The 144179-nt window shown below is 43.8% G+C and overlaps 1 protein-coding gene and 1 long non-coding RNA gene across 3 annotated transcripts; both read right to left on the bottom strand.

Annotated features, from left to right (window-relative positions):
- Positions 1-17743: 17743 nt before the first annotated feature.
- On the bottom strand, positions 17744-32041 carry LOC149859916 (uncharacterized). The gene is made up of 3 exons (XR_016443511.1): positions 31928-32041; positions 20694-20769; positions 17744-17904 (listed from the first exon to the last, which is right to left on the bottom strand). It is a non-coding gene; the product is annotated as an uncharacterized LOC149859916 (long non-coding RNA).
- Positions 32042-58592: 26551 nt separating this feature from the next.
- HECTD2 (HECT domain E3 ubiquitin protein ligase 2) lies at positions 58593-131144 on the bottom strand. 2 transcript variants are annotated; one of them, XM_090057252.1, is made up of 21 exons: positions 130641-131143; positions 125730-125859; positions 109578-109716; positions 106826-106928; positions 104236-104325; positions 103398-103462; positions 100292-100337; positions 98818-98927; positions 97344-97492; positions 94984-95107; positions 93234-93330; positions 91932-92039; positions 87077-87209; positions 83842-83930; positions 82713-82871; positions 79948-80022; positions 77021-77108; positions 76797-76903; positions 68683-68798; positions 67116-67259; positions 58593-61352 (listed from the first exon to the last, which is right to left on the bottom strand). In XM_090057252.1, the coding sequence occupies exons 1-21, from the start codon at positions 130851-130853 to the stop codon at positions 61232-61234; spliced, it is 2406 nt and encodes an 801-aa protein (XP_089913378.1). In that variant the 5' UTR covers positions 130854-131143; the 3' UTR covers positions 58593-61231. The 2 variants fall into 2 exon arrangements, with proteins under 2 accessions (XP_089913378.1, XP_089913379.1); XM_090057253.1 differs by lacking the exon at positions 79948-80022 and having other exon boundaries at positions 130641-131144.
- Positions 131145-144179: the final 13035 nt, after the last annotated feature.

Below are 144179 nucleotides of genomic sequence, written 5' to 3'. Positions count from 1 at the left end.
GAACTTGCTCATGGAGGACTGGCTCAAAATAGTACTCAATTTTCCCCATGTGCTTTTAAAATATTCCAGGAAGTTTGAACCAGTCTTAAGTGCAGTACATGTCTAGACTATAAGCATGCCTATAAACCGTGCTCTGAAACATTGGGATTAGAACGTGTCAGAGCCTGCTGGAGCATTCCAACTGCAATGTGCCAGTGTGCTGCGGCGTCTGGTGTATTCAGTGTTCTGAGTTTTAAAATGGTGGCAGGGGTGCTTTAATTGAAGCTCATCAAATGAACTTTAGTTAAAGTGCCCCCATGGCCATTCCAAAACATGGGACACTAAATACACCAGACGCTAGAGCATTTTAGAACGGCTGCTGAGAGCTGCTGTAATTAAAATGCCCTCCACTGCGGAGCATGTGTATAGGCACCCATACGGTTTAAAGTTTATTTAGACTGCTCAGAGTGTTAGTGTCTGTCCAGACCCTTAGAACTGGAGAAAATGGCTTTGATTAGAAAAGGGCAGTCACAAGCAGGGATCTGGTTTTTCCATTTTTCCATGGAAAAATGAAGTAAACTGTGGATTTTACCTTTTACTGGAGACAAATGCGGATTTCTCATTTTACTGGAGAAACCCATGGATTTTGCAGTTTTGTGAGGAGCCTTCTGAAGGCTGGCAGAGTTCTAGCCTGCAAGGGCTGGGAAGGAGTGGGAGGAGGGCCATCAGGCAGGGGCGCCATGTGCATGTATATCAGAGGTGGGCAAAATGTGGCCCGGGGGCTGGATGCAGCCCACCAGGCCATTCTATCTGGCCTGTGGGGCCCCTAAAAAATTAAGAAAATTAATATCTATCTGCCCTGGGCTGTCCATCATGCGGCCCTCGATGGCTTGCCAAAACTAAGTAAGTGATCCTCTATCCAGTATAATTGCCCGCCCCTAATGTATATGCACATGGCCACCAGGCAGCCTGGAGAGCAGCTCCCATAGGTGTGTGGTGGGGGACAGGAACTGAGGCCCCCATAGGAAGGGAGGAAGGGAGTTGATCAGGGCTGGGGCTGCTGTCCAGTTAGGCAGTGCTTGGGTCTTGTGGCTGCAAAGCACAGCTGCAAGGCCCTGGCAGGGAGTGGGAGGGGGGCCATGGGTGGCACATCTGTGGGGGCAGGGCCAGTTTCCCACTGCTGCACGCACTACTAGAAGGGCAGGGGGGGGGATCCACACCCCCACATCTGTGCGTGGGGAGGGTTGCCTGCTGCAAGCTAAGGTGGGAGGGGCTCCTCCCTGCCACTGTGTGAACTCCTGGTGAGGGAGGGAGGGCCCGTGCCCCCCAGATCTGTGTGTAGGATGGGGACTGTGGGATGCCCACTTCAGGCTTGTGCTCCCTGCCCTGCTGCCCTCCCCTGGGGCCTCTATAGTCCCTGTGTGTACGACCCCCAGCACTGCAGAGAACAGTGGAGCCATGCAGGAAGCTGCCTGCCGCTGTGAGCTCTGTGTTGCCTGCAGCCCCTGCACGCAACCCTGTGCTGTGGCTCCCGCTGCGGCCGTGCAGGCAGGGGATGCTTCGCCAGGGCAGCAGAGAGCTTCCAGTGGCAGGCAGCTTTCTGCATGGCTCCACTGTTCCCTGCAGTGCTGGGTTGCACATACAGGGCTGCAGAGGTGCTGAGGGAGGGCAGCAGCCCACAGCAGGCAGTGTACAGCCCTTGCCTCACACACAGATGTGGTGGGCACAGGTCCTCCTGGCCCCCGGGGAGTGTGCGCCATGGTGGGGAGCAGCCCCCGCACCTGAGTCTTCAGTGAGCAAGCAGCAGGCAGCAGGGGGGAGCCAGACTCTGTTTCATTGCTGCAGCCGCCACCTCCTGCCAGGGGCAGGGAGCTGTAGACCAGGGTCCTTGGCCCTGTAGGCCTGGCAGCTGGGAGCCCCCTCAAGCAGGGCTGGGGGAGCAGGAGCTGTGGGTGGGGAGGGTGAGGGGTACCAGCAGGGCCAGCAGCACTAGCAGGGCTAGGGGGACTCTGGTGGGGAGTGAGTGGCACCACCAGGGTTGTGGGGCTGGGGCTTTAGGGGGAGGGGGGAGTGAGGGGCACCAGCAGATCCAGGGGGGCTTTCATTGTAATTACAGATTTTGTGATTTTTTTTATCAGATAATTTGCAGTTTTTTTACCAGGGTCCCTGGTCATAAGATATGGATCATCAAAAGCAATTCAAAATACCTGAACACTGCTTGTATTCCACCCCACTGCAAACTGCAAATGATATATAGACACATTTTCTACTGCCGGATTTTCTTGTACATGCAGACAGCAAATAGAGCTAACATTTAATTATACTTTTCTAAAGTAAAAACAACTGTCTAAACTGTAATTAGGATCCATATATAGCAGAGATATTTCCAGAAATAATCAGCTGGTATGGGCAGAAAGTGGGGCAGGAGCCAGTGTCTAAAAGTAAATTTGTTTTAAACAAAATTTGAAAAAAATCTATTTTGCTATATGCAAGTTGCCTATATCTAAGTTAATATTTACATTTCAGTAACACTGAAATGTAAATATTACTAATATGGACTAGGTACCCAAAGTGCTAGGCACAATGACAGTGTGTGGTCCTTGTTCCAAGATGCTGACAACATAAGGTTTATGTTGGGCCCTTAACATAATGCTGGGCAGAATCACACAGGGCCAACAGGTATGCTTGCATGGCTCCAACTACAGGATTGGGCCCTTAGATATCTTTTCATAGTTACAGCCCATTACCAGTGTGCATTTTTAAAAGAATTTTGTGGGCAACCACTTCACTTTTACTTTTTTAACTATAACTGTGGAACTGCTTTAATTAAAACCAGAAACAAAACGCTGTTATAATGGGAAAAGTTTTGGTCAGTAGAAATTGTATAGTGTTTTTTCCCCGCATACCTAAACTCACTACATAGTGCCTTCTCAAACTTTTGGGTCAATGTTCCCTAGATGATGAAGGATGCATACAAACAGAGCACAGCCTCAGAAGTGTCATTTATGATCTCTGACAGATAAATATTTACTGTCATTCCAAAATTAGTTATTTTTCTAAAATGTGCATTCACTGAAGACAGCTCTTGACAGCTCAATTTAATATGCAGCTTGGTACTTTCATTTTTTCTTAAAAATGAATAAAAGGCAACATAGAAAATCTAGTGGTAAGCAATACTAAAGTGGTGACCAATCAACAGAAACCAGGATGTTCTAATTTAATTGCTTCCTTAATGCAGCCCATCATAACTACAGCCATAATTGAGAGGGGGTTATTTTGGATACTGTAAGTGCACCAACATTTTGGAAGAAATGGCACAGCACCATGCAAAATGTTGCACTGGCTGCTCTGCAATAATGTTAGATATGTACTAACAGAATATAGGCAAAGCAAACTAGATGTAAATTACCTACTGAGGATAATCAGTGTCCAGTTTAATCCACAGGAATTATGTCCCTGAATTTAAATGATCTGACCTATAATTGTTTATTTCTATTTTATCCTAAACTTCAATGGTTTGTAACACAATGGATAAACCAAAGTTGCTAAAAAATGGTTCAAAACACCTCACAAGGTAAATACAAAGAAAATGAGTGCTTGCTGGCTTGCTGCTGCTTCAACTGTAGTCAGCAGAACCCATGGGCATGGATTTTGTTGGGAGAAGAATAAATTCTTAGGAAACAGAAGCTGAGAAGGTGAAGAATGCCTTCAATTCTGGAAGTCACTGGATTCTTAAACTAGCCTTTGCAGGATTAAACAAATCAGAGCCAGCATGCCTGTGACACAGAAAACATGATCAGGTGTAGCTGCTTCCCCACTTGCCATGAAACAGATTCCCAGCCTACAAGCTATCCTTTCTGAGTATTTACCAATCTCTGCTTTTAAAAAGTCTCTCTTTCATCCATGGTTTTAATGAAACAGGACCTCTCAGAGGTACTATTTATCCTCTAACCTTTATTGCATTTTTTTCTATTGGCCAGCTTCCCTTTTTAGGCATTTTAGGACATTCATTTATAATTTAGTGTTTAATCCCACTGTACGGTATTAAGTGACTCACCCAAGCCAGGACTTCCGTGACAGAGCATGGATCTGAACCCACCTCTGCTGCCTAAACCACAGTTCCTCAATATGAAACTCCCTCTGCTATTGTCGGTGCTAGCCTTGCTTTTAGCTTCTGAGCCTTCATCCTTCTGTGTTATGGCAAATTCCAGCCAATTCCTTTGTGTGGGTATAAGTCATAACAGTTACACAGAAGACTAAAACTTCCTTGCTGATAAGATGGGCTCCCAAATCAACCTGCATTACAGCTGACAGAACAGACTTCTTCAAGAGCTAGCTGTTTATTAGGGGTGTGTGAAGCAGCCCCTATTCAATTTGTATTCAGCCCGAATCAGGGATGGTGAGTCGATTAGTTGATTTGAATCACTGTCCCTGATTCAATTCAGCCGAATCCGAATCTGAAGAGTCAATGCTGATTTGGAGAATCAGCGATTCGAATACAGACACAGCTTTAAATGTTTTTTCTACATACCTCGAGGTACCAGTGCAGCTTGTGATCACTGTAATGCTGAGGCAGATGGAGCATCCCGCAGGAGTGCCAGGGGGGCCCTCCACTTGCTCAGTGGTGAAACCAGAAGTATAGCAGAAGTGCTTCTGGTCCACTTCCAGGTCCACGGGGAAGTGCACAGGACACCCCCCCACCCAGTGATCAGCCACAGGGGGACCCCAGGTGCCCCCTCAGACCCGGGAGGCACCAGTTGCTGAGCTGGGGGGGAGGGCATGGGGGAGCCCCCCAGCGCACTCCCCGGCAGACCTGGAAGTGGACCAGAAGTGCTTCTGGTCCACTTCTGGGTCTGCTGCTGAGCGTGCTGGGGAGCCCCTGAACTTCTGTGGGACACTTCATCCACCCCAGCATCGCAGCATTCACGAGCCACCTGCTACCTAGAGGTATGTAGAAAAAACATTTAAAACTGTGTCTGTGTCTGAATCGCTGAATCTCTCCTAATCGATTCATAGTTTCATAGTTCCATAGTTGCTAGGGTCGGAAGGGACCTGAGCAGATCATCTAGTCTGACCCCCTGCCATGGCAGGAAAGAATACCGGGGTCAAATGATCCCAGCAAGATGTTCATCTAACCTCCACTTAAACACCCCCAGGGTAGGAGCCTGCACCACTTCTCTTGGAAGCTGGTTCCAGACCCTAACCACTAAGTAGCACCTCCTGATATCTAACCTAAACCTACCCTCTGCCAGCTTGTGACCGTTATTCCTGGTCACTCCTGGCAGTGCTCGGGGAAACTCCCAATGCCTGCTGATCCCCCCTGACCAGTTTATAACAGGCCACAAGATCCCCCCTCAGCCTTCTCTTTTGGAGGCTGGACAGGTTCAGGTCCTGTAGCCTCTCCTCATAGGGCCTGCCCTGCTGTCCCCTGATCATACGAGTGGCCCTCCTCTGGACCCTCTCCATGCTGTCAACATCCCTCTTGAAGTGTGGCGCCCAGAACTGGACACAATACTCCAGCTGCGGCCTGACCAGTGCCGCATAGAGGGGGAGGATCACCTCTTTGGACCTGCTCGAGATGCATCTGTGGATGCATGCCAAGGTGCGGTTGGCCTTCCTTACTGCCTCTCCACACTGCCGGCCCATGTTCATCTTGGAGTCAATGATGACCCCCAGATCCCTTTCCGCCTCCGTGCTGACAAGAGGGGAGTCCCCCAACCTGTAGGTATGGTGCCGGTTGTTCCTCCCGAGGTGCATCACCTTGCACTTGTCTGTGTTGAAACCCATCCTATTCTCGTCCGCCCACCCTTGTAACCTGTCTAGGTCTGATTATAGCCTGTTGCATCCTTCCAGTGTGCCCACGTCCCCCCACATCATAGTGTTATCAGCAAATTTGAACATGGTGCTTTTTACCCCCTCGTCCAAATCACTGATGAGGATGTTGAACAGTGCAGGCCCGAGGACCGAGCCCTGCGGAACCCCACTGCCCACGTCCTTCCAGGTTGAGAAGGACCCAGCCACTACCACCCTCTGGGTGTGGCCCACCAGCCAGTTGGCTGTGTGGGTGTCTACACCACAGCCCCCCAGTTTCTTAATGAGAACAGGGTGAGAGACAGTGTCAAAAGCCTTCCAGAAGTCCAGGAAGATTATATCCACTGCTACCCCTGCATCTAATGATTTGGTGATCTGATCGTAAAAGGCCACCAGGTTGGTCTGACAGGACCTGCCACTGATGAACCCATGTTGGTTGCCCCTAAGCATGTAGTCCCCTGCTGTCCCCTCCTGGATGTGTGCCAGCATAATTTTCTCAAACAGCTTGCCTAGGATCGAGGTGAGACTGACTGGCCTATAGTTTCCCGGGTCCTCCTTCCTGCCTTTTTTGAAGATGGGGACCATGTTGACCCTCTTCCAGTCCTCCGGTACCTCACCAGAGCACCACGAGGGCTCATAAAGTTGTGCCAGGGGACTTGCAATGACCTCGACCAGTTCCTTTAGAACTCTAGGGTGGAAATCATCCGGGCTGGCTGACTTGAATACGTCCAACCCCTCCAGAAGCTCCCTAACTCAATCCTCGCTAACCCGTGGCCCAGGTGTGCCTCCCCTGGGGCCCGAGGGGGGCCCAGCAGGGAGGTGGCTGTTTTGGTCCCTACTTAGGAAGACAGAGGCAAAGACATCGTTAAACATGTTAGCTTTGCCGTCTGGTGTGACAACCAAGTTTCCCATGGCGCCCTGCAAGGGCCCCACATTACCCGGGACCTTCTTTTTACCCCCTACGTATTTAAAAAAGGACTTCTTATTGTCCTTAATCTGGGAAGCTAGCCCCAGTTCCATCTCTGCCTTGGCCTTCCTAACTACCCCCCTACATCCCTGAGCAACTACAGAATAGTCCTCCCTGGTGATGACCCCTTCTTTCCATTGGGTGTAAGCCTCCTTTTTAGCAAGGAGACATTCCCGGATGCTTTTGTGAGCCACGGAGGCTTGTGTGCTCTCCTGCTCTCTTTGATCCTGGTTGGGATTACCTTCCTTTGGGCTTGGAGGATTGTCTCCTTAAGGAGTAACCACGCTCCTTGGACACCTGGCTCCCCTCCCCTCCGGGACCTCAGCGCTTCTCCAACTATCCTTCTTAGCTCGTTGAAGTTTGCCCTCCTAAAATCTAGGGCCGCTGCCTTACTGCATGCCTTTGCCACCTTGTGCTGGATGGTGAATTCCAGCAGGACTCAGAGGGTTCTGATTCAATTTGAAGAGATTAAAGGGTCCTCTGATTCCATTCGGATTCAGAAATTCAGCTACCAAATTGGGCTGAATCTCTGCTGAATCAAATCAGGGATCGAAGCTTCGCGCAGCCCTACTGTTTATGCATTGAAGGGCATTTGTAGCCCTGTCATTAACACTGACTATCATAATGTTTCAGTCACCTACTTTAGCCTGCAGTAGAGGAGAAAGAACTCTTTTTCCTCTCTTCAGTATCTGTTAATGAACCAAAAAAAGGAAAAATAAGGGAGAAAAATAGCTACTGAACTCCACCAGCAAAAAATTAGCAGGACTGCAAACTAGCAAAAATCATTTTCCCCTTCAAAGAAAGCCACAAGCTCCTTAAGTTGCAGAGGCTGGGGTTATAACAGGCATAACAGGCAGTTCTTGCAACCTTGGCAGTAGCAGTGGTCAGGCCAGTGGCAGGAGTAGCCACCAATCTTAGGCTCCCTTTAAGATGGCACCTGGATTAGTGCCCCCTTCCTCGCCACAAGACACTACTGATAATTACACTTGTGTCTCAGCATATCCAGTCCTCAATAGACCTCATACTTCAGGGTTTTTTGTTTCATCCATCCAGTGTTCAACAGATATGAGAGAGACTTTCCTGCCTGTGGAAATGACCTTTTTTTTACATCAAACATTTGGACTAAGCTCTGGAACCAATACAGTTTTTGTTGTAATTATACGTGTCTTCAAATATCTTGTGAAACCTTCACTATTTTTAAGATGACATTTTGCTAAACCGGAACTCTTCTACACTTTCTCCTCTACAACTCTGTGGAGGAGTTTTGCTGTACAGTTTCTCCATCACTATGTAAGGCCATGCTCACTAAGTAGGGCTACGCTCACAAACACGTTCGGATGCCATGAAATCCTTACTGCTTTGTTTCTCACTTCGGGAATGGCAGCTCCTATGAGCTGCTACAAGATATTCTAGGATATAGGAACATGTAAAACAAGGACAAGAAGCACCAGAACCTACTGGTGCCTCCTGCAAGAGAGAATGTGATCACATGGGAAGAATTCACTTAATCATATCTTGTTTTGGAAATAAAAGTCATAGCTTCTCTTTAACAAGTAAAAATAGACAAGGTTCAGTCAAAGTTCAGCAATCTTAAATTGTAGACTAGGCAGCAGACTGTCTGGGTCATAGATTTCTCACAATGAAGGACAAAATACCTAAAATGAAACTCTGATTGGAACATGTCTTGCTGCCTTCAAATAAACCATTAATGTTAACCCCTGTAAATGTTACCTATTGTCAGGCTAGGTTTTCCTTTGTACTGACATTATTTTCACTGAGTCCATTATGAGTTCTACATATAGCTAGAAGTAGGGTTTCAATTTCTATAGCAGTGTCTCTTTGGAGTTGGAAGGTGAGAGGCATAGAAATCCTATCTATAATGTATCTTTGTATCTTTTTCCTGTGCATGGGATCAGAATGTATAAATTGGTCATCCTCAAGTTGTAGATGTAAAAGTTGTAGATGTAAAATATTCTTGCACCAGCATGAGGAAGAGGTAATTACCAAGGACAGCACACAAGTAATTTTGAGTCTCTAACGAGTACAAATTCTGAGCCAGCTCTTGCCCATCCAAATAATTAAACAAGCAGGCCAGATAATATAGTGAGCAAACAAGATTTAGCATATTCAGCTTCCCCTCCATAGTTTTATTCTCTCCAACTTAAAATGTAGTTTTCTGTTTCCACTATTATAGAATTAGAAGACCCAGAATAAAAGTGCATTTCTCACTAAAGCCCTGTTTCTGAGGGTCGCTGGAAGGTGTTGTAAGTCTTCAGCCTCCTCTTGCTGGGCGCCTTGCCCCCAGGCGATGTCAGGGTGAGGTTTGAGCTCAGATGCCACCTGGGTGGTATAGGGGCTGCCTTTACTTGCCTGCCATGACTTTGATGTTTTTGTTGGCGAGGCAGTTCCCTTTAGGTGGCCCCCCAAGGATGAAGACACCTCAAACCCTGTTCTTGCTTCGTGAGGCTCCAAAACCTCCCCGTTATCCCACCCTTACCACATTCATGGCCCGGATGAATACTACACTCTGCAGACACCCCCTTGGACAATTTTTCCTCTTTGCTCGGTTCACCTGCCTCAGAGTAGGTTGGGCCTTCCTGGTCAGTTCACCCTTCACTGTAGCCAGTTCCTTGACTTCAGGCCAGTTAGGGCATATAAGCTGGCCCTGTCTTGGGCTAGCCAGAGCTTCTGGTGAACTCAACAGAAGTCAATATCTGGATCTCTACTGGAGGTCCCCCTGGGATTTGAGCTCCCAGTGCCCTTTTTATACTCCAAAGAAACTTGAAGGAATGGATGAGGGACCCACTTGTCCTTGCCCCCCAGGTGACTATGGAGGCAGGCCGCTGTCCCATGCTCCCATGCTCCACCCTGGTCCAGCTCCTCAGTTTGGCCAGTGTGGGCCCCCAGCTGACCTGGAGTCACTCCCAGTCTTCTCTGGCTTGGAAGGGTGCGTAGTTCCCATGTTGGGTTGCTTGTGCCTCCCTGCCATGCCCCCCATATGGGGTAACTGCTCCCTGCTGGTGCCTCCTGCCACTGTACCTTGGTTCCCTGAAGAGGCTGTGGTGTCATCCCTGGGAGATGCCCGTCACTCCTGGTTAGGGTGTCCTGCCTGCTGTGTCAGGGCCCTTGGTTCCCCCTCTCTTGCCTTCAGCTGGGCAATATTCCTTCTCGCCACCAGTGTCTCTGGGTCGGCGTCCTCTTCTTTCCCTGCTGGTGTCCTCTCCTCCCACCGTTTGCCACTGGCCAGCTGTTTTCCCAGCTGCTATTTGAGCAAGCCCGCAGTTTCTGGAGGCTCTGCCCACACCCCTCACCCATCTGCAGCTGTAGGCAGCTCCAGAATTGCGAGGCCAACATCCATGATTCCTCCTGGCTGCCGCTCTTCAGGATCCCTGTGGTGAGTACCGGGGTGCATGGGGTGGGGGTTTGGGACCCTTTAGAGGGGCTTTCACTGCCCCTCTCACGCTGAGATATGTAGTAATATTTTAAGGGTAGAAACAGACATCGTCTTCTGTCTCCTTTGTGCTGCCAAAAAAAGGGTGGAAATGATGTTGCCTTTGTGTCAGCTTTTGTCCCCTTTTATGCTACCATGACTTTCACTGCTTACCAAGGCGCAGTACCTCCCAGAGATCCATCCCCCCAGAGATGCATCTTGGTAAGTAGGGAAAGCTGGGTAGGTGCTCCCAGGATTTGAGTGGCTCAGTCCTCCATGGGAATTCCCAGGCTGTGCAGCACCAGGACCCTCAAGCCCCAGGGGATTACGTTGCATGTATGAGTGGGACAACAGGCAATGCATGTTTGGCCCAATGAAGCAGAACAACGGTGCTGGGACAATACAGCACAGCTGTTCTGCTTAATTTAGTGTCATCTATTTCTATCCTAAGTACAGGCAGAAGAAGGGTGGAGATGCACCTTACAGACCAGTGTTGTCCAAATGGCAGCCCATGGGCAGCTTGTGACCACTGTTGCCCCTATTGCTCCAGCTGTAGGAGCAGCTGGGTTCTCTCCCCCCATTCCCCACTGCATGCCTCCATCCCAGGTGATGGGACAGTGAGGTGCAGTGTGGCACAACCAACAGAGCTGGGGGAATGATGGCCTGCAGTGCAGTGCCACAGGGGTGCCTGCAGGGAGCAGAAGATAAGGCGGGGTGGGGGGACAAGACACCACATGGAGGAGAGCTCCCCTGCACATAGTGAAGCACAGGGGAGTGCCCACCCACACAGATGCATGGGGAGTGCAGCCTGGGGGAAGTAGGCATGGCTCTGCTCATGCTGGCCCTGCGCTCTGCAGTCCACTATGCTGTAGCATGTGGGATATGTGGCCCCTGGCCACTTTGAAGTTGGACAGCCCTGCTACAGACTAACAGAATTGAAGATGCAAAAAAGCTTTTGTGAGCAAGGGCTCACTTCATCACATGCTGTGAAAGGACATAAGTGAGTAGTCCCCTTAACTTTCATGGGACTTATATAGATGGTACAGCTTTACAAAGATCATGAGATGGTAAATAATGAAGAGGATGGGCCACTATTACAGGAACAATGTAGATCACTTGGTGAGCAGAGTGCAAGCAAAAAAAATTAATCTTATAAATATCATGTCATACAACTAGACAAAACCATACAACTAGGCAAAAAGACTCTGGAAAGGAGTTGTGGTCATGGTAAATAATTAATTGAACTTGAGCTCCCAGTGCAACACAGCAGCCAAAATGGCAAAAGTTATTCTTGGATGTACAAGCAAGAAAATATTATTGAGCAGTGTAGAAGTTGGTACTGGTATAGACATTTCTACAATTTCATGACCAGTTCTAGGCTAGGGACAGACATTACACATAAACTGGTTTAAGTGATCAGAAACTGGTTTAAATCTGTAACAGAACAGATGTTCAATGCACATAAAACAGCTTGAAAATGGCTAAAACCAATTTGAGATAAACCTGGTTCAATGTAGTATTAGACTTAACTGATTTGGGTCAAACCAGTTTAGGCAATGTCTGTCCCAGATCCTTTCCTGGTTTAAGTTAAACCAGACTCCCCCAGCATCCTGGCATGCTCTCTGGATTCTTTGCTCCACAGCAGGGCTGTCCCTGTCCCTCTGCTGTCTGGCTGGAGCTCTGGCAGAGACTGCAGGCATCTGTTTGACTCCCCCTGCTCCCCACCTCCCTTCATCACTCATGCTAAGCTAGGATTCCTCCCCCTACCTCTGCCTTACACAGACACCTTTTAGCATTATCTAGCATACCATATGCTGGCTATGGTTTGTGCTGTGGCAGATGGGACAAAGGCAGACAGGACTGTGCTGGCCTAGGGTTTTTTGGAGCTAATCATCAGGTAGTTGGTAATGTCCCTCCATTCCTTCCCTGGAAAAAGTTGTTTAAGAAGATCTTGAACTAATGAGACAAGGTTCTTTGGGTAATTTTGATATATTTTATTAGACCAACTTAAATAGTTTGAAAAATTCTTAGCAAGCTTTTGCATTTAAATACCCTTTGTCAGGCTGAGGTTGGTGTGCAGTTGGTGTGTGCTCTTCTTGGATGGAATGAATAGTAGAGGCCAGAGGCTGGTATCCATGCAAGAAAGGCAGTGAGTGAAAATGTAAATTGAGGAGTCAGTGGGTGAGAGACAGGCTGGGAGGAGGGCAGGGGGCCCCTGGGGAGTCAGATGTTAGGTAGGTTATAAAGCATCATAAATCCAATGTGTATATTTAGTCCATGATTTTTGTATCCAGGAGGATGATGAAGTGAAATTCATAGGCTTGCCTGTAAAAAGTGTTTTGTAAATTCCCTTTGAGGATTAAAACTGAGAGATGAGAGACAGAGAGAGTTTTCTTGTGAGGAATGTGCCCCCACAAGTAATTGGGTATTCTTGTCTTCAATAGATTTCTGGTGTACTTTCATTCTGGTGCATAGTTGTTGTTTGGTCTCTCCTACATATTTTCCATCAGGGCATTTGGTGCACTGGATGAGATGTATTACATTTCTGGAGGTGCAGCTGTTAGACCAACATGGCTACAACCTACACTCCTTGAACTAATGAGGGGCTTTTGTTTTCTGATGAGGTATAATGCTGATAACAGAGCTGATAAGTGCTCTGTTATCAACAAGGATGGGGGAACCCCTCCCTAATCCTGCCAGGGCCTAGCCATACCCCCCTTCAGCTCAGCACTGTGACAGGAAGGAAGGGCTGCCTCTAGCCTGAGCCACTGCAGGCATGTGCCTGCATTTCTTCAGTCCAGAGTGGATGTCTGTATGGTTACAACCAGGTTAGACTAACCTGCAAAGATTGAATCAATTCAGGCTCAAGCTTTTTGAGTGTCTTTCTCTAGTCCTAGTGTCCACAGTTCAAAAAGGATGTTAAGAAAGTGGTGAGGATTCAGAGTTGATCCATGAGAATGATTAAAAGGTATTGGAAAACATGACTTATAATGAAAGATTCAAGGAATTTAGACAACTTAGTTTAGCAGAGTTGGTTGAAGGACTGATTAGATTAGTGCAGATACCTATACCCAGAGCAGAAATTTGATCCTAGAGAGCTCTTAAGTCAGACAGACAAAGGTATAACAAGATCTTAAGACTAGAAAATGAAGCTAGATATATTTGGACTCAAGATAAGGCACAGATTTTTAATACTGAGGGTAAATAATAATTGGAAAAAAAACTTACCAAGGGGTCAGGTAGATTCTTCATCATTGGAAACTTTTAAACAAAGATTAGATGTTTATCAGAAAGATATGCTTCAGATCAAACAAGATATAATTCAGGGAGGCCCTGTAGCCTGTGCTATACTAATGTCAGACTACTTCTTCCCAATAGTCCCTTTTGGCCTTTTAACCCATGAAAGCTTATTGCTGAATAGGTGCTTGTTCCAATGAACCTATGTTTTTGCTCACATTTTTCATTATACTTTTTGCCCTCAGAGAGCTGAAACAATATGAAATCTAGTTTTCCTCCCAGTATTTCCACCATCTGGGAATGGTCACCCAGTGATGAGACCAGTTTACCAATTATATTAAATCCACAAAGGGGTCCTTGACAAAATAAAGAGACCTATCAATAACAAAGTATAACAAAGAACAAGAGAGCCCTACACCAACCAAATTTCCCCTTTGCATGACCTTGAGTAAGTCGGGATGGTTCTTGGCAGGGAATGAAGATCATATTTCTTTTAGCCTAGAGCTTTAGAAAGTTTCAGGATGGAAGGAAATATTTTATCTCTTAAAGCATATTTTTGGCTGAGATGCTGACTCCCAGAAATATTTGTGAGTCTGAGAAACTTGCATCTCAAATTCTGGGCCTGGTGGATGACCAGGCAGCATCTGAGGTCTCACAAGAAGTCATAATGATGGTCTGAACTTCAAAGTGGTAGATCTAAATTACATATTTTTTGGTTCACTGTTCCACTGGGACAACAGCCAACATATATGAGATGCTCCATGTAAGCACTGTCTTTAAAGGGGCCCATTTAAGGATAAACGTTTATTTTACTGGTTGTAAATCATTAAATGATTTTGAGGGTTGTTCAGTTCTGCCTCTCTTTCTAGTTCTACAGAAGAATATTACTGCCATAGCTAGGAGTAAATATTATACTGCTTGTTACATCTCCTTAATTATCAGAAAAGCAGAGTGTCTTTCCCCATTTGTCCCCAACTCTGGCAGTTTTCTGTACAGTGCAACAATGGTGAGAACTTGGGAGTGGAAACCAAACTTATCAGACTGTGCTGTATGGCAGAACAGGAGAAGCCATTATAGTAGAGCGGAAACACATTTGGACTAAGAAGCCATGCAGGTTAGGATGGCTACTGTATGCATTTATACAGCTTAAGTTACAAGTTCAGTGAAGAATTTAAATGTTAATTAAAAGTATCCAGTATTCTACCCAGTACAGATACTGCAGACAGGAGGTGTCAGTTTCTTGCTGGTGTGACACTTCCGCAGTGATACTTTGGCCCAAGCAAGCTCAGACTCCCATCCAGGTGGCACATGATTGGCACTTGTTGCAGCCTCCAGCCAGAGCCGCACCAAATCCCTTTTGTAAAACAGCATGTTACAGTAAACAACTGCTTGATAGGAAAGAGAGAAGTCAGTAAATGAGGATTCCTAGCTCATCAGGGATATGTTAAATACACAGTAAATTATTTGAAGAAAAAAGTTGGTAACATTTTAGGACCTAGGTGAATTTGGAAACTTTTTTTTTAAGTTATAGTGCTCTCCCATGTGAAATGACACAAATCAGGGCTGTCCAGCTCATAGCCTGCAGGCCACATCCAACCCCTAAGAGGTTAATTTGCAGTCCTAGGTCTCTCACCCTGTTGTTTCTTCCCCATTACTCTAGCTGAGCTCTGGGCTCACCCTCCCTCCTTTGGCTTTTGCTTCTTATCTCCACCTTAGGGGCAAGGCACTGCAGCCTGCAGGACCAGAGATGCTCACACAGCATAATATGGTGCAGTTCAACAGTGATGGGGGAAGGGGACTGTCTGTGCAGTGAGTGGCCCAGGGGGCCCACAGTCCGTGCTGGCGTAGTATGCAACCCCTGGCTTCTTAAGTTGTGTGTAGATGAAATGGGGGCCCTAAACTGAAGTGGTGGGTTTTAAAAATACCGCTTCAATTTAGGGCTGATTAAACCCCCATATAGTGCACACACCCCAGTGACTTACCTGCCTCTCTGGTGGAGAGGGGAGGGCAAGCTGCCAGTGGACGGAGCGGTCCCTGGGTTGGGGGGTGCTTCCCTCCGTGGTGGTGGCACCCCCCCCCCCGGTGGCACTCACTTGCAGGCACCTGGCTCAGGTGGTCTTGGGGGGGCACCACTGGGCCCCCATGCAGCTCAGGCAGGCCCGGCAGGGGTGGGCAGGGGGGGGGGGAGATCAGGCTTGTCACTTTTCTTGGGCGGAGCCTGCTTTCCTAGGTTGCTGCCAAGCTGCATGCAGGGCTTCTTGCAGAGCTGTGGAGCTACATGGAGCCCAGTGCTTCACTCCGCAGCTGTAGGGGCAGCAAACTAAAACTCCTCAAAAGACTTTTAGTTTGCTGCGCCCCAAGTCATTTAAGACTCATTATGCCACTGAATTTCCTACAGGGGCTGGAATTAATGTGCAATATGCAGCCGAGGTGTGCAAACACGAACACCATTAAAGCGGTGTAAAAGCATTTATCCGGCTTTAAAGTGTTGTGCACACACGCCTCTCGCTTTGTCTACACACAGCCTAGAAGTTGGACAACTCTGAGAAATATAAAAGTAGCCTACCCCTTCAGTTATGTATTATTTCTTTCCAGGCCAATGGAACAATTGAAAGTTCTGAACAGATTTACCTTAGTTTTCCAATTGTGTTCACACAGACAGAGCTTTGTGTCCATACAGAGTCCCCTTGATTTAACAGGATGCTAGGCATACAAGTTGGTTTATGTGGATCAAACCTGCAGAGGGCCTTGGTCTGCAATTCTTTGGGCCATTTGGAGGCTGGCCTTTAAATCTTGGTGTGTTAGGTCTAGGAAACAGCCAGGTTGTCCCAGGAACATCTCTTTGGGGTTATCATCTTGTTCTCTAGAGTCTCAGTTTTCATTAAAAAATAGTCAGTCTTTATAAAGCACAATGATTCTGAGCCAGGGTGATGTGGCCTCCGGGGGGAGGATGGAGGGGCAGAAGAGGAGCGTGAGATCTTTTTAAAGGTTCCACAGGGTGCTGTTCAATATTAGCTCTATTAAGTAGGTAAACACCTACACATGATTCACAAAGTAAACCCAAATATTTCAAATAGGAATCAAGTGTTAAAAAATACTCTGACCTGTTTCAGTCTCTCAGTTCTCTGCAAGAGAAGAATTGCTCTATTATTTTTCTATAGTCAAAAAATGAGTAAAAAAATAAGAGCTGGCATTTTTGAGGGATGCCTGGAATATAAAGAGGGATGCCTAAAGTCTAAAAAGGATGAGAACCACTGCTTTAGCTACTCTAGATACCTTGCAGAGAAGTCTCACTGATGTGAAAAATTTGTAACCAATGCAGCGATGCATCTGAAGAGACCCTGGAACAACAGCATTGAGAAGTATGAACTGATCCATTCATCTCAGTGAGGGACACACTCAGATAATCAGGGATGAAATTAAATATTGGTGCTATTTTCTCTGCTACATTAAAAGAAAAAAAAAATGGGTGGGGGTAGGGAGCAGGATGGGTCACAGCTCCACAACTGACTGCAAGTAAATTGCATTTTGGTATTAAAAAATGCATTTCGGGGATGCCCACATTTTCGATTCCCTCTCCCCTCTCAATCAGCCATGGAGGAGCTGAGTCTAAGAAACCCAGTAGAGCCTTTAGGCATTAAACCCTCAAATGCAGGGAGCTGTGCCTGAGTAGTTGTTAGAGGCATGTGGTCATATTCTGAATATCTGCATAATCTACCCTGAGCAAGGTTTTGTTTGGGTGCCTCAGAGGCTAAACTTACTTTATGTGTGGAGCTAGTGGGTAGACTAGTTTATCCGACTTCTGGAAAAGGTTTGTAAAGGAGAAACGTGGGGTTGATGGGCATCATCCAGAATTAGACCAGCACCTCACAGCAAATAAAACTTAGTGGAAAGAAAGCTTTACTTCTCAGCACAAGTGTATTTAAGCAGATTCAAGGAAAAATTCTACATAACTTCTTAATCAACTTATTTCATTATAGGGAACTACCGTACTTTCAGCTGGCAATGAAGAAAACACTTCATACAATGTGAATCAAAAGTGATCAGTTCTACTTTTCAGTATGAATATGTATATATTTAAAAGGACTAGGAAAATAAAACTGAAAATCTGAAGAATGGACATTTTCAGTTCATTTTCAATTGTTTGCTAACATTCAGTGAGCTAAAAATATATTTACTATGCATAGTTATTAGTTAACTCAAGTTTCTATATCAGAAAGAAAACTAAGAGACTATTAAAGGTCAGTTAAAATTTAACATACTGCATTTTATTACATGATTACAATCTCTGAAGCAATGTTCAGAATAAAGGAGGAGTTATCAGTGGAACTAACCTGATTTGAGGATGGTTAGTGGGTAACCTTCGAAAAATTGCCAATATAAATGGTCTTCTCTGATAAAAAGTCTGCTTTGACTATGATGAAATGATGAAATGTATTCCTTGGATTGGATTCACAAAACATTTCTGTCCTTTGACTACCTTTTGAGTTAAAAATAAAAAAACCAAACAATGTTAGCTAGTTCTACCCACACAATAATCAGAGACTTTGAGCCAGTTTAAATATTTCACCACTTTTCTACATTTTGCTAAATAAAGATATTTACTCAGAAATTAAGTTAATTACTAACTGTTCATGTGAAATGCACATGGCAGAACTCAGGGTGGGCCTAAATAACTGGGCGCACAATCTTTTTTCAATTCATCTGTATTTGCTGCTGAAATCATTATTTAGGATCATTACTTTAGTCATATTACAAGGAGGGCATTTTGTATTGTAGATATAAGAATTGCTTGGAAAAATGTCCTGCTGTGTTTATTATTAATGAACAATGATGTGGTCTCATGTAATGAATAATAAGTAAAAGCAGATATGGTTGAACGTATTTGTAAAGTTCCTTTAAAAAGGAGGCCTCTATTGGAACCAAAACTAACCATTTCTGAATCACTACTATATTTTCTTTAAATAAAATGACCACATTATGTGATTCTCACTGCAATACCATTTTGCCTTCTAAAAGAAAATAAAACTGTACAGCAGTACCTTATACATTACAGTTTATCTCAAGTACAATAAATCTCAGTAAAGCAAGTCATACCTACTAAGCCAAACACAGAGGGCCAGATCCTAGTTCTGTTGAGCTTGTATGTGCATTAGGGTGCCTATAATCAATTGTATTGTATTGTATTGTATTGTATTCATGCATCTACTTTTGAGATATGCTGTCATCTTGCCTTTAGGATAGATTCACAAAAAAGCAGTGAGGAGGAGGATCCATACACTTTTCCTATTAAACAGTTTTTCAGGGACTTGAATAGGGTGGAATAGGATTACACTAATAAAAGTAGTTACCTAAAATGACCTATGGCCCCAAAACATGGACTAAAATATGGTCCATAAGTTAGCATTTTATTTGAAATGTATACTTCAGGGCTTTGCTGATTATGCTTACATCTAGGAAGTGGGTACCTTTTTTTAGGAGTGAGGGAGAAGATAAGACACTAGACTGGCAACTATTCCCTGTCCAGTTAGTGAAAATTTACACAGCTTGTGTGTGACTGTGTGGATTTGTGGAGCATATCTCTTTCTTCCCACCCTTAATCTATATATGCAGAGCTGAATAAGCATATTTCTTTATCTAGGGCAGTGTTTAACAAACTTTGAAAAGTACGCCCTTGTCGATCAGGGAAATGGAAAACAAGTGTTTGTACCTTACAACCCTGCCTGCTTGTCCACCACCTCTTCCCCACACTGAGGAATGCTTCTTGACTCCCTTTCCCCCGCACTTTAAGAAGTGCTGCTGTACATCTTTTTCACGGGGCACCTTTTCTTTCTTCAGTGCTTTGATGAGCAGTAAGTTAACCTCTGAAGTATCATTATTGACTTTGGAATCACTGATGTATATAGAGCATTTCTCACCTTGGAGCTCCTGTTTCAGGCTCCGTGGAATGAAGACAAACTTCCCATCTGTTGCATTTACTTCACATTTGGAAGGTTTTATTAGAAATCATACTTGATTTTTCTACCTTTTTGTAGGAATGCTGAGACTAGAAAACAATTTAAAGGACTCCGGTTGCTGTTGGCTAGTCTTTTTTTGTCCCACTTGAAAATCAGTCAAGTATCTACTCAAATTTGCAAGCATCTATTATGGTTTCTGTTCACTGTCAATGTTAGGAGAATAATTGTAGCCACTGTTAATACTGATATTCTCTTCGTCTATATACTTTACATATGGACAGTGTTTCTTCTGTGGTCCTATAGTCATGTGTGACTATCACTATCGGAGCTCTTCCAGGAGTGGCTCCGCCCTCCTGTAATGGGCCAACCACCTGCTTACTCGCCTGCTACGCCTTGATCTTATTTGATTAATAGATTGTTGTAATCAGCGGGAGGCTGCCCATTTTCCGTGCCCCGGTGACAAGGGGCACTACCTGCGGCTCCTTTTCCTCCCCTACACCGCAGCCCAAGTCTCGCAGATGGTGCTGATATGGTTTGACCTGGGCCCTGTTGTGTCTTGGCCCTCCTCTTTACTCCTGGAGGGGCTCCTCGCTGCCCCCTCTCTCTCGGGGCTCCTTGCTGCCCCCCTATCGCTCTGGGGGCTCCTCGCTGCCCCCCTCTCGCTCTGGAGCTGAGACCAATGCACCCCGCAAATGCTGCGCCCTCTCCAGTGCCAGGAACCCTGACACTACTGGGGAGTCCCTATGAGGCCTGCTCCAACCCCTAATAGCTTCACCCGGTCCTCCAGTCAAAACAGTGAACATAAGAAACCAAAGCCTCTGGGCTACAACATAAAAACTAGACCGTCCGGTCAAACTAGATTCACTCCCTACTAGAGAGTGAAAGAGAGAGGGAGGGAGAGCTCCCCAACCCCAGCAGCAACCGGGGGATGTTCACACCGCCAGAGTTCTCCCCTCCATCTGTCCTAGCCGAGTTCCTACTCCCACGGCCGCCAGAGAGGAACTGCCCTTCTGGCCTCCTGCCTGGGCTTAAGAAGGGCTAAGCCCTGTCCCTTCCTGTCAGCTGGTTTTACTGGTTGCCCTGGCAACCAGCACCTGCACAGCCCTGGTGACTGGCAGCTGAGCCTTCCCCTTCCCACCACTAGGGGTCTCTCCCGAGCCGTCTCTGCTTTCAGGCGCAGGGCACCTGAGTGCACTGCGACATCATGTATTATCACTTCCAATCTTCCTGAGGAACTGACAAACTACAGTGTTGCCTGCAACACCTCAGGCTTCTCTGAAGCGATTAGTTTCAAGGTCCCACCCTGTCCTACCTTCTTCCACTCTTTGGCATCCGAGTGATTATCCCAAATCTCCAAAAACTTGTTGTGGAAAGCTTCTCATTAGAGGCTGGAAAGTAAAGATATGGACACACGATCAAATTGCAGTGAGTTAACAGACCATTAGACTTACTACAGAGGATCTGTTGCGTGGTGACTGTCCGTTTGCTGCTCTTATATCGCACCAAGTGGCAGCTAAACCTGGCTAACTTACTTGCATTTCATTAAAAGGTAGGCAGTCCCTATTCAGCTTTCACTTATGAGTTAAGGACAGGCAGACATGATTATAGCAAATCAGCTGATCTGTAGTAAGTGTCTGCCCCTGCTAACATGCTGTCTCTTGACTCTGCCCCCCAAAGGGGAGGCGTCACATTTAAGCACGCATCTTTACTTTTTATAAGGTGACAACAAAATTATAGGAGTTTGGGGCCTAGAATGCCATGCAAAGGCCACCAAATGTTCCTTTCAGGGAAAATTCAACCTCCCTGAATAAAGTTATTGTGCTCATGTGAAACACTCCAGTGAAGAAGGTCTGTGCAAGCCTATGCACGTTTAAATGCCACATGGGTCTCTGAAGTGAATTTCAGCTATAGCTATTTGTTTGCAGTACACACTCAGGCACACATTGCCAACACTGAGAAGGCTGAAGAACCCTTACCTAAAATAAATAGTCTCTATCACAAATATGGCAGCAACTAAGTAACTTTTCAAACATACTTGCTGCAATGTGTTAAAAATTCAATTTTAAGAAAGTGATATCTGATGAGTGGCAAACCTTTGCTGTAGCCTTTGCAATATCTAACCTATTTTAGCAAGAAAGTAGAGATCACTCCTGTGAGTTCAAGCACATTTCCAGTTTTATTTCATAGACATTAGGGCTGGAAGGGACCTTGGAAAATCATGGAGTCCAGCCCCCTGCCCCAGGGGCAGGAAGTCACCTAGGATCAAAAAATTCCAGCAAGATAGGTGTCCAGTTGTTTCTTAAAAGAGTCCAGGGTAGGGTGCTTGTACCACCTCTGGAGGGAGTCTATTCCAGGCCTTGTGAGCTCAGACAGTAATGACAAGTTTCCTATGTCTAGCCTAAAACGGTCTTGGAAGAGTTTGTGATCATTTGACTTTGTCATCTCTTGGGGTGCTCTGGTGAACAGGCGTTCCCCCAGATCCTGATATATACCCCTTATATCAGAAGTGGGCAAAATATGGCCCGTGGACCGGATGCAGCCTGCTAGGCCATTCTATCCATTCTGTGGGGCCCCAAAAAATTTAGAAAATTAATATTTATCTGCCCCTAGCTGCCTGTCATGTGGCCCTCGATGGCTTGCCAAAACTCAGTAAGTGGCCCTCCACCCAAAATAACTGCCTGCCCCTGCCTTATAGGCAGCCACCAGGTCACCCCGAGCCTGCTCTTTTCTAGGCTGAAGAGTCCCATGGCTCTCAGCCTGCCATCGTAACACCTGTTGTCTTGCCCTCTGATCATGTTCGTGGCTCTCCTCTGGACTCTCTCAAGCTTTTCCACATTCCGTGGAGCCCAGAATTGGATGCAGTACTCCAGCTGCGGCCTCACCAAGGCCAAGTGGATGGCCGCCTTCCAGCCCACACCAGCCTGGTTCTGGCTGCACTGGCCCCAGCCCTGGCTGCCTCCTGGCCGCACCAGTGCTGGCTGTGCCAGCCTCAGCTGCCTCCTGGCCCCAGCACCTGCCCTGGCTGCACTGACCCCAGCTGCCTCCCTAGCCCCACCCTCACCCTGGCCATGCACCAGCCAGCAGGGCAGCCTCAGCTGCATTGCTGGCCTGGAGGGGATGGAGCCCCCAGGACCTCCATGCCTGCCCTGCCCTGCCCCACCCCACGTCGTCCCCAGGAAGAATCCAGCAGCTCCTCCAGAGGCATGGTGGCAGGCAGCCAAATGGGGGGGAGGGCATGTGGCCCCTCAATCTTTGCACGGGCATGGGTGGGCCATAGCTGCAAGCTGGGCTCAGTCTCTGCTCCATGTCTCCATGCTTCACTGAAAGCGGCAGGCACTGCCATGAGCGTCCTGCCACTGGGTAAGCCAGGCAGCAAGGTACATGGCAGCACCCGCTGCTTTCAAAGCTGCAGCAGCAAGGCACACAGACACAGAGAAGAGGCTGAGCCCAGCTTGCAACTGTGGCCTTCCCTCACCCATGCAAAGATCAGGGGGCCATGTCCCTCCCCCCTATCCCCCCTAGGCTGCCTGGCGCCTTGCCTCTGGAGGAGCCGCTGTACTCCAATTGTCTCACGACCCAGCCGGGCTGGGGCCCCAGTCATAGTGAACGGGGATTGGGCCAAATCATGGGACAATCCCCACAGTGCAGGAGGGAGCGGGCCAGGGGCAGGGGTGAATGATTCACCCTTCCACTACCCCACTTTCTCCTGCATTGTGGGGTCTTGATTTGATTTGATTTGCCCTCCCCACAAAGTGTATGGAAAAAACCAAAACAGATTAAAAGAAACTTACCTGCCTGCGGCTGGGCCAGCTGCAATCCTGGCTGCAAGTGCACAGGAAAGCTCAGCATGCCTATCCCTCCCCCCCGCTGTAGGACCCTGCAGCCAGGCTGCCCTTAAGCAATATCTGCTGCAGCTCTCTATTTGGGGGGGCTGAGCCCTGTTAGCTCCCCACTTCTGCTGCCTATGCACAGGGGGCCCCTTAGCTGCGGGGCCCCCTGCAGCCACAGGTTTCACAGTATAGGATGGGTTGGCAAGACCTGCCTAGGCAAGTCTTTTGGAGTGTTAGGAGCAAGGAAATAGCATTAGCTTATTGTTTTTGAATGACTGAGGGTTGTCATTTCATCTAGCTGCAAATAAATTTGTATAGCATACATAGCTCAGAATAGAAACAGAATATCTAGATACCCAAAGGGCAAAAACATCATCATTCTGCAGACACAAAACATCAATATCAGTGGGAAATGGTCATGGATCCATGGCTTTGTTAAAATTTATATCCTTCCTTGACTTGTATTCACAGAAAATGCAAGTTGTCTCTGTGCAGAGGGCCAGCACAAAACTGATAAACCACTTAAAGTTTTACTTAAGCCATTTTTAGGGTCTATTTGTAGGCCATAAGACAGGACAAGAGCAATAGGAGTTAAAAATCTGCAAATCTAAAGTTATGAGGAAAGCACCAGAGTGCAAAGAATATATTGATCTAGACAAAGTCACGAACATGTACAAGCTCCCTATCAGAACATTTGGAATCTGAACAAGAACATTCTGGGATGGACAGAATTAGTACCACCTCCCATAGCAGATAAGAAAAGCATGCAAGGACATTAAAACCAATATCTGGTACATCCAGGGAAAGATATATAGGAATATTGTACTTAAATAAGATCATAATCATCAAATTGTAAGGTGTGTGGCACCAGATGTGATCGATCATGTGTAGGCAATGATGATATAGGCTTGTTGCAAGCCCTTCATGTATCAAAAGAATAGAACAGAAGCATTTTTAGATTTGCGTTTAACGTTTAACTCTGTACCATCCCTGTGACTGGCCAGTCTGATCACCTGGCTGACAGTATTAATAAAAGCTACACTAAGTTTATATTCATGGAATAGTTGCTGCATACTTATTCAACCACTGCTGCATGTTGCAGCAGAACCTAATAGGCCCTTGGAGGCAACAACTTTCTGGTGCAGTGACTTGAATAAGCAGACTCAGATAAGTAGTGAGTTGAAGGTAAAGCCACTCAGCTAGACAGTGATTTGGATCGCCAGGGTCAGATGCAGACATTACATTTTTACTGGTAAAAGTGATAGGAAACTAGTTTATACCTAAAAAAAAAAGTTTGGCGCACAGACTTGCAATTTGTCTTAGTTTCCTTAATAATCTTAAAGGCAGTAGCAGAAGTTCAAGCTGACTGGACCTCTGCAGTATTACTATTTGGACTGTCTAGCCCCAGAAAATCCTCTACCCAACTTTTCTCATCAGGAAACGCAGAGGGGTTCTCCAGGGAAACCCTGGCAGAACGTAGAACAGCATTTCTCCGTTAAGTATGGAGAGACAGGCAGAATACATCAAAATACTCTGTCACCAAATGGACCCAGTATTTGCTGTGTTGTTCTGTAAACCCATACAATATGAGGTAATGGATGACCAGCTTAGTATTTCCACAATGCAAGAATGTCTTAATTCTTAAGAATTTAAATGATTTCCATTTGTTTCAAATACTTTACTGATCCATCATTATATTCTTGCTTCCTGAAAAATCTCTTTTGAATTTTAAAGAGCTTTAGGAATGCCCCTAGTAACATATTTTGGATGGACTTCAGATTATGCTGATATTACACAAGAGGAAATATGAGAAAAGGAAAACATGTTTCAATATTAACTACAAAATCCTTTCAGAACCAAAATTGTACCAGTGGATTTCAGTACCAACGCTGTGCAAAAGAAAACCATTTGTTTTCTGTCTTAGAAGGACGCCATCATCTTCCAAAAATCTGATTAAAAAATACACAAACTAGGCATACAAGAGCACAGCTAACAGACAACGGTCTTAGTACCTTTACATTGGCATGATTCGATTCAAAGCAAACTGAATCAAGAGAGTCTTTTCCACTGCCTGGATCAGCCCCATGATGATATTATGGAAATGAAAAAACTAAAGTGGAATATATCATGGTGAACATTAACATTTCTTGCATTGTTCCACTATATCTCCCATGCCCTGATCTCTCCACAGTCTGCTCCCTCTTCCACCTGGATGTGTGCTACATTGCCGAAAACAGAACCACTATCAATATTTTAGCAGTTACAATCTTGAAGTTTAGCAGTGTAGCATAATGTTTAAAGTTACAATCAAGTGGCACACATCATCATCAGGAATTCCACACGGTTAAATAGCTGTGCATCCCTTTGCAAACTGATTAACTTCTGTTTGAAGAGAAGCCAGCAATATAAGTGTATGTCGAACAGGTTGCCCTGGGAAGAACTTCCCCTAGTGGGGGAACTGTAGGTCTTTTCTACATAAACATGCAGAAGGCAGGGCAGGGTGGCACCTTAGGGCACCTATACACATGCAGCAAGGCTGCTGTCATGTGCTGTAATTACAGTGTGTGGGAGCAGTCTTGATTAATCCAGTCTGCTGGAGCATGGTAGTTACCATGCTCCGGCGGACTCCAGCACATGTATAAATGCCCTTAGAGCCTAACTCAGGCAGAAAGGCCTATGTCTTCATAGGCAATGACCTACTTCTTCCAGTCCTATGAATGGATTTGCAGAGAGCAGGGGCACTAAATGGAAAGGAATAAAGTAATTCACATAAACATGGTGAACTTCTGGGCAAAGATTTATTATTCCAGTGTAAGCACTGTCTACTGGTTATCCAAGAACAAATTCTTACAAGCAAAATATGAACAAAATCCTAAGGAAGAACAAATAACCAAAGTATATTTTATCCTCGAAAAGGTGAAAAAAAGTTTTTCCATGTATTTTACTAGTTTAATATCAAGCTTTGTTGCTGATATCAAGTTTCAACACAGTATACTAAAAGAATCCTTTTAATATAAACAGTAAATCTCTGTGCTATTTTAATAAACCAAGAAAGATGGCCAGAAACCCAAGGCTTGTAATTTCCTAAACTATAAACATGTAATTGGGAGTTGGCTGAACCAGCTCCACTGGGATATGAAATAACCATATAAAGACAAAGAAAGCCTATTGTAATCAGTAATGTGGAGTTAGAGCTGACTTTGCAAAAACACTATTAACTGAGCCAGCAGAAGTTGGCAGCTACATATGTGCAATTTGCTTTGCAAAGGAGGGACCTAGGAAAAAATTGGAATCTGTTTATTTTGTCTTTAAGAATTTTTTGCTAGAGCTTAAGAAAGAGCTATTTCTGGTCATAACCAGACACCCAGAATCATCTTTATTCTTCAGCAGTACTTCAACACCCATTCCGGATATCTATATAAACTTTAAACTACTTATTTTACATAGAAGATTTTTTGGTTTTGGATTTTTTGTTTGTATTTTTTTAAAAGCAAGATTTACTTCCACTGTTCTCCAGTGCGCAGCAAGCAATAAGGCAAGTCTATCCTGGTTATGTGGCTCCCATCATCATACTATCCCATTGTTACCTGAATGTTTATAGCTTTATCCTTTAAGTAACCCTATATTATACCCATTTTACTGACAGGGTAACCGAGGCACCGAGTGATTTAACTGAACCCATACCTTGAATTTTGCCTTAATTACAAATGATCCTTCCTTCTCTCAACCCCTGAAATCCCTAGCTACCTCCACACACACACACACACACACACACACACACACACACACTTTGCAAAGATGACAAAGATCATAAGAAGTTAAAATTCCAAACATTTCTTTATATGAGTCTTATAGAATATAATAAAAAAGCCAGCACAAATAAGACAGAAGTTAGAAATCTGTAGCAGTTACTAAAATATCCTAGATAATGAAGATTATATCCATTCTTTTAATACAGAACCTCTCGGAGAACATAAGGTTCTGTAGCTTAGTTTTAAAGCTGAAATGTAATTAATTAGGACTTGTCCATAACTTGTCCCAGTGGAAGGGGGAGCCATTTCTGTCTCCATGTCAGAGTTTGATATTTGAATTAGAGAGTTAATATTTAACAAGCTTCCTATCCCCATGAACTGAATGGTGCCAGGAGGCACAGTATATACTTAAAATGTACTGCAAGATGGCACTAAAAAGGTCATCAGTTCAGAGTAGAAAAGCTTCAGAGAGCATCTGGGTTATCTGGTAAATACCTAAAGAGAAATGGACAGCATAATAGCTCAAAATTAAATTGAAGCTACAGTTGTAAGTTCTGCTGAACAGAAGGTCATCCTTATGCTCTTTGAAAAAAAGAAATATCTAACTATTAACTCCTCTTTTTTAACACTAATCAAATACATGAGAAGGGCAAATGTTATTAAAACCACTTGTCCAAGACCTTCCAGACAGATAATTTACTACCAACTCATTAATCTTTAGACTATGATAAAATCTCAGCATAGATTATGAGGAGGCCAAATATGAAAATACTGTTGTGAGTTTCTAGGACTAGCTATGCACTTTAACAAAGGCAAAGTTACGCTATGCATACATACCTTCAATGGGGAAATGCTGCTCCTCACATTTTGACATATAACAAAATTGTAAATACTAGCATTTACTGAACATAGTACTTTTCCTCCATAGGTCCTAATGCACCTTACAAATGGAGGTACATAATATTATTCTTTTTCTATCACTGGGAAAAGTAAGAAAACAAGACCTGAGGAGCTACCATTTTAAATGTACTTGCTAATCTTTTCACCTTGGTTCCTGGCCCTTGACCATATGTTTCCTTAGAATCAGGGTGTGCTGTCCTGCATGTCAAAAGATGATCCAGCTGGGTCTAGTGCTACTTCGGATCCAAGGAACGTGAAGGGAATTTGGCTGCTAGCTACTCAATCACCTCAAACTGCACATATGTTGCCTGAAACTGGAGCCAGGGAGTAGGGCGGATGCCCAGCCACAGCTAGTGTGGAAGAACAACCCAATTTTTGAAACCCTATCATGTGCAGTGCCACAGAGATGGTCTAGTAGGCTCCAGGGACCCAGAGTGGTCCGGCCTGCCCTCCCTTGACCTCTCAAATGCCTCCTTGCCTGCTACAGCTTTGATGGTAATGATAGTTTAGAAGTAGGCCTGACCTCAGTTCAGTCAAAAGGGACAAACTTCACTGCCTCTCGCTCTACATTCATATCACTAGGCCTGCTCTCACTCAGGACCATACAGAGTTTGAGAATTAGGGGACCTCACCCCATTCTCTCACCCACTCCTTAGACTTCTCAGCCCTAATCAGCCCGTCAAGCTCATCAGAGTCTAAACCAGGGGTGGGCAAAATGTGGCCCATGTGCCGGATGCAGCCCACCAGGCCATTCTATCTGGCCTGTGGGGCCCCTAAGAAATTTAGAAAATTAATATTTATCTGCCCCTGGCTGCCTGTCATGCAGCCCTCAATTGCTTGCCAAAACTCAGTAAGCGGCCCTCCACCTAAAATAATTGCCCACCCCTGGTCCAGACCAACATTTCCTGGAGCTCTCTGACCCACTCAACAGCTCTCCCAGGTGCCCAAGCCCCAAACAACCCCTAAACAGGCCACATGCTTCTCTCCAGAGTGCTTTCAGCTGCCTCAGGCCTGGGACTAGGATAGAAATTATACATAAACCAATTTAGTTGATCAGGAATCAATTTAAACCTGTAACAGAACAGAAGTTCAGTGTACATAAACCACTTTCAAAATGGCTGAAACCAGTTTAAGATAAACCTGTTGGATATAGTACCAGACTTACCTGATTTAGGTCAAACCGATTTATGGCACTTCTGACCCAGACCCCTTCCCAATTCAAGTTAACTTTTAATCCTCTAGCATCCCAGGATGCTGTGCAGTCCTGGGCTGTGCTGTAGTGGAGAAGGGCTGTCCCCACTCCCAGCTGTCAGCAGGGGCTTTTCCAACCCCTGCAGCTGGGAGCCAGGCTGATTCCCCCGCCCCTCCCCGACCTCGGCTGGGTGATTGCCCTGGCTCCTGGCTCAGGCAGGGGGAGTAAGTCCCCCACTGTAGGTTTTCCCCTCCCAGGCCCCCCACTGGGCACAGCCCAGCTGGGGGGCCAGAGCTGGGGTGAGTGTTTTTCCCTTCCATTCCCTCTTCAGCTGGCCAGCCAGCCAAGGATTGGCTAGGGCTGGGTGATCAGCCCAGTTCCCAGCTTGAGTATGTGGAGTAAAGCCCTCACTGTGGGCTTTCCTCCTGCCTCCACCAGGCACAGCCTGGCTGGGGCCCAGAGCGATGTGTGCGAGGGGGATTTTTCCCCCCATCATGCCCTCGTCTGGCCTGCTGGACATGCAGGACAGTATATCCTGATTCTAAGGAAAAATATGGTCAAGGGCCAGGAACCAAGGTGAAAAGATTAGCAAGTACATTTAAAATGGTAGCTGCTTAGGTGACTGGCCCAGCTTCTGGCTTCTTGCTCAGGTGAGGGGAGTAAAGCCCCCAAGGAGGGCTTTCCCCTTACTTGCGCTGAGCACAGCCTGGCTGGGGGTTCAGAGCCAGGTGGGGAGGGGGACATGCATTTTCCCTCCCACTCCTTTCTCAGCTGGTCTGGCAGCCAAGGAGGGGCATGGCCAGGTGATCGGCCTCGCTCCCAGCTTGGGTGGGAGTGGGGAGTAAAGCCTGCACCGTGGGCTTCATCCCCACCCACTGTCTCTATAGATATAAATAGCTGACTTAGCCCATAGCACTATGAATCACAATCTGTGGTGTTGACAATATATTTGACCTGAGCAAGCTTCCCAGCTAGATTCAATGTCAGCGTACGAAAGGCACTTGTTGGCTTAAATAAAGTTTTAATTCTTCAACAAGCCTAGAAGATAACTGGAGGGCACCCAGATGCCCCAAGGACAAAGCAGAGGGAGAAGACAGTGTTTTGTGAGCGACAGATTGCTACTTCAGAATAAAGTAAAAATAATTGAATTGGAGAAATTATATAAAAATATCTACAAAGATCCAAGAATTCAAATTAGGACAATGGTCGTTAGTTTTTAGTCCAGCAGAAGACATAAAGGGGTCTAATTTCTAGAAACTAAAGACCTCAGACATTCTGAAAATTGCATCCTTTATTGTTTCTCAAATTGGTCACCCAAAACTCAACAACCTTAAAATAACTCGTTGCTTTTGAAAGTTAGTGTATGTAAAAAGTAGGTGATTGAATTACTTTATTCTCATCTTGCCTTAATTCACAGTACCAGACATCTATAGAATAATTAGGCAGACTTCAATGAAGGAAACTTGGACTTAATTGGTCAAATTCACTTCAAGTATATTATTTAAAGAATAAATTTGGCTCAAATGGTTGCAAACTTACAATGTTAGCAGTTAGCTTAATTCATGGAATTTATAACTTTAAAAAAATCACAAAATAAGTACATATATATAGATTTTAATAGATACACATTTGTAAATAGTGCATAAAAATTGTCATGCTAAATCAGATATTGGATTAATCATGCTGTCATTTTTTTGTGGTTAGTATACTCAAGATCCCAGTGCTACTGAATTTCATTGTTCAGTTTCTGTTCTTTTTCAAATTGAACATTTGTATTGGCAGCACTGTTGACAGTTGCCAAATACAAGTGTGATCCAAAGCTCACAAAAGTCAGAGGGAATTTTATCACTGACCTTGTCCCAAAACTTTTATAAGATTTTCTAACAGTATGAGTGGCAGTGTTGTCACTGGCTTTGTTTCTGGAAAGCTGTTACAAGCTTTGCAAATCTAAAAGGTTCTAAATATTTATAGGTATGTTTTTCCAAAACAATTTTTTCAATATACAAAGTTCACATAAAAAGTAAATATTTCTGTGAGGAATATGGTTACTGTTGTTTTTTGGTTGGTTTAAAGAAAAACAAGAGCCTTATATTCCCTATGTTTGCTTAAGTAATTAATATTAAAAGAGGCAGAATTCTCTAACAATTAGGACAGAGGGACTTGAAAGTCATAAAATTTAGGTCCTCTTCTCAACCTTACCATTATTGACATAACATTACTCATTTCATGGGAATTCTCTGAATTTCTTACACATCTGTTTGGATTTTCCAAACCTTGTTCAAATATGATGACTTTCTCTTTGAGCACTTTAAATACAAAAACTCTTCTACCATCAAACCTGTTGCAAGTAAGTACCAAAATGAAGAATAAAACTTAACTAAATATAGCTGCAGTATTCAAAAGGGCTAAGCAGAAGGAATGACTGAGAGGAGAGATAAGTATGCCCTGGCTGATGTGCAAGAACTATGCCAAGCTGCCATTTAAAATGTTTTCTCTGTAAATTTTACAAATACTAGTTTTACATAAGGTTTATATTTCAGTTGCCTAAGTAGAATTATTATACAAGTTGTGGATTGCTGTCTGAAATATTGGAAAGTAACTGCCAGCAATTATTTAAGAAACTGCACATAGATATAAATTTCCTAACTTGGCTCCTGATTTAAGAAAAATATCTGTTATTTTCTAGGATTACAGAATCAAGCAGGAGATCAATGACATCTGATGAATTCATCATCATTCATTGCTTCTTTTTGTTTTTCAAAATATTCTTTGTATTTTTTTAAATGAATAAGGTCATTTTGGCTTGCTATCTTGTGCATTATTCAGCAACCTTTTTTTTTTTTAAAAAAAAAAGATGATTATTTTTAGTTACCATAGTCTGGTTATTCTCATGTGTCTCATGGAATATTTTCTCAGGTGCCGACTCTTTCCATCACCCTTATGGATTCTCTCTACACTGTGCCTGGGCAGGGTGACTGCTTCTAGGGTGATGTGAATGATTGATTTTTAAGTTCAGCCTGCAACATGATGCTGCAGCCAGTAAAGCGAGCAAAACGCTGGCTTGCATCCATAGATGCTTCTCAGGTAAATCCCAGGATGTCATTCTCCCCTTGTACGCGGCCTTGGTGAGGCCGCAGCTGGAGTACTGCGTCCGGTTTTGGGCTCCACAGTTCAAAAAGGATGTGGAGAAGCTAGAGAAGGTCCAGAGAAGAGTCACACGTATGATCAGAGGTCAGGAAAGCAGACCTTATGACGACAGGCTGAAAGCCATGGGACTCTTCAGCCTGAAAAAGCATAGGCTCAGGGGCGACCTGATGGCCACCTATAAGTTTATCAGGGGTGTTCACCAGGACCTGGGGGAATGTTTGTTCACCAGAGTGCCCCAAGGGATTATAAGGTAGACCAGTTATAAACTCCTGCAAGACCGTTTCAAGGCTGGACATAAGGAAGAACTTCTTTACTGTCCGAGCCCCCAAGGTCTGGAATAGCTTGCTGCCGGAGGTTGTTCAAGTACCTAGGTTGAATGCCTTCAAGAGAAACCTGATGTTTTTCTTGCTGGGATCCTATGACCCCAGCTGACTTCCTGCCCTGGGGGCTAGACTTGATGATCTTCTGAGGTTCCTTCCAGCCCTAATGTCTATGAAATCTATGAAGAGCTGCTGTTTTTATAAACTTGTCAAGAAAAATGAAGGACAAATTCTGCTCTTGACTAATCACATGGATGATCCACAACAAATTGCATGCTGTTTTGGTAAACTTTACCCAATTTTTTGTGTCTCAAGATGGGCCTGGCCTAAGAAGAATTGATGTAATACTGTCATGTGGGTGTTCACACATCCTTCATCCACAGAGTTAGGGTGGAATGACTGCAGATGAGCATTTGCACTGGGGGTCAGTGGATGAATTTCAGTAGTTGTGATCAGTTGATTCATGAATATGGAGATCCTCCCTGTGCAAGAGGAATGAAACTGATGCAAGTGCTGAGCCTATAGACATGCTGCAGGTTTTTCCTCCCAAGGTGGAGAACCTTGCATTTTTCGGTGTTAAACCCTATCAGGTTCTCATCTGCCCATTTACTGAGCCTGTCAAAGTCAGCCTGCATCGCCCTCCTGTCCTCAGGTGTGGATGCTTTAGCCCAGAGTTTGTTGTTGTCGGCAAATTTGGCCAGTCTACTTCTGACACCAATGTCCACATCATTAATGAAGATGTTGAACAAAATAGGTCCAAGGACAGAGCCTTGAGGGACCCCAAAGGTCACAGGGCACCATGATGATTGACTTCTGTCAATCACCACCCTCTGGGTCTGACCACGGAGCCAATCCCCAAAGATCATGGTGGACCCAAGGCTGCAGTTGGCCAAAAGGTGATCATGGGATACCAGATAGAAGGCTTTTTTAAAGTCGAGATATATGACATCAATCTTTTCCACCTTGCTCAGGTGACAGGTCACCTGGTCGTAAAAGGAAATGAGATTGGTCAAGTACGCCCTACCCAAAACAAACCCCTGCTGGCTGTGCCTCAGGGTGTTGCCATCAGCCAATCCGTTAAGAATGGCCTCCTTGATGATTTTTTCTATGTCCTTCCCCGGGATAGAGGTCAGGCTGATGGTCCTGTAGTTTCCTCCCTTTATTGAAGAAAGGCACCACATTGGCCTTCTTCCAATCATTGGGCACTTCACCACAGCACCAGGAGCTCTCGAAGATCTGTGCCAGGGGCTGAGCTATTGTGCTAGCCAGCTCCTTGAGTACTCAGGGCTGGCTGACTTGAAGGTGTCCAGCTTCTTAAGCTGTTCCTTCACAAGGTCGGCAATGATGGAGGGCAAGGAACCACTCTCACTTAGGCTTCCCTGTCCCATATGGGCAGGGGCGTCCCACGGGACTTGTGAAAGACTGACACAAAGTACCCATTTAGCAATTTGGCTTTTTCCTGGGCTTTGGTCATCAGTTCTCCCTTTTGGTTTAGCAGAGGTCCAATGTTGCCCTTACTTTTCCTCCAGCTCCCCACATATCTGAAAAAGGACTTTTCATTGTCTTTGATACTTGTAGCCAGTTGGAGTTCCATGGCAGCCTTGGCTTTCCTGCTTTGCTCCCTGCAGGTCTGGACCAGTGTAGAGTATTCCTCCTTGGAGGTGGATCCCCTCCTCCCTCCTCCCTCCTTTGTAGGTCTGTCTTTTTAGACGTAGGAGGACCGCTAGTTCCCTGGAGCGCCAAGAGAGTTGCTGTGCCCTCTTGCTGTCTTTTTTTCAAGATAGAATAGCCTTAGCTTGTGCATCTAGGATCGCTCCCTTGAGGAGCAACCACTCTTCCTGGACTTCCCTCCCTTTGGGGTCATGGTCCCTTAGGGCCTCACCAACAAGTCTCCTGAGCTTGTTGAAGTCAGCCCTCCTGAAGTTGAGGACCTCTGTACTTCTGACTGACTTGACAGCTTTTCGGCAGATGGTGAAGATGATCAGCTCATGGTTGCTGTCACTCAGCTTCCCTTCAATCATTAGGTCACTGATTAGGTTGGCCCTGGTTGCCAGTACCAGGTCAAGCAGCGCTTTGCTTCTTGTTGGCCCGTAGACTTCTTGAGTCAAATAGAGCTCATCGACGCACATGAGGAATCCTTGCGACCATTTGGATTTGGCCAAGCGCTCTTCCCATGAGATGTCTGGGTAGTTGAAGTCCCCTATGACAGCCACAGACTGGGAGCATACAGCCTCAGCCAATTTCCTGGCAAATTCCTGGTCAATCTCTTGATTCTGGGAGGGAGGTCTGTAGTAGACTCCCACCATTGTATCTCCTGTGCCATGTTCCCCATGGATTTTCACCCAGAGGGTCTCTAGTTGTCCACCCTGGGTGCCAATGTTGGCTTGTAGGGACATGTAGCTCTCCTTGACATAGAGAGCTACACCTCTGCCCCTTTTGTCCACTCGATCCCTCCTGTACAGGGTATAGCCATCTATACCCGTGGTCCAATCATGGGTGGAGTCCTACCAGGTCTTCGTTATCCCTATGACATTGTAATTATTTGTGTTGAGCAGAAGGACAAGTTCCTCCTGTTTGTTCCCCAAGCTCCTGGCATTGGTGTACAAGAATGCAAGTGTCCCCTTGGGGGCCCTTGCCTTGCCTGCAGCTTGCTTTTGGGCTGGGGCAGGGGTAGGCTCCCTTAAGTGCCGTGGCCTGCTGGCTTTGCAAGTGTTGCTAGGTTTGTTTGTTTTTTTAAGTATAAAATACAGGGTGCATATGGACATTTGAGGAGGTTAGATTGAGTTAAAAATGTCCACCTGATTTAAGATGAGCTGGGATGGGTGGACGGGTGCTAGCAGAGGGGACTTGAGGAGGATCACGGGGCAAGTGGCTCTGGGAGAGATGGGGGCAGGTGGAGTTCATGGGGACGATTTGTGGAGGGGCTGGGGGTCTAAATGGGGCCTATAGGGAGCAGGTGGCATCCATGGGAGGGTCAGAGGGGCAAACAGGTCCACAGGGAGGATTGACGGGGGCTTGCAGGGGGGACTTGGGGCTCTCCCCCACCCCATGGGAAAAAGGGATATTTGTAGTCCCCCAACCTTCCCCCCCCCGACAAACAATGTCCCTGGTGAACCAGTGTCACATTCTTCCTGCCTCTCCCTCCACCCCAACTTACTACCTTGGCTCCCAGCATCAGCAAATGCCAGTAAAACTGACACCAGGAGTGGCTCTCAGGATGGGGGAAGTTGTTGGGCTTGGGGGGAGGGGCTGTCCATTGGGGGTGGGGGCAAGGCCTGAGGGGGCTAAAAACAGCCCAGTGCCAGGGTGTGGATAGGGAAAGTACAGTTGTGGGATTGGAGCCAATGGCTGGGCTTTCCCAGCTCCATGGCTGTGCTGGGAACTATACAGAAGTTCAGTTAGATTGGTGTCATTGGACCTGATCTCAGTTACAGTACCTCAAAAGTACAGTTACCTTAGATCGGGCCAGCCAGTTTTAGACTGATCTAAGTGTCCTGAACTTCTGTACAATTTCCATTTCAATTCATTTAACCAGGGATTGAAATGTAAGGTTTGCATCTGGGCAAACTAAGTTAGATAGGTGGCCATTTTTAATATGCTCTAACCTCCCTGTATGTATCCACAGTGACTAGTCATGAAAAAAAAATCATGTTTTGGCTTATCTATTTTTACTGCCAGACTATAGGCCAGAATTCAGCGTGCAGTGGGGCACGATGGAATTGGTATTTATGTATTGAAAAAGAATAGAAGCAAATTTGGGGTCTATGGAAACTCCAGAAATCAAACATAACATCTAATTTACTTCAGTTTCTTTTCTCTCATGAATCAGATGGTACTTGTTTTGGAAACTAAGGGCTCCTATGCATGTGCAGGGAGGCTGCTCTGACGTGCTATAATTACAGCATGTCAAAGCAGACTTGATTAATCAATGCCATGCTCCAGCAGACTCCAGTGTCATATGTATCAGTGTCACCACACTGAAAAATGGTGGTGGGGAACTTTAAACAAATGCTGGTTGGAGAAGCTTTAGTTCAAAGCACCCCACTGCCATTTTTTCAGTGCAGGGACACTGATACACATGATGCTCTGGGTGTTTTTAATTAGTGCAGCTCTTGGAGCTGTGGTAAGTAAAGCGTCCCCTCCCTCCCCACTTCCCAGAGCACGTCTATAAACACCCTAAGCTGTGGGTGAAATCAAACACTTAAGGCATTTGCTAAATTCTTTTAGTCTCATGGTATGAGTCAGTAAAACAATGACATTGGTCACCTGTTACTGTTCTTCCTTCTTAAGAACTGGTCAATCTGGGCAATGCAAACTTTACAAGATGAAAATAAATCAAGCTTCTTCAGTACATTTGGGTAGTTCCTGACTCATGATTCAAGGTTCTCAATAGTTTTCATTTGGCACAGTGTGCATCCTAAGAAGTTGAGGCAAATTGGTAAAACTAGGTATTAGTCTTCCATTGCCATTAAAACAGAACTAGTACTGGAATATTGAGAGTTTAACTCGTGTTAACTTTCTGTTCCTTTCTAGTCCAATATTAAGGGACTCAAATAAATTTCAGGAAGTTTATAGGAAAACTCTCATTATTTTTAACATTTTTCTCTAACATTTTTAGTTATAAACTTCAAATGTATTGCACATACTGAAATGTGTTTCAGTGTATGGAAAATACTTCTGTAGAGAGCTAAAGGACCAGAAGGTAAGCACATGTATGTTTTTCCTTGGCTTTGATATGGACTACCCTCGTTAAGACTGGGGAAGTCACAACCCTGCTACCACTTGTAAAAGTAAAGATAACAAATACCCACTTGAGATGTTAATCAATCCTCCTGATGCCTTGAAGATGCAAAGTACTAACTCTGCAGGATATTATTTCAAGCATAATTCATTTCTATGATTCATGACAAAGTAGCAATGACTCATGATAACTAAAATTAAAATTTTAATATCTGTACATATACATTTTTAAATTCTGTTTAAATTAAAGCATTACTTTAAAGTCTTTAAAGTCTAGGTGTAGGAATATTGTCTCAAAAGGCCTTATTTGTTGTATATAACATTTTTCATACTACTGTAACTTGAGATTTCTTTGCTCTGAATAAATAATATTCAGTGACTGTATGATGAAGTACTGACCTTTTATGCAATACTTCCTTCCACAATTGTTATAATATCACCCCTCTGAACTTAGCAAAGACTTGGTTCACACATTATTAAATGTTTTTCACTTGTAATCTAAAAAGCTACATGACAAAGTATTTGCTTCAGCAGCTTCCTCCTTCCATCTTAGATCTGAGAAACACAAACCGATGGTACCAGCAGCTCACACCTACCTCCCCGTCTTACTGATCATCTGCTGATAGTGTTCATACTTTTTGATTTTCAGGATGAAAACACATTGAAACATAATTCAGTCAAAAGTTATTACTGTGTTATCAAGAACAGTCAAACGCAGAAGAGATGTAAAAGCAAAATCCAGCATAAGAACATTATGTGCACTCCTGGCTTGACTGCAACAACCTTCAATAAATCCTTAAACCCCCCTCACCCCAAAAACAAAGACTACTCTGTAAACAGCCTCACTGTCTCTGCAGAGACGCACCATGCAATCATGAGCTACTTTAAACATTTGGTTGCTTGGGAGACCTATAGCCACTGACTTACTAATCCCAGCAATTTTTTCAAAGGTTCTGCTAACCCAGGGGTGCACAAAATATGATCCGCGGGCTGTATCCGACCTACAAGGCCATTCTATGTGGCCTGCGGGACCCCTAAAAAATTTAGAAACTATATAGTGATCCGTTCTTGGTTCCTGTCAAAAATGACAGGAACCAGGGGCAGTAGGACCCAGGGGAAGCCCTGGGGAGCTCCTGCAACAGCAGGGCCTGCCCAGTCCCACCCTGCACCCTGAGCCAGAAGCCCCAGGAGGGGCTTCTGGCCTGGGACCACGCGACTACCCTGGCATGGGAAACTCAGGTAAGGGTTGGGGGAGGACCCTAGTTAGGGAAGGGGCCCAGGGAAAAGCTGAGCATGGGGAAAAGCAGCCCCTCCCCTGCCCTGTGGCCTGTGCTCCCTGCTGCAGCCACTCGCAGCCCATGTAGGGCCCCTGCTGGGCTCCAGCTCCTTCCCTGCCAGCAAGCAGGGGGTCGGGGATGCACACCGCCCCCTGCCTGTACCGCAGGGCTGTGGGGACACTGGGAGTGAGTGGGTGCTCGGAGCCCACACTGGTGTCCTGGGGCCAGTGCCAGCAGGGTCCAGAGCAGGGTGGCAGGGGTACAGGGTCCTGGCCAGCAGGGGCTCTATGGAGCTGGGCCAGCTCCCCCCTCTCTCTTCTGGTGCAGCCCAGCCTGGCTCCACAGACCCCTGCCAGCCTGCACCCCACTCTGGACCACATCAGTGCTGGCCCTGAGACATTGGTCCCAAGATGGTGACCAGGGGGTGGGGCACCTGTCAAGGGGCGAGGCTACTCATGCGGCCCTCAACAGCTTGCCAAAGATGGGTAAGTGGCCTTCCACCTGAAATCATTGCCCACCCCTGTGCTAACCCCTAAGCTCAAATTCTTCAGCGGCTCAAAACCAAACTACAGAAGCAGAGTATTCAGAGGACTCCAATTAGTATCCACAGCTTTCACAGACCTGACCAATAGTACAACACAATAGTGGTACCAGTGCTTTGGTAAAGGTACAAACTGTACCCTCTTAAAAAAAACAAAAAAACAAAAAACAAAAAACCCAACCCCCCAAACAGCCACCTTAGCAGAATGACATCAGTGGTGGAGCTCAGTAGGAGTACGCAGGGTATGCATATGGGCCAGCCTTAGGCCCCATTTACACATTACACTTAAGGTGTGATTAGCTAGTTAATCATGCCTGAAGTGGTCACCTGGCCACTTGTTCAATTAAAGTCATGATAAAAAGAGGAATAAGCTACAAAGTTATTCCATGAAATAGGCATAACAACTTTGTAGCTGCTTCCTACTATACTGTTATCTGAATGGGTGGCAAGGGGCCACAGTGCCTGGGAGCCTTATAAGCTGATCAGAGCTCTCAGCTGGCGGGTCCAATGTGCACTCCTGAGCCTGGGAGCTCCCAATTGACAGGGCTACCAGCCACTGCTATGATCCTGCAGCCAGAGGGGCACCCCACACACCCCCATAGCTGGAAGACCAGCTGCCGAAATCTCTTAGCTGCATAGTGTGCCTCCACAGCTAGGAAATCACAGCAGCTGCAGTGTCCCAAACATGGGGGAAGGGATCCAATCCACATCCCATGAAGGTGTGATGGGATCCAATTTGTGATCCTATAATTATGCCACATGGGAATGACAGGAGACATGGTAGGAGGTGCAATTGTGTGGGTTGCTGTAATGTGCCTGGTGCTGTAGCAGCAAAGTAACTTCCCTTCACCCCCTCTGGCCTCTCAGGGTCCCACGTTGTTATCTTGCCTGCTATGTTATGCCTTGAAGTTATGATTTGACAGAGAGGCTGCCCCTAGAGAGCAAAGAGGGTTTTGGGTGGCAAGCCCTTGTCTGGGCTGAGGGCCCCTGACCTTGGTCCACTTTACTGTAGCTGGCTCCTTTCGTCCAAGCTCCACTGTACCATAGGCTTCTGGGTCTCAGCTCACCCCTCATGGGCTCTGGACCACTCAGCCCCCTGGTCTTGCCCCTCACTGGCTCTGGGTTCTTTGGCCCCTTGGTCTTGCCCCTCATGCGCTTGAGTCCTCAGTCTTTTCTCTCTGGTACCACCGCCTTTGACAAACAGCAGTCCTCCTTGTTAAGCGTTTTGGTTTCTGCCCCCACACAGCCTGCCAGGTCCAAGACCCTGGAAGGGCTCTATGATGGCTGCCTCTGCAGCACTCCTCTGACCTCCAATCCACCCCTATCAGTCACATCCAGTCTTCCACTATTTAAGCATAATAAAAAATACAAGCATCTGCTCCAAAAAAATAAGGCTTCCACCTGGGGTCAATCCAACACCATGGTAGTGCTGCAGCACAGGCTCAAAACACTTATCAGCTGCAGTCTTGATGTAAATATCACGGTTCGTTTCTTTGGAGGCTCATTGAATAATAATCCTTCAGGCACACATTGTTGGTGAGACAAAAGGTATATATTTGCAAATAGGGTCAGAGGGAGAAGACAAAAGATCAAAACCTTCTGCCCCCGGGCACAATCATTAGCAGGCTTTTATCCCCTCTCTTCTGGCACGTGTACAGAAACAGGAACTCTTACAACTCATTTCCGGTTCATACAAACATACATGAGAATACGTCAGATCATGCATCCCATGTGTATTATAATTAACTACTTAAGTATGCGGGGCGGATAGACTTAATATGTATTAGGTTATTGCGCGTGCTTAGAAGGGACCCAAGGTTACTCAAGGTTCAACCTGAAGGCTAAAATGGCAATTACTCTTATCTTAGCCTAAGAACTGTGGGAGCCATGAAAGAAAGTGTGATTTAGTGTAACAAAAAGATAGTAAATTTGCAGAACAAAGAGAGAGTGATACCTTAGTACAAAGAGCTCTTGGAGTTTTTCCTTCAGTTTCCAACCCCCCCCTTCCCTCTCTCATTAAGGAGACAAGGAGGGCTGGCAGCCGTGCTTATTCAGAGGACAACACTATTGATAGGAGCTAACAGCTATTGATAATGCATTTTTAATAATATTTCTAACAGTCTGGTGATACAAGGGCTTCCCTGCAGCTCCCCTGGAGTCTGAAGTCCTTCCTCCTTAGGCAGTCTGACCCATCTACTCTCTTGAGCTCTGCTCTCTGCAGTTTGTAAGGCCAGACTGCCCCTCTCTGGCTCAAGCCCTGCGCTTATGTGCCTCCTCTCTGAGTCATCTGACCCTCTACCTCTGCCCTAGACCTGTCAACTGCTGCCCACACCTGGGGCAGGCAGCTATTTTATTCAAGGACCCTGTGCCATTAGCAATCTGCCCAAAAGGCTGGGGCTGGCCTGCTGACCCTTGGTTCCCTCTCCCCTTCCTTAATGGGCATGGGATACTGGAGGCACCTGAGTCAGGGGGGCATATGCCCCCACAGCGACCAGTCAATGAGCGGGAGGGGAGGGGGGGGGCCATGCAGCCACTCTCTCCCAGAAGTGCCTGCGGTGCTTCCAGAAGTGGCCACGGTGCTTCATCCAGCGGTCCCACTCCCCTGCCCATCACCTAAGCGAGGGGTCTGGCCTGTCAGGGGGTTCACCAGGACTCTCAGGGGGTGCATGTGCACTCCTGTGCACCCCCTACACGTTGCCACTGTTAATGGGGTAGGGGCTTTGTTACAATCATACATTAGCTACCATCATGCCTTTACCTGCATGTGTAGATATGCCCTTAGATATCCCAGGAATAGTTCAATGAAGATAGGATGCTGCAGTGTTTCAGTTAAGGGAATACCCACTCAGATTTATCACTTAGGTGCCACAATGGTGTCAAGGCTACCCATCTTTCGCATAGTCAGAGAGTTGATTCAGAAAGCCAAAGACCTAGATTCCGGGTTCATCTGAGACTAAGGAGATTCAACCAACATCTCTCAACTCCCTGGGAAGTATTTTTATTGTCAGGTTAGGACAACCTGGGAATACCCACCTTCCATCTCTTCTATTGACCTGGTCATGTTCAGGGGCCAAATTAGAATTAGAATTTTGGAAAGGAGCATGGAGATAGTGTGGTGCATCATCACATAACAGAACACCTATTTTTTTCCAGTTAAAGAGAAACTAGAAGCCTTGCTAATATGCTAGGGGCCCAGCACTATATTATTCAGCTTAAGATCAAAGCATAACCAAATTTAATTTTTTGCACTAATTGCTAGATTTAGGGGCGATGCGTAGGGGTGCACAGGCCCCCCTTGTGTGTGGTGGTGGACCCCCTGCAAAAAAGCATTGCCAACACCACTGGTGGTGCCTGCAGGCAGTCGCCACTCACCACACCGCTGCCAACACTGCTGGCGGTGTCTGTGGCCCATCAGCAATCCTCACTGGCCGCTGCCATGGGTGGCACCTGTGGGTGGTTGCTGACTCCTGGTTGGTGCTCGCCACCCTCACTGCCAGCGACAGTGCCGCTGGTGTCTGTGGCAGCTCCTTGCTCACTACTGCTGCACTCCCACTGCTACGGTCCCACTGCTGCCATCGCAGCTGTGCCCCTCGAGCTGCCGGGGGCACGCACCATTCATGACTAGATTATCTATTACTTTTTAAAAACCTAACAAACTAAGGAAAAAAGTAGTCAAAAGAAATTATTTTATTAGTTCTTTAAGTCATTACAATTAAAAGTGCATCTCTCATTCAGATCCGTAAAATGAAATCTAGCTTTCTTGAGCATCTTGACATTGCATCCAGTGCTTCGCTGATGGTTAATTCCATACCTGAGTTAATGTTTTCCTGAGTTAATACTGCCACACCTGAGTCAAGGTGTTTTCCTTGAGCTAAAAACAGTCTGTGGGGCTCTGAAATCAGAGATACCGTTACTAGGAATGGTTAACAAATAGCAGAATTGCAGAATAAAGGATAGCTTGATTAAAGGAACTTCAAGACCATTAAAAAGGAGAGAGTCATTAACACTTGTGGAGTGAAGATAGATTAGTAAGAATCAGGTAGATTCTAATGAGCCATAAAGTCAATGGACTCCTTCAGCGCTACTTCAGTAGAAATGCTGCTGCCCCTCCCAGGCAGTAGATTTTAGAGTTTGGGTGCAGCAGGAATCAAAGTGGTGTGAAAGTGCACCTCTGCACCCCTCTGAATCTGCCCCTGCTCATGCTTATCAGAGAAAGGAGAGGTATCACACATGCTTTTGACTGTGGCATGACAGCAACTACTGAAGGAGTAATGCTCAAAGTACATGCCATTTCATGGTTAACACAGTAACAATCTTGTTCCTCAGAAGACATTTGCTTGGTTAAAAATTGTTTTGCTGCTTAATGCTTTATCAAGTTGTAGCATAAATATTGTTTACTTCTGCTTTCAGTATACTGCACGTGAGAAAATATTAAACCTAAAGGATATGTAAGATTCTCCTCAATTACACAAGTAAAGAATCTGAATAGATAGCCTCTCACTTGTCACAACACTAAACCTGTGATTCAAGGCTAAATCACTTGGATTACATATTAACCCCATTTCATCATCTTTATTTGTTGAGATATACAATGCTTATAGTCAGACATTCACTGATACTTTATCTATATCACATGTTGTCCTTGGTATTTAGGTCACTTCCAGTGCATCTGTAACTGCAATATGAAGGTTAGAATGTCCTAGGTTAAAACATAAAAGAAATTCACTTTTAGTTACCTGGATGCATTGTAATAGGACTAAAGTAACAATGCTTTGATGTAAAAAAATCTTGTTGCACATTGTATTCCAGTGGGAAGGGTGAAACTTACCCTCTGGTTATGCTTGTAGATAAATACTATTCAAGAAGCATGCAAGACACTTCCAAGACTGCAGGGCTCAGTTGCTGGATGGTACTTCATTTGCTTTAGGAGGGCTTTCAGCCAATGGAACATGCCAATTTAAGTATTTTTAGAATACCCATGACTATAGCAGTTGGACATTAAACTTTACATCACACAGCGAGATGCAATGCCTGATCATCCTTAGTTGGAAAATGGAACAATCTATCCAGTATGCATTGTAAAAACAAATGTGTTATGTGGAAAAGTGAATGTGATGGCAACAAAGACAAGTAAACACATGTTGAGGTGTTTTCTCAATTCACACTCAGTCTCTAACGCTGTATTTCAGTGCAGAAATATCCACTGCAAGATTATCTCCCGTTATGTAACCTGGATTTTTTATTTCTTTTTTAAAAGCCATATATTAAGACTTGACAGGCAAAAACTGAGACAGAAAATGTTGTCCTTAGTATTTGATACTGGGAAGCAATCTTAGACACTAGTCTTTGCTTAAATTTACTTGTTCTTATTTCAGATTAATTCACATGCACTTTTAAAGATTGCTAAAGATTTACCCTTGATCTAGGCCAGCAGTTCCCAAACTGAGAGATTCTGTACCACCAATTTAAAACGATACAGCCTTAAGTACCTCCAAGCAAATTTTTTCATACACATGGGTAACAGACTATGTATTAAAACAACATTAAAATTTTTAGTAATCATAAAACATTGTTTTATCAGTTAGGGTAGCCATATAAAATGATTAAAATTAAAATGTGATTGTGATTACTTACTATTAAAAAATTAGTTGCAATTACAATTTTAATTGCACAGCTAAAAACTCAATATTATGCACAGAAAAACTAAAAATTATGCAGGTACTTTATATGGGTGGGGAGCTTGTGTGGGGGGAAATATGTTAAGGTGTTGGGGGCTGTGGGTGTGTGTGTGGGGTTTGGAGCCTGAGGGGGGGGGTCCCCACACACCTTGGCAGGATGTGGGGTACTGTGGGTCAGGAGTGAGGGGCAGCAGCAGGGCTGTGGTTTGAGAGTGATAGACCTGCACACAGACAGATATGCACAGTGTCCAGCAGGTAAGTCTGTGGAGGGGAAAAGGGGCAGATCAAGGCCCCCAAAGTGAGGGAGGAGGTGGGGCAGGGGTGAATGGGAACCTGGGGCTGGGGAAGGTCTTGGGATGGAGCCACAGGTGGCTCATCCAGGGGTCTGGGGGAGGCGTGGCTCCCCACCATTGTGCGCAGGCATAGGGGGGCATGTGCCCCCCAGACCTGTGCATGGGGGCAGAGGTGGGCTGCCCACTGCACGCTGAACTGTGCAACATGTGGCACTACCTCTGGACCTGTGCAGGATGCCATGAGCCTACTGTGTACTGGCCGAGTGCCTGTCTGCCCAGTGGCAGCAGACAGTTGGCATCCCATGTAGGTCTGGAGGCAGCGGCAAGGGGCGGCGGTGCTCTGCACACTCTGGGGTAGGCATAGGTGGCATGTGCCCCCCAGATCTGTGCATGGGGCAGAGGAGGGCTGCATCCTGGGTTCTGCACCACGCTGTCTCTGGACCTGTGTGGGATGCCATGTGCCTGCCACTGCCAGACGGGCAGAGGCATTTGGCCAGCATGTGGTAGGCACATGGTGTCTTGCACAGGTTGAGGCAGTAGCAGCAGCAATGTGGTGCATAGCCTAGCATGCAGCCTGCCTCCACCCTGTGCACAGATCTGAGGGGCACATGACCCCCATGCCTGCCCCAGGGTATGTATAGTGGCAGGAGCCCCCCCCCCCCCCCGCCTCCAGAGCTGCTTGGGACACCATGTGTCTACTGTGTTTTGGCCAGGTACCTCTGCCCACCCAGTGGAGGCAAGCAGGTCTGGAGGCAGTGTCATGTGGTGCAGAGCTCAGCATGCAGTGTGCAGCCTGTCTCTGCCACGCACACAGATCCAGGTGGCACGTGACTCCTATGCCTCCCCCAGGGTGTGCCCAGCAGCAGAAGCCCCCCTATGCCCCTGAGGATGGGGTGAGCTGGCCTGAGGGGAGAAAACCCCCAGGAAGCAGTGGGCTGCCACTGCACTCTCCTCCATGCAACAGCTGCCTCCAGAGCCTCAGGCACATGGCATCATGCAAAGCTCTCAGGGCAGTGGCAATGTGGTGCAGAGCCCAGTGTGCAACAGCAACTTGCTTCTGCCCTGTACACAGATCCAGGGGGTACATGGCCCACATGCTTCCCTCAGGGTGCATGCAATGGCAAGGAGCCCTTTCCCTCTGCATGTCCCTGGATGAACCGCCCAGGCTCTGACCATCCCACCACATGCCCTGGGGCCCCATTCACTGCAGCCCTTGCCTCTGCCCCCCTACCTCCCTCACCGTGAGGGCCTTGATCTGCTCCCCTTTTCCCCCAACACACTTTCCTGCTGGGTGCTGCTCCACACATGGTGCTGTGTTCCTGGCTGCATGCAGCAGGTTGATGCTGGGCTCTGGATTTGTATGTTCCCTCCCCACAGCCTTCCATGTACCACTTCCAGGTCATCTGCGTATTACTGGTGGTACATGTACCAGTTTGTGAACCACTGTCCTAGGCCACAGGGTTAAGAAGTGATAAACATGGTATACAATCATTCTGCTTTCTTTGATAATAGTATTTTATAGAGCATAGGCTCTTAGGAAAAATTTAAAATGGTTAATACCCTGTCCCAAGGTGTGGGGTCTCAACAATGAGCTCAAAGAGGCATACTCTGCTTCTTCCTCATCTCTTACCCTATGAATCTTTATTTTTTGTACAGCAACAAAGGTACAACAGGAGGAATAGGGAGCATGCCCTTCACCCACTCAGTCTAGCTCACAGTCTGCTAGTGAATACGTTTCCTGGGAAAAAGATGGAGGTTTGGGGGTACACGGAGGTAGGGGGGGACAGATGGGGGGGTGGATTGGATCCGGCCCTCCCAAAGTGTGGGGGGGTCCAATCCACTCACCCTTCCCTCCAGCACAGGCTGGGCAACCCCAGATCAAACTCTGTCCCCTTTCTTCCTCCCTCTCTCCCTCCCATCCTGAAGACAGTACTAGAGCTAGGAGGGCTGACAGGGGGTTAGGGGAGAGAGGCTGCAGATACGCAGCCAGCTCTGAAGTGGAACTTGATCTCTTAACCCCCCAGACTCAAGAGAACATCTGTTGTGTTGGGCAGGATTGCTGTAACTTATGGCACTTCCTGTAAAGCACCATGAGTTACAGCAGGGAGCTGGACATCTGTCAGTGCCCTTTGTGTATTTATGCCTTAGTTCCCCTTATGTAATAACATGGGAGTGATGGAATACTTACCTACATCACAGGGTTGCTGTGAGGAAAAACACATTTGAACTTCTGAGGCATTTAAAGACTGTGCTAATGTGTAGGATAAACAATTTACATAGTTCTCACTTAGGGGGTCTCAAATGAAAAACAGTATTTTTGCTTTTGAAAATCTTGACATGGATTGAATGGAGTGAGGAAAATTTATATTCACCCCAGTACCTCTACAGTATCTGAGCCTTCCTGTGTGGAGTACTATTTAACGTTAAGATTATAGGCATATATATCTATAGTGTAAAAATAATTAAGTGAAAACTTACATTTCATGTGTGGACTATTATGAACAGAAAAGAATGCTTAAAGATTGTGAAAAGGGGTGTTAATTTGAAGAGTGCCGATTTGATAGTATATGTAATGACAGTCAGGAGAAGCCAAATTAGAGATTGGTAGTGCTAGGTGTAAGTAACAGCTCTTTTTTCATGAGACACCCTTAAGTATGAAAGGGTATCTGAATGCACAATTATACACGATCTTCATGCTGTGTCATCTAGTAATCCCTACTATAAAAGCCAACAACAAAGAGATAAAGTTAACTTTGAAAAGCAAAGACTGGAGTTGGGAATATTGTCTTGCCATGAAATATTTAAGATTTGATGCATTACTGTGTTCCTGAACTTCCCCAAGGCAAGGAGGGGAAGCTAGGCAAAACACTTTGAAAAATATAACATCAGTAATTTTGTCTTCAGACTCAGAAAAGCAAGAACACAGAGATGAGAGAACTGCAGTAGTTAAAGGATGTCTACTGCAGATTAATTTTTAAAAGCCTATTTTATCCATGTTGAATGGGCAAAAATCAAATAAAGGAAGTAAAGAAATATCAGCCCTGTTGCACCTGGTGTAAGCTTTATGATGCATGTTAATGAGAACAAAAATATTCCAGTTTATAGCATATTCCATTTCTTTTTTTTTTCTTTTTTTTTTTTTTTTTTTTACATATAGTCAACACAGTCTACACATTGCCCTATGGTAAGGTAGAGATGTGCTATGGCAACGTATGGCACATTATGCCGATGCAGTGATCATGTGGCTCTACATGTGATTGGTAGCTATGTCGCCATAGTAGCATGCTCCCCCAGTACAGCGCTATGGCAACATAGCAGCAAAATCTAACCGTGCGCCATAAGCACAGCAAGTAAGCACCCATACTGCATCATGCTTCCAAAAGGAAGCACTAAAGCACGGTGCTGTAGCAATGTTTCCATACAGTGACATGTAGATGGACCCACAGTTGAGTTACCATTGTTAGAGCAACACTGAGTTTTGAAATTTCCTGAATTTTGTTTGTTTTTGCAGTATTAATAATTTACAAGTGCTGTTTTCATATTGAAGGAGAAATAAAGGAAAATTATTTTGCCAAGCTGCCCAAGATAGCTTTGTTAGTACAGCTTATTTTGATTGAAAAGATGTACAGGCAGTCCTCGGACTTATGACATAATTGCTTCCTGAAAACTGCATCTTAAGTCGAAACATCATAACTCAGAACTGATTTTCCCATAGGAAACAATGTTATAAATGGGGATTAGTTTCTGAACCAAGGCCCAATACTCCAGTTTCACCAAAAATAACCGAGAATTTTGTACTCAAACAATTATAGATAAACAATATAGCTACATTAATGCATTTATATTGTAAATAGCAATCATAATGATTTGAAAGGACTTCTTTGAGGTGACTTGGCTGGACTTTTTGAAGGGTTCTTGGTTGGAGTCTTCTCAGTAGGCTGGGCTGCAGGTTTTTCTGGAGTCTTGTCTGCTTTCTTAAAGAAAGTATCCAAGCAAGTTTGGACAGATGTTCTCCAGAGACATGGGCAATGTAGGGAACTTGTTCACTGGTGTGGCATCACGTCAGATCAAGCATTGTAAATTCGAAACTGATGTCAGAAAGTTGAAACAGGGTATCAATTTATAAGTGTTGCAACTTGAAATGTTGTAAGTCGTGGACTGCCTGTATATGCTTTCTGAAGGAAAGAAGTCACAATTATGGAAAATTTCAGTTGAAACAAGAGCATTTTAAAGACTTACACATACACTAAAATAAGTGAAAATGGAGTCTACTCTGCAAGCTTAACTTAGCAGGTGCTACTCAGGCCATATGCAGTGCATGAGGGGCTAGTTTGCAGCCTCCAGGCTCCTGGTCCAGTCATTGCTCTTGCTGCTACTGCCACTGGGGTCTGCAAAACTTCCCCTTCCCTCCTCCACCTTCTGTTTCCTGATGCAGTGTGGGGGCCCCAGGCTCTGTACTAGATGATCACAAGAGAAATTGCCTACTGAATCATCAAAGCATATCTCAGGTAGTTAGAATCCCACGGAGTTGAGTACTACCCACATAGGAGCTAACAACAAAAGCAGGTATTTTAGGTTCAAGCCCCTTTTCACTAGCCTAAGTACTATAACTTGTACCACCAAGCACATTTTTCAGGACAAAGGCTGGGGGAAGCAAGTGTTTCACTCCTCCTAAAAATCACAGTTTAAGACAACATGTTTTGGTATTCTGAAACAATTCATAGTTATATGACACAGTAGGGACTGAATGTTTTTTAAAAAAAGATGCATATAAAATCCTTGCAATTAAGTTCTTTACATAGAACAGCATTGACTGAAGGGTATAACTGTGAAAGCCTCATTTTGCAGGAATGAAAATGATTTAATGCTAGCGAACACTGATCTAATTTCACTTATTTGGAAAAAAATGTCACAAAGGTTGCAATCACCAAAGTTAAACTATCTAGAATATATCCAGTAGATGGAACATAGAGACACTACTGTGGGCAGCTTGCAACTGTAAAGGAAAGGCTGTGATCTGCTCAGAAAATAAATTATATCCATGTTACCAGAGAAAGTGATTTCAGTTCTTAAGCTCTTTAAAATTCTTAAATGAAAATAAAGATTGTATTTAGAAGCATATGTCTCATTCTATTTCTGTTATTAAAAGAGAAATTCAATACAGCAATGTAAATAGCTGAACAATTTCCATACTTTTTGAACCACACCTACCTTCTCTTGATGCCTTTTATTCTTCTTCCTAGTCTCTTTTTGTAGCTCATTTCTTTTCTGCTGCCTTTTCTTTAGTTTATCTCTGGCTTTTCTAGTTTATGGCGTTCAGTTTTGCTTGGTTTGGTTTCCTCTTTCAGGTTGTAGCTCTTTTACTTTCAGTTCTGTCCTTGGCTCTATTCACTTGTTAGAGCAGTGGTCTTCCACCTTTTTGGGTAGGAGATCACTTTTTGAATCCCACCCCCGACCCCGACGGGTCAGTCTGTGGGGAAGGAAGGGGCGGAACACATTGAGGCTGAGGGAAAAAAAATTATTTGGGGGCATGCCCCCCCAACAGGTAAGTCTATGGGGGAGGGGGGTGCGCCAGATCAAGGCTCAGTAGTGAGGGAGGGAGCAGGACACAAGCAGGAGCAGGGGCTGGGGGGAGTGGGCCTGGCCAGGCCGGGCCAGGTGAGGGGACAAGCAGAGGACCAGGGGGCACATGCCCCCAGGCCTCTGCTTGCCCCCCACTCCCCGCCACCCCTGCTCCTGCCTGTGCCCCACTCACTCCTTCATCACTGGGGCCTCAATCTGTTCCCCCACCCCACAGTGGTGAGGAAGTGAAGCAGGGGCAGGCCCTGCACAGCTGAGGTGGGTGCAGGATGGAGCCACGAGCGGCTTATAAAGGGGCCACGGGGGGGGGGGGACGTGCCCCCATATCTGCACGCAGGGTGGGACAGGCTGGGGCAGCTGGCTCTTCCTGGTGTGGCTCTCTGGCCAGGCAGCAATGGCAGTGCTCAGAGCGGGGCTAAGGGGGATGGGGGCGGCCTGTTGGATTCCAAAAATTTGCCATAGCTCCCCTGCCCCTTCCAAGCCCAGCCAAAGAGCCACAACTGAAGAGCTGCACTGGGAAAAGCCTGGTGCTGCCCTGGCCCCAGCCTGCTTCACCTCATGTGCAGACCTGGGGGCACATGCCCCCTGTGCTCTCCCAGGCTATACGCTTACACATCTCCCCTGGACAAGCCACCCCAGCTATGCAATGCTGGACCCTGCTTCTCTCCCACCTTCACTGCTGCAGGTGTGTCCCTCCCCACTTCTGCTACAGCTGCCGGAAGCTGTGGCCAAGCTGCCTTGTAACCCTACCACTGCCCCATGTGTGGGGGAGCTAAGCCCCATTGGCCCCCCACTTCTGCTGCCTATGCCCCCACACTCCCTGCCACCAGGTGAGTGGAGCCCTGGGCAGACTTGGGGGGGGGAGTTGCCCAGGTACACAGGGAAGGGGCTCCTATGCTGTACACACCCTGGTGGAGGCCAGGGGGTCACATGCCACCCCCACGCTCAATCTGTGTGTGTGGTTCAGGGCGCAAAGCTCAGTGTGCAGCTCAGGAGGGCACATCACCCCTGGGCTTCTGCCCCCCAAGCCCCTGAATGAGCCACCCAGGCTCTGACACTTCCTCAGCCCGCAGGGCGGAAGGGCACAGAGGGGGGATAGCCCCACACACCCGGCCTGGCCCCAGTGGCAGGGGGCAGAGCTCAGCCCAGCCATGTGCATCCTGTCGCTCCTGGGCTGCATCCCGGCCGCTCTGCACGTGCATCCCACTGCTCCCAATTGTGTAGCCTCTAACAGCTGATCTCAGTCTGGGGGCGCTGCTCAGCCTAGGGTGCGCTTAGCACCCCCAGACTGAGATTGACTGTCAAAGGCTCCACAATCGACTAGTCAGTTGGGATCCACTGGTTGGTGACCACTGTGTTTGAGTCATTACCTGAAGAGTCTCTGCTTTTTTTCCCCCTCCTTTATGTCTGTTAGGAAATGAGGAACATCTTCTTGAGCTTATTATTCACCTTCTTTTATCCATGTTTACTTGTCAATTCACATAAAACCCTCAAATACCATTCTGCTTGACATATTGCTCTTCAAAAGAAAAAAAAACCTTCAGCCATTGGATGAGCTACAAAAATATGAGGAAAAGAGACAGAATATAAAGCAGTAATGCTGGTTTGCCAACACTATCCAAACCTGGTATCCGGATGCTGTTCACAACAGCATTATTGAGGATGAGACATGTCAGTTTAAGGGAATTTTAAAAGCCCATTTTAGAAAAAATCTATATATATATAAAAAGGCAAATGAAACATATTTTGATAGAAACTTGGTTGATATAGAAAGTTCCAGCTCACTTCTTTCTGATGTTTTTCTATGGATTGTCTCATTTTTTTTACTTTACTTTAGGAGAAATCACTTCGGTATCTGTGGCTTGTTCTTCATGTGCTGATTAAAATCAGCACCAGTTTTAAAAAAGCATAGCATTCTGTATCATGATTTATTACTTTTTCTCCATAAGTAAAAAAAAAAAAAAGATTAAATAGACCCACTGTATCCAGTAGTTTTGCTATGTCTGCTCAGATAGTCATCCATCATGGATTGAGAAAATGACAGAAACTAGCAGACACACACACAGGGCTCCCCACTGCCAACACACCTTCTTGTACTGTAGGGCAAAGTTCCCTGAGCTGGGTAAGATGGTATCACAAGTTCAAATATTATTTCTGCTCATTATCTTTCATATTACCATGTTTCTCACCACACTTCTATTAACCTCAGCCCTAAACACCAACCATACAAAAAAGTCACGTACAACCTTCCATCTCACTTTTGGAAAACAAGTTCTGAGATTACTAAGGTTTTTTCCACAGCCAGCATGTCTACAAGTGCATTTATGCCAGCTTAAATTTACTGTGCAATAAGCAGGGATAGGCTGGGGTCTACATGTGCAGGCATTAAAATGCGTTAAGGCTGTGCGTGGACTGACTCGGGACTAAAGCTAGTCCACACAGTGTTACTGCACAGTAAGGCGTCTACATGCATGTTACTGTGCAGTAACTGGGCGCAAAGTCAGTGTAAATTGCCATATTTACTGAGCAGTATGGGCGTACGTGAGTAGATGTGCACCTGTACCGCACAATAATTTTGGTTACTGCGCAATAAATGATACATGTAAATATGACCAATAAGGAATATAACCCAGGATTTAATATGAAACCAAGATACAGTGCCTTACAGATTGAGGCTAACTTACTGTGCAATGCTTTTCCAGAACCAGAACTCACATTTCTTGATCTCCATTACATCATTGCTGCCTAAAAAACAGTTGCATAATCAAAAGGAATGTGTTTATCAAATTCTCTGGTGGTGGAACTTTAATTCTATAGCTCAAGTTATAGGAGTCTGACCAGAGGCTCTACTGGTTCATATTCTATTGCTGAACCCAGGGCCATCCCTGTGGGGGGGCGATGTGTGAATTGGGGCGACCGCCCCAGGCCCTGTACTTTAAGGGGCCCTGTGGAGCGGTGCGGCAACTCCACAATGCTGCCGGCTTCATGTCCAGCTGCTTGCCCCACCTGCCCCCCCTGAATCTGACACTGGCTTCCTTGGGTTTGGGGGCAGGGCCCCACACACGCCGATTTGCCCCGAGCCCCACACCCTGCTCGGATCATCTCTGAACCCTGCGAAGATAACGTTGTGATTGAATTTAATAGATATTTGTGTTTTAATAAACTGGTTCATTTGATTCACACAATGAGATCAACCTACTTCACACTTGTAACCAAAGAGCTATTAAAATGGTCCAATTGAGTAGCACATCAAAAGGTGCATCATAGCTAAGTCAGTCAACTCTTCTTCTGACTCTGAGGATTTAGCCAGTAAGATACACCACTCGTAATGTATACAGTCTATATTTATGAAATTAACAGCAAGGAGGGGTTAAATGTCAGTTAAGGTGTACCAGGACACACTACTTCCACTGAAAATCTTAAAAGCTTGGAGGTGAAGAATTGAGAGTGTAAACAGACCATAGCATTTCTCCTGGGTGAAAGCCTTTTATCACGATATCCTGGTAGAGCTGTCAGTAGTTGTGAAGTATGCCAGATAAATTGCACTAACACTTTCCCCACAAGAATACTGTGCATCTCTTAAGTTACTTACAGTTCATTCAAATTAATGCTAGTCATTGCGGCGACAAACCTGTCAGGCAGCGTGCTCTCCTTTACCATCTACTGGTGGAGGATCAGAAAGGCAGCTTGGAAGAGGTGCGTGTAAAGGGCAGTGCTGCTCTTTTGCCCCAGGTTTGGATTTGGATTAGGACTGCCTCAAATGAGATGACTGTTTAAAACCTAAGAGAATGTTTTCTGCATTCTTTTACACTTTCGCACTGCCAACAATAGCAAAAAGCAGCATGTATGCATTCCGGCTTGAAACCGCCTCATCTGAGTTAGGGCAGAACAACATCTCCCATCTTATGGTAACAGACAGCCTGTGATTGCTGGTTAATCCTGTTGCAAGAATGCAAGTTTGATGAAGTAGGGGCCTATACTGCTCTTAGGAGTACCTTAGGCCTATACTACTCTCTGGGATATTAAATGAAAAAGCATTCTGAAGCGTTGAAGCCCACTACAGATGATGTGAAAGTAGTAAGGAATGCAGGAATATAGATTTCTCTTAACTTTTAATTGCCATGTTTTTAATGTTTTGGGAGGATGAGATATGTCTGGATGCAACTTTAATAAATCGCTTTAATTATCGCTTTTTTTTACATTAAAAATAATATTTTGTGCAAGATCTCCTGTGATTAGCTGATCACCTTTCCTTTGGTCTGTGTTCTGATATTTGCTGCAATAACCCCTATTCTCAGCATAAAGATTTAATCAGTGTCCCTTCTGAATCCCAGAAGCTGTATTTTTAAGAAAAGGCAGTTTCTCACAGTTGTAAAGTTTTTGCTAAACAAAAAATGAAAAAGTTGAACACATAAACAGTAAGCATGTCCGGGACTGTATAATCTGTATTTTGTTCAGTCCAGGATACCAGAATGCATACACAGACATACAAATGAGTTAAATAACGACCATACAATGACCATGTACAAGCATGAAAAGAAACTGTTATCAAAACCCAACACTGTATATTATGGTATTGCCTAGAGGTAACAACTTGAGATTAGATTCATTATTACTATTTACATTGGAGGCCTCAGTCTTACTGGATTCATGGCACTGTTGTTTTTTATGCTCATATTTCTGTAGTATATTTCAAGCACTGCCCAACACATCATAAAAGAACAGTTACATCATCAAAAAGTGTGACATGGGTATAATAAGGCAATGGTAAAGGTGAAGACCCTTGTTTTCCATCAGTCATCTCAAAAACACCTGCCTTCACTTTTTGTCACACTCTCGTATCTGTTTTGTAGGACGATATTATTTTTGGATCAAGTACACCTCTGGATGCAAACACCTTAAATCTGTAAAATTAATATGGCTACTAACCTACTACCCTCCTGGCCACTGTTGCTCCCATTGCTCCTGCGGCTGTGGTGGCCAGGGGCCCTGGGCTTTCAGTCTCTCTTCCAGCTTCTGCTTTCTGTCCTGTTCCTGGAGCAGGGCAACATGGTGGGTTGGGGGGCAGGGAGGGCTGCGTTGCCCATGTCTGGTGTGCAGCCAGGAAAAGCAGAACCAGAGAGCAGGTACCATGAGGGGGAATCCAGGAGGGCTGCTTCTAGGGTGTGCAACCTGTGGAGCATACAGCCGTGGGGGGGCTCTGTGACTTGTGTGGCATTTAGCTCTCCAGCACCAAGAAATTGGACAGCCCTGATCTACTACTATGTTAATGCCACTAATGCATCATCTATCTTTTCAGTAAAGCCACTCTATTTACTAAAGTCAAGATATAAATCACTGAGTTAGAAAATGGAAGTTGTGTCTCTTGCAGTCTCCCTCTTTTGTTCACTGTATTAAAAAGAACCATAATATAGCTGACTTGGCACTGGGAAGTTTCAAGGCAATAATTAATCCCATGATCCCCAATAGCTAAGAGCTAGTTTGCTGGCCACTCTACCACCATTACTTAGATACAAAGTATCCTTAAAATCTTAAAGATTTACCTTAGCTACTCCTTATTAAACAGATCCAGAAGGCAGAATCTTAGAGATGTTACTTTTAGAGACCTACCTGACCGAAGAGAAAAGAGACCATTACAGAAAGTAGAGTGTCTTATTAACATGTCCTAATGAAAAATAAAGCAGAGAATCTAGCAGAAAAAAAATGTCCTTGTATACTACTGGCTGGAAAGATTGACAGCAGAGGTCAGTTTTAAAATGACACAATGTCTTTGAATTTCTTCAACTTAAAGAGTTCAAAAAGGGATTATGAAGGTATACTAAATGTTACTGGTATCAAACTGCTTTCACTCACGATAATTCAAGCAATTGAGCTCTTCCCCACCCAACATATGCTTTAGATCAGAATGCAAAAGAGGAGCACTCACTTTGATTTTAAAGATCCAATAGCAACAGTTTGGACTTTTAAGGAGTTCAAACCCAGATAAAAAGTTAGAAATATAAAATATGAAAGAATTTAAAGTTTATATCCTTGTATTATGCTCTTAAGAGGTTCAGATTAACATACAAAAAACCCCACAATTTACGTGTGAAGATAGTGCTGTGGAAACCACTCTTCTATAAAATCCTCCTTCATCAGCCTAAAGTCAGCCAACTGATCTGTGACAAAGGCCCTAATGGATGAATGGCATTAGGCCAAAATAATCTTACAATAATTACATGGGTTATTAGGCTGCTTGAATCCCTAAGCATCCTGGGCAACGAGGATGACTCGGTTAATTGCATATTCCTTTGAGAGATTTGTCTATTACAGGTGAGTAGAACAGAGGCCTGATGTGTGAAACTTCCAAAGGAAAATGGTCAGATTTTTGAGGACTTCGAAAATCTATTGAAGGCAAATGGAGTATTGATGGCTGCATTTTCTTGAGCAGTTTTAAATGTGTCCATCTGCCCTGTAGTTCTGAACCTTGGTAGCATGGATGACCGAGTGGAATTGAAAAATTCCTTTCTTCCTAACAATGATTTGGTTGACATGATATTTGTGCCCTGACTGACAGCAGCTGATGCCATTGCTTGGATCTTCCCTAATTTGCCCTGTAGATCCTGGCTGAAGTAGTAATAATTTGTTATTTGCAATAGTTCATAGCCAATTGCACAAGAGGCAGTCCCAGGTAACAGGATGATCAAAATGACTATTTCTATCAGGTTCCTGTCCATTATGCCTATCAATTTAAAGGGTATAAGAATGACCATTGGTGGAGATTTGCACCATGAATGTAGTATATTAAAGAAACAAAGGACCAGGGAGCCGTAAACCAAAAACTGGAGTGGATGAAAATGAAAGCTTGCACATGAAACTAAGGTCAGGCTAGTTAGTCATCTGCCAGATAAAGATGCCAGAATTAGATCTGGACAGGATTTTTTTTTTGCCAGTTTTTAATCACTGAATGCCTATTGGCCAAAAGTGGAACTTTTCATGAGAACATACATACCAGTTCCGACAGGAAAGTCTTTTTTGGGGCAGGACTGAATTTCTGGTCAGAAAGAGAGCAAAAATGAGAGCCTCATCCATTCCAGAAGCATAGGCAGCATTTGTGATACTCAGCTGAGATGTGGGAGACAACTTCAAAATCCCTGCTCTGCTTCAGCTGAATCAAAGACTTGGATCAATTCTCAGCCTTGTATATCCTAGATGGCTGCTATAATCATGAAGCTATTGGCTATCTGAGAATGGGTCTCTCCATCTCTCCTACTGTAACTGTTCTGCTCTGTATAAATAATTAAATATTAATTGGAATGGAGAGCAAGAACCTGACTTTATATCCCAGTAAGACAGCTTGTTCACTTGGCTTGGGCAAAGGAAGAACAGATTTGGAGCTCAGTTTCCCAAAATCCTAGGTGAGTGCCTTGATCACTGAGCTATTGGCTGCGTTGGAGTGGAGAAAAATCTGTCTTGCTACCTCAGGAAGAAGAAACTAATGGTTAAGATTGGAAACTGGACTACTTCTCCCAGATGCAGTCCTTTTTGTGGCACTCCATTGCTGCAAATGAGATAGAAAGCAGGCTTAAAAACTGGCTGGAGGTTTCTCTTCTGCATGGGAACCCTTAGGCAGCATAAAGCCAAAGTACCCAGCACTGCAGCTGCCATCTCCATTTTAGATGTCACTGTGGGACTGGAGAGTTATGGCTAGAGCATTCTACAAGTTAAACATTACAAGGAAGAACAGCTTTGAAGCTGAAAGTTCAGGGAAAAGAAGGAGGAATAGGTTCAGGAGCAATACTGTTTTACATTCTTGTGTTACAGCATGATACACAATGTAAGACTTGTAGTTCAAGATACAGATATGGTTCAGGCTTTATGGTACCTCTTTATTAGTAACTCAGGATGTCTTATTCAGTGAATAGATATAACATAAAATTATTAATTTGTATGAATTTGGAATTAAGTAAGTGAGGCTAAGAAACGGAAACATTTGATTTAATGACTGCACAATTTCAATACATAAAAATAGATACTTGGTAATGAACAAGTTTATACAAAGCAGATTTCCTTAGGCAATGTACAAAACAACTGCAGAGATAAAAAAGGTTGGTAAATTACATAGCAAGACAAAAGGACAACAAAAGGTAGATGAGCAAATAACTTTAAGTGATGAGATCAGAGGCTTATTTAATAAATACGGTGTAATGCTTTCATTTAACAAATACAAAATTCATATTATAGCTAATGTATTAATGTCAGGAAATATAAAATGCAACTGCATGACAATTATCTAGCTTATTTCAAAACTGATGCTAATATACTAGTTTTTTAGAATTCTGAGGTAATATTACACAGTAACCTCCCTGCCCCCCAAAAATTTAATAAATAAAACAGAACAAAGTGCAATTTTGCAAAAAAAAAAAAAAAAAAGGCTGGAATGTAAAGCTTTTGTCTTAGTGATGATGGGCAGAAACTTATTAAATGCAGGTCTGAGTCATACAATATTATGGCTCGTTTATGTGCACTATTACCTGAAAAACTGTGTAGCTATTAATTCATAAGCCAACTATCCATGAATTAGGCTTTAAAGAACAACAATTGTTTCCAGTTTAATTAATAAAAATTTATATAATTCTGATTTCTTATATAACCACTATTTTTGTGCTTATTATTATTAAATCATTTGAAATTTTTTACTAGTTCAGGCAGTGCAATGATGAAGCACTCCCCTTAACTCTGCAATCTGAATTTTTTTTGGGATGTCCAGAATAAAAGTGCAATTCCAAAGCTGTAGTTTTATAAAGCACTGGCCAACAAATTTTATAGTCAATGGGAGTTTCATCAGTCTTATGTAGGAGCAGAGTTAGACCAATATTAAAGGCTTTTAAAAAACCCAAACAAACCACTGCTTATTTCTAATCCTAATAAAATAAAAATGGTAAAATTGTCGACCACCTTTAAGGACGAGAATAGAATGAAATGTGTGTTTACTACAGAATTACTGGCTTTGGAATTACAGAGTAATTAGATGTTTATTCACCATATAGAAATATGCTGGTTGTGTGCAAGCAGTATAGAAAGTAAAAAAAATAAAAATAAAAAAGTTAATTTAAATCATTTTACTGTTATTGCAAATAAGCAATGAATGCCCAGATTATCAAAAGCAATCAGGCACTTACTTCTCATTGTTTATACCATTATATTGATGCAACAGACAAAGAAAGTTGATGCTAAAAAGATAAATTCTAAATCTGTTCAAACAATGTTGTTTGTAATGGGAGCTGGATGCCCGATTACCCTTGAGGATATGGGTTTTAGTTCTGTTAAAAAAAAAAAAAATAGAACACGCAATAGATATTTCTTTATATAAAAATATACCAACACTATGCTGCATGCTGATAAACTGTCTTAACTTATGAATAAATACAGACTTATAATTATGCCAAAAAAGTCTCTCTCCAGCACTGTATTAGCTAAAACATTCAAAACGTGAGTAATCTGGCATTTACTTCGATACGTGCAGTGAAAAAAACCCAAAACATGGTCTAAATTCTGACCTTCAAGTTAAATGAAAGCTACAGCATTTCAATAAAATGTTATTGTATTCACTTTTGTCAGAGCTTCTTTAAATATTACTAAAACATTTCCAATATAAAATTGTTGATTCAATGACAGTGGAGCACAGTGTAGTTTTTCCATGCATTGTGGAAATAACTTATTTCTGAAGTGACTAAATGTGTTAAACTTCCTTTCTTCTTCCAATTGTTTTACGTAATCTGTGGTTACAAAACTAAAATTAAACTGACTGGTTTTCTGCCAATTTCACAGAAAGAACATGCAGCTTATTTAATACCAATAGTCTGCCTTTGAATCAACTTAAAAATGTAAAATTTTACCATAGACATTCCTATACAATCAAACCTGTTGATCTGTAAAAGCTGAATATATAACATCTAAACCCCCATATTTTGTAAAAATAAATCTTTAGCAGTAAATGGCACTATCAAAACCCTATTCTTTCAGAGGCATTTATTTACATGCTTCTTAAAACATCCAGCTTAATTTTTTTAAAATTAAAACTAGAATATTAAAACTGTATATATTTTATCTACACTAAAATTGCTATTTGCCCCTATGAAAATATGGCCACATACTTCATGTTAATGGCAGTTATGTATTTTGCTACCATGTGTAGTAATTGAAAACATCCCACCACTGGGCTTAACTAACATAAACTCTTTTATGTTTCTTTTCCCAGTGGAACATGCATGATGTAAATTAAGAGTAAAGTGCTATTACGAATAACCAAGGATAAAACTATAACTTTCAATTTGTCACTTCTGTCAGATTTTCTGAAAATTTGTCACCTCTCTCTCAAGAAAATCAGCTTTCTATATCTTATTAAAATTATTCTGTGTGCCAAAGCAAGCAGTAAGTGTATTGTCATACAGCAAAAGTGAATGGTTTTTAAATTTAATTTAAAATTTTCAGTGTTCCAAGTTGGGTAAGACTGGCATAGTATCAAGAGACAGAAACATGAAAAGCTTAAAGGCACAAGTAGAGGAAAGTGAATGCTACATAAAAATGCTGTGTTTTTTTTTTTGTAAAGTCTTTCATCTTATTCTAGACCAAAACCTTCTGCATTTGAAATTCCAATTGTCAGCTTCTGCTTCAGTTCCTTTTTGTTCTTGTAAGGAGGGAGGCAAAGCTGGTTGAAGCAGGTATGGGCCACAGGTAACCTAAAAAAGTTAAAAACAAATAGTGCATTTTCTATACAGAAATGAAACAGAACTAGGATATCATAAGGTACTGATATATTTTAAATCATGCAGATTGCTGTCACAAAACCCATTAGAAGAATTTGTTACTTATTACAGTAATTTATTTTAGTAAGTTATTACAGTAGTTCTCTGAGGTGTGTTCTCCACATCTATTCCATTGCTACTGAACATACATCCTAAGGATTGCATTTTTTTTATCAGCAGAGTTTGCTTGGGGCAATGTCTGCTCCCCTTATGCTTCCTGACGGCAGGAGTCAGCAACTTTTTGGCTGGAGTGCCAAAAATACCCCAACATCAACCCATGCCTTGGCTTGGCATGTCAAGGGTAGGGGTGTGCTGTGGGAGAGAGAAGGGGAGGAAAGCTGCGAGAGGTCCAATCCTCACTGCTGGTGCATGGACACCTCCAGGTGGACAGCGGGGTAGGGGCTGGGGTTATCATGCCCTGCTGCATGCCCCAAGGTGCACATGAAACCGCTGCTGGCCATGAAGCCCAGGCTTGCAGCAGGCAGGCTGCAAGCAGCTGCACTGAGGTCTGCAGTCCCGGCCTTGTTCCATGAATGGTGGTGGCTGCACGTGTGCCTTAGCGCACACAGCAGGGAAGGGGCCAGGGCAATGCAACCCTAGCCTCTCCCCTGCCAGCTATAAGCTGGGCAGAGGTGCTGCAGACCTCAGGGCAGTGGCTTGCAGCTCCCAGCAACAGCTGCCCCCAACTGCTGTACTCTAGGGAACTTAGTTGCTTGTAGCAGGTGGCAGGAAGGCTGCAAACAGCTGTGCTGAGGTCAACTGAGCCCTGGCCTGAGTCATTGTTGGAGGTATCTGCACATGTGCCTCCAGGTGGACAGCAGAGGAGAGGCCAAGGATGCACTGCCCCTGCCTCTTCCCTGCTTTGCACTCTTAGGTGTGTGTGAAGCCGCTGCCGGTGCTGGGGCTCCAGTGCCCGGTGCAGCTGTTTGCAACCTCTCAGCTGCCTGCCATATCTGATCAGAGCTCTGGGCAGTTGCTACCTGCCATGAAGCCCAGGCTGCTTGCAGCAGGACGTGTAGCCTTCCAGCTGCCTGCTGCGACTGGCCTAGGTTCCACAGCCAGCTGTGGTATGCCAACCAAAATGGTTTCATGTGCCATGCTCTGGTACGCAGCCAGGGGTTGCCGATTCCTGTCTTGAGGGTATAAAGACCAAAGCAACCACAACTAAACCCCAGTTTTTTGCCTATATCAAATCTAGATATTATCACACTTGTGGTAATGGAGAAAGAAGGTAGATTATGGAACGTCTGATCAAAACCTCTAGAAGAACCAGAGAGCTTTTTTATGTTTTTTTGGGGACATGGCTATGGATGCTTTAATTAGTGAGCTGCACTAATTAAAGATGCTTGCGCATCAAATGTATCAGCATCCCCATGCTGAAAAAATGGCAGCAGGGCATTTTGAACTAAATGTGTTTTAGTTCATTGAATATGTTTTATTTCGAAGTGCCCCATCACCATTTTTGTAGTGTGGGGACGCCGATACATGTGACGCGGAAGACTGCCAGAGCACGTCAATTTCCATGCTCCAGCAGACTCATAGTTTCATAGAAGTAGGGTTGGAGGGGACCTGAGCAAATCATCTAGTCTGACCCCCTGCCATGGGCAGGAATGAATACAGGGCTCTTATGACCCCAGCTAGATAGTAGGCCTGTGCGAGTCAGCAGCAATCCAATCCAGCTTTGGCTGGCCACGATCCGATCCGGAGCTCCGGACCAGGTTTCTGCCTTGATCCTGCCAAAGCAGCTCTGAAGCTTTCAAGAATTTGGGGAACAGTTCCCCCCAAACCTCTCCATTGATCTTCTTGAAACTTGGCAGGCTTCATCCTCTCTGCAGAGTCTACCATCCTGGAAAATTTCATCCAAATCGGACAAAAAACAACACAGTTATAGATATTTTGTTGTTTCCCCATTATACCCTATGGCCAGATCTCTGAGGTGGCTCCGAAGCTCTTCAGAAGCTCTGAACCACTTCGGGAAGCCTAACGAGGCCAGCGCTTCAAACCAGTTGTGCCGCTTTGGATCCTGGAAGTGTCCAAAGCTGCTCCGGATCCGAAGCTCTGCCCGCAGCCTCGCACAGCCCTACTAGGTAGTTATCAAGTCTCCTTTTAAAGACCCCTAAGGTAGGAGCCAGCACCACTTCCCTTGGAAGCTGGTTCAGATCCTGGCTGCCCTGACTGTGAAGTAGTACCTCCTGATGTATAACCTAAACCTACTCTCAAACAACTTGTGGCCGTTGTTCCTTGTTACCCTGGGAGGTGCTCAGGGGAATAGGGTCTCTCCCATTCCCTGCTGGTCCCCCCTTCTAAGTTTATAGACGGCCACTAGATCCCCTCTCAGCCTTCTCTTGTGTTCAGGTCCCGTAGCCTCTCCTCTTAGGGCCTGCCCTGGTGCCCCCTGATCATGTGAATGGCCCTCCTCTGGACCCTCTTGATGTTGTCCACATTCCTCCTGAACTGTGGCACCCAGAACTGGATGCAGTACTCCAACTGTGGCCTGACCAGTGTCGCATGGAGTGGGAGGACCACCTCCTTGGACCTGATCGTGATGCACCTGTGGATACATGACAAGGTGTGGTTAGCCTTACTGACCATGTCCTCACATTGGCAGCCCATGTTCATTCTGGAATCGATAATGACTCCAAGATCTCTTTCTGCCACTGTGCTTTCAAGAAGGGAGTTCCACAGCCTATAGGTATGCTGCTGGTTCTTCCTGCCCAAGAGGAGTACCCTGCACTTGTCAGTATTGAATCCCATCCTATTCAGATTTGCCCATCCTTGTAACCTGTCCAGGTCCAGTTGTAACCTGTCCCTCCCTTCTAGCGTGCCCACCTCACCTCAAATATTGGTGTTGCCAGCGAATCTGAACAGGGTGCTTTTCACCCCCTCATTCAAGTCGCTGATAAAGAAATTGAACAATACGGGCCCAAGGACCGAGCCCTGGGGGACTCCACTGCCCACCACCCTCCAGGTCAAATATGACCCATCCACCACCATTCTCTGGTTGTGGCCCCCTAGCCAATTTGCAACCCATCTGACTGTGCAGTCACCTAGCTTTTTAATGAGAATGGGGTGGGAGACGGTGTTGAAGGCCTTCCTGACATCCAGAAAGACTACATCCACCATGACACCTGCATCCAATGATTTTGTGTCCTGATCGTAGAAGGCTATCTGGTTGGTTTGACAGGACCTGCCCTTAATGAACCCATGCTAGTTGCCCTTGAACATCTTCCCTCCTGCTGGTCCCTCCCAGCTGGATAATTTTTTCAAAGAGCTTCTCCAGGACTGCAGTAAGACTAATGGGCCTGTACTTGCCTGGGTCCTCCCTTTTTTGAAAATGGGGACCACAATGGCCTTCTTCCAGACTTCTGGCACCTGGCCAGAGCACCACGAGCGCTTGTACAGCCATGCTATGGGCCCCATGATGACCTCTGCTAATTCCCTCAGCAACCTGGGGTGGAGAGGGTCTGGACCTGCTGATCTGAACATGTCCAGCCCCTCCAGAAGTTCCCTAGCTTGGTACTCCCTGACCCTAGGCCTGGCAGTCACTCCTGAGTCCGTTCTGTATCCCAGTGGGGGAGAAGTCCTGGTCCCTGGTCAGAAAAATGGAGGCAAGTAATTTGTTAAAAAGGTCTGCTTTTTCATCTGGTGCAACCACCAGGTTGCCAAGCGTATCTTGCAGAGTCCCCACATTGCCTGGTACCTTCTTTTTGCTCCCTATACATTTAAAAAAGGAATGTTGTTGTCCTTGATCCTTGTTGCTAGCCCTAGTTTAGTCTCCACCTTAGCCTTCCTAACAGCCTCCCTACATACTCTTGCATACCTCTTTGGTGATAAAATTCTTGGACCTGGGGGTCCACCCAGGAGCCTAGGCACACACCCAGGCTTGAACTTGCAACTCGATGGCCCTGGAGTCAGCACACTCCCCACTAGGCCAAGATCCAAACAACTAGGCCAAGACAAGATTAATCTAAGTCTGCTCCAACACACTGGATTTCAGGCTCCCCACATGTCTATAGGAGCCCATAGTTTTTATAAGAAAGGCTGAAGAATTAAAAGCTAATATCTCAGTAAAAATCATGGTTTACTGTACACCAAAGGCATACTCCCCTAGGCATGCCTAGGAAGGAGACAGCTCAGGAATTTTAGGTCTAGCCTAAAGAGTGCACTCTTGCAAGCATGAACAATTTGCAAAATGTCTTCTTAAGCCATGTTACTGTTCCACTAACTCAGTTCCTTCATCATGGAAGCCTTTGCACTCCCCTAGGTGCTCAACCATGCACTAGGTGAAGTTTCTCGGGGTGCATTCATACATGCACTGTACTGTGGAGTTGACTAATTAGCTCCGTAGTAAAGCATCACTGTCTAAATGTGCACCAGTATTAGGGCACAGTAAATTAAATTTCACCGTCTGAGAAAGAGGTTAAGGAGGAGGCACCACCACACCTCTAGACCAGTGGAGCTCAGCCCTGTTGCCTGGAGGGCTAGATTGGCAGTGCTCAGTCTGTCTGCAGGCCAGATCCAGCCAGTGTGCCTCATTTGGTGCCTGGGTGGGCACAGCAGGCACCATCTGGCCACGTGGAAGGGGCAAAGGGGTAGGCCGGTTCCAATGCAGCCCTGCAGGGGAAAGGACATTGTTCTGGCCTCGTGGAGAGGAAGGGGCCCAGCCCTGTGAGAAGGTGTGGGTGGGGGTATGGCCAGATCCTAACCTGGCCCTACAGGAAGAAAAGGGAACATGGCCTGAGCCTGGTAGGGGAGTGGGAAAGGAGGAGGTGAGCCCAGGCCCCACAGGGAAAAGGTGCACGGCCAGGCACCAACCCAGGTCTGCAGAGAAGGAAGTGGGTGGGGCCATGGTGCCTATGGGGAAAGGGGTTGCAGCCAGCTAGCCTGTCCCTGACCAGCACACAACTTTGCTACAGGGGAGAGGGTGGCTGTTTTAATGGCCAGTATACCCCTGCTCCAAAATGTCCTGACCCACAGGGAGCTCCATAGGCCAGATGTGATGGCTCCATGGGCCTCATTTGGCCCATAAGCTGGTGGTTAAAATATACCTGTTCTAGACCATTGGGAAGCCAGGCTATCTGCATTAATGGACACTGAGCATCCATAAATCTTACAGAAATCAACAGTACTGCAGATGTTTGTCAACTTTGAAGCCTTCTATAATGTATACCTTAAAAAGCATATTTTATTTTTATAAATAAATAAATTGGCTTTACATGGCTTTAACTTTCATTGCCTTGATCCTTCAATATGATCCAAGCAAGTGGATCTTTATGTTTGTGAAGAGCCAAAGTAAAATCAATAGACGAGTGAATAGATAGATAAGTGAAGATCAGTGCTCAGACGACACTATTGGACTCCTTTGACTGAAAAGCTGTTTCTTGAATTAATTCTTCAGGAATTAGAGCAGGTAATTAAAACAAACAAACAGTGCTAAGGTATAAGAACAACTCAATTACAAAAGCAAAAATTGTACTCCATACGTAAACACTGCTCAGGAAATCGACATTATTAAATGACAATCTGTTAAATTCATACAATCAAGTTATTAGTTTTAATATTTGAAATTTCAAGCTCAGATAATCTAATACAGTTTTCAGTTATAAATTCAATTTACTTTTGACTATTTACAACACATGCAAATAAGTTAGTTCCATGGAAAATAAATGTAATGTCCCAAAATAAAAAGTTACATACCAGTTAGTGGATGTTTCACTCTTTGAAATCTTGAAATTCAAATCTGCCATCCCTCCCACAGGTACTCTGTCACTTCCAGTAGTAAAATGAAGCAGCTTCTTTTGAAGGTCAAGTGGAAATCCTAGAACTACCTCCCAGAAGTATCTACATTAAATAATGGGGAAATAAAATTACTACCCTGACCAAAGCAATTTGGCTGCTTGCAGATGTTAAAAGCACAAAACAAAACAAAACACCTCGGTGCTTTATTTTAAACTTTGTGCATGGTGAGCCGAACACATGCCCAGAAGAGGCAGCGCATTAATTGGGCCCAGCTTGCCTGACATCTGTATAAGTAGGGTACTTCAGTGGGGCATTTCTATTTAATAGTTGATTGAACTGGCTTTGGATAAAAGCACAAAAAAGCCCTGCTGACGCACTCAATATATATATAGATATAGATGCTATGGAGCTGGGTCAAAGTAATGCATTGCTGCTTCTGGTAAAGTGTGGGGTTTTTTTAGGGGTGGGGGCAGGGTTTAATGTCTAGCAGTCTTTAATGCTGTCATTACAACCTAGGCTCAAATACTGCCAATGTAATGTAAAACAAATACTAATTTAAATGCAGAAGAAAAGGCAGATCTACCATCATATGTACGGTTTTAAAAATAATTTAAATTTGCAAGTAATGCACATGGTTATACAAATTTTAAAACAGATTATCAATGACATTTCTCAATAAATAATTCTTATTCAGAGCTGGATTTTACACCTGTAGTAGTGGGATAGACTGAAGATCATGTGTTCACTGAGGTATGCATGCTCTTACCCCTAACTTACAATTTTTTTAAAACACATATTGGTTTATTTAAAGAGGCAATGTAACTTAACAGGTATATTTCTGTCTGGAATCATCTTAAATCTTATTATTGTTAAAAGAAACCAAAAGAAGTGATTGTAAATTACTACTTCACGTGCTCCTACCATAGCTGCTTCCCAACATGGCTCAGAGAGGCACATAGTGCAATTCTACGTTGCCACAGCGGTGGTGGCACTAGGGTGAATATAAATGATAATGAACAGATAAATTAAGAACATATTAATAAAATTATAATGTTTATACTATATTTAATTTGGGTTTTTAACGGGGTGCTGCTAAACATTCAAAAGGGTGGCCGCAGTCTTAAAAGGTTGAGAACTACTGTTCTAGGTACATGACTTCCCTGTTAATATGCTATTAGAAAACAGAGATAATTGTAAAAAGATCACACTGGATGGATCACTGGTGGATCAGTGAAATACTTGAATTATTGCTCTTTAAAAATGGCTAGACTTGAAGCTGCATCCTTTTAAAGATACAGAAAGAAATCAGTGAAGAGCAAGGTATCAATAAGGAGGTTTAACTACAGTAATTTTTCCTATTTAAGAACATTTCAAAATGAGATGAAGATGCTGTATTCAAATATTTCTTTTACACTTGTCATATATTAGTAATTCTAAAATATATTTGATACTCCTTTAGAAAATATCATAGAATGACGCATTATTGGGAACACAAATCTGATTTTTAAGCACAAATTAAGTCTACCTTATAGTAAGATCAGTTTTCTGGTATCCCTCATACTGGGTGCTTTTCTGTAGAGCATGCATGTCCAGTTCAGGGCTTCCACAAACAAGAATTTCAACCTCTTCTGGACGAAGCAGCTGCCAAAAAGAGCATTAAAGCATTTACTGGCAGAATGCTTATTCAAGATAAATAATGATAACAGGATTCAAAATTATAACTGATTTTTGAATGTACCGAGGAAAAAACTACTAGTGAGCAAAATGTATTGGCTAGCATTATCCTTCTGTGCATTCTTATTACTATGCTCATGCTTCCTTTTTCATTACGCTTGTTACATTATTAAATGTCAATGAAGAAAAGGGAATCAAGTAGTTACTTGATAGTTTGGGATAGAAACTTTAAATTCAAATTTGTTTGCATGGCACCTAGCACAAAGGAGGAGCTGATTTTAATTTTCATTATTATTTGCAGTCTGGTAGCACCAGAAGTCCCAAAGAAAATCAGCACTTCAAAATGCTAAAAGTACCACTGCCCTGAGGAGTTTATAATATAAACAAACAAACAAGACAGTCTAAAGTTTGGAAGTGAAACACTGGCACGGAGAATTGAAGTGACACCTCTGGTTGCACAGCAGATCAATTTCAGGACTGGGAACAAAACCCGACTTCTATACTAGCGCCCCATCCACTAGACCATGCTGCCTCCTTTGGGCCTTCAGCTGGTATTGCAGTACAAATATAAAAATAAACTAAATAAAAAATGAATCCTGACACTACAGCTACATATTATAGTTTGCTGCAAAAGCCTTAAAAGTACTTCAAAGCATTTCAGTGGATTTTCATTTCCCCATAATGAAGCTTCATTGCTTCTTTTCTGACTTGAAAAAGGGGAAGGACAAAAGATACAATACACAAGAATCCCTGACTCTTGGTCTTGTACATTCTTCCAATCTCAGAGAAAGCTAATGAGTCATGTTGGATTAAAGTCAGGCAGAAAACCAGGGAAGGATACACCACCTTCAAGACCAACTAGGAAAGCTTATGTAGTTAGCATCTAAGGTGCCACCCTGCCCTGCCTTCTACTATTCTTCCAATGGTAGTTAATATGAATATGGGGTTTTGAAGGTCAATCTCACACACACACATTCACAATGTTTCCCAAGGAGTACATGGTCTTATTCTTTATGGTAACTGGTGATCATGCTCATGGATCATTACAGATAGTGCAGACACTATCCTCATTACAGAAACTGGTTCCTAGGTGGATGACACACAATAATAGTTTTTGAACTGGCTGCTGGGTTTCCTTTTTTAGGTTCTCCAAAGCTACCAATGGTTCTAGTTTGGATAGAACAGGTATCACTTTAGAAAGCCTGCCACAGGAAATGTACTGTTTTGCTCAGCGTTTCAGGTTTGTCTGAGACAGACAGGCAGCTGCTCTCTCCCCTACTACTAGCTAGCTGTGCTTATTTCATTTCAATACATCTGGATCCCAGTTCTTAAGCTTCTGTAACAGCTTACAAAGCACTTTAGAAGCAGATACTGAAAGGATGGCAAAAAGGTGGTCAGCAGGGGGAGGCAATGTACAGCCAATGATAAAAATAAGAGAGACAGAGAGCACAAGAGTGCAAGATAATCCATTTAAAATAACGCTCCCTTTTCCTTCCATTTTCCCTATGGCTTGCTTCTACTTCCAGTGAATATATGTATATTTTATTAGACCCAGGGGGGTAGGGGTAGGTCACTGGATGTAGAGGCAAGCCATACAGAAAATGCTGGACCCATGGAAGGATAAATGGATTTATACTTATTCTGGTTTTTGGGTGATTTTCTTTCTTCCTCCCCCGAAATTAATTTCCAAGATAAGAATAATCAGAAATTCACCAACATGCCCAAAGAATTACCTATTAAATCAAGACACTTGTAGGTCTTTCCCAACTCTAAGAAAAACTGTCACTAATTAGGTTTTTTTTTGCATATAATCAACTATGTATGAGGAAGAAAGTGAACAGGGGGAGCAAACAGGGCAAGCAGTTTGCTGGGAACAAGAGAAAGAAGGGGAAGGGAAAGAGAAGCCAGGCAGCAGGCACCTGATCCTGCCCAGGGAAGGTAAGTGATCCAGAGTTGCCTGTGCCATTGGCTTGCTGAGAGTTTGTGGAGTGGGCTGGGCTGTGTGTTTGGGGCGTGTGCTCTGAGAAGCTGGGAAGGTTGCTAGTTTAGTGACTGCTGATTCCTGAGTGATTGCTGCCTGTGCCTGCCAGAAGCCTAACGAGGGGGTGGAGTCAGTCCAGGCCCAGTAGGGTATAAAAGGAGACTCTCAGAACCATCAGGGAGCAAATGAACAGAGGCAACAAACAGGGAAAGCAGTTTGCACCTTTTCCGCCCCGCTCCTGTTTAAGGGGAAAGCCTTTCAGCTTAGTGTGAGGAAGCAGGGAAAAAGGAACCCTTTGCCAGGCCAGCTTCCAGGCAAGTTCCTAGAGAAGGTGTGCTTGGAAGAAGGGCAGAAAGAGAGAAGAGACAGATTAAGAGACCCAGGGAAGTGGCTGGAGGACACTGCAATGCCAGAGCCACTGCCTTTGCTTGCACCTGAGGTTTCTGTCCAGGCAGGACTGCTTGCCACTGAGGCTTTCACCCAGGTCCAGATTTGCCACTGTGGGGGCTGTGGCTTGCAGGTTCTCTCTCATGACAGCCAGGTGGGAGACTGCCTGTGGTGGGAGCAGTGCCCCTTGGCAGTGTCTCTCAGGGAACAAGCAAGAGAGCTACAGGAGGAGGTGGTGAGGCTCTGAAGCATCCTCTGCCATGAGGAATTCATTAGTTTGATACTGGAGGAGATCTCTGGGACTGTGGAAGAGCAGCTGCCAGAGGCAACACTAGAAAAGGATGAGGACATGGACTCTCAGGAAGGTGAAAGCTGGAAGCTTGTGACCTCTGGCAGAAATCTTCATCTTCACCTGCAGGAGTGGAGAATCACAGAATCACAGCAATAGACCTCATAGATATGGAGCTCTAGCAATAGAGGGCAAGGAGCTCATTCCATTGGTGGAGAAGGATAGGCGAGGCCTCCCCAGAGTAGGTAGGATCAAGACCACCACCAACAAGCAGCAGTGACAGGTGGTGGTGGTTAGAAACCCCCTTCTGGGGGGGGGGGACGGAGGGATCTATCTGCCGACCTGACATACTGTCTCAGGAAGTCTGCTGCTTGCCCAAAGCCCAGATCCAAGGGAGGGATTACTGAGACTCATCTGGCCCTCTGACTACTACCATACATGTGGGCACCAATGAGACTGCTAGAGGAGACCATGAGCAGATCAAAAATGACTACAGGGCTCTGGGTACAAGGGTGAAGGGAATGGAAATCAAGGGGGTGGAGCTCTTTGATCCTTCTGGTCAAGGGAAACAGCTCAGACAAGAGTGGGTGCATTATACTGATCAATGCCTGGCTGCACAGGTGGTGTTGCCAGCAGTGATTTGCTTTCTTTGACCATGGGCCTTTGTTCCAAGAAGAAGGATTGCTAGGAAGAAATGGGACCCTCCTGACAAAGATAGAAGAGCATCTTTGCAGATAGGCTCACTAATCTAGTGACGAGGGCTTTAAACTAGGTTCGCTGGGGGACAGAAACAAAAGCCCTGAGATAAGTGGGAAACAGGGTGACCTGGAGGAACAGCAAGCAGGTGGGGCAATGTCATTCTTGAATGCATGGAGCCTGGGAAACAAGCAGGAAAAATTGGAAGTCCTTGTGCAGGTCACGGAACCGTGACATGACTGGAATAATAAGAGATTTGGTGGGATAGCTTGCATGACTGGAGCACTGTCATGGATGGATACAAACTGTTTAGGAAGGACAGGCAGGGGAGAAGAGGAGGAGGACTTGCACTTTATGTAAAAGAGCCATCTGATTGCTCAGAGCTCCAGTATAAAACTGGAAACAGCTGCCTGTGGATCTGCTCTGCTCCCAGTAGTGTTGCATTCACCACCCAGGCTGGGCAGTGCCTGTCCCTGCTCCTGTCCCTGACCCACTCCCTCCCTCTCCATGGAGGCCTCTACCTGTGGCCACCCCCCCCCCCACAGGTCTACTGGCTGGATGTTGCTCTCCAAGCTGCTGGGCTGCATTCCTGGCTGTATGCATGTTGCAGCTGCGCACATACACACAGCATTTATCGGTGACATTAATTGGCTACACTGGCCAAACAAGCCTACCTTTTATCAGTGCCAATCGAATATGGACAGATATAATCGGTGCACATCTAACAACAAGTATGTCAGAAACAAGAGGATGGTCAGGGAAAGTGTGAGTCTCTTACTGAATGGGAGAGGCAACCTAGTGTCAGAAGATGCAGAAAAGGCTGAAGTGCTCCATATCTTTCTGACTTCAGTGTTCACAGGCAGGGTCAGTTCCTAGACTACTGTGCCTGGCTGCACAGTCTGGGGAGAAAGTGAGCAGCCAAAAGTGGCAAAACAGCAGCTCAGGAACACAACAGGGTGCAGTTCAAAAAGGAAAAATTCAGAGTGCTGCACCTAGGGCGTAAAAATATCCAGCACACCTACCGGCTGGGGAATGACCCTCTCAGCAGCATGGAGGTGGAAAGCGATCTCAGTCATAGTGGACTCCAAGATGAACATGAGTCGTCACTGAGACGAAGTAATCAGCAAAGCTAACTGCACTTTATCATGTATCCGCAGATGCATAACAAATAGATCCAAGGAGGTGATACTTCCCCTCTATGTGGCACTGGGGTAACAAGGAACAGTGGTCACAAACTGACTGAGAGCAGATTTAGTCTGGACATCAGGAAGAACTTCTTCACGGTAAGGGTGACCAGAATTTGGAATGGGTTTCCAAGGGAGGTGGTACTCTCCCCTACCTTGGAGGTCTTTAAGAGAAGGCTGGATAGGCAACTGGCTGGGGGCACTCTTTCCTGCCCAGGGCAGGAGGTCAGACTTGATGATCTGTTGAGGTCCCTTCTGATCTTAGCATCTACTTAGAAAAGCTGGACATATACAAGTCCATAAGGCCGGACAGGATGTACTCGAGCGTGCTGAGGGAGTTGGTTGATATGACTGCAGAGGTGCTGGCTATTATCTCTGAAAACTTATGGTGATCAGGACTGAGTCTGGATTATTGGAAAAGGGCAGATATAGTACCCATATTTAAGAAAGGGAAAAAGGAGGATCCAGGGAACTACAGATCACCTCAATCCCTGGAAAAATCATGGAGCAGATCCTCCACGAATCCACTTCTAAGCACTTGGAAGAGAAGGTGATTATGAATAGTTAGCATGGATTCACCAAGGGCAAGGCATACCTAACCAACTTGATTGCCTTCTATGATGGGATGACTGGCTCTGTGGATGTGGTATACCTTAAATTTCAGCAAGGCTTTTGATATGGTCTCCCACAACATTTTTGCAGGCAAGCTAAGGAAGTAGGGGCTGGATGAATAAACTGTAAGGTGGATAGAAAACTGGCTGGAGGATTGAGCTCAGAGGGTAGTAATCAATGGCTCATGGTCTAGTTAGCAGCCAGTATCAAGTGGAGTGTTCCAGGAGCTGGTCCTGGAGCCTGTTTTTTTCCAATATGTTCAACAGCAACCTCAAGATGGGATAGAGTGCACCCTCAGCAAGTTTGCAGGTGACATCAAGCTGGGAGGAATAGTATATATCTACTTGGAGGGTAGGGCTAGGATTCAGAGTGACCTAGAAAAATGGGAGAATTGGGCCAAAAGAAATCTCATGAGGTTCAACAAGGACAAGTGCAAAGTCCTGCACTTAGGATGGAACAGTCCCATGCACCAGTACAGGCTGGGGGCTATCTGGCTGGGTAACAGTTTTGCTGAAAAGGACCTACAGTTTACAGTGGACAATAAGCCGAATATAAGCCAGTATGCCCTTGTTGCCAAGGCAGCTAATGACATACAGGGCTGCATGGGTAGGAGTGTTGCCAGCAGGGCAAGGGAAGTGATTATTCCCCTCTATTCAGCACTGGTAAGGCAACATCTGGAGTAGTGTGTTCAGTTTTGGGTCTCCCACTACAGAAAGGATGTAGACAAATTGGAGAGAGTCCAGCAAAAGGCAATGCAAATGGTGAGGGGGCTGGGGCATACGACCTATGAGGAGAGGCTGAGGGAACTGAACTGAGAGAAGAGAAGAGTGAAAGCAGATTTAGTAGCAACTTTCAACTAACTGAAGTGGGGATCGAAAGCAGATAGAGCTAGACTGTTCTCAGTGTTGACAGATGACAGACAAGGAGCAACTGTCACAAGTTGCAGCAAGGGAAGTTTAGGTTAGATATTAGGAAGAATTTTCTCACTAGGAGGGTAGTAGAACACTGGAACAGGTTACCTAGGAATGTTGTGGATTTTCCATCTTCGGAAGTTTTTAAGAACCAGCTAGACAAGGCCTTAGCTGCGATGATCTGGTTGGGGATGGTCCTACTTTGAGCAGGGGGTTGGAGTAGATGACCTCCTGAGGTCCCTTCCAACCCTAATTTTCTATGATTCTAAGGAGGAGACAGTAGGGTTGGGGTGGGAGACAGAGGGAGTAAAACAAGGGATGGAAGGTAGGGAAGAAGCAGGATATGACAATATGGAGAATTTGTGGGGAAGGGGGATAAAAGTAAAAGAAGAGAGAACTCAGGGGCTGAAAACAGTGGGTTTCACAAACCAGCTGATTATAAGAAAGAAGTGGAAGGAAGTGGTGAGGAATAAGAAAAGATGACAAATATACATAGATGAGAAGAAAACAGAATAAGAATGGAAGAGGACAGAGTGGACTTAAGCAGGTGACACCATCTGGATTACTGTATGTGAGACTGTACAGTAAGTACTACTGCAAACCTGCCACAGAAACAGAGATGGAACACCAAAAACTTAGGGACCACAGACTTAAGAAAGAAGACTGAAATCACATAGTAGGGGTTCAATTCATGATCTTTCTAAAGAAGTTATGGCTATGTAGGCCAAAATTTAAAAAATAATAATGTGGGTACAGGCAGTCCTCAACTTACGTTTTGAGTTAAAACATGCGTTACGCACGTACAATGTTTATAAATCGACACCCTGTTTTAACTTTATGACATCAGTTTCAACTTTACAATGCTTGATCTGATGCAACGCCATGTCAGCGAAGAAGTTAGCTGCGTCGCTCATCTCCCTGGAGAACATCTGTCCAAACTTCCTTGGACACTTCCTTTAAGAAACTGGACAAGACTCCACAAAAACCTGCAGCTCAGGCTCCTGAGAAGATTCCAGACAAGAACCCTTCAAAATGTCCAACCAAGGGCCTTTCAAAAAGTCCAGCAAAGTCACCTCAAAGAAGTCCTTCCAAATCAATATGATTGCTATTTACAATATAAATGCATTAATGTAGCTATATTACTCATCTGTAATTGACAGAGTACAAAATTCTGAAGTATTTTTGGTGAAAATAGGGTATTGAGCCTTGGTTCTGGAACCAATCCCCCATTGATAACATTGTTTCTTATGAGAAAATTGGTTCTGAGTTGCAATGTTTTGACTTCAGACGTGGTTTTCAGGAACCAGTTGTGTCGTAAGTCCGAGGACTGCCTGTATCTATAAATGTGAACTCCAAATTTAAACATGGGCACCTAAATAAATGCTGCAGTTTTCAAAAGTACAGAACACCAATTTAGTGGGAGTGGTTGGGCACCAAGTACTTTTGAAAAATCAAATCTTTTTTTTTTTTAAACCTGGAGTACCTGCTAACAAAATCCTAGTTTAATCTGTGTCAATGTATTTATCTATTAAATGGGGATTAGATTATATAATACACATATCAGCAATATTGAGAAAAGAAATTAATTAAATGAGTGAAGGACTTAAAATCCTCAGAAGAACACAAAGTTGGAAAACAGAATACTGTGGAACCCTAAATATTTAATTATATGCTAATTTTCTTAAATATACTTCTAGTCATTTTCAGCCTTAGTCAGATGCTTAAAAGGTAGGCATTTGCTTAAATGCATTGCTAAATTGGAGTCTCTATGAACAATGAAACAAAAACCAGCTGAATTAATAAAATTTAGGAAATTCAGATCAACCTTTAGCAATGCTGCATCACAAATACAAAATTAACAATATTAAATAAAGTTTCTTATAACATTTTCCACTTTAATCTTACCATCAATGCATAAGAATCACAGACGCTATGGAATCCATAATAGAATGCTGCAAACTGTTTGTAGATTGATTTGTTGAGAAGGAAGTCAACATAGAACTGCACATATTCTAAAAAGAAATGTATTTCATTTTTTAAATTATAAAGTAACAACTTTCAGAAAAATTACATCTATTTTTATTAGTGAGGATGCATATTCTTTTTGGTTTATTATATCTTTAATGTACCTTTTCTATTCTGATTTGTAACTGGAACTTTATCACCATTTGGTTTTAGGTTATAAGATTTTATGGCTCCAAATTCTTCTTGAAAAACCTGAAGAGAGACAACATTATAATACATGCAACTCCTCCTATTAGTTTTAATTATGATGAACAGATCAATAGACTCATAAAGAACAGATTAGAAGGAATCATAAAGACCATTTAGTTTGACTTTCTGCACAACACAAACCATACAGTTTTGCCATACATCATATTTACTTGAATACAAAGGTTTCCCTCCTAATTGGCATGGGGAAAAAAGCCCCATGTCTTATAATTGCATACAAGGAAACCACAATAAATATACTGTCAACCATTAAACTACTGCCAAAAGCTGTATGTGCTCAGCAATGGAAACCAACTATGAAGCTGATTAAATGCAGCCAACACTGAGAATGACTGCATGACACATGACCCACATAAGGCAAACATGCTGGTGGAAACCTACCACAAGGATAGGTTAGTACAGCCCATCTGAATCAGATATTTGGCAGTGCCCATTGCAATTAGTCTCTCTCGGCGCTGACTCTTTTTTAAGTCATGGTGAGCCACCATATTGAATAAGTATCAATTTCCTCTTTACTCTCACAGCTGAGCTGTGCCTTTCTTTTCCTTTTCCAATGTTTCCTGTTACTTCAGCAGCCTTGAATGCCTGGCAAATGTCATGAAGCAGAGCTCCAAACAGTTTATGCAGAATCTTTCTGTCATCCCTTTTCTCAGCCTGTAGCATATGATTAGTGCGGCCCTGACTTCCATGAGGTGCAGTTGGATCAGCATATACATTTTAGGAGCATCCCAGGACTCATAACAAACCAATTGGTTGTAGTCATGAATGGAAGCAAATTAGCACATGGCTTCTATGGTAGGGAGGGGAAGGAGGGATAACTAGTATCATGCACAGTGCTGCAGAAAAGTGTGTTTATGGATTACCTGTACTAAAACTTGCAGTAGTTTCAAAAAAGGTAACATGCATCCATGAAGTACGTGTATGGGTATTATATGCAAATTGCTACAGCTTTATTAAATTTTAAAGTTATTATTTTCAAAATTGCTCTTTACTTCCATGAGTTCAGGGAGAGCACCATGTGACAGCAAGGAGAAGGGAAAAGGGCTGCTAGGGGAAAAGGTTGGAAGAAGCAGAGAGCAAAGGGGCTACCTGACTCCACGGTTTTATTTTTCCTGCTCTAGCAGTGCGAAGGGAACAAATTCAAGGCAGCCCTCCAATAATTAGATTCTATAAGTAAATGAACTACTCAAAATAGCAACACTGAGAACATCCATACAAGATTTGAGTTGTAGACTCTAGTACAATAAAAAAGGCTTTAGGAACATTGGACATCTATACACATGATGGACCTCTGCTCCGACACGTGCTAATTAGCAATTGAGCCTTCTGTGAATCTGCTGGAGTGTGCCAAGTAGTGCGCTCCAGCAGTCTCTGCATCATGTGTGTTCAGCATCCCCTCATTTCAAAATGCCGGCAGGGCGACTTTAACTAAAGCTTGTCAAATGAGCTTTAGTCAAAGCACCCCTGCTGCCATTTTCATAGTTTCATAGTTTGTAGGGTCGGAAGGGACCTGAGCAGATCATCTAGTCCGACCCCCTGCCATGGCAGGAAAGAGTACTGGGGTCAAATGACCCCAGCTAGATGTTCATCTAACCTCCTCTTAAACACCCCCAGGGTAGGAGCCTGCACCACTTCTCTTGGAAGCTGGTTCCAGACCCTAGCCGCCCTGACTGTGAAGTAGCGCCTTCTGATATCTAACCTAAACCCACCCTCTGCCAGCTTGAAGCACGGGGACACTTAATACATGTGATACTGCAGCTTAATTAGAGCAGCTTTCATAGAATCATAGAAAATGAGGGTTGGAAGGGACCTCAGGAGGTTATCTAACCTATCTAATCCAACCCCCTACTCAAAGCAGGATCATTCCCAACTATATCACCCCAGCGAGATCATCCCAGCTCTCAGAGCCGCTAATTAATCCCCCTCTCCCCCACCTTAGAGTACGTGTATAGATGTCCATTAAGTATGTTGGAAGAAATAAACTCTTAATTGTATGTCCCATAGAAATGAAAATAATTTATGTTATGAACATTTCCATACCACTTGATAACAATGACTGAACTACAGCAAAATAAACTGAACAAGAATAAGCTGATGTCCAATTTAAAACCTTTTCAGGCTTGCAAGGGGATTAAAGTCAATTTTCCTGACTCAACTAAAATGACTATATGCTAGAACACATGTTTACCTAAGCTAAATTCCTACATCATACCAACTCTTTCATAACTGGAACAGGGCTCTCTAAGCCAGACTTCTGGGCTTGAATATATCAAATAGTTACCCAATATATTTCAGGGCTAGATAAATCTTTTAACTTGGGCAAGTCTCTACCCAAATCATATTTTCAGCTCAACTTCCAGAGACAATCCTCCAAAACTGAAGCAAGCCTGGTTGGACCACAATAGGGTCACAGTAGGACTCTATTGTGATCCAACCAGGCTTGCTTCAGTTTTGTGAAGCAGTAGGATCACCGTAACTTTCAAATTCAAGCAAGCTTTATAGCACTGGAGGCCAATTTTTGGCAGATATGCCACAAGGTTAGCCCTGTGCTCTCCCCAAGTGTCACTCTGATCCCCTTCCTTTGCTGTTGCTCTTTTTTCTGCTTCCTGCCTTATCTGTAGCTGTTCTGCCTGTCCCCTGATCTCTCAATGCATGTCACAAAGATTGCCCATGCCACATGTGGCAAGTGTGCCAAAGGTTGGCCATCATTACCTGATAGCCTCTTACCCCTTACGCAACTAAAGGCTGAACTAATCCAATTGAGACATGGACAGATCTATTGATCTAATTTGATAATCACTCAGAATTTTCCTACTTATAGTACCTGGAAGGTTGAATAGAAATCTTCTTCAACATTGCCTTCATAGGATAGCAGTTCACTTAGTCCATGGGCTAACTCCTGCAAAAAAAGTTCACTAAATTTATCGAATTAGATACAATTCCATCATGTCCTTTTCAAGCCATTTCTAGTAGGTAATCATTCCATCTCATTTTGAAACTATTGTGAAATCTTACGAACTCCTCAGTGGGAGAATACAAAAGCCATACACAAATTCTTATCAGTTAGATGAAACCCCCAGAAAGTTATCCTGCTATAAGACTTCTGTGTCGCAGAATATTAGTAGAAACCAGACATTCAGAATAAATGATTACAGAAGAGGGATTTTGTGACTATCACGGTTATTTAAGTGGATTATGTAGACTGGTATCTAGGTCTGCAATGAGCAAATTGGAGTCTAAGGGCCAAAGAAACTGATCGTCCATTCTAGGAGAGGCATGGCTCTTCAAAACACTTGCCCTTGGAAGATGAATTATGGAAGCTTTTAGGCAGTAGTGGAAGTTTACTTCTTATCTTTACCTTTTCTTTAAAAAGAAACCCAAAATCATGACAGCTTTGACAATGGGGTGAAGATCAGATGCCAAACTTAAGATAGCTCAATTTTTTTTATGTGGTATTTCTTTGTGATCACTAGGATCTCATTTTGCATATTACCTGTTTACAGTGTGGGGCTGGAGAAGCAAGTTAATGAGGAAGAAATAAACTTCTCCTCAAACACCTATATAATGACCTAAAGAAAGGCTTCACTCTATCCAGATAAATAATATTGCTTTGGTTGCAGGCAGAAGTGACAATTTTTGCCTGATCTGGACAAAAAAGCAGTTTATAGCTGTGACCAAACAAAAGTGCATGGCTGCTGACAGCTTAAAAAATGGCTGACTGGGTGAAAATCTGACCCCTCACTGCATGAGGTATCAGAAAAAGATGCTTCAAAACGTAGCATCTTTTGTAACTTGTGTCCACTGAGCTCCTAGCCTGTTGCTGTTTTCAGAATGGGAGTGGGGAAAGGGAGTGGAGGGAGTTCAATCTGTGGGTTTTTCAACACCCCCTGCAGAATGGGGCAGTTGTACTGGAGCCCCTCTCTCCACTTCAGGTGGGTGGGCTCCAATTTACCTACCCCACCCATCAGCACTAGCTGGGGAGCTACAAGAACAAGCTTCCTCCATTGCCTTTTCCTCCTCCCATTCTAAAGACAGTGAGCACTGGCAGAGAGCCTGGCGGTTGCTATGGAAACCTGGGTACATGCTCCCAGCAGGCAGCTAGATTCCCCTACCCAACAGTGAACTTCTGTTTGGTTTGGTGTAATGTTGTAACTCAGAACATTTTGCAGAAATATTTCTGAGTTACAGCTGGGAGTTATACTTCTGTCTGCACCCTTTATGTCCAGCCATATAAACTCCCTCCTGTGACATGAGAACACAAAGGACCAAATTTTAAATATGTACTTAGCCTTCTAATGAGGAAGATAAACACCTAGGGCATCTTCACACATGCTGAGGAGTGTGTGTGGGGGGGCAGGGAGTGCTTTAATTAGAGAGCCACTCTAAAGTGCCTGCAGCACCTCATTTATTCAGCGCCCCACACTTCAAAATGGTGGCAGGGGCGCTTTAACTAAATCCCGTTCGATGAGCTTTAGTTAAAGTGCGGGGACGCTGACTACACGTGATGCCAAGACTGCTGGAGTTTGTTAATTAGCACACTCCAGCAGACCCAATTACTCAAGTTACCATGTCAGAGCAGGCACCAGGCTTGTGTACAAGTGCCCCTAAAGGTATTTTCAAAAGCACCTAGGCAGGTTAGACTCTTCACTTACATGGATAGTCAACAGATGGCAGCCACCTAACTCACAAAAATCCCAGGAGGCAGTTGTCTGCATCTTCATATGTTCTAGCTAAGTTTTGTAAATCTGCATGTCTGCATATCTTTATCTGAAAAAATGCTTTGCCTCCTCAACAATGAAAGCAATAGGCACTAGGGTTGCTGGTATTTAAAGAGGAACCCTACTCATAGATACAGTGCTTTTTTGCAAGGCAATAAAAGCTGAAGATCCTGTCCTTAATTAGATATCTCTTTGTTTCTTCACTTACGAAACTGCATACAAATACCATCTTTGATTTTACAGTTCAAAACTGAGACTTGTGAAGAAAGGAACTGAAATGGCAGTTATGTCAAGGTAATGGTGTCAAACTCATTTGCCACATGGACCGGTTCTGCGCTATGGACACGTGCCGTGCCCTTTGTGGGTCTGATCAGACCATGGGGCAGCACTGGAGGCCAGATCTCGGCCTTATACATTTGAAACCCCTGACCAAGGGGGAGAGGTTTAAGACTAAGTTGATGCTGTCCCTAGCATGGATTTTGGTCACAAAATAATGGATGGGGCCATGTGTAGGTAGGTTGGAAAGTTCAGTTCCTCCAGAATTGATGCATGCTCAATAACTTTACTACATCTACTGACTGCAGGGGATAACATAGGTCTCCCAGAATACAATTCTGCAGTTGTGTCGCCCTCCAGGTTTTTCCCCATAAACTCAAATAATACAAAGGATATTTTGGTTCAACCTTTTAGGAGTAGGCAAGCAGAGATTTAGCACAAAAAGGCGGCCTGAAAGGCAAATAGTATAGAAAGTTGTAAACATACTGAAAAGCAACTATTATATGTACATTAAACAAAAACAGAAGCAGCCAAGTAATCAAATTAAACTAGCTATTTCAATAAATCAGCCTTTAAAATAATGATTTATACTTACAGGCATAATCTGATACAGGTCATTTAATGTAACGTCACAGATGCCTACAGGAGTATTTTGATCACAAGGAACAATGGGAGGACTCAACAGTTTCTTGTAACAGCAGGGTGGGAAGCGAATATCCAAGGTAATACTATTATATACAGCAAGTCCCATAAGCTATAAATGTCAAATGTTAAATGGAAAAACCACCTTCTTCTAATTATTTAATAATTTTAGGCAATCTTAGATAAACAACTTAATATACACAGAGTACTCACAACACTAATTTAAGTAAAAAATTATGTTCCATTTTTCATGTCCATCATTATTTAAATCTAAATGCAACTATATGTCATATTTTAAGTAAATAAGATTAAAATTACTATAGAAATGCAATTTGATGAACTCTTGAAATCCTTTATATTCAAGATACTATATCACTAATGCAAGGACATACTGGTTAACATTAAAACTACAGATACAGTAATTTTAATCCAAGAATTCTGCATTCTTAATATCAATGCTGCAATAAAGATAGGAAAACATTAGGTAAGACCTATGATGATCATGACATTCTATAGCTGACAATTTGAGGATGTTCCCACAAATTGGTAATGAAGGAGGTGCTATGAAGGCGACAACTGTCTGTATGACCCACTAGGTGGCAGAAAAAAAAAAGGTGTAATTGGTAGCACAGCTGAATGCTGCCCTGGATAACTGGACCTTGGAGCCCCTCTGCAAATTGGACCAAGTATTAGATAGCAGGTTTGGTAACCAAAAATAAGAACAAACATAATTATTAAGGACCTATGAAAACTCTGATTTATGGGATCTGCATGATTTATTCTATGGAATACCAGGAAATATTTTAATTCTGGCATTTCCCAGTTTTGAAGTGTTTGATTCCTAGTAATCATGCCTATGTATACACAAGTAGTTAAAATATTTTTTTTCTTATTTTTACTTTTCTTCTACAAATTTCACTGTATTCGATTTTGGCTATTTAAAATTAAGAAGGGATCTCACCTGAAAAAGGAAAACCATGCTAAAAGCTTAAAAAGTCTGTTGTATTCCTGCTGTTTTATTTTTACACAGTTAACTAATTAAGGTACTAATCATGTAGTACTCTGGCATGGACAAAGGATACAGCTCCAACCAATCGGAATTCAGAGTAGTTTTCACATTTAAAGCTGCTAAACCAATGACAGTGTGAATCCTTGTGATATGTAAACATACCTGCAAAAATATCAAAATTATTTTCATGTTTATCCATAATAAACCATTTCCCCAAAGCACATAATTGTGTCTTATTCTTCCATATTTTTATTATGATGGGTGCAGACAGAAGTGACATTTTTTGCGCAATCTAGCCCCTGAAAGAGCTCTACATCCATGTCATAACATGTTCACAGCTGCAGAGTGCTTTTAAAATGTCCAGTTGTGTGAAAAATAAACCCTGGACAAATCAGCTTGTGTTCCCTCCAACATTTTTCCACACAGGGGGTGGGGAGAGCAGTGGGAGCTCCCACTTGTTGAATGGCAAGGGGGGGTGGGGAAGAGCCCCTTTGCTTTATGGGCCCCCCCCCCAGCTACCTTGGGTTGGGCAAGAGGGCTCAATTTCACCCATCCCTGCACCTTCGCAGCTCTGGCCATTCAGCAGCCAGGAGCTCCCTTGTTCTCCCTCCCTCCCCTGCCGAATGCACAAGAGCTTGGGGCTGGGGGGGGGGGGCAGGGGGAGAAAGGGGTGGTTTGGCAACCTCCTTCAGGGCTTCTGGAGTGCTCCCACCTGCTGGTCAGGGTCAGTGCAGGCTGGCTGCAGCCCCCTCCCTGACCCAACAGGCAAAGCTGGGAGGAAGGAGGGGCCCAACTCACAGCACTTATATAAAGCCTGTTAGTGAGGCCTTAATGTCTGCCTGCACCCACAGAAAAATATGGTTACCAAGGAGGTCACCAAGGCCAACCTTAAGCTCAGGCCAAGAACATCCCTATCTAACTTACACATAAACTTCTCGTGAGGGAGATCGCACATCCTTTGCAAGTGTATGTCTACATACGCATTCATGCTAGATACTATCCTCCTTTTCCATCATCAGTATTACTAGATAGCCTTGGAGAATGTTGCCACACATTCGGCAACACACGTCACAAGACATATTATCACAAAAGGCAAAGCTGATAGCAATGCCAGTGAAAGGTGCATCACAACAAACAAACAGATATGTCCCAGACCAGTGATAACCTCCATTGCAATGATATCCATTGAACTGAAAGCAATTACAACAATGGCAAGCCCACAATACAGGCAGCTTGAACCACCTCCAAAATAAAAAATTCCTAGGTGTAAATCAACTGGATCAAAACTGCATTAATACGAAGACAGCAGATTTAATTGTTCAGTTAGGAACAGCGTACAAATCCATTTCCATGTTCCTCTCATATCCTCTTCATTTGGAAAGAGTTTTAATTTCATGTTCTTGCTTTAGAAAAATCATCTGGAAATGATATACTTGGCTAATCCATCCCGTTCTAGAGCCTTCCAGACCCTCACATACTTTCTTATCCCTGTTCAGTGATCCATTTCTGAAGAAAACATGATTGAAAAATTCTGCTGTAAATACAGTGAATGCATGTACACTAGCAGTGGAACTTATATTAACAAGCACTTGAAATGGACTCTCATGTAGGCACCTCCATCAGACTACTAAAGCTTAATAAATTCATAGACATTAGGGCTGGAAGGGACCTCGGAAGATCATCGAGTCCAGCCCCCTGCCCAAAGGGCAGGAAGTCAGCTGGGGTCATAGGATCCCAGCAAGATAAGCATCCAAATTTGTCTTGAAGACGTTCAATGTAGGTGCTTGAATCACCTCCGATGGCAGGCTATCCCAGACCTTGGGGGCTCGGACAGTAAAGAAATTCTTCCTTATGTCCAGCCTGAAACGGTCCTGCAGGTGTTTGTGATCGTTCGACCTCGTCATCCCTTGGGGCGCTCCGGTGAATCAAACTTTCTCCCAGATACTGGTGGTCACCCCTGATAAACTTATAGGTGGCCATCAGATCACCCCTGAGCCTGCGCTTTTCCAGGCTAAAGAGCCCCATGGCTCTCAGCCTGTCATCGTAAGGTCTGTTTTCCTGACCTCTGATCATGTGTGTGGCTCTTCTCTGGACTCTCACAAGCTTCTCCACATCCTTTTTGAATGGTGGGGCCCAAAACTGGACACAGTACTTCAGCTGCGGCCTCACCAAAACCGAGTACAAGGGGAGAATGACATCCTGCGATCTGCTTGAGAAGCATTTATGGATGCTCGCTTTACTAGCCGTAGCGTTGCATTGAAGGCTTATGCTCATCTTGTGGTCAATGATGATCCCCCAAGTCTCTTACACAGTAAATGATTACTGAAAATCTGAACCATTTATATTTGGACCACTGCAAAAATCAGCAGTTTTCCACCCTGCTGGGCACAACAAAATTTCAGCCACATGTTCTTACATAGCTCAGTAAATCTATGCAACCACTGCCCTCCCTCCCCAAACAGCTACAGTGGAGGACCCAACAAAGGCAGACAATGCGAGATAAAGAAGAAAGCAGCTAATGGACATTGTGAGCAAATACCAGGAATGGATTAACATTACTCTGGTCATATTGGACTGAATTAGATTTAAGGTGACCCAAGCCCCAAAGAATTAATTTCACTGCCTTCACTCTACATTCTATAACTTGCCCTGATCAGAGTTTACTGAACTCTCTAATGCAGTGATCCTTAATTGGGGTGATGCAGCACACAGGTGCCACAACATCCTTAGAAGGGTGCCACCAGATGAGGAGATAAGCAAGATGTAAGGAGATAAGCAGATAAGTGCAGGGTCACGCTGTCTTTATCTGCTCTCTCCCAAGCTTGGCCCCATCTGCAAGGAGGTAATATATAAATTAGTTTTTTAAATGGGCCACCACTCAGTTCAAAAAACTTCTGGAGGGGCACCTTGAGACTCAAAAGCTTTGTAACCACTGGTCTAATGTGATAAACCAGTGAAAAGAAGTTTCAACTCTTCCAACGCACTTGAACTCTCTTAATGAATGCCAGCTTCTTACAGGTCTTCATCCAATATCTAGGCCTGAAGTTTTTCATATTTTTTTTAAATGACCAACATCACAGCTGTAGTTTTTGCTCCTTTGCTATTGCAACTAAAAACTGCTATTGGTCATTATTTCCATCTCCATCCACAACTCTCACAAAATGACCCACCTCTCTGCCCCCATTGCTCTAGCTCAGACATGCTCCCTGAATAGAAACCATTAATGTAAAGGCTTAAGATAATGCTTCAATTAATTTGTTTTGATTTTTAAATTAATTAATTTTAAAAGCTTAACTATGACGACTCACCATAGTCTGGGTGAAAGATCTGGCGAATCAGGAGAAGAAACCATTCTTTTGTCAGACCACCCATATCAAGTCCAGCCTCCCCTACAAATGTAACTTTCAACTTCTTTTTTAAATCTGCTGTCTTCCTTGTCAGCTATTAAAAAAAATAAAGAACTGCATTTGATCAATGTTATTACATTATATATAAAATATAATATATACATCTACATATAAGTAGAAAATTTTTTGGATAATACATTTTCATCGCTATAGCTATTTATATTTTTTATTTTACACACATTTACTAAATTCTAATTCATGCATTAAACCTACATGCAACAAACTGCCTGGTTTGGGAAACGAAGGAAACCACAATTCCTACTCCCATCAGCTGACCCCAGCTCTTCTGGGCTTGGATGCTATCTTATTGACATTCAAAGAGCTCTCTCAGAGTTCTCAGTCCTGGAAATGGAAGAACCGTCTCCTCCCACTATCCTGCAGGCCTAACCAATTTGTTCTTCTGGGGAGGAAATTTCCTGCAGAATACAAATGACTGGTGAACTGAGGGTTTTTCCCACTTTCCTGTCAAAACTTGAGAGTTGTTTGGTAGATAAGACATGGACCAGAACATCACAACTTTTGGCTATTGTTCCATATAACATACCAAGCAACAGACTAGGTTTGGTAAAACCATAAGCACAGAATCCAGTAACTTTCTGGAAAAATTTGGTTTCATTAGGAAACCTGCTCTTTCTATTCCTTCATCATTGGTAGAGTATCCATATGGGAAACTCTTAGCAATTGTCTGCATCCCCCAAGTGACTTAGGTTAGACCTCTGGTAGTGGTGTTGTCAACCACGTAGGTAGCCTAGTTAGCTTGAAGATAGGATAAGTGACAGTGTCACCCAAAGATGCCAGTTAACCTGTTTAAAGTACTATGCAGTCAGCTACACTGTTTCCACTTAAAGCAGCAGCCTACCCAGAGCAGCACAGCGTGTTGCAGGGCACTGCTGCTGGGGATATTTACTATGAAGACATGGCTTTAGAGAGATCCAGCAAAGGGTGTTTGACTCTTGTTGTTATGACAAATTCATGTCATTCTACACTGAAGCATTTCTTCCTTGATAGGACTGAAGTACCATCTACTTGAGAATTTAACTCTTTTAACAAAGCTGTGGCCTACTACCTAATACCCTAGTGGGCAGCAGGGCTGTGTGAAACAGCACCAGTTTGTTTCTACTTCTATTTTGCTGTTTCAACAGGACAGTGTTTCATTTAGAGTTTCATTTAGTTTCAAAGTGCTGTTCCGTTTTGTTTTGTCTAAACCGTTTTGCTCTTTCGACGTTTCGACCGCAGGCTATAATGGGGAAGCACAAAACTACCTATAACTTAGTCAATTTTGGCAGATTTGGATGAAAACAGTAGGGCTGGTAGCTCCGTCTGAGGGCATGAAGCCTGCCAAGTTTCAAGGAGATAGGTGCAGGGGTCTCTGGGAAACTGCACCTCAAACTGCTGACAAGCAAAACTCGTGACATCTGTGAGTGAGTGAGTGAGTGAGTGTGTTAAGGTCTGCCCTCACCGGCGCTGGGGCCTCTACATGACAGTAGTGTGCCCCAATGAGGTTTCCTCCTCCCCTACAGCCTCAGACCGATCCACCACTTTAAATAACAGCAGGTAAAATAATAACTAGTGAGGAACAGCACAGTAGCACCAGCAGCATCTCAGGCAGTCAAACTGACAGAGCTTTTCTTTCCTGTCCTGAAGGAGCTTCTTTTCCAGTGTGTGTTAAGGCATGCCCTCACTGTGTCCTTTCCCCCCCCTTCCCCCTCCCTCTCCTTACTTTCCATTCCCCTGCAGGCAAGCCCATCTTCAGCTTTGAAACTCGAAACAGTTTGAAACTTTCAAAATGTTTGGACTGCCCTCATTTTGTTTTGAGGCTGTTTTGAAGCTCTTTGTTTCATTTTGATTTAGCTGTTTCAGGCTTGAAACAAGTCAAAACAGCGTTGAAACAAGACAGCCAGGGAAATTTCACACAGCCCTAGTGGGCAGGTGTTTTCATCCATGTTTCTCCACATGGGCGGCTTTATGAAAGGTTTTGTTATATCTTCCTCAGATTACAGCTTTTCACAATTAGCCAAAGGCATTAGTATGACCCAACAACTTTCTTCTAATAATGAGAAAAGACATTAAACCAGCAAGAATGCAGCATGGGTTATAACAGCTCCTGCGTTCCATTTATTCATACAGCGGTAAGTTTCTATTGTAACAAGTTTTTTTTTCTCTTTGTATATTTGCATAACTTGATCTGAACCCCAATTTTATTCTTCTAAAGATTGCTTCAAATATTTGAAATATATGAAAAAAAGCGTCTTTTATTTCCTTCAAAACAGAGAGAATGGCCAATGCAAAGGGAGAGTCCATTGCACTTCTGTGTTATGACAGCAGAAATGGAGAAAAAGCAGCAGAAGTGAAATAATATCTAAGGACGCAGGCATTTATATTTATAAGTACATTAATAATAAGGGTAAATTACTATAGAAGAATCTTAAAATTTGATGAGTTAACAAATGTTAACTATTTAATGACTGTCTTGAAATTTTCTTTCACCTTTTTATCGTTTACAATTATTTTTCAAAGCCAACCAACTATTTTTAGGTTTTGAGGAAGATCAGGGAACAAGATGTGATTAATGCTGATTAACAAGGTTTGGCTGACTGAAAAGAAACAGACACATATGTTTCTCTTCCCAATGCTACTCAAAATAATCTGCTGTTTAGAAATGAAAGAAACACACACAGGGATCAGTTAAAAATTTGAATAACTATTTAGGAAAATAAAGCTTAAAGCTTAAACTAATTAAAAACTGTGAAAAGAAAAGGCAGTGAAGGAAAAAGAAATTCAAAATATAGAGAGATAGATTAGAAAAAGTTGAAGCTACTACTGTGGAACAATAGAACTAGATTCTCATGCAGCATACTTCACCCTTATATAAAGATTTAGTATAATGCAATATGATCAACAGGGATCCTGGTTGTCTCTACTAAAAATAAAATAAATAAATAAATAAAATTGCAAATGATCTGATTACTGCCCTCACCCCAAAATCTGTGTTTTTCTGCGATTAAAATATAATTCCACTATATGTATAGGTATCAGCTGAACACAATGTTTTATTGTTATATTTACAATTTTACAGCAATTTGGAAGCCTACCAGTGCCTCAATCACTATAATAAAATTAATTCTATATATTTTGGTGTTTGATTTTGTTTTTTTCATCATGGAAAAATCAGAGCCCTTTTGCCCCCTTTGCTCACCAGGATGTGGGTTCAGCTGTGGCTGTCCCTCCCCACTGCTTTGTGGTGTTGAGAAGGCCAGATATGCTAGTGCCCTGCCCATGCCACTGCCCCTCATTCCCCACCTACTGCCCCCTTGACTCTGCTGGTGCCCCTCACTCTCCCTACCCACTGCCCCATGGACCCTGTCAGGGCTCCTCACGCCCCACCCAATGCCCCACCCCACCCAGCCCTGCCAGAGGGGGACCCCAGTCGCCAGGGCTCTAGGGCCAGGGACCCAGGTCTGCAGCCCGCTGCCCCCCCAGTAGTGCCCAAACCCCAGCTGCTCCCTATGGGAGGCAGCAGCTGCTGCAGCCTGAGCAGGGAGTGGAGCACAGAGCCTGGCTCCCCCTCCCCCGTGGGCAGTACAACCAGAGTGGAGCCCGTGGGGGACTGGATGTGGGCTGCTCTCTGTAGGCTTGGGACTTCCTGCTTTGCCGCCCTCTCCGTTGGCACCTCCATGGCCCAGCAGGTGGGACCCGGCACAGCAGGGTCACTGATGTGAGCCCCACACTGCCATGGCATGGTGCCCCCCACCCACCTGGCACCAGCAGGGAATACAACTTCATAATACCACCTCCTCTACTGCCTGGCAGGTAGGGGGCGCTTTGCCATGGTGGCGCAGGGCTCCGGGCTGCAGCACTGAGCTTCCGCACCCTGCTCTGGCCTACTGGGCTGGGTCCTGCCTCTTAGGCCGCAGAGGCCCCCAGGGCAAGGGAACTAGGGCAGGGAGCTGAGGCACCCACCCCTGCCCTGTGCAAAACCTAGGAGGCATGTGTCCCCCAAGCCCTACCCAGGACTATGCAGAGCAGCAGGGAGCCAGCCCCCCCATCACCCCCAGATGAGTCGCCTGCAGCTCCACCCTGCTTCCAGCCCATGTCCAGCAGCCGTGCATTCCAGCCCTGGGCCTCAGGCCCCATGCACCACCCCAGCTAGGCAGCAGTCCCAGGCACCAACCCCAGCCCTACTCAACCCCCTTCCTTACTATGGGGGCCTCTTCCATGCTTCCCACCACCTTATGTGCAAGGAGCTGTGGGAGGTGCTATTCAGACTGCCACGTGCATATGTATGTGCACACATGTACATGGCATCTCCTGCCTCACTGCCCTTCTCCTGCTCCCCTCAGCTCCTTGCAAGCTGGAACTCTGCCAGCCTGCAAGAAACCCATCGTTTCCCACATTTTTTCCTCAAACAGAAAATCCAGGTTTTACTACGTTTTTCTGTGGTGAACGGAAAACCCAGATCCCTAATGATGAATAATTAAGCTAAATTTAGATAGTATGCAAGTACATATGTCTATACAGGGTTTGCCTACATGTGACATTATACAGGAATACCATGACAAAAAGTGAAGCTCAGGATATTATCTCAAAATCTTCTGCATTATTACTTTTGCAATACAATACTTTAATTACAAATACCACATAACAATAACGAGAATTCACAGCTCTCATTATAAAAGCTTTCAATATAATCTATCATTTGAACTGAAAAGGCAGAGTTACTTTACAACAAACCACTCTTCATTTACATCCTCTGTACCTCATCAAGTGAGTCACTAACAAGGTGTGTTCTCCTCACTTTCACATTTAGGAATAACATATTCATGTCGGGTTTCTGCCTGCGAGAGACTTTGTCCACAAGACTTTGCTATATAGAATTTAAAAAAAAAGAAAAAAGTTTTACACACAAATTTGCTTTAAAAAACTTCAGAAAAGCAGACTGGCATTAATTAAATGCATGGAATCTTTGCTTTAGAGTAGCAGTGAAATAAATATCAGCTTCTAAAATGTCAGTTGTTTGGTCAAAAGCAATGACAAAAGTTTCTCAGAGAGGTTCTTTTTAGGGATGGAAATCAACAGAAAATATTTTCTAAAGCAGTCTACACTCACTACATATTTAACACTGTGTGATGTAACATTGAAATAATCTTAATAAGAAGAGTAAATAACAGGTATTGGTTGTGCTGTGTTGTGGAACAATCCATAAAATCCTCTTCCTCCCCTCTCCTCAATGAATAGAACTTTTGAGTAGGTCCAACCAAGGGCTGCATGTGTTGCTGTGGCTTAAAGCACTGATCAGCATTAGCAATATGGTGCAATTGGGATTTGATTCCCAGTCTCACAATCATGCCTCCTGCCAGGCACAGATCAGATCCCAAATATGCTTTTAACTGAATGTCTGTCAATTACTTTAGTTAAAGATAAGGGGTGCATCTAGACATGCGCTTTACTGAGGAGCTGACTAATTAGCTTTGCAGTAAAGCATCACCATCTACATATGCAGTGGTATTCAGGTGCAGTATATTAACTAACTCCACTGTAGGATGGTACTGTCCAGGACAAGTACTATCCTACAGTGGGGTAGTTAAACGCACCAAAACCCATGTGTAAAGTGACTGGGGCTTGCTGGGGCATGAGGGTGCTACAGTTTGGAGGCTGCCTGCTAGTTAGCAGCACACTGTTGCACTCTTCTCATGCCCCAGCCAGCTCCTCTGCAGTACACTGAGCCAGGGCGGAGCAGCCCCAGGCTGACAGGCTGATCCTCCAGGACTCCTGACAGACTAGGGCTGCTCTGCCTCAGCTTAACATGCTGTGGTACCGGGTGCCTGTGTAAATGCTGCACCCGAGAGAAAAAACTTTGGTGCGAAATGCACTGTAGTTTATTGCTATGTGCTAATTGCTTGTGTAGATGCATCCAAGGACTAGTAAAACAGTTAAATTTATTTTCCCAGTTAAATTTGTTAAATTTCAGAGATAACAAATATTTCTATGGAATTATTAGTAAATTAAACTGTATAACATTGTAGTGATTGTGAAAAAGACATTTATCCCAAAGACTTACACGTGCTATGCTTATCATCTGCTGTTCTGAGTCCCTCTGAATAATAACTTTTTTTGCTGCTATAGAAATGATGAATGGGTACTGACAGAAGGAAAACCTACGTAATAAAATAGATAGAAAGTTAAACACAACATTTCTTTAAGAATTCAGGAAAAGAATTCTATGCTATAAATTCTGCAAAAGTTCAACCAATTCAGTATTATGTTGGTAAACCAGACAGATATCCTGTCTCTCAACGAGAACCTGAAATCTTAATTTCATTGTACAACTTGAATAAGATGCAAAAAATGAATACAATACTGAAATAACTTAGATTAAGTTTTCTTCCATTTAAATAACCAGAAGTGATCATCAGGGATCTCGTTATCTCTGATAAAAAGTCCCCAGTTTTCAGATTTAAAAAGTAACCCAGAATCCACATTTACCTTGATTAAAATGAAGCACCACTAATATCTCTCTCTATATTAGTGGTGTTTCACTGTAATCATAGAAAAATGTGGATTTGGGGTTACTTTTTTTTAGTCCGAAAACTGGGGATTTTTTTTTAATCAGGGAAAACCAGGATCCCTGGTGATTATATATAGAACCTAGAGGAGTCCGATTTACAGAGATGATAGTAAGAGTTCTCTTGCAAGTCTCCAAGCATGTTAGGATTTACACATGTGCACAGCTTCATGCATTGAAAATAATCCAAAGGACTACACTGAAAGTAATGACAAGGTATAAAATTAAACATGCAGTTGAAATTTTGCAGGATCAGAGGCAAATACCGAAGAGATGCATGTAGCATCTGAAAGTTTATTTGATACAATGGTCACAGTAAAACGCTAATCAGGTACAGAATACACCTTCATATAAATGCATACACCGCCAACAAATCTGCTAATTCTGCTAGACGTCTTATCACAAGTACACGAAAAAGGGAGGAAGCAATGTATGCACCCCTGAATGTATAGGCAGACAAAACTCTTGGGGTATAGGTGACATCTTTTATTAGACCAACTAAATACTAGCAAAAAAAAAAAAAGTCTCTCTTTGCAAGCTTTCAGGCCCAAACACCCTTCTTCAGGCAAAGGAGAATTCAAAGATTGTAAAATTTCTCCCCATAATGTAGGGGTGGGCAAAATACAGCCTGCAGGCCAGATTCAGCCCGCTAAGCCATTCTATCCGGCCCATGGGGCCCCCTAAAAAAATTTAGAAAATTAATATTTATTTGTCCTTGGTTCCTGTCAAAGATGACAGGAGCCAGGGGTAGTAGGACCCAGGGGATCAGGGGGTAAGGCACCTGTCAAGCAGCAGGGCTACCCATGTGGCCCCCAACAGCTTGCCAAAACTGGGTAAGCGGTGCTCCGCCCAAAATAACTGCCCGCCCCTGCCATAATGTGCGAATCTCCATAATAATTTTCTACCCTGTTACATAGATCATATTAAGAAATATCCAATTAGTATAAAATACAAGTCTATGTTGGTAATAGAAAATAATAAAAGCATATTATAACTTTTATGTTATCTCATTCACATGCATAGTAGAATCCTTGCCCCACTCAAGCCATAGCGAAACATCCAATGATTTCACTGGGACCAGGATTTCAACCAAAATGTTTAAACAACTTTTTGAGGAATAATACAATACTTACCAAAAAACTCCCAAACACCCAAAAAACCAAAAGAAGATAGGGTGCTTTCTTTTTTTTTTTTTTTTTTTAAATTCAACACTGAACAAAATACATCATCTACTTTTCTCACTTACCTGTGAGAATTTCCATAGCACTGCCAGTTATGATATTCTTCCATTAGATCAATATGATCCAGTGTGGAATTGTAGAAATCCGTATATGAAATAATAGGAGGACTAGCTAAACTATTTGCAGCATCTGCAATCCAAATATATGGAACCAATATTATGAACTCTCCCAAAATACCGTCTCTAATGAGACAATGTTGAAGACAAATCAAATGTGTGTGGAAACTCACTTATCAAAAATTACCTAGCAAAACAGTAAAGCTTATTTCAACACTACCCATAGTGGTATTACTACCTCATTATAAAAAAATGTTGTGTCATCCCATCAGTGGTTTAAATATATATAGTAAAAGAATAGTAAGTTTAGACACTGAAGTTGCTTTCTTGTGCTGATTGCAGGCACATCTCTAGTTTAAGGAAAGATGGCATGTTAAGGATATACTTTTAAATTTAATTTTTTGGTATTTAGAAAGCTTCAACAGATTTTATCATTAAACTTAAAAAACAACAAGCTCAGGCTTACGAACGGAGACTTATTTTTATAACAGACACCAAAATCCCACAGTAATTTTCTCTGTTTCCTTTTCTTGTGCACATGAGAGAGGGTACAGGCAGTCCATGACTTAAAGACATTTCGAGTTACAACGAACAGCACTTACGAAGTTTATAAATTGACAACCTGTTTCAACTTTCTGATGTCAGTTTCGACTTCACAATGTTTGATCTAAGGCCACGCCATGCCACTTTAATTAACAAGTTCTCTGCGTCACCCATCTCCCTGAGGAACATCTGTCCAAACTTCCTTGGACACTTCCTTCAAGAAAGCAGACAAGACTCCAAAAAAACCTGGAGCCAAGACTCCTGAGAAGACTCCAGCCAAGAGCCCTTCAAAAAGTCCAAAGTCACCTTAAAGAAGTCCTTCCAAATCAATATGATGGCTATTTACAATATAAATACATTAAAGTAGATATTACTCATCTATAATTGATTGAGTACAAAATTCTGGATTATTTTTGGTGAAAATAGGGTATAGTGCCTTGGTTCAGAAACCAATTCATTTATAACATTGTTCCTATACGAAAATTGGCTCCGAGTTACAACGTTTCAACTTAAGACGCAGGTTTTCAGGAACCAATTGTGTTGTAAGTCCAAGGACTGCCTGCATTGACCCTTAACATATGAATGCTGACAGCAGGTGCTAACTTTAATACTACCTTACACTTTCTATAGTTAGCATGTGCTAATTTTAACATGCAACTGCACCCATAGATTTGAACTTCTTCAGGTTGAGAAGGGCATGGAAACCAGGTTTCCCACTTTCTGAGCAAGCTTTCAAATCATTCAGCTGTGATAAAAGAGGTGGAACCACGACCAACACTTCCTCCAGCCAGGTTTTAATTAAAGTAGCTAAAACTCCTGTGGTTTGTGTTTAACACAGTACCGGTGACACATCAGATGTGTTCTAAGCCCCTGGATTAGATCCCTCAGAAATTTTAAGTACCAGGATGCCTACTTCGTGACTACTAACTGTGCTCAGGCACAGATCCATACAGCTTGCCAGGATGGCAATACTTCCAGAAATGTACAACAGCAGAATATTGAGGACCTAGAAGGCTTTATTTGTGAGGGCATAACCATTTACAATTTCCCAATGCCTAAACAGGGAAATGGTGTCTTTATGGATCACACTACAAGACTTAAGACACCCTCAGATGCTGAAAGCAGGGCATCTATGCACATGCTCTGGGATGGAGTAGGGGAGGGGCTGTAATTAGAGTGGTTCTGAGTGTGGTTAAGTAAAGTGCCTGCTGTGTCATATACATTCAGCACCCTGCGCTTCAAAATGGTGGCGGGGCACTTTAAGTAAAGCTTGTTCAATGAGCTTTAGCTAAAGTGCCGCTGCCGCCATTTTGAAAAGTGGAGATGCTGAATACATGTGATGTGGAGGCTATCTGCTCTGACGCATGCCAATTAGCATGCATTGGAGCAAAGTTCCATCATATGTATAGGTGCCCCAAGCATTTTACATATCTGGATCTCCTTATAGATATTTTGGCAGCTACCACTTTAATAATGTTTCCTGCTTTAAATCTAGGTGAAATCTTAACCTCTGTTCACTTTGGTTTGTTACTGTTTTAAGGATCATTGATTACTGTTGCAAAAGAAAGATGTGTATAAATTTTCCTCAAGAAAAAGCGACTAAAATGGCTTGTTGAAGCTGTGGTCTTGATCTCCTTACCAATTTCTGGCATTCCAGTTTTGTTGCCCTATGTAGAGTGACATTGTTCTCTTTGTGGGAGAAAGAACAAAGTGCATTCTGATAGAAGTGTGAATTGAAAATACTTCAAGTTTAGAGAAAAACCTACTAAACAAAGACAAGACTTTGGTTGCTGATGGAATCCACCACGTGCATTTTATCATGGGTGGAAATTCTTCAGGTTTTGCAGGAAACAGACGTAAAGAAATGAATTGCAGCAACCTGTCCATCAACTGCTTGAACCGTTTCTGTGAAATCCTAGAAGAAACATGCTTAAGTTATTCTTGTGCTATTACAGCCTATACTGAAATTCACATTAATAGATTCTAATGTTCTTTTCTGTAGTATTTACCACACAACAAAAAGTCAAAAAATAAAGTTTAATGAAATCTGCATATTGCTAAATATTGGCAGGGAGCTATATTTTTTAATAATCCTAGTGAATGCATCCCACAGAGACTAGATATAGTTTACACTGATACCAACCTTTTTAACAGTAATGTATGAAATACTCCTTTGCTAAGTAAAGTTAACTGGCTGTTTAATAATATAAAACATAATACAGAGACTCTATGACGCTGGTCTTTTCATTCTGAAAGGGTTTTTTTTAATATTCTATTTAGAAATGTTTGAAAAAAGTCACTGACAAATAGAAAGAGACTTCCTTAAATGCTAGGGATGTTCAAGCAAAAGTAACAAATCCTAGATGAAACTATAGCTCCGTTGTCCCCTATAAGTACAACTCCTTCAGAGTTCACAGGTTTTACCACCGAGATGTAGGCTGAAGTTAAAATAATCTAGGTCTGACCTAATTTTCTAGTCTGATAATTTAAAAGTAGGTGGGGAGGGAACAGTTATGCATGACCTCCCAACTTGTTCTTTCCTTTCTTTTTCCACTACATCTGCAGACTGCACTGAAAGGTCTCTTTATAGGCAGAGGAAGAATAGTCCTACAGAGGCACCTGAGCACCCCCTTCCTGCGGAGCCAGGATCTACTCCTGGAGGACTCCTTCATAAGCAGGCCTTAACTATGGCAATCTGCATGCAGGCTTTGGAATACAAAGACCATAAGCAGTAACAGAATATAAATTAAAATCAATCTTTCAAAGCTACATGCTTAAATACTTATTTAGCTAAAAAACTGCAGATTAAAACAACTTGTGAAAATTAAGTGAATATAATCTAACTGATCAATAAGAAACAAGTTAGCATATAAAAATGCCATAGTGAAACCAAGTCAAGGCTACAATACTAAGCTGAAAACAATATGAGGAGAATATGAGAAAAAAGGAAAGATATTTATTAATATTTTAATTTTGAACAGATTTTCAGAAAAACCTTTATCTTTAATTTGTCTTGGCTTGAATGCATATACTCCTTATCTAGATAAAAGAAAATATTTTAAAATGTTTTACTTAACATTGTAATAGGTATCAACTGTAAGCAAGGTTGTGTTAGCACCTAAATATGTTTTTAAAAAAGTCCCTAGTTAATATAACTAAAACTTGTTAGATTATAAAAGCACCTAGCATCTTTGGAAGTACTATAAACACAGTCTTATTGAATGAAAAATATTTACTTACTTTTTAAACCAGTGAACTAGAAAATGATGGTCAGCTTCTGCCAAAGCTGCTGTCTGTCTTAGCAAGTGAGCATAGATGACATATGTTGATGTGTTACTAAACTGAGGATTCTGCAAAATATGTTAAAAACATTGTTAGTATTGCAACCTATTAAAATAATTACTATAATAAAGACAAGATAATAAAACCAATGCATGTTTTATTTACAACTTTAATTCACAGTTATGAACAGGGAACCTAGTTTCCTCCGTTTAAAAAGATGCAAACTCTCTGATTAAAGCACCCAACATCCACATATTTTCCACGATAAAAATGAAATGTGTGTGCGCGCGCATACGTGTCAGCTGAACACATTTTGCTGAACACCTTTTGTTGATATATTTACCATCTGAAGCCTACCAATGCCTCAATCATTACAATAAAATACATTCTAAATATCTATATTGTGGCTTTTGATTTTTATCATGGAAAAATCAGAGCACCTCTTGACCTCTTTGCTCAAGAGGACACAGGTCCAGCTTTGGCTGCCCTCCCTGCAGCTTTGTGGTGCTGAGCAGCCCTCATATGCCAGTGCCCTACCCCTGCCCCTTCCCATACTGTAGCCAATCACTCCTGACCCACAAGCCCCTGACCTACATACAGCCTCCTGACCCTGCTGCTGTCCCTCACTCCTGACCTGCAGCCCCCTGGCCCTGCCAGTGCTTCTCACTCACGACTGGCTGCTTGCTGAATTCTGCTGGTGCTCCTCACTCACGACTCACTGTCCCCCACCCCCAGGACCCAGCCCCTACCAGTGAGAAAGAGGGTAGGTATGACACTTCCTAGCTGAAACTTGAAACATTTTTCTGGTACCGGTTAGGATTCTCAGCTGACCTTCTCCCCAAATACCAGAAAACTGCTATTTGTGCAGAAAAGGCATTTACAGGTCTTGCCGTTGTTAGCAGAATTCAGACTACAAATGAAATGCAGCCATAGCAGAAATGTCTTAATACTATGTTGACAGAACACAGGCAACCTAACCACTGGATTATGATGCATTTGTCTGATAATATGTATGCTTCTTGCCATATTACAACCCGAATTGTTAGAGCAACATCAGCATTCTGCTCAAAATGTGTTAAATACAACTTGTTGAGGTAGTGGACGTGAAAACTGAACGCCACAGAAACCTCGGCAGCAGACAAAATAAGAAACGTACCTTGATCTCTCATCTTGCAAGATGGTATTTAGGCAGCAATTCTTTTTTTTTTTTTGTGAATTAATGAAAGCCATTTCATTTCTACAAGCAAAAAAGCCCACAAAGCAGCAGACTTTTCCATTACTAAATGAAGCTGTGACTATTTCAGCATGATATCATAACTCTATTTACAGTTTGCTTTATTATATAACTTAGTTCTGTTTGCAGTCTTCTGGATGATACATAATGAATTAAGTGGATTGATGTACTTAAATAAAAAGTTTCTATTTCTCTTACCTGTAGAAGTATAAAGTATGCTCTAAGATCATCTTTTGTTCGGGACCTGAGAACAAACAATCATGCCCAGAATCATGTATACAGTATACAGACATACAATAACAGTTAGAATGCGTCTTGCCTCTCAGGCTTTTTTACTTTCCCAGGAATACCACATCTGTTGATCCACTACTCAGGCAGTTAGTCACCTTTTCTGATTGTTCAGAAGCAGCAAGAGGTAGCCCTTGGGTAGAGATGCTCACCAACCTGATTTGCCAGAAATGTTCTTCTGAAGTAGTTATACTCACAATGCATGGTGCGAAGGAACATGTAAATAGGAGACATTCTTCTACCTGGATCTATGATCCTGAAGAGCCCTCTAAATGTATACCAGGATGATTGCATTTAGTTTTAAAAGAGAATACATCATTCTGAATCTTCTAACTTCTACATTAAGGACAAATACTAAGAACTTGACCTTTTACACTGTTCTTTCCTTCCCAGAAGAATCTTAAAAGATGTACATGTAAGGGTTCTTAAATCATGACCGTATTAAAAAAAGGTGTCTCCAAAGGGCATTTTTGTCTGTTAAGATGTTCAAGTGTTACAGCTTCTTTGCTTTATGATAAGCTTTCCAAAAGCAGAAGGTATTCATTTCCTAACAGATTGAGTCAATGGTGGCCAATAAAAGTGCCATATGGAAGAAAAGCAGAGGTGGTTAGCCTTGTTAGTAAGAAGCCAGTCTGAAGTTACAGCAGGATGATAACTTCAGCCCCCTAGTACATGCTCACTTAATAGCACAATAGGATCTGATCCCCAATCCCAACAATTACATCTCCTATCATGGCACACATGCAAGGCAGGACACACAATTTTGGGATTCAGGAATCGGATGCCAATTGTGCCATTACTACTTGCTAGTGCAGGGGGAGCCTGAGATTATGACTGCAGGGTCCCCCTGCACTAGTAAATTGAAAGTTCGGTGCCCACAGGCCAGCATGAACTGTGTGGTCCTAAAGCTGAGATGGACTATCAACTAATGATCAGTCCCAGCTCTGGGACAGAACCAGAGCAGGTTTGAGACCCCAGGTCAGTCCCAACTCTGGGACTGCACATCAGGCAATTGTCAGTCTCAGCCCCACGACTCCATTGGAGCCAGTTCAAGCATCATATGACCAGTAGCCTGCTGGCACAGGAGAACTGTCAACCAAGCCCCAACATGCAGGCTGCATGACAGGGACCCTTTCATATGTTCAATTTAAAGTATGATAGAAACTAACCACATTAGTAAAACACATTTTGTGTAAGTATTTTTGCGGCTAGTTTCCGCTTGTGTTGTGGCATTAACTGCCTGAACGTGTGGCCAGGTTACTATTTAAGATGTAATTAACTGCTTAATTGCATCTTAAGTGTAACATGTGCCAGGGGCCTTATTGTGTTTATATACATGCTGGAGGGGGCAAGGAAAGAGGGAGAGGGGGTGCTTTAATTAGAGTGGTTCTGAGAGCTGCTCTAATTAAAAGTGCCTGGAGCATCTGGTGTATCAGGATCCCCACACTGAAAAATGGTGGCAGGGGAGCTTTAACTAAAGTTCAAATGAGTTTTAGTTAAAGTGCCCCTGCTGCTATTTTTCAGCACAGGGACACTGATACATATGATGCTGGAGTATGGTAATTACCAACAGGCTGGAATTACAGCACGTCGGAGCAACCTCACGGCACATTTATAGGCGCCCTTAGAGACTAACTGGTTCAGGGGCATGAGCTTTCATAGGCAACAATCAATTTTGTCAAATTATAAGAAAGGAATGCAGAAAAATAAACTATGTAGAAGGGAAAGGGACAAAGGGAGAGAATGCTGCTAAGAGAGATAATTGGGGGGAGTAGAGCAGATCAGCTGAGACAAATGAAGATGTTAACACCTGAAGGGACACCAAAGCAAATCCAGGTAACAGGATAAGAATCCATAGTCCCCGCTGAGGTCAAGGTTAATACATTCCAGGCTGTGAATGACTTCTTATTCTGCAGTTTTGTTTTCTGGGTTAAAGGATCCCTACTCTGAGGTTATTGATAGAAGGACTGGGGAAGTTCAAGTTCTGCCATGTGTTTTTGTACATTTCTGGCATTGATGTTCTCTTTCTTTTGGGACTTCAACAAAAGTTTACAATCTGTTGGTCCCAATGGGCACCTATACACGTGCAAAGAGGCTGCTCCAATGCATTGTAATTATTACAATGAGTCAGAGGAGACTTGATTGGTAATTACTGTGCTCCAGCAGACTCCAGCTACATTACATCTGTGCCCTCATGCTGAAAAATGGCATTTTAACTAAAGCTGGTTCAACAATTTTTACTTAATTTGACTTTACTGCTCCTTAAAGGAAACGTTTCATAAGGAAGTCTATGTGCTAGTTTTTCCTGGATATTTTGGACAGATAGATGATGATTTTTAAATGATTTCAGTGTGAGAACAGCTCTTTTTGGAGCCAGTTATAAATGCTCAAGTAGTAGATTCAGATATAGTTCTTGTTTTGATCTACTGCTGTCTGCTGAGCCACTTTGGTGGGAGTAAAGAACTTGTTTATTCTTCCCTCTCCTCTGTATCCAACAAAAGGGGGAGGAATGACCAAGAATAGAGTGGAAAAGAGGATTCTGTACATGGAACCACAGAAATTTACCAATACATCCATTCCTTTAAGCCTCTGACATGACAGCTACTTTGGAAGAACTGCAATTTACCTTATGGAAGGGCAATTGAAGAAAGCAGATTAAAAAAAGCAAGATTTCCCTGATTGGAAAAGGATTGTGTGGTCAGTGAAAAGGTGTTTCTGAGCTGCCTGTCTAACTCATAATCAAAGGGAGAAATACATAGCACAACATTGGTGAAGAGACCTTGAACAAGTGATGGCTCCTGTTACCTCTGAACAATCAATGAGGGGGGATTTGTCCAAGCTGGAGATGAGCAGAAATACCTTCCAAACGAGCAATATATATAAATCAAATAATCTGTAACACAGAATTTTATTTCTCAAATACAAAACATTTTAGGTCTTTGTCATGTATGAGATGCACAATATGCTGTTCTGAATAAACCCTTTCAATACAAATGTGAACACTAGTCATAATTACCCCTTCCACTCCTGTAGCAAACCATTAATTATTCCCTTTAGGACTGATTTCTGAACATCTTGAGGCTAGGGGGAAAAAAAAAGAGGAGGAAAAGAGAAAAAACACACACAACAGCATTGTTAGAGACTTTTTTTTTTTTTTTTTTTTACAGTTTAAAAAGATTAGAATTATGGAATCATATGTGAAGGATAAACATTCTTATTTATAAGGATTAGGAAAAGGGTTTCTGTTCTACAATAAAACAATTCTGTTTACAACATGTATGTCTTGAACAATTCAAAATAATGATAATGCAGTTAACATCAAAAGGAAATTTGCACATACTCTTCTGGGGTCATCATTATTAGAACTACTTTGGTTAATTTCATTTTAGAATTATAAATGTATATACAAATGAACTGTGCAAAAATGTAGAGAACTAGGATTTTTGTTCAAAGTAAAGTAAAACTAAGTGGGGACTGGTGTCAGAATAAGAATTTGAATATTTTTTTTCTGTAGCAAACACTCCTGTGATTCTGTATCTTGTGCCAAATTAGACATTTCTGGGCAGAAGTCTTGCCTTCCTATTCTTGAATTACACCTTTCTGGTTTTGATTGTGGTCTTTGGGTTCAATAACAATTTAAACATTAATAGCAACTAAAAAGTCGCTTTCTTAACAGAGTCTAATTTTTAAGATGCTGCAGTTCTCATGGAATTTTTTTTAGAAGTCTGCGAGAATTTTCTAAGAATGGTATCTCTTCTTGAGAGATATACAGAAAATTTGGCAAGCCTGTGCATTTCCTGAAGTTTTAACGCCATTTCTGCTTTTTACTTGAACTATTATTGTATTATACTTACAGTATTTAATAAGGCATCGTAAACAACATTCACAAATTTAGCACTGATTCCAGAATCTTCAATGGTATCAAATGGGGCATTAGCATCTTTCTGCAAGTTTAAAATCACAATACATAAATTGATTAAAATGTAAATGTTTAATTTCTAATATTACCTTCCCTTAAAAGCAAATTATTATGCCATAGTACCAAATTTTAGAAAGAAGAATGCAGATAATAAACTAAACTGATGACATACTTGTAACAACTGATAAAAAAGAACAGGTTTCTCATTTGGTTCTATATTTCCAATTCTAATACAAGAATATAGAGTTCTGAATATAAACAAAATTGGCATCAATCCAACGTGTCAAAAGTCTAAAGCAGGGGTCGGCAACCCACAGCACGCGTGCCAAGCATGGCACGCAAGGCCATTTTGCTCAGCACGCCACAGCCAGCCTACTGGGAGCAGCCCGTGCTCCCGGCTGACAGCAGCTCCCCAGAGCCAGGGCTAGCTGCAGCCAGGAGGCCCCAAACAGCTGTGCCGGGCTCCAGCATCAGCTCTGTGCCTCAGGTGTTGGGGGAGGGGCCTGAGGCAGCGCAGCCCCGGTCTCTGCCTTGCTCCCAGCACAGAGGTGATAGCAGGGTTCCAGAGCCTGGCGCACTTGTTTGCAGCCAGCCTGGGCTCTGGGCAGCTGCAGCAAGCAGTGGGCAGGCTGCAAACAGCTGCGCCAGCTTCACAGCTCTGTCTTCAGCTCCATGCTGGTGGCGACTGCACAGGCTCTGGGGAGCTGCTGCTAGCTGGGAGCCTGGACTGCTCTCAGCAGGCAGCTGAGATGCTGCAAGCCCTGCTGGGAGCAGCCCAGGCACCAGCAGCTACCCCAGCTTTGGGGTAGCTGCTGGCAGCCACAGAGCCTGAGCTGGGGGCTGGGGGGCAAGGGGTACGAGCAGGGCATCCTACCATGTACCCACTGCCCTCATTTTGGTTTTGTGCAATGCCGGCACTCAGGCACCTTCCAAAGTAGGCATTGTGGTGTTTTTCGGCACTCCAGCCAAAAAACATTGCCTACCCCTGGTCTAAAGTAATAAGGTTACATTAGATGTCTCAATTAATTGAGAACAGGCTATGAAACCTATCATTTCTAATCATTGGCAGAAATGAGCAATTGTCAACAGCAATAAAGTCATTATGTTGTAATCTCTCTTAGATCACATCTATAAAATGAGTTACTGGCTTCAAGTCAAATCCTATTCTCCATCATAAGCTCATTTTGCATTATAACATGCAGACTTAGAATAAATACTGAGAATTAACAGAAATGAGGCTGAAGTAACTTTTCACCTTCCAAAACTGAGCTAAAGTTCCCTAAGAAGGCAAGGAACATCCTACTGCTGGAGCTTATCTTGTACTTGTTTTGAGAAAAGAAGGATTCAGTCTCCAGGTTGTTCATGTGCCCTCCCTACAACCACTCCCGGTGCAGCCCTGTATGCTCCTCCCCCCTCCGCTCCACCCCATGCCATCACCAGCTCCCAGGAACGAGGGTGGAGGCAGGGAAAGGGGTGGGAGGGGAGCTTGTATGTGGTGGAGGCCTCTTACCCATACTGCCACCAGTCCACATCTGGCCACATGCAACAGCCCCCCCTTTCCTGCCTCTTATCTTTCTCTCCTTCCTCCTTCCCTGCTGCCTCCCCCTTTCTGCCAGCTGTTGTTGGGGCCAGGTGGCGACAGCAGGACGGAGCAGGGGAGAGGCGCTGCTACCAGAAACGCCCATTCCCATTCCCCATCAAACTCTCCTCTCTCCCTCCCTTCTTCCTCACCGCCTCCCTCTCCCTGGCACCACTGACCTCGCTCCCCCGCCTCAGCCCCTCAGTCCCCACTGTCATGGTGGTGCTCCATCATGTGTGTCCATCTGTGCAGAGCACTCCGACTGGTTGTTTCAGTCAGCATTGTGATTGGCTGCTGAGACAACCAATCAGAATGAGAATAAAGCATTACAGACAGACAGACTACGGTTTTTATTATATTAGAATAATGCAGGCTAAAAGGCCATATTTTTCCATTACTTGGTCATAAGGAACAGCTTTAGAAAAAGTTTGCTTTGCTTTATTAAGCACCAATTTTTGTATTTCGTTAGTTTTACAGCCAAAAATTTTCCTTGAAATGTCGGTTTGTTTAATCTGGGACTAATAAATAAAAGCAAGATGAAACACACTGAGCAGATCTACGTGAGATGGTATGGCGACAAAGCGTTGGCAGGCAAAAACTGTGATGTTGTAGCCATGTAGTGATGTGCTCCCTTGCTACAGCGTATCGCTATGGTGATGTAGGGGCTAAAAATAACTGTGCACTCCTGACACAGCACAGTAATCGCTGTTACTGCACTGTCATTTAGTACTTCCTAAACGAAGTACTATATGACTGTGCAGTAAGGGCACGTATAGATGCTGCAACTTACTACCAATAGGTAACACAGACAAAAAGATGAGTCTCATCTGTTAATTAAAAAAAAGAAAAAGGAGCTATACATGGTGTTTTACAAAAGCACTAAAAAAGCATTAGTGTATTTTCAAAGTGCTACAAAAGCTAAGTAATATCATGAATTAGTTTCTACCTTAAATGCAGCATTTATCTCCAGGAAAGAATCGAAAGTTGTTGAATAAAAGTCAAGTACAGCTTTCCAGTCCCCTGATGACTTGGCTTTTTCCATATCCTCCCTAAAGAAGGGCACACACAAATATTTTAACAGAATCTTATTAAGTGGGGTTTAATTTTTGATGAAGTACAACACCCCCTGCCCCATCCCCATCCCCAAACTGCATTATACCCTTTACTCCAGTATGACATCTCCAGACAAATTTTTAAGGAAGCTGAACATAGACAAGCTGCTTCTGCTCTACGAGCTCCCCTCAAAATTATAAGATACTGGTGTCTCAAAAGAATAAATGTATGTTCTGAATCCCCTAAGATTAGGGATCAAAAATATCTGTTCATAATATTTCTTCATTCACTGGGTTATAAGTACTGTATTTTAAAAAGAAACGATAAACATAGCAGGGTTATTTTGCCATAATGGTTATAAAAGCAATAATTAAAATCTTAAAAAGCTGTTAATCCAAGTGTTACAAATATGGATTTGAATTTCCAACTCATTTTTTAAAAATCATTAATTTAACTTTAAATTTGGACATTTGTATCACTGAATCAACAAAGCTCAAGGATTTACACTTTGTTGAAACCTGGAAGATTTCAAAGTCCTTTTATTATGAGAAAAGTATATAAATACCTTTAATACAAACTACCAGTTGAAAATAATAGAAAACTTCAAGCTCCCTGAAATGAAGTTGAACACATTTTGTAAAGCCATACACAAGTGTCTTATTCTTAACTAATTTCTGCAAGTGATAAAAACCTCAGTTTGACTTTTTCAATGAGGTAAGAGTTAATCTGTATTTTAATATTTTGCGCGTGATTAATTTGCTGATTTCAGCAGCACACACTCTAAGCGTTATTAGGAAAAAAGTTTTCCAAAATAGCTTTAATCCCACATCTTCAAAAATGTGCGTGTACCTAACTTGTTTTGAAATGAATGAGTGTTAGGCCCCTAAATACCTTCAGGATCAGGGCCTAAACAACTGAGGAGCCTGTATGCCTGAAAGTCAATAGCACTTAGGCTACACAAAGAAAAGAGCTAGCTCAGTACCAGAAACCGTGCAACTGCCTTAGCACAGTACTCTGACCCAGCTAATTAGACCAGCCATGGCATCTTGTTACCATTTCTATATAGTAGTGTGTTAGGCTCTGTAAACATAGCCCTAGTGATACACACTTCTGAACATTTTACTCCAAATAAATAAATGCTTAGAGTTCATACGTTTTCCATATTCAGATTTCTTTGACCACCTGAGGCCTGGCCAAAAACATACTTCTGCCAGCAGCTCCTTTGGGGTACCTGGATTATGCTCCATGTGAAAAAAAGCTCAATAAACTTGGCAACCAAAAAGCATTACTTTTTTCTCCTACTGAATGCTAGAAATGTTCAACATACAAAAAAGCAACAAAGCATTTAAAAATGATGAGCTCATATGCCATCCAGAGCAACAGCAATCTTTTCCATCTGTCTGAAAGCTAGAACAGTCAATGAAAAGCCCTAGGACCCCCTTACTAGTATGAAATAACAATATATTGGTACTATGGATGCAGCTGCATGAACAAAGCTTTACTTTTAGTAAATACCATTGCTACAAGAGCCTTTGCCACTACAATCCTTTAAAACAGATGTAAGATGTACAGATAGAGCAACGTATAGTGTAGCTTTACTAACATTCCTGAACATAAGCTAAGACCTGGTATAGGCGCTGTTCCTACCAGGAGAGAGTGTAAAAAATTCATTAAATTTCTCGAGAAGGAAAAATGCCCCTTCCAGGAGAAAGATCTCTCCTAAGAGAAACTTCTTCTTGCAAGAACGAATACTTGTATGCTGTTCCTTTTCACTCCTGATCTGATCCAGGAGGAGTGGAACAGCCTTGTATTGCTCTGTGCCTCTTCCCCAGATTGGGGACTCCACAGAGAAAAGAGCTCCAGGGAGTAATGGAAGCTCGCCCTGGCCCTGGTTTCCTGTGCTTCCAGCTGTAAAACTTCCTGTTTACAGCATGTCCCCTTCCCAGAGGGAAGGCTGTCAATTAATAGGCTCATATAAGGGTAGAGGTGGCACAGGAAACAGCTCTCTAGTGCCCCTGGCTGGAGAGCTTTCCTACGTAGCTCTTCAGCCAGGGAGCTGGACACATGTACATTCCAGCTTCCAGGCTATTTTTCTGGCAGTAATGATTTTAGGGAAATTCTTACTGCTACAAATGAATGTCTGTCTGTGGCCTAAACAAGCAAAAGACCTTTTCTGGTCAGCATGATTGAATCCAACACAGTTGTGCCAGTACTTCTTAGTGTAGACCTAACTCAAGTAAAACAACCTACACAGGCAAATGCATGGCTTTGCTGATATACTTACGCTGTGGCATCTTTTGCTTGGTTATGTGTCAGAGGTCATCCCTCTGATGGAGATGCAAGGAAGGATTCAGCTGCCACAGAAGAGCTTTGACCACTAGATGCACTCAAAGTTTCACTCATGGAAATGGGTACCGATGACCAAGCCTTAAGTGGCTTTGAAGTGTTAAACCTGATGTCCTAAATGAACTAGTTTGATTAAGTATATTCTAATTAACATTCTGCTGCCATTTTTGACTGGTTCTCACTGCAGTTCAGCCAGAAAATAAAATAACATAAAAAAAATAAAGCCACAGAGTGAACAAAAAAGGCAGTGAAAAACAAACAAAATAAAAGTATACACTTTAAACACCTACAACACTTACTGGAAGTCTTTCACAGTTTTGGTTCGTATGGGAAGGGAAGGTTCTGGAGGGACTGGAGCTTTCAGTTCCTGTGGTAGTGTTTCTATCGAGATGCGTTGTTTTTGCCTAACGTCAAGGCAAATTGGAGGAAGCTCTCTCACTTATTGAAAAAAGTTTTAAAAGAGAGTTAAATACAGCATAATCACTTACATAACATTTTCTTTTCAAGTTCACTAACAAAATAAATGCATATGAAGTAGGAGTAAGCAAAGGATCAAAGTTTACATTTTAGCCTGTAAAGCAAAAAAGTCAAAAACAATAAACATTTGTTATTTTTAATGAAGTATACCTGCTTTCTGTTTTACTGTATTATTCTCAGATAGATATTACCTCAAATGGGAAGTAAGACTGAGAAAGCATGGATGTATTTAGGATAAAACAAACTTCCTTAGGCAATTCCACCTGAGGAAATTCAGAATTAAGAAAGGAGAAATGGGTTCTGAACAAAGCAATTTTTCTACCGAAATACTCTCAATGAATATGCACAAGAAGAATTAAGTATGCATAAGTGGCCTTTACACTGACCATCCCCAACTTCTGAATTCTTAATTCTGTAATCTTATCTTTCTCTTACTGAATTTCTAAATTTAATTGAAATATACTGATTATTTACAACACAAGATTAGAAAAACATACGTAATGATTTACAGTCATGCTGCCTACAAAAAAATCCATGGCAGACAAACTATCTTCTTACAACTACACCAAACAAAATACAAGTCTATTGTAGAACATTTGTTATTTCAGGTAAAAAAATACCCTTGAGTTTATAATATAAGTCAAATGCTGTTGGCTTCTTTTATTTAATGGCATGGGCAAATTAAAGTCTTGAAACCTTCACTAACAGCAAGCACACAAAAGTTAAGAAAATAGCTTGATTTTCCAGTGGATTTTACAAAAACCAAATGTTCTAAAATTAAATAACTTAAAGATTTTCTTCTTTAGGTGATCACTATAGTTTCTGACATTCTATGTGAAGATCATAGACCACTGCCATCCAATGCTGTCTATCAGCATTATCTATAATTTGCATTATGGTGGTACTTCATGCCCCCAGTCAGGACAGGGATACCATTCTGTAATATAGTGCACAAATGCAGATTAAAAAATTATTTTTGCCTTGAAGAATTCACAGTTGAAAAGACAAGATGTTTAAACAAATTATGCAAACACCAATATGTGAAGATATAGTATTTCCTCTCTCCCATTTGCATGAGCTCCTGTACTCTTCCATCTCTTCAGTATACAATCATATTCTTGCAACTTGCCAAAAGTATCTAAAGCCTCCCCTCCACATAGGTGGAGGTGGTTCCAAATTCAGAGGGAATGTGGCAAAGGATCCACATGGTTTCATACTATTTTTCCCTGTGTCCAGTCAGTGCATTGATGTTTTCTGGCTGCTCCCTCCCTCTACAGGTGTTTCCTGAAATGTAGAGTTAACTGTGGTCTATAAACAATAATTGGGTAGCCTCACTGAAGTTCCCCACAAACAAATTTGGATAAAAGAGAGGTGTCAAACATATGGCCTGTGGGCCAGCCCAGGATGTGGGCAACATGCACTGCCCATACTGAACTGGCTCCATGTGCTGGCTTTGGGGCCAGTCCAAATCGGATCAGACTTGGAGTCAGCACACAGCCAGCCCAGTGGGGAGCCACATGCAGCAGTACTGCATCCCAGGCTGGCCCCATGTGCCCAGTGCTGAGCCTGTGACCAGGACATGGCCTGCTGTGCATGCAGTGTGCTGGGCCAGAATGAGGCTTGTGCTGCAAGTGCCATGCAGGCTATGCCTGTTCTGCACACAGCACAGGGACCCTGGAGAGTGTGGACAGCACGTGGCACCTCTCTGGATCTGCCCTACACACTGGCTCCAGTGTGCAGATGCCAGTCTGTTCAGGACACTGTGCGGCCTGTGCCTCAAACTGCTGTGTGCAGTGCTGGGTCCAGGTCATGAGGAGAGTGGGGCTGGTGCATGAGGAATGCAACACACGGGAAGAACCTGGCACTTGACACGGGGTCAGCTGCGATCCAGCCTACAAACTGGCCCAGCAACTCTCACCCAGAGGGCAGGGTCAGAGCTTGCTTAGAGTTCAGAAGTTTGACATCTCAGTACATAGCCAAGGAAGACCATTCAAAACAGTTACTGGCAACTTTGTTGGCAGAAATGTTGGGGTTGCAATTTGCAACAAAAATTGTCTTTCGGGTAACAACTAGGGCTGTGTGAACCACCATTGTTTTGTTTCAACATCTGTTTTGCTGTTTTAAAGGGACAGCATTTCATTTCATTGTTTAGTTTTGTTTCAAAGCACTGTCCTGATTTGTTTCATGCAAACTGTTTCACTGTTTCACCCATAGGCAATAATGGGGAATCATGAACATGACTAAAACTCTGTCATTTCTTGCCTGATTCCGATAAAAAATTGCAGGAATGGGAGCCTCTTCTGAGGGCATGAAGCCTGCCAAGTTTCAAGGAGACAGGTGCAGAGGTTTCTCGGAGCTCAGCTCAGTCGTGGGAGGCAGAGCACAGCTTTGGCTCTGCCTGCCTCCCACTGCCAGGCTGCGCTCCATGGGGCTGCGGAGCCCCACGGAGCTCAGCCTACCAGCGTTAGATAGAGCACAGCCCTGGCTCTGCCCTCCCCCCTGCTGCCAGGCTGCACTCCAATCAGCTCCGCCAGCCCCACAGAGCACAGCCTGGCAGCGGGAGGCGGAGCACAGCCTTGGCTCTGCCCGCCTCCCGCTGTGATCCGTGGGGCTGCGGAGCCGCACAGAACTCAGCCCAGCAGCACAAAGCGGAGCGCAGCCCTGGCTCTGCCTGCCTCCTGCCACCGGGCTGCGCTCCGTGGGGCTGGTGGAGCCAGAGAGCCAGGGCTGTGCTCCGATTGGCTCCACCAGCCCTATGGAGCACAGCTTGGCGGTGGGAAGCGAGCAGAGCCAGGGCTGAGCTCCATGGGCCCCTGCAACCCACAGAGCGCAGCCTGGTGGCAGGAGGCACGCAGATCCAGGGCTGCACTCAGCCTCCCACCACTGGGCTGAGCTCCATGGGGCTGTGAAGCTGCTTGGAGCACAGCCCTGGCTTTCCCCTGCCTCCCGGCACCGGGCTGCTTCAAAATTTGAAATGTTTCAAGTGCCCTCATTTAGTTTTAAAGCTATTTTTTTGTTTTGATTTTGCTGTTTCGAGCTCAAAACGAAACACTGGGCGAAATTTTGCACAGCCCACTTCCTTAAACACATCAGTAACAAAACACAAATTTACTCTTGGCTTGATTTCTAAGAACTGTTGAGCATCCAGAAATTCCCAGCAAGAAAAGTGGCAGCTGCAGATGCTCAGCACCTCTAAAAATCAGCTCAATTCTTTCAAAACTAAGACATACAATGAGTTAAGTCAATCTGAACTTTTCACATAATAAATAAAAATATCACAAGTGTAGTATAAAGGAATACCGAAATAGGCAAACTGGAATTTGTTCAGGACATTTGGTATGCTTAATCTTGTAAAAGCTGTCATGGAATTTCAGACCACATGCGAGTCTGGCTTTATTTCTGCTCTCTCTGGAAAAAATGGCCTTTAATCCATGGCAGCACCTAAAAGCTCTGTTACCCTGTATCTCATCAAATACAATTAGACTAGAATTCAATTACTTTCCAATTTACAAAAAGATTCTACCTTGAGGTAATATTGTTATATTGTCACGATTATAATAATCATTATCCTTGTTTCTACTGCTGCCCATAAGGCAACAATCCCGGAGGTAGCAATATTGAGCATGTAAGACACTGTGAATAACGTCATACTTTTTTTTCTCTGTCAACTTCAGTTTTAACTTTTTAACATGTTGCCTATTAGTAAGGAACTACTGAAATTGTAATTTCTCAGTTTTTGCGGAAACCGTGATTTCAGAATGGCTCTGCAAAAAAGCGCAAAATTACTGAGTGGAGGGGGGGGGGGTAGAAAAAGCTGCAAAAATAGAAAAGGTTGGGAAGCCCTTGTGTCCTGAAGCACAGAGTGAGGGAGAGTGGGAGAGAGGGAGCAAATTGGAGACTGAGCCCCTGATGCAGGCTCAGTCCAGGGCCAGCCAAGGAAGTAGGAGGATTTTGGCACTGGCTTTTAAAACTCCTACAGGCATGCTCCTGCTGAGGAAGAGCAGGGATGAACGCTAAAAATCATCCAAGACAGCCAAATAAGTTTCAGTGCTGAACTGCGCAAGACAATATACTGCAAGGACTTTGCACGCAGATGGAGGTAGACTCTTCTGTACCTCCTCTGCAAATATAACTCTGGATGTGTCCAGGAAAACCAGCACAGATTGGCACTTGGGAGTCCAAGGCACACATGAAGAAGAAGGCTGTTGCAGAGGCTGAAGGTCAGAGTAAGAAACAAGAGACCATGTCCTCTCTCTTTAAAAGGACCACAGCTTGGCAAGGTGAGAAGAGGCATTTTCCCTTGTAGAGACTAAAGTGGCGGCGAACAGCTGGCTGGAGAAAGCTGAAGTTAAGAAACTACCTGAGCCACAATGTGCCAAATGCCTTCCATGGGCCAACAAGCTTCACCAAGACTAATCTCCCTGCAGTGACTGCTTTGCATATACAGTCCACGAAGGCTGCCTTGACAGAGTATCATTCCTTCTCCATTGTAGGTGATGAAGCCACCAACCCTCAAGATAATGATGTGCCATTTTATTTGTACTGTGGAGCCGGACAGATTGGGACCTGCCTGTGTTTCAAGCTGAACCAGTCTACCTCACCTCTGTCAATTTTTCTACCATGTCCCAAGCCATCGTAAAGGTAGTTGTCAGCTATGACATAGACTTTAACAAGATCTTAGCATTCCTGTCTGACAATGCCATTTACATTCTCTCAGGCTGAATTCTCCTCAGCCCGAAGAAGAGTGTCTATGCCAGAATGCTTGCAAAGAAAGGAATTTTTTTGCTACTATTTAGTTGGTCTAACAAAAGAAATCACCTCTGACCCAAGAGCTTTGTGCATCTCTCTCTCTCAGACTAGCACAGCCACAAAATAGTGCGCATGTACAGGGGAACTTTCTTCCATGTGACCCAAGGAATGCTGCCTAACGCTGTTCATGTCACCTGCAACATGCACATTTTGTCTCTAGTGACAACTGGCGCACCCCAAGGTGAACAGACTGCTGTCTGCTTCCAAGAAGACCTTCAAGCACTGTCCAGGTCATAAGGTCTGGTATAGGGAGTTCATCGTTAGTCAAAGTGGGGATTCACATGGCACTTGCCACTGCCACCAGTCTGTGCTCACACAGTGGAATTCGTGGTTCAGCGCAGTCTGTTACCAAACCAAGCATATGCAGCACTACCAGCAGGTTATGAGCAAGGAGCTGCAAATCACACCGAGCACACCATACTTGCTCAAGCTTTGCAGTCTCTTAGGGTAAGGTGACATTGAAAATCAAATGATGTTTATGGCTGACAATGCCATCTGGTTCACAGAGCTCCTGACATGGCAGACTGTGATCCACCATGCATACAAGCTGATGGATTTGACAAGCTGGGTCGAAGACAGGGCATTGCAAGAACTGCCAAGCTACCTGTGTAAAAACCAGTGCTGAAGGAACCTGTTCCAGGCAACAGCTGTGAATCTGAACTAGTACTAGAGGGACAATCCATCACTGCCACTGTGGGTAAGAAAACCAACTACACTTTTTTTAGTGCTGTTTGCATTTTGGACTCCAACCAGGTGCCTTTGCTAAGTTTTGACCCTCACCTACTAAGAGCAATCCCGGGATGGGGGAAAAGAGCATGACAATGAACATGCTGGTAATGTGTACTTTGTCAAAGAGTGCTGGATGCCTGTGCCTGTTCTAGGACTGTGTCTGTGACCAGTTTTCACATTTTTACACCCAGGCAAGATGCTGCCTCACCACTTCAATTAACTTGGTGGATGCCCAGCATGCCATCTCAGTGTATGGGCAAGTGTTCACTCCAGAGACAGACAGTGCCTCCAGCAACTGTGGCTGGGTGCAGCATGCTCACATTTAATACATAGTATGAACTGCCTGTTTCAAGGTTAGCATTCAGTTTCACTAAACTCTGTTTTATAATGTCCTTTATTAAGGGGTATATGGTTGGTATTAGTTGCAATTAATTTTGTGCATCGCTTTATTTTCATAAGAGATTTCAGTTTAGAGTTTAATTCTGTGTGTATAGTTGGTATTAGTTAATAAAATGTATATAGATAGTATTACTTACAATTCATGGTGTGCCAAGTTTTATTTTAATAAAATATTTAATTTTAGACCATAATTAGGTTCTCAGATTTCTTAATAATGGCTTCCATGACCTTAATCCCCTGTTTAAGTCCATGAAAGCCATTAATTGATATGTTAAGCAAGTGGCAGTTTGGGGTGATCTGGCAATCTGCAGGGAGAGGCACAACTTCCAGGGCCCTTTGGCCACAGACACTGGGGGGGAAGCGACGTCCGTCACACACTGCCTGTGAAAATGGCTACCAGGCCTTACATTTGCCTGCAAAATCAGCTGGCAGCCACCTCAAGTTTGGTAGACCCTTACCTATGAGCCATGGATTGAGGACCACTGCTGTAGTGAATGATATGTGATACAGAAGTCCTCAAAAGCTAGTTATTCATCACTAATTTTTTTAAAATTATTTTTGCTGTACTAAATGTTCAATGTTTTTTCACTAGGAGATATGAACTCCTTCAAAAAGACAAGAAGGGTTTTAAGTTTCTTTCCTCCAACTCCATACCTGATTTTTTCCCCATGCCCTCCCTTTAATCAATACACTCTAATACAGCAGTTGGCAAGTATTCAGAGCCACAAGCCAGAACAACCTGGCTTGGGTCTTAGACAGGCTGGTGTTTCAACCCGCCTGCTACTGTGACTTGCCTCTGTCACCACTTCTTCCTGACTGCAACATGGATGCAGCTCTCAGGTGTCTAGACCTGACACAGCTCCTCACTGCCAGGCTCTTGTGTGGGCGAAGCCCCAACAACACCATGGGCCAGATCCAGTAGCTCTGCAGACATGTTGCCAACCATCGCAAGTCTAATGCAGCATATCTAAAAGAAACCACTTAATTAAATATCTACTAGGGCTGTGTGAAGCTTCGGTCACCGATCCAATTTGGTGGAGATTCGGCCCAATTTGGTGGCCGAATCTTCAATTTGAATCGAAATCAGGAGACCCTTTAATCTCTCCAAATCAAAGCAGAACCCTCCGAATCAATTCAGAGAGATTCAGACATAGACACAGCTTTAAATGTACCTCAAGGTACCAGGCGGTTCATGAATGCTGCAATGGCGGGGCAGATGGAGCGTCTCACAGGAGCACTGGGGGGCCGGGGGGGCAACAGACCCAGAAGTGGACCAGAAGCACTTCAGGTCCACTTACGGGTCTATCGGGGAGCACACTGAGGGCCCCACCCCGGCTCGGTGACTGGTGCCTCCTGGGGTCCCCCTGTGGCCAACTGCTGAGCCGGAAGGGCGTATGGGGGCCCCCTGGGTGCTTAGTGGTGGACCTGGAAGTGGATCAGAAGTATTTCTGGGTTTGCCGCCAAGCACGTGGCCCCCCGCCCCTCCCCCACACTCCAGAGGGACTCGTCATACGTCCCAGTACCGTTCATGAGTCGCACCTGGTGCCTCAAGGTATGTAGAAAAAAACTTTTAAAACTGTGTCTATGGTGGAAACCCTGATTCTCTGAATCAGCAATCGAATCTTCAGATTTGGATTTGGCCTAATTGAATCAGGGACAGAGATCTGTATCAACAAATAGAATCACTGTCCCTGATTCAGGCCAAAATTGAATCTGAATCGATTCATATCCTGTTTCCCACACCCCTAATATTTACAGCCTTTTGAACTCATTCGAACATCTCATTTTGTCTTTGTTTATACTAATAAGTGTTTCAGTGTTCAAGAACTTTGGGGTATGTTTGTTTGTTTCATATAGCAACCAAACAAGTTATGTATAATACACGCATTTTAAACCTAAGCTTGCACAATGTTTTTTTACTCTGCAATGCAAGAGATACCCGTTTTCACTAGCTGATATATTTTTTTTAATTAATCAAATACCAAAGTACTGGTATTGCTCATTTGCTGCCAATTCCACTGATCTCAGTTGGGAAACCACAGCTGTAGAAAGAAGGTAGGTTACTTTCACCCACATTAGTGACTGAGCCAAAACGCAGATGTGGTTTACTCAGCCACCATTCATCAGAAGATAAGAGATCAGAGCTGCCTTCACACCAACATTGATTCTACATATTTTTTCTTGCCTGTTCTCACAGCTGGACTTTTAAACAAAAGTAGTAATCAAAAAGAACAAAGAGGAAAATGAGATGCTAATTTAAAAACTGAAACCAATGTTCCAACAGTCCCACCAGGCATAAGAAGTACAATCATTCTACTAAATAGCATAACGTCATGTTCTAGAAGCAGAGTGGATTAATTTAACCCAAAGGGACTTAAATCACTGATTTTAATTACGGTTTAATTCTGCAAGCAGAAAACCTTGATTTATTTAAATCCCGTTTTGCATTTATACTTTAGTTATTTTCCTAAAGAAGAGCTGATTTCCTTTCTTTAATAACCATTAATACTTATCATTTGGTAACTAACTATATTTAAGCTTTATACTGAATTCAACAGATTTCTTTTGTCAACTAGACATTATGACAATACACATCTAAGAGATATAGAACTTTACATACATTTTTTCAGAGCCATATTTTTTTCCATATTTTTTAGTATTAGTAAACTGCTAATGATGCATCTCTTATTTCTGTGGCTTTTTAAATTGCAATGTATGTCAATCTGCATTTGGCTGGAAATTGGAATTCAATTAAAATAAATTTAAACAGCATTCTAAAAGTTATTTTATAATAAGATACAGCTACCATATTCTTTTTACCTTTTCAAAACAAGTTTTCTATTTTAAATTGACTCATTTATCAAACAAAGGAAGTATCAACAGTAGCTAGTGAAAATAACTGGTTGTCTCTGGTTACTATGGGCACATCCACACATGCAAAGATGTGCACTTGCAGCAGCTCAAATAGAAGCACTGCAAATTTGAGCCAGGGCTTTTTGCCTCAATGCACGTGCTCAGACATGCACTTTGCTGTAGAGCAAATTGTGCCACTGGGGCAAAATAACCCTGCCTGGCTCCTCCCAGATCTTCAGCCAGGGAGAGCTAGAGCCTGGTGCCAGCACCTGTGCTGTGCCCAGCAGTATAAAAAGCTGCCCTGTCCTGGCCCCAGCAGTATAAAAAGCCACCCTGGCAAGTAGCTCAGGGCTACTAGCTCTCAGGAGCTTCTGGGGTACTTATGGACACTACCCTGGTGCCAGCTGGACTGCTGAAGCAGCCCTGAGAGTTTCCTGTATCCTCTACCCACTGCAGCAGTCTGGCAGTGGGGGCTGCTGCCTGGCTGTGACCTGCTGTGCACTTGCCAGACTCGGATGGGGACTACAGAGCCACTAGAGGCATGTGCCCCTCTGGGCCAGCTGCCAGTGGACTGTGGTTGCAGGGTTGGCCTTTGTGTAGCACTACTGCCATTTGTGCCCCCTGTCCGGCCATCTGGGCAGCTATCACCTGGAAGAAGTTCCAGGTGTGGTGGCCTGCTTTGAACTGTCAAAGCATGTCCTCCTGGCCCCATTTAGCCAGGAGGTCAGACACAGCCAGATGGGTCCAAGGTGCCAGCTCTCTAAAATACCCCCAAATCCATGTTGCTCCACAAGTAAAACAAAGAGAGAGAGAGTGCGAGAGAGAGCGCGATCAGTTGGATCATGTTTTATTGATATATCTACAGTGTTAAAGCAAGTCTCTTATAATAATAAAGTGAACTCTAACTACAGGTTTCATGAATTCATGAATACATATTTTGCTGCCCTCCCACAGGGCAATGGCCCCCACACAGGGGGTCTGGTCCTCTCACAAGGGCTACGGCCCCCCACACAAGGGGTTCAGCCCCCACACAAGGGGGCCAAATAGCTTCTGCAGGGGCTACCACCCCCCATATAAGGCCCACATGCCCCACCCCAGCCCCCCGATTGCTGCCCCATCTGGCTCCATCCCCCACCAGCTGCTGCAGCTCCCCCAAATGGCTTCCCCACCCAGCCCCACCCCGCAACTTGTAACCCCAGGCCCGCAAAGCTACCCCCACAACCCCAGGCACCATCACTTAAACCCCCTCCCCCACAAAAAAAGAACAGAAAAAAAAAAAAAGAAAAAAAAAAGCCTCTGCTAACCTTAGAAGTGGGGGGGGAGGGGGAGGGGGCCTCCAGGGCCTCCTGACAGAGCTCCCCAGTCAGCACAGGACAGAGGGCCCAGGCTGGGGCCTCTGGGGCTGTTACCCTGCTCGCTACTGTGTGGGCGGGGCCCCAGGCAGCTTCAACTGCCCTTAAGTGCCAGGGTTTTTAAGTATGGGGTGGGGAGCAGGGATGGCAGGGGTTTGGGGGGATGAGGCTAGACAGGGCAGGGGGTCGGAGGGCTTGTGGGGCTGGCAGGGGAAGGGGCCAGCCCCAGCAGGGCTTGGGGGCCTCAGGGGGGTTGGCAGGGGGAGGGGGGACTGGGAGAGTGGGAAAGGCTGTCGGGGGTCCCCCTGACCCTTTACTCACCAGCACTGGAGTCCTAGTGCTGAAACACATGGCCTGACCAGCTGCGTGTTTCAGCACCAGGGCAAGGGGCCAACCATAGAGATGCTCTGGCAGCCAGAGAGTCTCTATGGAACGAACACCTGCCTCCAGTTGCCTCAGGGCTTGGTCGGGGACCAGGCCCTGCCCCGCCTTTTTATATTTTGTTTTTTTTAAACCTAGTTTTCTCCCCACATTGCAGGTTTGCAGTGTGGGGAACATTTTTTTGTTCCCGCACATGCCTGTTGCCCCGCCTCAAAAGAGTTTGAGGAAGGGCAGGAGGCATGTGTGTGCTCATGTGGATGTGCCCTATGACCCTCAAGATTAATTACAGTAATAAAAACCCACCCTCTGACATCCTGCTTTCATTCACAGATTGGAAGATGAAAAAAAGCAGGAAAGCCTGTCTTAACTCCCAGTCAGTTTTCTTCATTCTGAATGACCTAAACTACATGAAACAGAAAGGAAAAAAATATTCTCTCTGACCCTATGGAAGAAGCTACTTGGAAGAAGCTACTGCTGTCAGAAATTGGTTGAAATGGTAGGTTCAGTACTTAGCCTATAACTTCCACCACTCTGATGGCCCGAATTGCTTTAAAACTTTTATCATCAAGTGTACCTTTCTAATTTGTTTTATTTAAATTAAACTGATTTTAATAAATTCAATACAGATGGGAAACTTTAAACTGACAACCTCCGTTAAAATGTAAAGTCACATAATCTATTTTTAAAAAGAAACATGTTTATATTAAATACAGGATATGTTTTTTAATATTAAAAAAATTAATTGATTTATTAGGCACTCTCTCTGCAAGGTGAAAGAGTATAGAGTGTTGAAAACCTGTTATTTAAGTTCCATTCAGCAAAAACTCTGAACCTTATGTACCAAGCTGCTAAACTAGTGATAACCTTTTCTTTTCTTATAATATCATGTTATCCTTTTTAGCCTGTTGCTTAGCTACACTGAATACAAACACTTAATCAGAGTATGACAATAAGGGGGTGTCTGCAAATTCCAGTGGAAAAAAGCCTTACTGAGACAAACAGGAAATAATTATTACAGCAAAATTAAAAATGAATAAGTATAGAACAGTGGACTTTCCATCACTTTGAGACACTGAACAGATGAAATTGTCCAAAAATAATCAAAGTGAACAAACCTTGTTTATATTTAATTGGAGAACAGAACTAGAACAATCAAGGTCATTAATAAAATATTTCATTTTACACATATATTGCCTCATTAATTGTTCTGCAAATTCAACCTTTATAACAGATATTACAGCAACTGAACTTCAACCTAGCTTTCATGTTGCATTAGCAACAGTACGTATCCCATTTAATTTTTTTCATAAAAATATAATATTCCTCCCACTTTAACTATCAAACATAATCAAGCATTCATTTATAAGCATTTCTCTACTCAATTTATTTAACAGAATGTCATAATTCACATGCGACTTCTGGAGTATCAATGGAAAGCTTTCAAAATTGTCATTTATTTTAATAAGTATTAGTTCAAAGCACAAAGTTATATCAGACTTTGCTCAATCTACAAAAGATACTCTTTTGTGTCAAACAATTCCCTGGTCCCATAATGACTAATTTTATATACTTAAGTCGTAATCCTGCTACTACCTTAGCAAGTGTTTATACTTTCATGTATCAAATCAGGAAGACTATTCACATGTGTAAAGTTAGATATAAAAGAGCTGCAAGAGTAAATAAAGGAAGAAATATTGTTATGGCCTAAATAAATGTGTTTCTGAATGACTACAATCAAGTTAAAAAATTAAATACACCCTAAAAAGCAGTGGGGTCCAATGTTTTTGATGGACCTGCCACAGATTAAGCCCTACGCCTTCCTTGAATGCCATAGATCTCTCTCCCCGCCTGATTTGCTGCTCTGATTTTGTTCTCAGTCCTGTGCTTCCTATCCTATCTGCTGCTCTCCTTCTTTCCCTGTGGTTCCCATCCTGACTGATGCTCTGCTTTTTACTCCCTGTCCTGCGTTCCCTTGCCTCTCTCTGATCTTCTGTACCACACACAGCAGCTTCTCAAACCACAAGTGCCACAGGCTAGCTTGATGGATTAATGGTGTCTATTGAACAACAGAGTAACAAACCTTAATGAGGTACAAATAGCTAAGCAACTCTGTTCTAGCATGCTTTAGCTGGCATGTATAATTTGGCTGAAGAGATTTGGAGGCTCAGATGGCAATGCTTGGTCTGACCACAGGCTGGATGGTGGTTTCAATCTAGGACCTGGGATCAGCAGAGGGGACACCATCTTGGCATGCAGAGTGGGGTGGGGGACAGCCCAGCCTGAGCCTGGCCCTGTAGAGGGGGGAAGGGACTTCATCCAGGCCTGTGGGAGGGCGGGGGAAGAGCGTGACCTGGCAGGGAGGTGAAGGGCATGGCTCAGCCCTGCAGAGGGAGGGAGGGGGGGGCATGGCTACACCGCAGCTTGGCCCCACAAAGAAAACGGGGCATGGCCTAACCCCAGCCCAGCTCTGCAGGGAAAAGGGGACATGGCTTGGCCCTGTGGGGTAAAAGGTGGCATGTCCCAGCCCCAACCCTGCCCTGCTGGCAGGAGAGAGCATGGCTTGGCTGTAACTGGGCATGCAGGACTTGGTTTTTGGGAATATGGCTGCATTAACAGCCACTGCTCCCCCACTGGCAAATTTTCCAAGCTGTGGAGATCCCCACAGGCCAGATGTGATGGCTCTGCAGGCCATGTTTGATTTGTGGGCTGGAGGTTGAGCACCCCTGATCTAAGAGTATGGACACAAGTACACTTGGAGCCATTTCCAAAGAAGGGCAGGAGACAGGACTCTTGCTCCAAACTACACTGTAGCCGAGTGATTCTTAACCAATCCCCTATCCCCACTGCCCGCCCACTCTTCAAGAAAATAAACATAATGCAATATAATGTGCAAAAATATATTTAAAAATTAGTTTCTGAAACACAGTGCCATTCAAATCACAAAAGTTAGGAGGGGTGCCTCAAGTGCAATGAGGAGTGCCTTGATTCCAGAAAGGTTGTGAATCACTGCACCAGTAGTTGTGGCCTTACAGTTTCATGGAGATACAAATGTAGCAAAACAGCTCCAATTTTAACACTGTTTCATCCCAAGTTGGAGCAGTTTTGCTTCATTTGTATCACTCCCAAGTTGTTCTGATAGCTACATGTAGACATAACAGCTCCTGGACACTCCCAATCAACAGCTCCTCTTTTAAAGTGGTTCCAAATGTATGCATGTACTCAATGCAGATTTCTGTTGTCCTACCTTATCCTAATAAACAAACCAATAGAACTTGGCAAATGGCTTGTCATCTGTCCATGCCACCCCACAGCATAGGTGACATGTAAGTGCTGAAAGTAGGGAGGGGGGTGGCACAACTCCGTGCCACAACCATAGTGGGGGTCACAACTCTGCCACCGTCCCCACTGCTGCTGGGCATTCAGGCTGTAGCCCCATGCTCTGCCACTGGTGCAGGAATTGCTCTGCCACCACCTCCACTGCTGTTGGGTCCTGGTTCCAGCCAAGCTGCAGCCCGTGCCCCATTATTGGCACAGAAATCTGAGGGGGCACGTACCCCCAATGCATCTCGAATGCTGCACAGACATCTGAAGTGACTTCTCCTCTACAACTGTATGCTGTAATAACTATAACAAAAACATATTTATATTCTTGATAGAAAGCTGGAACTTTGGCACTCCAGAGGTATGAAAGCTATTCTTTACATATACAAATAGCTATATTAAAAAAAAAAAAATCTTAAATTTCATGTTGAAGCATCTCTTTGGTATTAATGCAACTGTGTCCGCAGTCTTTCAAATGTGATACAGATTTTCGTATTGGCAATTGAGATTGAACCGTTTAGTTTTTCAGGGGAAGTTAGAGGTTTATAGTAGAATAGAAAACAATGGGTCTTTTGACACCAGAAAGATAAAGAGTGGTTTCGGATTCTGGAATAAGTATTAGCTGCACTTCCATTAAAAATGGTTAGTAGCGAAGTAGTTATTGACAGTTAAACTCTCACCACTGTTGTCCAAAATTAATACAATAGATATTTGAAGAGAGTATTTTAGTTCTTTCAGAGTTTCACAGACTGACAGCACTGCATTAGCTTACGTGTATTAGTTTATGTGTATTATATTATCACAGAAATGAAAGGAATGGTCATAAGTAACTGGTTGTAGCTCCCTGGTTCAGGGCCCCTGGTTCTAATAAAAGTTACAGTTGCTTGGCTGTAGCCCTAAATGACCATATTTTAGTAGAGGTAAGGGTGCAGATCTGACCTGCTTAATGAAATACCACCCCATCCCTAACTCATTTGGCCCTGTGTATAACAAACTGCCTTGTAGCTCTATCAGCAGAGAGTTCTCCTTTAGAGATAATTCTCCATTAGTCTTCTCTAATTTCTTAAAGACTGTTTTGCTCTCCTTGCATGGTGCAAAGTGACCTAGGCAGACTGGAGAATCCTAACCAAAGTAAATGAAGACAAACTGCAGATCCAAGGGGTCACACCAGCCTTTTGTATTTCAAGTGTTCCATTATTTTTGCAACATTAATCTGTTCAATAAAGAAATAACTTTCAGTTTTAAAGCTTCTAATACACATAGCACTGTATTTTCAGAATGGCACTCAAAAAGTAGCACAGGATCCAATGCTGCAAGAATAAAGGGTGTTTACAGACGTGCTCCGTGGGAGAGGGGGCACTTTAATTAGAGTGGCTCTAATTAAAGCACCTGGAGTATAATGTGTAATAGCCATTTTTCAGTGTGGGGACGCTGATACACATGATGCTGGAGACTGCTGGAGTGCGGCAATTACCACCACTCAGAATGGTTCTCCTTTGCTCATTGCTCAATATACTGCACCCCCTTTATTTCCCTGTACTGGCTTTCCCTTCATCGCCACAAATACAAAATCACTATATCTCATTTTCAAAACTCGTCAGGATTTAACTTCATATAATTCTGTGTTGAGATTGACCTTTGGCACTCTGTGAAAACAGAAGCCCTTATCACCCATTTCCCTACCCCACAAATACCTGTTTTCCCATCCTGACACATTATATTACATTTATACAAAAAGAATAATTGAAAAGCCATGTTACTTTAGTTTAAGAACCTCTTTAAAACCCACTTCTGCCATGATACTGACCAAAATCTGCTATCTGACAACAGCAAAACCAGTGTCAAGCTGTGATTATGACTACCAATTGGCCTACTATATAAAGAACTGTTCATATCACTTGTATACTTAAAAACAGTGGATAAATACACAGGACTCCATCCACATAACTGCCTCATTTACCTGTTAGAGCTAGTCTTTCAAGATGCAAGCTCTTCAAGAATAGACTCATTTACAATGTGCTTGGATAGTGACCACCATAAAGAGAAACTTGAAGCAATAAAGACGTTCTTACATTACTATAATATAAACAGTAACCAATGACTGAACAATACCGATTTCTACATTCTTACCATTTTTGATGTTGGGCATAACAGGCTGTGTAGGTGAACTACTGCTTTCAGTGACTTCTTTCTTTTGGTTAATAGTTGTTAAGAAATTGCTGAACGTGGAAAATTGAGTTTTGGCTCCTCTCTCCAACCCCTATACACAGGAAAAGTATATACAATAAAGCACTAATATCTATCACTACAAAAGTAATTTTACTTATTATTTATTACATGGAACACTTAAATACTGGATTTTGAATAAGAAATAGTAACATTAATACTTAAATATTTTCAATACATTTCTTTCCAAATGAATAATGAAACTCAACATAAAACTACTTTCCATTTTTTCTATGCTTTAAAATCTGTTGAGTAATTTATAGCCAAGTTTTACAGATAAAGTGCGAGTAGCAAACAATATGGCTAGAATGACCTCAACTTCTTGTTATAAACTCCTGCAACTTAATTCATAATTATCTTTGTATTACTTTGCTGCATTCAACTCAGTTATAGTACAGTGTATTTCACACTCCTACATCAAAACAACATTATGTATTAAGGTTGTTTTTAGAGCTGAGCCTAAAAATAAAATCTGGTATTTAAAAAAAAATATCCCCATGTGGCCAAGAACTGTTATGTGGGATGCTTGCTGGTAATGTAAAACTACTAGCCAATTAGAAGGCCAGTGACTCAAAAGTTTTCAGTGTTGACTGTCAGTCAACTTATGAATAAAAGGTTAATGACTGAACATTTTCCAATACATCAAAAAAAGCTGCTTCAAGATCTGCCTGTGCTGACAGGAAAGAAGCTGAATGAACCATTGTCCCTTGCTATAGATATAATAAGTTTTAGAAATCAGCACTGAATCCAAATGAGGCACTATGATGGAACTTGTAAGGGATGGTTTACGTCTTTCAATCTCAAACAAGCAGGTGTTAAATATTTTAGCCCCCTTGAGAATACTTTTGCAGGGTTTTAAAAAGGAAATATTATCCCTATTTTAAAGCATAATGTTAAGCAACTTGCCCAAGGTTACATAACAGATCCATAACAGGGCAGAAATCCAAAGCCTTAACTCATGTCTGACACAGACAAATTCAGTTCTACTGTGTTTAGTGATTTACACCCATTCTCTTGTCAGTGATGATTCTGATCCTCATACTAGTCCAATGGTTAATCTGATCAACACATCCAACCATGTTGTTACCAATAAAATGGCATTTTTTTCAGTTTTCTACATAAAACTAAACATTTTATATCTACCAAAAGTCTAAGTCCCTTATTTATTGTTTATTATTCATATTTTATAGTATAAAATTACTAGTGTAATATCCTACCCATATCTTCTCCCCTCTGGAGAAATAATCCTGTAGTTCTAGTCCTGAGAAGAGCTGCAAGTCCACAGATGCATTCTACAGTAACCTCAAAAGCCTCAGCAAGGCCCAGAGATATGCACATTTTAACCTGGCAGGAGTCGGAATACTGCTGGAAATTTTATATCACCGAAAATTTTACTGTGCTTATACAAAAGGTCATTTTTCTTGGTCCATAACTCAGCCAAAACCATACAAGTTTAGAATAGCAGGACACTGAACTTCAAGACTACCATATTTCCATTTCCAACTTCAAACCCTTAACATACTAAAGATATTAATATGGCAGAAGAAAGCGTCAACATGCAAAGTGTCAGACAACCACACAAACTGGAATGGCATTTTTAAAGACTAAAGCAAAGAAAAACTAAAATATCTTCTCTGCATCTTCCATACAAGTATCTGTATATACAAGATAGTAGGTCTTCCCCACAGCCTGAGGGAAAAATATGCAGGAATCAGCCAGTGAAAGTAAAGGGCACTTTGAAATTAAACTGACTCTCAAGAAAGGCTATGATACCATTAAATTAATTTCTGGAGCATACAAACTGCTTTTCTGTAGACCTGCTGCTCAACCAGTCAGCCCCTAGCCCGTACTGGTATGCGGGACGGTTCCATCCTAAGTGTAGGACTTTGCACTTCTCCTTGTTGAACTTCATGAGATTTCTTTTGGCCCAATCCTCCAATTTGTCTAAGTCACTCTGAATGCTAGCCGTACCCTCCACCCTATCTATTACTCCCCCCAGCTTGATGTCATCTGCAAAATTGCTGAAGGTGCACTCTATGCCATCTTCCAGGTTGCTTATGAAGACACTGGGAAAAAAATGGCCTCAGGTCCTACCCCTAGGACACTCTACTTAATACCAGCTGCCACCTAGACATCGAGCCATTGATTACTACCCTCTGTGTCCAATGCCCCAGCCAGGTTTCTAATCCACCTTATAGTCCAGCCTATACTTGCTTAGCTTGCCTGCAAGAATGTTGTGGGAGACCATACTAAATATCTCGATTTTAGCAAGGCTTATCATATCCGCTGGTCTCCCTGCACCCACAGGGCCAGTTACCTCATCATAGAAGGCAATCACATTGATCAGGCATGACTTGCCCTTGGTGAATCCATGCTGACTGTTCCTAATCAACTTCTCTTTCACCACTGTTAGCTGCCCACCTCCTCCCCAAACGGTGCTGCCTAGTACAGTAGTCTTGGAGCTGATCTTGCCTGTGAAGCCTGAGGCGAAGAAGGCACTGAGCACTTTAGCCTTTTCTGCATCCTCCGTCACAAGATTATTAATAAAGAGTTTCAAAAGGGTTAAACCCCACATGAAGTGGGCAATACATTGAAAAGTTACCACCTCACCTCTCCAAATTTATCCCAAGCAAAAGTAGTCACTGAAGTTAATCTCAGGCAAGAGGAGATAGCCAAAGTAGTAAAGGGAGACTTGGGGGACTAAGTTTAGCACACTGAAAGGAAAGAAGATGCTAATCTAAACGTTCTCTGAAAACATTTAAGCTCCCAAGATACCTCTTAAAAAAATGAAAGGTCAAGCAAGAACCTTCTTCCCTATTTCCACTTGACTTTTTGCTTTGAAGGATCACAATGCAAAGAGGTAAAGCCAGAATTAAAGATAAATCTTTTATCCAAACATAATGCCAGTCTTTGAGCTGTGACAGTACCTCCCCCCCATACACCCACAGGGGAAAAATTGCAGTGCAGTTGGCAGCATCCTTGTTGAGTATTACCTTTTCTTCATTTGCCACTGAAACTGGGACTGTTTAAGGAAAATGATATGCCTTCACTCTGGTAATCAGTTCAAGGAACAACCACAAGACAATCTATCCATGCCAGTTACACAAGTACTGAATGGATTTCTAATACAAGGAACAAGAATGTGAAAAAATCTAAGCAAGATTTTCTGGCATTACAAAGCAGAAAGGTTCATTGTCAAAGCAGAACATGTAAGACATGCTACTACATGACTATTGCTAAATTGGAGAGAGAAGGTACAAGGACAGGGAAATACAGCTAAAGTTATTTGACTTGCTTGTGCATTTCCATATTTAAACAAAAGTACTTTAAATGGATATATTAAAATGCATACCAACACCATGATTCTGATTTTTGAAAGAAACTAAAATGTTCTAATATGATTTTTTTTTCCTTAAATTACCAAACCACTATCTTAACTTCAGCTTAATGGGGTTGGGTCGGAAACTTTTCTCTCTCCTTTAAAATATGTGATCTGTGTTTAGTGCTTGAAAATTTGGGTATAAATCACAACTCTGGTGCTATTACCAATTTAAGCACCGAATCTGGCAGCATACTTTCTAAACTTCTGGAATCAGAAATCTGGGTTTGATGAAGGGTAAGGTCTGGTGCAACACTTTCCCACAATCCACCACCTTCATCAAAGCTGAGTATAAAGCTTTTGGCTCCATGACTCAGAATGATTCTCAATGGGCGTTATATGCCCATCACTGAAAACATGCCCCAGATGCTGATTTGAATCCTAAACACAAAAAAACTAATCCCAACTATGTCTGTCAACTTCTGAATCGCTAACTGCACCATTCTTTGAAGAGTGGAATAAGGATGTTCTAGGCAAAGAGAGACTAGCAGAATGTGGAGAAGTTCACAGTCCACCCATACTACTTGGCTTAACATTGCCATTACTCCTTTACTGTCACAAGCATTATTCACACTCAAAACATTAAAATGGTGTAAAAAGATGAGTTTTGCTAATCTGGATGCCACTTAAACTGACTGAACTAAAAGGCTTCAAACTTCTGAAGCTAAAGGATTAGAGATACGTTCCCTAGAACAAAGCAGCAAAGAATGGTATCTAAACTTGCACGTGCTACTTAAAAACAGAGAGAGACGAATTATATATGAAGAAATCAAAGCTACAAGGTTAAGATATAACCGTTGCATTATAACAAGTTCAGAGATAACCCCACACACCTGCCAAACTAGGGGGCTCTCTGTGAACCCGACAGCACTAATTCTACCACAAAAGTAGGGCAATGTTTAAATGTTTGCTCATCTGTCTTTAAACAAACCAAAGAAGACATCCATCCTGGGACAATGTTACTGGCTAAAAAATCATTAGTGCCGCTTTCTTTCCAAGATGGCAAATTTCACCAGAAACATACTGCACTGTCATTCATGCCCTACTCTTTGCAGTGCAGCTCATTCATGTGTGCCCGCCAGCAAGGGAAGTGTGGCTACACGGTGCTAAAGAGCAGCACTGGGATGGCTACGGCTGGGGTAGATAGTTGCATCCATCCCCGGCACACCTGAAGGTGCTGATATTACACCTGCTAGCCAGAAGAAGTGACTACTGTGCTGGGAGCCCAACACAACTATCCCTGCTTCCAAGAATAAATCCATTAAAAAACCCGGGCGAAATAAAACACCCCGAACGCAACCAGCGGGGTGGCCGGCTGCTTGCTGTCCTGGTTTCCGAGCCCTTCTCCTGCCTGCTTCTCAGCCGCAGGGAGGCTCAGACAGCACCTGGCACCGAGTGGACCGAGAGGCGAGGGGTCGCAGCAGCCCCGCACTTACCCCGGCAGCGCTGCCGGCCGCGGGCCGGATGGGAGGCAGCTTCTCCCGCTCCTTCTCCCCCGGGCCGTCATCGTCCTCGTCCGCCCCCTGCCCCGCGGGCGCGGGGACGCAGCTGTCGTTGTTCATCGGGCCGCCAGGCCGCAGCAGCCCCGGGTCGGCGGGTGCGGGAAGCTCGGCTCCGCCGCCGCCTGCCTGCGGGCTCTGCACCGACATCGCTGCCGTCTACAGCGCGGCCTGGGCCGCCACGCGCATCGCCCCCGCCCGGAACCGCGCCCGCCCCCGCGCTGCCAGCGGCTCCAGGCGGCGGCGGGGGTGGCCGCTCCCCGCGCCGGGGCCCCCGCGCCGCCTACAGCCCGCGGCCAGGAAGCGGGACCGCCGCTACTGCCGCCGCCATGTTGTTTATGGGCCACGCTTGGAGACGCGCTTGGAGACGCCGCGGAGGCACCGGAGGACACGGCTACGGAAACGGCGTAGCGCACGGAGCGGGCGTTTGGGAATAGGTGCTGCCCCCGTCTCCTTGCGCAGCCGCGGCGCCCCCGCCCGCCAGCGTCCTGCGTCACGGCCGCGGCCCCCCTCCCCCGCGCCCAGCCGGCCTCGCCTCCCCCGCCGCAGTACCCCTCAGGCGCGGGGTGGTAATGACCTCCTCAGGGATGTGTGGGTAGCCTGCTGGTCTGAGCCAAAAAGAAATGCAAAACTCTAATAGTCTTGGTTCAGAAATGATCACATAGTAGTCAAGAATGGATGCTGAAGGGGACAATGAACTGGATATAATTAGCGCCCCCGCCCCCCCCAGTTTCTCTCTCATTTGTTGCCTCCTATATTTAAGGTCTAAGAAGTTCTAATTCAGAGGCTAACTCCAAACTCCTGTGCTTAATAGCTACTGGATGCATGGACATGTCATTAATGCACTGTAGTTACGTGCATTACATTTAGAACTTCTGTAACCAAGTACTAAATCAATGTGCAGTAACTGGCATAGGGCTTTTTAGTGATGCTAACTGTGCACTAGCCTGATACGACTGCCCAGTAGTGTATTAACATGGGTTTTGCCCTGCACACTAATGTGCAGTCCTATTAGGCTACTGCACAGTTAGCACCTCATGTAGATGCACCCACTGATGTACTTTTCCTCCAAGAATTTGTTCAATTCTTTTTTGAATCTGGCTAAACTGTCAGCTTTCACAACGTCTTGTGGCAATGAGTTCCACACTTCAATTACACACTGAGGGACAAAAAAGAACTTCCTTTTGTTAATTTTAAACTTACTACCTACTAGTTTCATTTTGTGACCCCTGGTTCCTGTATTGTGAGAGACAGTAAATAACAAATCTCTATTTACTTTTTCTTAAAATCATAGAAAATTTGGGTTGGATGAGATCCCAGGAGGCCATCTAGTCCAACCCCCTGCTCAAAACAGGACCATCCCCAACTAGATCATCCCAGCCAAGGCTTTATCTAGCCAGGTCTTAAAAACCTCCAAGGATGGAGAGTCTACAACCTCTCTGGGTAACCTGTGAGAAAGTTTTTCCTAATATCTAACCTAAACTTCCCTTGCTGCAACTTGAGACCACTGCTCCTTGTTTGGTCATCTATCACCCCTGAGAATAGTTTAGCCCCATCCTCTTTGGAACCACCTTTCAGGTAGTGGAAGGTGCTCTCAGTGGAAATCTCCTCCCAGTCCTCTCTTCTGCACACTAAGACCAGTTCTCTCAGCCTCTCCTCAGAAGTTATTTGCCCATAGGCACCAACGTTGGTTTTTGCTTGCGGGTTCTTGCAGATGTAACCCCCTCCCCCTTCCATGGCACCTTATTTTAAACTCAGTACATTCCTACACCAAGCCCCACACGTGGCCAGAAGAGGCAGTGCTTTACTTCAGTTAGTTTGCCTGACATCTGTAAAGATCAGGTGCTTTAGTAGGACTTTTTGGCTATTTAATCTTATAGCTGATTGAATCAGCTTCAACTAAAAGTGCCAAAAAACCCAGCTGAAGCACCCAATCTTTACAGACACTGCAGAGCCAAGTTGAATGAACATGCTGCTGCTTCTGGTAAAGCACATTTGGGGGGGGTTGTTTTTTTTCTGTAATGTTTGCAAGCAGAGATCTAACATGTAAAACCAAAAACAACCATGGCTTGTGTGTACTCAGCACCTGCTATTTTTTTCAGCGGGTGCTTGAACCTCAGAGCACCCACGGAGTCGCCTCTGCCCCCTAACCATTTTTGTTGCCCTTCAGTGGACTCCCTCCAATTTGTCTATATCCTTTCTGTAGTGGGGGGGCCAAAACTGAACACAGTACTTCAGATGTAGCCTCACCATTGCCAAATAGAAGGAAATAATCACTTCCCTTGTTCTGCTGGCAATACTCCTACTAATGCATCCCAGTGTGCTATTAGCTTTCTTTGCAATAAGGGCACACTGTTGGTTAATATTCAGCCTTGTCCACTGTAACCCCCACGTCCTTTTCTGCAGAGCTGCTGCTTAGCCAGTTGGTCCCCAGCCTGTACTGATACATGGGATTTTTCTGTCTCAAGTGCAAAACTTTACATTTGTCCTTATTGAACCTCATGAAATTTCTTTTGGCCCAATCCTCAAATTTGTCAGGATCCCTCTGAATTCTAGCCCTACCCTGTAGTGTATCTATTACTCACCCCAGCTTGGTGTCATCTGCAAAGTTGCCGAAGGCATGCTCTATCCTATCTTTCATGTTGTTAATGAAAATATTGACCAAAACTGGCCCCAGGACCAACCCCTGCGGCACTCAACTCCAGCTGCTAATTAGACATCAGACCTTGACTACTACCCTCTGAGCCTGATCCTTTAGCCAGTTTTCTATCCACCTTATAGACCATTCATCCAACCTGTACTTCCTTATCTTACTTGTGAGAATGTTGTGGGAGACCATATCAAAAGCCTTGCTAAAATCAAGGTACATCACATCCATTGTTCTCCCTGCATCTACAGAGCCAGGCATCTCATCCTAGAAAGTAATCAGGTTGGTCAGGCATAGCTTGCCCTTGGTGAATCCATGCTGACTGTTCCTAATCACCTTCTTCTCCAAGTGCTTAGAAATTCCTTGAGGATCTTCTCCATGATTTTTCCAGGGATTGAGGTGAGGCTGAGCACTTTATGGTTCCCTAGATATTCCTTCCTTTTCTTAAAGATGGGCACTATATTTGCCCTTTTCCAGTTGTCTGGGACCTCTCCCGATCACCATGAGTAGGGGCTTACTGAATTCACAGCAGGTAGTGGCTCATTTAATCTTTTCTGTTTTCCTATGTACACCTCACCGTTTGCCCCTCACTCCCGCTGCTGATTAGAAGAAAAGCCTGCTGCTCCCTCCTGATGAGCAGGGAAGCTAAAAGTGTGATTTTAAACATGGTGCCATTTTTGGGTCCCCACCAGTCAGTAGTAAACAGCAGGGCCATCCAGGGCCCCTCAGCCAATCAATGGTGGGAGGCAAAAATGCTGCCATATTTAAAACTGCAGTTTTCACCTCCTGGCTGATTAGGAGCAAGCCACAAGTGGGGCCCCTTCACCAGTCACCCCGGGAGGCGGGGAAGGAAGGGGTTCAGGGGAACCTGCAAGATTAAGGGAGTAACAGTGCACCCCACTTCTGCCATGAATTTGGTAGGTCCCTAGCCATAATGTAACAGCTGCAAAGCTCACCTGGCTGCAAGCCAAATGGATGAGCTGTGCTTAAGAGCTCCGCAAGAAAAGGGTGGCAAAACTGCAGAGGGTGCATAAGCTTTACGAGACAGGAGGGTATGTAATGCACAATACATGTTTCTTACTGGAGTATTTAAATTGTGACCAGATTGGCTGCTACTGAGCCAAGCTGAGGGAGGGAAAAGAAGAGAAAAAAAAGAAGAGAAGCTCAGAGGAGGGAAAGGAGTGGACTCTAGCCCTGGAGAGAGGGTGTCACAAACTCAGCCTAAGCCAGAGGAGACTCGTGCTGAAACTTGCAGAGCATCAGGATGGGAGACAGCCTGTGCTGTCCCATGAAAAGCTGATTCCTCACCACATTCAGAATTGTGCAACCAGGGACACAGGTTTCTGGGGAAAGAGTGGGGAGGGATTGGTAGGCAAAGCTGGAAAGCTTGCTGGGGCTGGGAGCAGCAGAGCCCTTAAAGGGTTAATGACTGGGTTGTCTGGTTAGGATGCTGTGGTGAAATCTGAGCTGAGAAGACTTGAGCCACAGAGTCAGAGACCTGCAGAGGGAAACCCCTGTCTGGGGGTGGACGTGCTGGAAGGGGGAGACAACCCTGGAGAAAGGGAGTGGACTGAGAGAAAACAGACCAGCATAGGTGTGTGAGGGGACACCTAATCATTTGTGTTTGCAGTAAGTGTATTTTCAGAAGGAAACTGCTTAAGAGAACAAACTGTCAGTAAAGGAAACAAATGGAGCCTAGTTTCAGTGGCTGTTCAAAGCCAGCTTTGCTGTATTACCAGGAATGAATAAAAGAGCCCACTTTTCCCTGAGCAGCATAAGCCTCACCTCCGCCATCTAGTGATGGATCATAGTTATTGCTGTGTTGCTATTTAGTGTTAGGGGAAGTGGATTGTGACCAGGAGGAAATCAACCGGAGTAATGGGGAAATTGTTTTAAAGGGTTATATTGAGATGAATTTAGTTATTTGGGTTGTTTAACACCAGTGGGACCACCCAGTGTGCTGGAATTATCAACCTAATGTTGTAGATGTAAATTTTGTCTAAATTGTTAGTTTTGTTAGTAACTGTAGTTATTATAATTTTTTTGTTTATTTTTCTGTATATAAATTGGTTGTGTATAATAAAGAGTACCATGCTCATTAGGTTCAGAGTGAATTTCTAGGTGGTGAGGGTGTGGGACACACCTCTTCATGGAACACCTCTGTCAGTAGTCTGCCCAAGGGGGTCCCAGGGCTCCCTGAGGACCCAAAATCCAGTGCATCACCTAGCCCTAGTGTGCTGGCATGGGTTACAATGACTTTTCAAAGATGATGGCCAGCAGCTCTGCAGTCACATTGGCCAACTCCTTCAGCACCCTTGGGCACATCCCATCTAGCCCCATGGGCTTGTACACATCTAGCTTTTCTAAATAGTCCCTAGCCTGGTCTTTTCCCACTGTTGTCTGCTCACCTCCTTCCCAAACTGTGCTGCCAGGTGCAGTAGTCTGGGGGCTGACCTTGACTGTGAAGACTGAAGTGAAAAAGGCACTGAGTACTTCAGCCTTTTCTGCATCCTCTGTCACTAGGTTGCCTCCCCCATTCAGTAAGGGACCTACACTTTCTCTGATCTTCCTCTTGTTGCCGGCATACTACAGAAACCCTTCTTGTTACTTTTCACGTTCCTTTCTAGCTGCAACTCCAACTGCACTTTAGCTTTCCTGATTTTTATCCCTGCATGCCCAAATAATACTTTTCAAATCCTCCCTTTTTTGTCCAAGTTTCCACTTCTTACAAGCTTTTTTTGGTGTGTTTTAGCTCGCTGAAGAGTTCCCTGCTAAGCCAAGCTTGTCTTCTGCCATGCTTCCTGTGCATTGGATTGCTTTGTTCCTGAGCCCTTACTAAGGTTTATTTAAAGTACAACCAGCTCTCCTGGACTTCTCTCCCCCTCAGATTGACTTGCCAGGGAATCCTGCCCATCAGTTCCCTGAGTGAGTCAAAGTCTCCTTTTCTGAAGTCCAGGGTCCTTATTCTGCTGTTCTCCTTCCTTCCTTTCTTCAGGATCCTGAATCCAAATCATCTTGTGGTCACTGCTGCACAAATTGCCATCCACTTCTACATTGCCCACCAATTCTTCCCAATTTATGAGCAACAGGTCAAGAAAAGAACGGCCCCAGTTTGGCTGCTCCAGCACTTGCACCAGGAAGTTGTCCCCAACACGCTCCAGAAACTTCCTGGATTGCTTGTGCACTACTGTATTGCCATCCCAGCAGATGTCAGGGTGATTGAAGTCTTTCCCGTTTAGTGTTTTGTAAACCCTCATCATACTGCTCCTCCTCAAGTGTTTATTTTCTAAACTGAATAGGCCTAACCTCTTTAGTCACTCCTCATATTGATGCCCCTCCATACCACTAATCATCCTTCTTCCACTGTACTTAGCACTGGTGAGACCACAGCTGGAGTACTGTGTCCAGCTCTGGGCGCCACATTTCAACAAGGACTTGGAAAAACTTGAGAGAGTCTAGAGAAGAGCCACCCACATGATCAGAGACTTGCAAGGCAGACCATACAAGGAGAGGCTGACGGACTTGGCCTCTTCAGCCTAAAAAAGAGAAGGCTAAGAGAGGACTTTGTAGCAGCTTACCGCTGCATTGGGGTGTACATCAAGAGCTCGGTGAACAGCTCTTCACCAGTGCATCTTTGGGGAAAACCAGGAATTATGGCCACAAACTCCTGGAAGACTATTTCAGGCTTAACTATAAGAAGAACTTCTTCACAGTCAGGGCATCCAGACAGTGGCATAAACTCCCCCCCAGAGGTGTTGCAATCACCTACCCTGGAAATCTTTTAGAGGAGACTGGACAGTCACCTTGCTGGGGTCACCTGATCCCAGTGGTCTCTTCTCCCTACTGCAGGCGGGCTGGACCTGATGATATTGTGAGGTCCCTTCCAGCCCCTAACAATCTATGAATCCCTGTTGCTCTTCTCTGGATTTCTTTTAATTCTTCTATGCACTTCTTGAGGTGTGGGGACCAGCACTGGGCACGGTATTCAGAGTGTGAATGTGTTAGAAATATTATTAAAAATGCATTATCAATAGCTGTTAGCTCCCATCAATAGTGTTGTCCTCTGAATAAGCACGGCTGCCAGCCCTCCTTGTCTCCTTAATGAGAGAGGGAAGGGGGGGGTTGGAAACTGAAGGAAAAACTCCAAGAGCTCTTTGTACTAAGGTATCACTCTCTCTTTGTTCTGCAAATTTACTATCTCTTTGTTACACTAAATCACACTTTCTTTCATGGCTCCCACATTCTTAGGCTAAGATAAGAATAATTGCAATCTTAGCCTTGAAGTTAAACCCTCCATAACCTCGAGTGCTTTCTGGGCAAGCGCAATAACCTAATACATATTAAGCCTATCTGCCCCGCATACTTAAGTAGTTAATTATAATACACATGGGATGCATGATCTGACGTATTCACATGCATGTTTGTATGAACCGGAAATGAGTTGTAAGAGTTCCTGCTTCTGTACACGTGCCAGAGGAGAGGGGATAAAAGCCTGCTAATGATTGTGTCCGGCGGGGGGGCAGAGGGTTTTGATCTTTTGTCTTCTCCCTCTGACCCTATTTGCAAACATATACCTTTTGTCTCACCAACAATGTGTGCCTAAGGATTGTTATTCAATGAGCCTCCAAAGAAACGAACCGAGAGAGAGTTTTTTTTACCTCAGATGCATCACAGATTTGTACAGAGGCATAATGATGCTTTCTTTTGTTTACAATTCCCTTCTTAATAATCTATAACATTTTGTTTGTATTGTTGACAGTCACTGAGCACTGAACTGATGATTTTAGTAAACTGTCCATAATGATTCCAGACCTCTTTCCTGTGTGGTGACAGCTAATATGGAGCTCATTGTAGTGTGGGCATAATGTAGATAATTTTTTCAGACTTTACACTTGATACATTGAATTTCATCTGCTATTTCATCTGGCCCATTTACTCAATAGTGCCAGATCCTTCTGTAGTTCCTCACAGTCCACCTTGTTTTATACTACTTTGAATTATTTTGTGTCATCTGCCAATTTGACTGTTCACTAGTCATCCCCCTTTCCAGAGCATTTATGAATATGTTAAATAGGACTGGTCCCAATACAGATCCCTGGGGGATCCTGTTGTTTGCATCTTTCCATCCCAAAACTCACTTTTTGCTTTCTATCCTTAAGCAGTAGCAGCTGAGTCCTAGGTCCTGCCTGTCCCTTGATCTGAATTGGGTCACTCTAGCCTGCAGCTTAAAAAAGTTGCTGATCACAGTTGTAAAGGAAATAGTGCTGCAGGATGCTAAATCTATTTAACTGAAAAAAAAATCTAGCTTACATAGTTGTGAAGCTTCTGCACCAAAGACGGATGATGCTTATAGATTACTAGTGCTGTGAAGTTTACAAGACTTACGAAATTAATACTGAACATTCTGTGGGGAATAGTGACAGACACAAATTCACTTATGAAAAGCAGCAGAAACATACTGGGGATGTCTCACTGTGGTCAGGACCTGAATAGTGGTCAGCATGACTTTGCTACGGTCTTGGGAAGGGGTATAGTATGAGATCTCCCTCAGCAGCAGCAGATTATTTCCTCAGTTGGTACAGATGGTAATACTGCCCCATGAAAAAAAATACTAACTCATCTTAATTTCCAGAGATGGAACTAGAGTAGTTAGTGCAGTAGTAGGCTAACATTTACTTCAGTTTTAAAGGCTTTTCTATTTTGAATGAACTGGCAATGATGCAGCTAATTAGAATAGATTGAGAGTGTGGGAGTTTTTCCTTTGCTTTCTTACTGAATTTAAAATTTAATTGAATTTTAAAGAACTGAATTCCCTAAAGTGTGTTCAGTTTTCAGGTCAGACTTCTCATAGTGATTGGTTCCTAGTAGCTTGTGCAAATGTGAAGAATGATCAAAGACAGCTGCATAAGCACCAAATATTCACTTATCTTTTTTCTTTCATTATCAATAAATTTCATAACCATGATGATTGCAAACAATTTCAATGTAAAAGTTTATACTCCCAATGGCATATCCTCCACAGGAATGTGCAACAGCTGCATTGCTCTGCTGCATTGTGGAGCTATGGCAACTTAAACCATGACTACAAAGTACAGTAAACCCCTAAGATGAAAAGAAAGGAAACTGAATTGCAGGAAAGAGGGAATACATGTGGATTCATAATATATATTCTGCTCCACTGGGTTATAAAAAAATTAAGTATAGATGCCTTCAAAAACACTAAAAGAATTTTCTGCTGTGATTGTGCTCCCAAAATTCTGATCAAATAAGTAAAATAGGAAAGGAATATTCCTAGCAATATTGAGCTACAGCCTCAACAAGTGTAAATAAACATAGATCTCAGGAGTTAAACAGATCTACATTGATTTATTTCAGTTGCAAGATTGACACATTATAACTTGGAGATAGAAAGCTCTATTACCAAAATAGGATGATTTATTTAAGGTAAAAAAGTGACATTTTCCTTACTATTAGCAATGATAAACTGAATATACTATATATCCACACCCCATGTATTTCAACACAAGGGGCAATCCTGCACTGCAATTAAAACTAGTTCAAGTACATCATGAAGTTCAGCCTGGGCTAACTGCTTAAGAATTTATTTAGTGTTTCAGGTTCACAAATTATTTGGCAAATCCTTACAATAACACATTCATTAATAGAAATTAGTATCCATTAGGATGGAAATGAGTATCCATTAGTATTCCATTAGGGTGGAAAAAGTGGAGCTCTTAAATAATTTCTTTGCTTCTTGTCAGAGAAAATTTTGAGTATCTGCTCCCAGCACAGAAGAGTTGGACTGACATGCGCGGTTTGATTCTGTGAGTCGAAAGTTCCAAGGCTCACCCAGTCCTTGCCCCCGGGTGACCTGCGGACCTGTCAATCATTGTTGACCTACTTCACGCTCAGATTGTGTCAGCTTCTGGCTGAGAGCATGCTCAGTCAGAACCTGACATGAGGTAATCTGACTAGAAATTTCTCTGCGGAGAGGGTTCTGATTGGCTACCAAATTCATATAAAAGTTCAGTGAACCCCTCCCTCGGGGGGGAGATCGTGCTAGCTGAGAGCAGAGGCTGCTGTTGCAGGGACTGTCTCTTAGTCAGGCTTTAGGGCCTACAGATCTCCTCCTTCGCTCTTGTTGTTGGTTCTTCCGTATCACTCGATATATTACGCTCGCCTGGCTTCTGATTACTCTCGGTACTGGCTAACGGCTACGATTTCGGATCACCCTTTGGACTCTGTTATAACCCGGTTCCAGATCCCCGACCTCGGCCTCCTCCACTGACTACAACTCGGCTTACCCTTCTGACCTGACGTCTCAGCTGCATCATCTCCTGGCTTCCGACCTCGGCTTTCTCTTCGACCACCCGATTGTCCACCACCTTGGACTGGCGTCACGCGATTCATCATCTGCGCGTTACAGTTCGTTTTATCGTTGTATTACCCATTAATGAGCTGTTGACCAGCCCTGGGACTAGGTCTTCGGACTGAACCTCGTGGGCCAACAGACCCCTTTGTTGTGTTGTTGTTTGTACGTTTGCAACTGTAACTGAAGACTTCTCTGCCTATACCAAAAAGCGTAAGTCAAAATAAATCTTTGCATTTCAACCCTCTCCGGTTCCGCTTCTCAGACTCCGCAGCCGCTAATCCCACCTGTCCGTGCTGATAGCCACCACCTGGCCAACCCACCATGACTGCGACCCCGAGCTTGGCTTGCCAGCTCCGCCGGGTTCATCGCGACACTTCTGTTTTCCTGGACATGGATACAACTGCACCTTCCAATGAGTCTTTAGTCTGGAGTGAAAGTAATATCAATCCACCAACGGTCAGCACTGACCTAGTGAAGGGGCACTTGGAAGGATTGGACATATTTAAGTTGGCAGGCCCCAACAATCTTTACCCAAGGGTACTAAAGGAATTGGCTGATGACATAGCAGAACTACTGGCGCAGCTGTTTGAGCACTCATGGCACTTGGGACAGGTCCCAGAGGACTGGAAAAGAGCCAATGTGGTCCCTATCTTCAAGAAGGGGAGGAAGGAGGACCCAGGTAATTATAGGCCAGTTAGCCTCACCTCTATTCTCGGCAAGACCTTAAAAAAAGTCATAAAGAATCACATTTGCAGGGGCCCATCGGGTAACACAATGGTAAGGGGCAACCAGCATGGGTTTATAGCAGGTAGATCCTACCTGACTAACCTGGTTTCTTTTGATGACCAGGTCACAAAGTGCTTAGGTGCAGGGGAGGAAGTAGATATTATTTACCTGGATTTTAAAAAGGCTTTTGACACAGTGTCACACCCAATTCTTACAAGAAAACTGAGTAGTTGTGATGTGGATTTTTTCACAGTAAGGTGGGTGGAAAACTGGTTTATGGGACACACCCAGAGAGTGGTAGTGGATGAATTGGTTTCTCCCTGGAGGGATATGGGCAGTGGTGTCCCACAAAGCTCTGTCCTTGGACCAGTACTGTTTAATGTTTTCATCAGCGATTTGGACAAATTTGCAGATGGCATTAAACTATGGGGCATAGTAAACACACTGGAGGACAGGGAGTGAATTCAGGTAGATTTATACAGATTGGGGAAGTGGGCCAATCAGGATAGGATGCAATTCAATAAGGATAAATGCAAGGTGTTGCACCTAGGGAGAAAGAATCTCCAACACACCTATAGACTGGGAGGTACCATTCTGAGTACCACAACAGTGGAAAGAGATCTCAGAAACCTGGTTGATGCAAAAATGAACATGAGTCGTTGTGGCATGGCACTGTCGGTGCCTGCCAGTTTAAGTGCGGAGATGGCAGGGCACTGTTGGTGCCTGCCACTTCAAGAGCTGAGCTGAGCAGCCAGAAGGTGCTTGATTGCTGTGGCCATTTTAGATCTCTGTCCGCCTATATAAACAGAGCAGTTCCCTGCTGGCAGGGCACGCAGTAACATTGCCTGGCTGCAAGGCTCCATGCAACATCCTGGAGGTAAGGGTAGGAGCTGTAGGCCCAAAAGATGGTAGTTCTGCCACCCAAGGTACAAACTACCTAAAGCCTATGGCCTAAGGGGCCCACTCCAAGAGGAAGCAAGGCAGTATAAGTTGTCAATGTCTGAAAGAGACCCTGTGAGAAAGGGTGGAGTGTGAAAGGAAGGTAGTATGAATGTGTGAGTGACTGAGGCCTGACAACAAGGCCTAAGCTTGATCCTGCTGTAAGTCAGGAGCATTGTCATCTGGATGCCATCTGCAAGGCTTGGGCTGTGGTGTAGGGAAGGAACGGAGCCATAGATAGTGCTCCCTGGCATTGGGGCAAGAATGGGCAGCCTCCTGCCTTAATTAACACCTTAATTAATTAACATCTAGGCATGGCAGATGAGACAGGTGGGTGGCGTGCCCAAAGGCAGGTGGGGAAGCTAGCAGTGTGGCTAGTCAGGGACCCCCACTTTGCCACTGTTGCCAGTGTGACAAGGTAATAAGCAAGGCTAGCTGCACTCTTTCTTGCATCAGTAGAAGTATCATGAGCATGTCTAGGGAAGTGATAATTTCCTTCTATGTGGCATTGGTGAGGCTGCAGATAGAGTACTGAGTCCAGTTTTGGGCACCGCACTTCATGAGGGATGTGGATAACCTTGAGAGGGTTCAGAGGAGGGCTACTCATATGACTGAGGGCCTGCAGGTAAGAGGGCCTGTCCCCTGTGAAGACAGACTGAGGGATCCGAATCTCTTCAGGTTCCACAAGAGAACGCTGAGAGGCGATCTTGTGGCTGCCTACAAATTCATCGAGGGGGCCAGCAGGGAATAGGGGACACTCTGTTTACCAGGGTGCCCTTCGGCGTTACCAGGAATAATGGCCACAAACTGAATGAGAACAGTTTTATAGTTTCATAGTTGGTAGGGTCGGAAGTGACCTAAGGAGATCATCTAGTCCGACCCCCTGCCACAGGCAGGAAAAGATGCTGGGGTTAAATGACCCCAGCTAGATGGCTGTCTAGCCTCCTTTTGAAGACCCCCAGGGTAGGAGTGAGCACCAACTTCCCTTGGAAATTGGTCCCAGCTCCTAGCCACCCTGACAGTGAAGTAGTGCCTCCTGATATCTAGCCTGAATCTACTCTCAGTCAACTTATGGCTGTTGTTTCTTGTTACCCCTGGTGGTGCTTGGGGGAACAGGGACTCTCCCATTGCCTGCTGGTCCCCCTTGGCGAGTTTATAGTCAGCCACCAGATCCCCTCTCAGCCTTCTTTTGTGGAGGCTGAACAGGTTCAGGTCCTTTAGCCTTTCCTTGTAGGGCCTGCCCTGCTGTCCCCTAATCATGAGAGTGGCCCTCCTCTGGATCGTCTCGATGCTGTCCACATTCCTCCTGAAGTGCGGCACCCAGAACTGGATGCAGTACTCCAATTGCAGCCTGATCAATGTCATATAGAGGGGGAGGATCACCTCCTTGGACCTGCTTGTTATGCATCTATGGATGCATGGCAAAGTGCGGTTAGCCTTCCTGACCACGTTCCCACATTGGTGGCCCATGTTCATCTTGGAATCAATACTGATTCCAAGATCCTTCTCTGCCTCTGTGCCCCAGCCTGTAGGTATGCTGCTGGTTCTTCTTCCCCAGGTGCAACACCTTGCACTTATCCAAATTGAAACCCATCCTATTCTTTCCGTCCACCTCTGTAACCTGTCCAGATCTAGTTGTAGCCTGTCCCTCTCTTCTAGTGTGCTCATTTCTCCCCACATCTTAGTGTCATCTGTGAACTTGAACAAGGTGCTTTTCACCCCCTTGTCCAAATCGCCAGTGAGACATCGAACAGTGTGGGCCTGAGGACTGAGCCCTGGGGAACCCCACTGC

This window comes from Crocodylus siamensis, chromosome 7 (genome assembly GCF_052110815.1).
Source record: "Crocodylus siamensis isolate JL-2025a chromosome 7, ASM5211081v1, whole genome shotgun sequence".
NCBI lineage: Eukaryota > Metazoa > Chordata > Crocodylia > Crocodylidae > Crocodylus > Crocodylus siamensis.
Note: the sequence above shows the minus strand (reverse complement) of the source record. Positions and strands in the feature narration are given on the sequence as shown.

Excerpts from the sequence above, each read along its gene's own strand:
- HECTD2 (XM_090057252.1), bottom strand. The coding sequence starts at position 130,853 with ATGTCGGTGCAGAGCCCGCAGGCAGGCGGCGGCGGAGCCGAGCTTCCC. Across the intron at positions 125,860-130,640 it reads CGGCCGGCAGCGCTGCCGGG|GGGTTGGAGAGAGGAGCCAA; the intron begins GTAAGTGCGGGG and ends TCCTGTGTATAG. Across the intron at positions 82,872-83,841 it reads AATTCCGATTGGTTGGAGCT|CTTATGGGACTTGCTGTATA; the intron begins GTATCCTTTGTC and ends TGACATTTATAG.